The 144,179-nt window shown below is 35.6% G+C and overlaps 3 protein-coding genes, 1 long non-coding RNA gene, 1 other non-coding gene and 1 pseudogene across 10 annotated transcripts; 3 read left to right on the top strand and 3 right to left on the bottom strand.

Annotated features, from left to right (window-relative positions):
* Positions 1–4,560: 4,560 nt before the first annotated feature.
* On the bottom strand, positions 4,561–9,427 carry LOC150035518 (putative pentatricopeptide repeat-containing protein At2g01510 pseudogene; annotated as a pseudogene). Its single transcript, XR_016530199.1, has 3 exons — positions 5,891–9,427; positions 5,244–5,307; positions 4,561–4,892 (listed from the first exon to the last, which is right to left on the bottom strand). The product of XR_016530199.1 is annotated as a putative pentatricopeptide repeat-containing protein At2g01510 pseudogene (transcript).
* A 6,909-nt stretch (positions 9,428–16,336) lies between these two features.
* On the bottom strand, positions 16,337–27,788 carry CYP704B1 (cytochrome P450, family 704, subfamily B, polypeptide 1). 2 transcript variants are annotated; one of them, XM_090314943.1, is made up of 6 exons: positions 27,474–27,788; positions 26,293–26,508; positions 24,998–25,297; positions 18,307–18,693; positions 17,535–17,735; positions 16,337–16,516 (listed from the first exon to the last, which is right to left on the bottom strand). In XM_090314943.1, exons 1-6 carry the CDS (start codon positions 27,735–27,737, stop codon positions 16,337–16,339), a joined length of 1,548 nt encoding a protein of 515 aa, XP_090171069.1. In that variant the 5' UTR covers positions 27,738–27,788. The 2 variants fall into 2 exon arrangements, with proteins under 2 accessions (XP_090171069.1, XP_090171070.1); XM_090314944.1 differs by having other exon boundaries at positions 25,007–25,297; positions 27,474–27,746.
* Positions 27,789–31,043: 3,255 nt separating this feature from the next.
* On the top strand, positions 31,044–33,512 carry ORC6 (origin recognition complex protein 6). Its single transcript, XM_039034773.2, has 10 exons — positions 31,044–31,357; positions 31,448–31,494; positions 31,602–31,706; positions 31,792–31,872; positions 32,100–32,211; positions 32,305–32,367; positions 32,443–32,530; positions 32,628–32,698; positions 32,965–33,061; positions 33,171–33,512. Exons 1-10 carry the CDS (start codon positions 31,238–31,240, stop codon positions 33,239–33,241), a joined length of 855 nt encoding a protein of 284 aa, XP_038890701.1. The 5' UTR covers positions 31,044–31,237; the 3' UTR covers positions 33,242–33,512.
* A 20,317-nt stretch (positions 33,513–53,829) lies between these two features.
* LOC120079895 (PH, RCC1 and FYVE domains-containing protein 1-like) lies at positions 53,830–127,648 on the top strand. 4 transcript variants are annotated; one of them, XM_039034340.2, is made up of 10 exons: positions 53,830–54,579; positions 55,120–55,206; positions 56,169–56,258; positions 56,521–56,601; positions 56,860–57,024; positions 57,125–58,941; positions 59,095–59,224; positions 75,248–75,394; positions 125,768–126,057; positions 127,101–127,648. In XM_039034340.2, the coding sequence occupies exons 1-10, from the start codon at positions 54,532–54,534 to the stop codon at positions 127,192–127,194; spliced, it is 2,949 nt and encodes a 982-aa protein (XP_038890268.1). In that variant the 5' UTR covers positions 53,830–54,531; the 3' UTR covers positions 127,195–127,648. The 4 variants fall into 4 exon arrangements, with proteins under 4 accessions (XP_038890268.1, XP_038890269.1, XP_038890271.1 ...); XM_039034341.2 differs by lacking the exons at positions 125,768–126,057; positions 127,101–127,648 and adding an exon at positions 82,644–82,844; XM_039034343.2 differs by lacking the exons at positions 53,830–54,579; positions 55,120–55,206; positions 56,169–56,258 and having other exon boundaries at positions 56,860–57,022.
* Positions 72,510–74,793, bottom strand: LOC120079896 (uncharacterized). The gene is made up of 3 exons (XR_016530112.1): positions 73,127–74,793; positions 72,866–72,986; positions 72,510–72,747 (listed from the first exon to the last, which is right to left on the bottom strand). It is a non-coding gene; the product is annotated as an uncharacterized LOC120079896 (long non-coding RNA).
* On the top strand, positions 100,067–100,205 carry LOC120080634 (U11 spliceosomal RNA). The gene has a single exon (XR_005482587.1). It is a non-coding gene; the product is annotated as a U11 spliceosomal RNA (small nuclear RNA).
* Positions 127,649–144,179: the final 16,531 nt, after the last annotated feature.

Genomic DNA, 144,179 nt, shown 5'->3' with positions numbered 1-144,179 from the left:
GGGGCGTGCCTAAAAAAACCATAATAAAATAAGGCGTGTTGGACACATGTCGGCGACGTGTCAGGACGTGGCAATGTCGGACACATGTCCAACACCGACACTTGGCCACCTTAGGAGTGTCAGTGCTTTATAGATAAATAGAGGGAGTGGGTTGGGAAGAGGGTGCCAAATTTTGTGGAATTTCATTTGGTAAATTTGGGAGAGACTAGTCCTCTCGTAAGGCTAGGTTGTCATGTTACTTTTATTATATACTATAACATATTTCCATATTTGAGTGTTCTTGAATTTTCTCGTTCTTAAGAGCTCTAATTAGGAAGTATCCTAATAAATTGGTATCAATGCTCGTTCTTTCTTGGGAGTACTATTTTTTTCTTTCTTTTTTTCTTTTGGGTAATGGGAGAACGAGGACCATGGACATGAAGCGAGTGCCTAAAACGAACTGCTAATCGCAAATGTGATATGACGGATGGAGGAGAAACTCCATGGACGTGGGAGCAACTGCAAAATTGGGTTGCAGATCGTAAGCGCATAACAACAAAGAGAAAAGTTCAGGAGGAGTAATTGCGAGAAACTTAAAGAGCAAAATTGGAATGAGAATTTCAAGTTTGTAAACAAATCTACAATTGACAATCATTCTAAGATTGCTAATGTCTCAGACCTGTGGAACTCTTTATGGTTCAATCGACGATGGAAACCAAACGGGGAAGATGAGGAAGTCAAGGAGGAAAGACAAAAAGAAAACCTACCCATAAGAAAAAGGTCGAGACAAGCAAAGAAAACTCACCGATGGACGTAAGGTCGAGGAGGCAAAGTGACAAGTGAAATAAAAACGTTCGAATGATGAAAAAGGAAAAAAGTTGGAGATGCAAGGAATGAAAAAAGGAGAAAAATACCAATGGAAAAGGTGGTGTCAGACAAATGACAACTCGATTGAAGAAGCCGAATGTGTCAAAAGTCTCCAATGATTGGACGAAGAAAATATTGCTTCTCAAAGTTGTAGTGGAAGGTTGCGTTAGGTTTTGGTAAAATAGTAGAAGTGCAGTCATCCCACATCAAAAAAGCTCAAAAAAGTCATGGACTCCAAGCATTATAAAAGGAATCTATGTCTTTGGTTTCAACTCATCTCAGTTAGAAACATTTTAAGCTTAGGTGTGCTAAGTCTAGTTAAATTCCCTTTTGCATTCTCTAGTTCAAAAGTGGGAAAAAAGGTATGAGTAGTCAAAAGCTTTGAGAGAGTGATGTTATAATTGGGGTCGGGGAGAGAATTATTCTGAGAATGTAAAAATTTTTCGCATAATCAATCTCTTTGATGGGCTGTTGTTTTCCGTTGAGTTGGAGTTTTCACGTTAATTATTGTGTTTCCGATTTCATTGTTTTCTTTCAATTTTTTAGTTATTTTTCTGCTTGTTCATGCAATAGAAGTGGAAGGTTTTTCCTAATAGGTTGACCACGATGGAGAGAGAAGACACCGATAGTTCATTCGTTAGGGTGGCAGAAAGACTGGCGGATCAAAAAATGACAACTGACAAAACCATTGGTGGGCAAAGTCGGTGGGAGGACGAGGAGGTTGGATGTGCTGAAATTTGAAGAGGAGGGCAAGTTGTAGTGGATGGAAAAAGAGGCTTGGGGAAGGGGCGGACTTGCGTGAAAAAGATGGGAAAACAAATGGTTGCCCATGTGAAATGTCAAAAGGTGTCGGCCAACCTGATGACTTGTAGAAATACAAGTCATTACTTAGAATAATGATGATAGATAAGAAGAATATGCGTCAATCTTCTTAAGAATTCATGTTATTAAACTTGCGCTGAAGCATCTCAAAAACACCTACTTACCGCATATCATGAGTTATGTTGCACCAAAGTGTCTATTTTGCAGACTGGTCGTAGGACTTACATCGCATGTGCGAAACCCCTACCCGACGAACAAACAATTAGTCGCATGCCTCAGGATCTCAGAGGCAATACCAGCGGATCTTCTGGCAAGTATTTAGAATATTGACCACGATAGCAATGCTGACATTCTCACCTACCACGTTAGACGATAACGACTTATCAGAGTGGGAATCCCACCAATAGTCAGTGCACGGCTCTATAAATAGAGCCTTGACGCCATGAAGAAGGAATGGACTTTTATACCCAAAGATTGAGATTTGCACGAGAAAAAAATTCCACCTCCATATTTCACCCCGATTCTTCATCGAAGCTTCGCCGAAGCAAGAGTCTAAAAGAGCTTTCTGCATTCATCCAACCATTATATCACTAGCAGCCTCAACATTCATCTGTGGGAAGCAAGAGATTACTAACAACTGCCCTTCACCTTATCTCTTTATCTTTTTAGTTGTTGTATTGCATTTTGTCTAAGACATTGTTCATTTGTGTATTCAACAACTATATTTCTATTTTAATATCATCATGATCACTTTCATCATCTTATCTATCCTCACTTTCAAAGAAGACGTCCAAGAAAATCACCTATCAAGTGTCCCGAAGATTTATCAAAATTTCGCAAGAATGGACTATTATCGATCAGAGAAGACGTCCAAGAAAAAAAATCAGCAGTTGGTATAGGCAAGAAAATCAAATTTACTTCCAAAAACAATGTTGGAATTCTGACTCAAGTGATTCAAAAGAAGAATTCCAACATACTAATTTTGCCCATGCTCGATTTTCTCAAAGCACCTATCATTATCCACATTGGAAATTTAATTCTAGTGATTCTAGCGACTCCAATGATGTTTCTAAGGTAATTTGGGGTGGGATAAGAAGGCAACAATATCGAAAAAGGTTCAAAGATCCAATCAAACCCATTTTTCAAGATATCAACGTAAAGATTGGGAGCTAGACGAATTAAAGAATCATCAAGAATGGATTTTTACAGCCCAAGAAAAATGTTCAAGACTCAAAATTACTCTTTTGGTTATGAAACACGATCAAGAAAGGTTGATTCAAGAGAATCAATGGATGAGTCCTATACCCATCATGAGATTAAAACATATTAAAGAATCCAACAAAATGACTACTTAGATCCTGTAGCATTGGAGGAAATAAAGAAAATAATAAAAGAAATCCAACGTTCATTGGGGAAAATGACTCAACATATTGATCAACAATCAATTCATTTGCAAGAGTTCAAGAATGGATGAGAGCTCCAACAGTGTAACCCAAAGCATAGCAATAAGTTCAATCAAAGTTCGTGGGTAAACCACACATCCCTTCGTACCTATAAGTCAAAAGAAGAAATAAACAGAGACAACACACAGCACTAACCAACAAAGTACAATTTTTTTCGTATCATCTCGTGGCCATTCGCTCGTACAATTCGTAAGTTTACATTTGAAAATCAATTAGCTGTAAGCCTAACCCATCACTTGATTGGCCATTTTCTTTACGAGTTCATAATGGAAGTCTAGATACTTGGTACACCCTAATTATCAAATATGAATCTAAAAGATCTTAATGCATTTACCAACATGCATGTTTTTGAGATCTCAACTTATTTGCCTACTACCCAAGTGCTAAATATAATATGTGTTATCACTAAATTATTAAACATGAGCGTTTAACTAAAACAGCAAAAGTTCAAGCACGAATAGAATAAGTACCCAAAGAAATGTGACTGCCCCTTGAATTGGCCGCCCATTATATGCACCTTCTCGCCTTCTCTTTTTCAACCCAGTTTCATGGAAAGACATGTATAAAACAAAAAGAAAAAACAATTACCTGGACATTGCCGTGTGGATCTCTTTCAAGCAACAATTGTTCTTGGATTGCTTGTGGGAAAAATTCAAAAAGGTGATGAGATTGAGTAGTAAGATTCTTTTTCCATAACCTATCCTCATGTATAATATTTTTTTTTCATAACCTATCCTCATCTATAATATCATGGACAAGAATTTCATTGAGTTCTGAAATAAGCTGTTGCACCTGTAGAAAGCGAGTTATAAATGATATCAGTTCAAGAATGACATATTGATCCCGAGAATCTTGGGTTTAGTGGATAGTGGGCATACAACCAAAAGAAATAAACACAATTAGTTACAATAACAAGAGAAATACCTCCGGAATGAAGTCAATCAGACCCTCGGGAATAAGTACAACACCATAACTAATAACCAAGTTCAGAACGTTTACTAATTACATCTAAATGTAGTCTGTAACGTTTTTCAAGCTAAGCTTCTTAGCCGCAACCTGCAAAACACATTGTAAATTCGATATACCCTATAAACTAAAGCTCTATTAATAAATGAGTCAACATTCAAATCACATTATTCTTTGTCTGGAAATTTCTTCGCCTGCAATACATTCAAAACCAATAAATCTCCATGAGTCAACTACAACTAGGTGATAGAGAACAAATTTTTCAAAGCTGACAAAAAGAGGCATCCGATATCACTTAGGCAATTGAATATGATATGGGATGTCAATACTTAGTTACATTGCACCATATTAAAAGTTTCAACCTAATTCCATGAATCCTTTGTTTATCACAAATTTTCATCTTTACCTTTAAGTTTTGTTTGATATTTACCATTCCATGTAAAAATGCAAGAAGATGAAATTCTGAAACAGGATAATTAACTGACTCAACAATTTCAATTTTCAAGGTTACATGAGAGTATCTGTTGCAGAGATTATTAGTTATTACTAAGACAACATCTAGTCCTCAAAGAGAATAAACAACCCTAGGGTTGCATGTGGAGGTAAATACCCTTCTTAACAAAGATTTCTATCTGGTAAAGCATGTGGAGATAAATGTCCTCCTTGACAAAGTTTCTATCTTAAGTAGTTTAAATAAAACAGCTACCTTTTCTCTAATAATAGTAATATTTGGATGAGTTTGCAACGCACACTCCAGTGTGATGTGAGAAGCAGCACGACCCATAAGCCGTCCAACTGTGGATATATGTACACTATTAATGTCATATGACAATAAACTTGAAACTTGAGTGAGAAACAAAAAAGGTATCAACATCACAACAATGAAAAAGTACAATCTCACATTAGGTAGATCAAATAGAGAAGGTTAATAAAATTGAGCAAAGAGAAGTGCTCTGTTTTCTACAGATGAAGCAACAAGATGGGGTTTATTATTTATATTATTTATTTATTTATAAATATATATTTTTTAAAAAAGTGGACATATATGAACTTGAAATACTAGAAACGTCAAGAATTCAGTTATTATGAACATGTCAGCACATCATAACTATTTTTAGTTTCAATTTCATTAAACAAAATGCTTACAGTGGTAATATTTTCCTGTAGATCGAGCATCAACCATCACATTACCAATCATTTCTGAATATATCTGCATAAACATCAGCAGAACCTATTAAGAGTCTCATCTCATGAATGCAACATTCCATTTTTTCCTTAAATTCTTGAAGAAACTACTTCAACTTTGCAACAGTCACCAAAGTTGAGTCCAAACGAAACATGAATTCTAAAGCAACTACTTCAACTTTGCATTTTTTCCTTAAATTCTTGAAGAAACTACTTCAACTTTGCAACAGTCACCAAAGTTGAATTCAAACGAAATATGAATTCTAAAGCAGTTACAAAGAGAAATGAGTACCTTGCAAGCAGAATCAAATCCAAAACTTGTAGGGACCTCTTTGCATTTGAGATCACCATCAATAGTTTTTGGGCAACCAATCACTCGGGTTTTCAAATTCTTACTCCTAATTTAAAAACAACAGAAAGAAGGGGAATATAGATAACAGCATCTTGCACACAAAAAAAATGGTACTCTAGAGTAATTAATTACTCAGCCTTATATTTTTGCAATAAAAATAATATATAATAGCTCATCCATATATGACAATGAGAGTGTGAAAGAGAGAGCAAAAAGGAGGGACGCAATAAACAAATTTCATTGTTCTGAAAAATACCTAAAGTTTTTAGCGAGGAGACAGGCATTTGTGTTGGAATCATCTCCACCAATTACCTAAAGTTTAGACTGCTCATTAGATTTTATGGTCACAAATAATCTCCACAGGAGCAAAACCCGTCTTTAAAATGATGAAATCTACTTGAATCTCTAACAATAATTTCCCATTCAACAATCTGTGAGATCACCTTGATTGCAGCATGACAGTCTGTACAAGCTCTCAAGTTTTTCATTACCAAGATTGGCGACCCATCTGGTGTGTTGAGTAGAGCAAACGCAATCGCTAAGTGTTCACTGTGGTATTTAAGAGACCCAATTTTAATAACCTCATCCACATCGTGAAGGGCACAAGTTGAGTCTAGCTTATATCCTTTCTTCTCCATTTCCTTCACCAATGCATCAATCTTCCTCAAAATCTTCTTCATCTGGGGATGGGATTTATCGTTTGCAGAGAATACGTGAGTCTAATGTTTGATTTCAACCCAACTATAGGCTGGGACCTTTCTAACCCCTCGGTCCCTCATTGCCTTCTTGACCTTTGCAACATTGTCCCACTGACCAGCTACTGCATAAATATTAGACATGTTGATATAAGGAGCAGCATCTCGAAGATTTTCCATATTAAAAAGCTGATCTGCTGCTTTCTTGGCCAATTCATGATTCTTATGAATTTTGCATGAGTTTAATACTGAAGACCACATAATCTCATCAGGCTCAAATGGCATTTGAGTCATTAACTTTTCAGCTTCATCAAATCTTCCATTTCGACACAATACATCAACCATTGATGTATAATGTTCTCTCTTAGAAGTGACTTCATAAATTTGAGTCATGGAGTTGAAGTGTCAAAGTCTTCAACAAAACCACAGTGACTGCAAGCTGACAGAACGCTGAGAAAACTAACAGAATCTGGCTTATAGCCTGACTGAATCATCTGCTGAAATGAATTGAGTGTGCCTTCAACATTCCCATTCTGTGCATAAGCTGAGATTAAAGCATTCCACGAGACAGAATTCCTCTCGGGCATCTCTCCAAAAGATTTTATCGCATCTGTCATGCAACTACATTTTGCATATGTATCTAGCAACGCGCTTCCAGAATATACATTGGACATAAACCCTTATCGAATTAGCAATGAATGCAGTTGCCTGCCCAAACAAATTGAAGCCAGATTTGCACATGCTCTTAGGATACTAGCAAAGCTTGCTTGATCAGCAGGCACACCAGTTCTTCACATGTCATTGAATACCTTTATTCCTTCTTCATGCTTTTCCCTTCTGAACGTAGGCTGAGATCATTGCAGTCCATGGCACTGTACTTTTGGACGCAATATTATCAAATATCTTCTGAGCTTCCTCATCTCTATCACATTTTGCATACATGTCGACCAAAGCATTTTCTACCACAGGTTCAAAATTTGCTCCAACTGCAATTGCCTGACAATGTATTTGCCAACCCATTCTCAAATTAAGACTATGTAGCTACAATCAATAGTGTTGCAAAAGGGAATTGCCTCCAGTCAAATCTAGTAAACTGTAATTTCCTGAAAAGATCAAACGATTCTTTGAATTGCCCATTCCAAGCATAGCTTGTAATGACTATATTATATGATATTCCATCCAACTCTTGCATCTCATAAAAAAGCTTCCGTGCCTCATCCACTTGGTCCTGCTTTGAGTAGAAATCTAGTAATGCATTTCCCACAAACACGTTCCAAACAAAGTTGGTCTTGAGAACAAGACCGTGAACTTGTTGTCCAAACTTTGTGTCATCTAGACCAACAGCAGCACATAGGAGGGCTACAAACGTAAAATTTGAAGGCTTTATTCCACTACTATGCAGTTCAAGGAAGAGCTTTATTGCTTCTTCACTCAATCCCTCATTTAAGTAACCTGTCATTAATGCATTGAAGGTTACTGTGTCTTTGCTTAACATCTGCTTGAAGAGCTGACTAGCTAAACAAAAGCAATGGGTTTTGCAATAAGCATCAACCAACGAGTTGCAAACCATGAGATTGTACTCATATCCAAGTTTAACGACATGGGTATGAATTTGAACAATCACATTCTGAGTTTCCAGTTCACCACAGCCTAATAACAAAGTCACTAGAGTCATATAATTTGGTTCTATCCCTCCTCTTCTCATATCAGCATAAAGCTTTAAAGCTTCTTTAGATTGATTAGATTGCAAATCAAAATTTTCCATGACACTGCCGTACGTTCCACCGTGCCATCAAACAACTCTCTAGCTTTAGACAATTTCCCAAACTTAAGGTAACCAGAAATCATCATGTTGACAAAGATCATATTCTTGCAAGGCATTTGATCAAACACCTGATGTGCGTGAAAAAGATCTCCTCTCTTGAGAAAATCGTTGACCTGGAAGTTAGAGCGGCAAATATTTGCATTGAAGCCAGTTTTAACAATGTGGGCATCAATAAAATGATTACCATTCAAGGATGGCTTTGGAGCTGGAGAGTTTCTTAGAACAAGGTTTTGAACTAAAGTCGCTCCATATGGCTTCATAGAAATTCAATCACCATTTAGCCACAGAATTGAATACCACGTATGTATGTCTAACACCAGCTAACGAGTTTGCCTTAGCATTGAACAGTGTACCTCATACAATCAACCCGAATTTAGAAAAGCTACATACAACAAGAAAACTAATGGGTAATCTTAAATCCATCATTAACAGACTTACCTGCTCTTCAGACTACAACCCAGAAGAGAATATTGCAAACTGCAAGGGGGTAAGGAAAGTGATTTTCAACCTGAAGATGTCTTACATGTTGAGACAGCCATTCGTTACATTTGGAGAAGTGTATTGAATGATTAATGATGGCGTCTTCTTCTGAAGTATTGGCGTCTTCAGAGCATTTCGAAGTGAAAAAACTTGATTCAAAAGTAGAATGGAAGTGAAGGGAATAAGATTGAGCTTCGTTGAAGTTAGAGAATAAACGAAGGCAAATGGTAAATGGTTCCTCCTTCCTCCGTATGGAGACAGAGCGATGATCGGTGGCCTAGCGATGATCGGTAGGGTTTCAAAATTTTGGCCCTGTAACGGTTGAGTTTCTCCAAGACAATGCGCCAGAAGAAAGTCGATCCGAAACTCTGGCGATAAATCGTCGCAAAGAGATCCATCAACGTTAACTTCAGTAACATTAAAGAGGTGACGAACAAGATCAGTGACTTGGCGAGCAATGGCGTCATCATCGAAGGAGCAGAGTGCGGCGACGAAGGGAGCGACAATGAAGTGAGAATGGAAAGTGAGGAAGGTTTGGAGGAATGGGGAGAACTGGGAGAGTGCGTAGGAGACGTGAACTGTGGGAGAGAGGGGATCGGAGATGAGATTGGAGAAGCAGAGAAGGCAAATGGTTCCTCCTTCCTGCGTATGGAGGCAGAGCGATGATCGGTGGCCATGGGAGCATCGTCTTCTTCCTGCACTGGTTCGGGGACTCGATCAACGTCTCTCGGACTAGGTTTCGAAATTTTGGCCGTTGGGAGTTTTACACTATGTATCTTGGCTGTAATAAATAACAAACCAATCCTATTTCAAAATGGAAAACACTCTCAAGTCAAAGCTGGAAATAATGTATATATTTATTTTTTAAAAAAAAATTAAATTGGTATGATAAAGAGTGAGAATCGTTGTTCTTTCGATTTTTGACATTGAATTCATATTCTATATTTTTCTTCTTCTTTATAAAAAAAAAAAAAAAAAAATCATATTCTCTAGTTGAATTCAAAATTAATATAGATTAAATTACAAATTTTTCTCTATAGTTTCTCCAAATTTTTCAAAAGTACTTCAAATAAAAGTATGTAAGCATTTTAATTACTCAAGTAGAAATTTTATTTTACATTGTAAAAGGTGATTTTGGTCCGAACTTTTTAAAATTCAAACTTAAGATGGGTGTTTGTTTGATTTTCAAGATTTCCAAATAGACTTTTTTAAAATCTCCAAAAATTGAGAAATTATTTAAGTATGAGTTTGGTGCGGAGACTTGAATTAATAAGTTGAGTTGGTATAAATTTTATGTGGAGTTAAAAAAATTTTGGAGTTGAGTTTAGTTAGTAAGTTTATGTTAAGTTATCAAGTCGAGAGTATCTAGTGTAGTTTTTTATATCTTAAAAAAGTATAATAGTTGGTTGGTTATTTTTGTTTACTCTAACATTTTAGTCAAACATTTGACTACACACATATTTTCTTGAAATTCCAACACTCAATTGATATGTCAATTTAAAAACTTCACATATGTTTTCTAATTTTCTGCTTGTACTCATTGGAGTTGGGGTAGATAAAATAATATTGTTTCATACAAACAATAAAATTACAATATATTTTCACATTAGTGATGTATACTCAAAATATGTACAAAAAATAACTACGTCATCAACGAGTTTAAAATTTGATATAGCATCTTATGTCAAATTTTAGGTTAATTTATGCATGTGTGTTAATTGGTTTAAAGCATTTGTATGTTCCACTATTCATAAGCATGGCATAGAAAATTTTAACAACGTTGTGTCCAAAATTGAGAATGCATGTTTAAAAAAATGCATCTATTTGTCTTAATCATAATTTTTTTTTTAAAGCAAATGTAAATGTATTATCTACATCTTTCATATGAAATATGGAATATCACCTTTTTTTTTTTTTTTTGTCTATCTTTGTAATATAGGGTTAAAAAAAACAATAATAAATGCTAATGTTCTTTTTTAAACATGTCATTTGATTTTTTCTAACATAAAAAAAAATGAATTAGGACTTATTTGGATTGTCTAGAAAAAATATTATTCAAAAAGTCATTTTTTATTTTGTCGTAAATTTGTTACATTTTCCCAAAAGTATTTTTTATATAAGTTTGTTTTGTTCGACAGATGCTTATAAAGTAATTAATGTCAAACTATTATAAAACTTACTATGAAATACTATGAATTTGAATTTTCAATTTGTATTTAAAAACATATTCATTATTCGATGATAGAGATTTATTGTTGCCTACAAACCTCTATTAATCAAATAAATTTATAAATTATTGAAACTATACTCCTAATACTACGATTGCATAGCAACAATGGTAAGTCCAGATCGATCTGCAAGAAAGTGCTAGTATGAGCTTTACGTTGAGCTAATTAACTAATTAGAGTGAAAATTAGGAGGGGGCTCAGTTGGGATTGGTGTCCTAATTCGAATGAAAAAAAGTAGAAATTCTATTTTACATTGTAAAAGGTGATTTTAGTCAGAGCTTTTTGAAATTCAAGTTTAAGATGGGTGTTTGTTTGATTTTCAAGATTTCCAAATAGACCTTTTTAAGTCTCAAAAAATTGAGAAATTATTTAAGTATGAGTTTGGTGCGGAGACTTGAATTAATAAGTTGAGTTGGTAAAAATTTTACGTGGAGTTAAACAAATTTTGGAGATGAGTTTAATTAGTAAGTCTATGTTTGGGCTACAGAGTTAAGTTGTGAAGGGAGTTCTCAAATGTTTCTTTGCAAAACAATTTCTTCCCTTAGTCTTCCAAAAGTGGTTCCCACAAACCAAGTCCTTGCCAGAGAATTGCAGGGAAAGCTTAATGGTGGTGTCCTTGTTGATAGAAAGGGTATATCCATTCATGGGAGAAAATTGCTAAAGGATTTCTTGAAGAATTGGTCTTCAAGGGTAAATTTTCTACATCTCTCTATTTTTTACAAAATAGGAAAAGCACGCTTAAATTTTATGTTTGCCTTCTCTATATTTGGAATTCTTAATCGAAATTAATGGCAGGATGATCGATCGCTTCTACTGAAATTTGATTCTCTTCAAGCCTAACCTAAGGGATTTGTAGGTGAGTAGTATCCTACCTTTGTTTGTCAATTGAATCATTCTCTATATGGACTAAAGCAAGTCCCACGAGCTTAGTATGACTGCTTCAAAATTAATGTCTTACTTGGTTGGAATTTTTGCAACTCTAAGGATGATACCTCGTTTCTTTCCTTCAAGTTTGAAACCACTATTATTTTCTTACTGGTCTATGTTGATGATATAGTTGTAACAAGAAATGATCCTCATGTTATTACCAAATTTATTGGTGAATTGAATTGCTTATTTACGTTAAACGATATTGGTAACTTGAGTTTCTTCCTTGGTTTTGACGTATACCGAACTGCAGAAGGTTTATTATCCTTAGCCAGATTAAATACATCTTTGATTTATTGCATAAATTGAATTTCCAGCTCCTTAAACCAACCCCAAACTTGTTGTTGTTGGAAATTTTTCATCAGCTTATGATGGAGATCTTCTTCTTAATCCCACTGAGTATAAAAGTTTGATAGGTACACTCCAATATCTTACACATACACGACATGGATCTCGAGAAAACATGTTGTGGCTCTTCGAGTACAGAGTACAAATATAGAGCTTTAGCTCGAGTTACAACACATATTTGTTGGCTTGAATCCTTACTCACAGAAGTTGACCTTCGTCCTTCTCGCACATCCATCCTCTGGTATGATAACATGAGTGCCCTTTTCCTCGTCTACCAATTAAATATTCACTTTATTTATGGTAAAGTTCTAACACGTCAACTTGATGTTTGTTATGTATCCTCGGTGACCAAATTACTAACTGTTTGACCAAACCATTCTCCAAAGCAAAATTTGCAGAACTTCGTGGCAAACTCCGAGTGTTCATCTCACTCACTCGCTTGAGGAGGGATGTTAGGTTTGTTGTATAATTCATCCAATATTCTAGCACTAACTGCTTGAAAATTTCCCTCTTTAATCATGGAATATGGTTGAAATTTTGTTCGTTTCCTTATATGTACAGTTGCTTTTCATATGAGCCTATGTACAGGAAATAATATCATTCAACATTTTCACATTATTCTGGTTTTCTCTCTGTTTGTTTCTTAAAAAATGACAGATGGGAACATGAAATGGAATCACGATGTTGAAATTTGTAGTGAGATTTATTACATGTTTTTGGTTGATTGTTCATGAAACTGCAATTAAATAGAGTGATTTTAAGAGCATTGAGCTACGGTAACTTTCAAACCATTGGCCATGGAGAGAATAGTCATCATTCTGTAGTTGACTCAATGCCCACTCACCAAACTGAATTTGTAAAATCTGCACAAAATAGCAAGAGCCATTTTTATTTGTAGATATGCCGAGTCTTTCCCCGTCCAGCCTGCATGTCAAAACCATTATTTCACATTAAGTTTCATATTAACCGGTCCCGTTTGATAATCATTTCATTTTTCGTTCTTAATTTTTTAAAATTAAGCTTATTTTCTCCTTATTTCTTGATTTGTTTCTTTCTTGAGTACATTAGTTAAACTCTTAGCCAAATTCTAAAAATAAACACAAGTTTTTAAAATCTACTTTTGTTAGTTTGGCTTAATTTTTTTTAAACCATTGATGTAACATCCCAAGTTTTTTTTTTTTTTTTTTCATTTTTCAAATTCTGTATTTTCGTAAAATGCTTGGGAAATTACAGCAGCGACTGTCCAACGGATTCAAGATCGTTCGACAAGAGTTTTGGTAAGAGTTATGGTCCTTATTGTTGGTTTGTGGGCACGCATTGATTACTGAATTAAGTTTGACTTAACCCTTGTATCTTTAAGGTTTCAAGTTGTCGTCCATTGGGATTTAAAATCTGTTAGAAGGAGATTTTGGAGTGGTTGTTAATCAAGTTCTTTGGGTAAGCTTTTGGGTATTGTGGTTTTGAATTTGAGGTGTCGCAATTATTATTGGATTGAAATTTAATGGTCGTATTCGTATGTTAGGGTCGTTACTTCAAACCGCGGTCATCGTTTGGTTGTCGGAATTTATTTGTGGATCTTCGATTAAGGTAAGTAATCTTACTACTGGAAGTGCCCACGGGCCAGGCTTTAGTTGTATGCTAGCATGATAAGTGTATGTTATGGTAAATGTTAGCATATTGATTGACATTATGACCTGAATCAAAGTACGGTCTGGCACGAATTCTGATTTGTTTACATACACACCTAAGTACTTGATCGTTAGTATGTGATAGTATGTGTTTTCACATGTCGATGTCTGATCTGTTGGTGTTGAGGCATACTTGCATGTTGTGGATTTATGATGTAAATTATACATGGATGATGTATAATATGTTATTAAGAAATATGTGTATGTGATGAAGCCATGGTATCAAAAAAATTTATGTATGTTTTAGAACTGTACAATGTTGAATCTTAGTACGTTAAGACTGTGTGAATATCCTCATTAATTAGTTAGATGCTTACCAGTTTGTGTTTCCTTCGGGATTCACCAGTTTATGTTTCCTTCGGGATTCACCAGTTTTGTGTTTCCTTCGGGATTTACCAGTTTTGTGTTTCCTTTGGGATTCACCAGTTTGTGGTTCCTTCGGGATTCACCAGTTTGTGTTTCCTTTGGGATTCACCAGTTTTGTGTTTCCTTTGGGATTCACCAGTTTTGTGGGCATACTTGACTACAATAGGATAGAACTCAGTCTCTTAGTTGTTCCATATGTTTATATGCCATATGTGGGTATCTAGAGGACATAGATGCCTAGCCTGACCCCAGTGGTGGGGTTACTTACTGAGTATTTCATACTCATTCTTTCTTATGTTGATGTTTCAGGTAAGGGTAGAGATGCACCGATGATGGCGCAGCGGAATTCATGATCGAGCCACGGGGACTAGTTTTTACGCTTCCGCATCATGAGAATTAGAGTAATTTTCATGTTTCTCTTAATGTTTAGTTTTGATGTCTGAAACTTATTATTAAGAATTGTTTTTCATATGTATTTATTAACCTTTATGATTTATGGGTACCCTATTATTGTTGCATTTAATAAATGTCTTTTAAACTTCTCTTATTTTAATTAGCATTTATTTCAAATAACTGAGTGTCGTTTTAAATTCTTTGCATGCATTTATTTTAGTAACGACCTTACCTAAGTCCTAGGGGGTCGGGTCGTTACAGTTGATAAAATTAGGTGTGCTCAAAAAATCGATGATCCGAAAAAATCAATCAACCCAACCCAATTCATGGGGTTTGGGTTGGGTTATCAACTCATTTGGGTTAGGTTGGGTTCAAATAAATAAAAATTTTATGGGTTGGGTTGGTTCATGGGTTCACCTAATATAATCCAAACTAACCTGAATTTATTATTAACTTTACAAAATATATTTTTTATTACTTATAATACAATTATTTATACATATATTGATTTTAATTTTATTTAATTCCAATATTTTTTTTATAATTTATTTTCAACAACTCTTAAAAGTAGTTTTGTTGCACTTTAGAAATAAATTCTTCACTATATAAATTGAAATTGAGATGTTAATTCAATATATGAAAATAATTAAATTAGATTTTTACATATTTACATTAAATGTCTTACTTGGCTGGAATTTTTGCAACTTTAAGGATGATACCTCGTTTCTTTCCTTCAAGTTTGAAACCACTATTATTTTCTTATTGGTCTATGTTGATGATATTGTTGTAACATTAAATGATCTTCATGTTATTACCAAGTTTACTGGTGAATTTAATTGTTTATTTACGTTAAACGATATGGTAACTTGAGTTTCTTCCTTGGCTTTGACGTATACCGAACTACAGAAGGTTTATTATCCTTAGCCAGAGTAAATACATCGTTGATTTGTTGCATAAATTGAATTTCCAGTACCTTAAACCAGCCTCAAGTCTACTGTTGTTGGAAAATTTTCATCAGCTTATGATGGAGATCTTCTTCTTAATCCCACTGAGTATAAAAGTTTGATAGGTACACTTCAATATCTTACACATACACGACATGGATCTCGAGAAAACAACATAGTGTGGCTCGTCGAGTACAGAGTACAAATATAGAGCTTTAGCTCGAATTACAACACAGATTTGTTGGCTTGAATCCTTACTCACATAATTTGACCTTCGTCTTTCTTGCACATCCATCCTCTGGTATGATAACACGAGTGCCTTTTTCCTCGTCTGCCAATTAAATATTCATTTTATTTGTGATAAAGTTCTAGCACGTCAACTTGATGTTCGTTATGTATCCTCAGTTACTAACCGTTTGACCAAACCATTCTCTAAAGCAAAATTTGCGGAACTTCGTGGCAAACTCCGAGTGGTCATTTCACTCACTCGTTTGAGGAGGTATGTTAGGTTTGTTGTATAATTCATCCAATATTCTACCACTAACTGCTTGAAAATTTCCCTCTTTAATCATGGAATATGTTGAAATTTTGTTCGTTTCCTTATATATACAGTTGCTTTATATATGAGCCTATGTACAGGAAATAATATCATTCAACATTTTCACATTATTCTGGTTTTCTCTTTGTTTGTTTCTTAAAAAATGACAGATGGGAACATGAAATGGAATCATGATGTTGAAATTTGTAGTGAGATTTATTACATGTTTTTGGTTGATTGTTCATGAAACTGCAATTAAATAGAGTGATTTTAAGAGCGTAGAGCTACGGTAACTTTCAAACCATTGGCCATGGAGAGAATAGTCATCATTCTATAGTTGACTCGATGCCCACTCACCAAACTGAATTTGTAAAATCTGCACAAAATGGCAAGGGCCATTTTCATTTGTAGATATGCCGAGTCTTTGCCCATGCAGATCCTTGGTCCAGCCTGCATGGCAAAACCATTATTTCACCTTAAGTTTCATATTAATGGGTCCCGTTTGATAATCATTTCGTTTTTTCGTTTTTAATTTTTTAAAATTAAGCTTGTTTTCTCTTTATTTCTTATAATGATTTGTATCTTTCTTGAGTACATTAGTTAAATTCTTAGCGAAATTCTAAAAATAAATACAAGTTTTTAAATTCTACTTTTGTTAGTTTTCAAAATTTGGCTTAATTTTTTAAACCATTGGTCAAATTAGAAGTGCTCAAGAAACCTGATGACCCAAAAAAATCGATAAACCCAACCCAATTCATGCGATTTGGGTTGTGTTATCAACTCATTTGGGTTGGGTTGGGTTCAAATAAATAAAAATTTTATGGGTTGGGTTGGTTCATAGGTCACCTGATATAACCCAAACCAACCCGAACCAACCCGAATTTATTATTAACTTTACAAAATATATTTTTTATTACTTAAAATACAATTATTTATACATATATTGATTTTAATTTTATTTAATTCCAATATTTTTTACTAATTTATTATTCAACAACTCTTAAAAGTAGTTTTTTTGCACTTTATAATTAATTTTTTCACTATATAAATTGAAATTGAGATGTTAATCTTAATTCAATATATAAAAATAATTAAATTAGATTTTTATATATTTACATTTTGCTTTTTTTAGAACAAAATTTTAAATAAAAGATTTGATTAACCCAAATCAACCCAATTCAAATATTAAAATTTACAACCCGAACAATTGGGTTGGGTCTAAAAAGTCTTTCAACCCTACCCATGAACACCCCAACCATGAACACCCCTAGGTAAAATGTAGATAACAACTTAAGAAAAATTGGAGGTGGAAGTAAGTCTATAGACTTAATTTTTAAAAACCAAAAATAGAAATCGAAATGGTTATCAAACAGAACATTAATTTCGTATGATTTTCTTTTTATTTTAATTATATATAATTGAATAATGGTATTCTCAAGAAAAAAAAAATAAATAATAATGGAATCACCTGAAAAGCTGTGAACTTGAACGGAGATTCATTGTGGAAAATGCCTTGTTTAAGCCATCTTTCAGGGTCAAAAGAAGTTGCAGTAGAACCCCAATTGTATTCCATTCTTCCCATTGAGTAAGGAACATACGTCACCATTCCTCCAGCTTTTACCTTTGTCCCATCTGGCAATATGTCATCCTCCAAAATTCCCTTTGGATCCTAAACAACAATTAAAACCCATAAAATTGATGAAAACGGAATTTAGGTCACGTTTATCAAACCGTAATGAAAATTGGTATAATAGGAATGAGATTTCATTGACAGACGAATCATAATAGGCCTGAATCGCAAAAACAATCGGATTGCTTTTGCGTTTACCTAGAATTATGAATCAGCTACATTTTATTGTTACCGCTATCGATACTATTTGACCTTAACGGTAATAGTAATGGTAATGGTAGCAGTAAAAGTAAGAATAAATGTGGCAAATTTATAATTTTTATATTGTTACGGTAACAATATCTGTAACGGTTACGATAATCGTAACGATAAAGGTAGTGGGTTCTACGTAATTTTCAACTGCAATCAGATTGAACATCTTTTATTCCTCAATAAGATTATAGATTTGATTAAGGTCGGCCCCAATCTCATTACGATTACGGAAAGCAGGTAAACAATAACAAAAATAATCAACTGGGGCTATTTTTATATTACCATTGATGGATTACTTTTCAACCGGTGTAAACATGACCTTACTTGTAATGATTTAACAACTAGTAATAGTTTGTACCTGAGGGACTGCAGGGTAAAGACGAAGTGTCTCAGTGATGATAGCATGCAGATAATGTAATCGAGCAAGTGAATCATAATTAAGGAGTTCTGAAAACTGCATTACTCTTTTCTCAAATGATTGAAGATCAGTTGTTTGATATTGAAGCAATGAAATGTTGTCTTCTTTAGCTCTTTCTTCTTCGAAACTTTTGAGCTCTGAGTAAAGTTTGTCGGCTACATGAGAATGAGTCATTATCATATAAATAGCCCATGAAAGAGTTGCAGCTGTTGTATCACGTCCAGCAATCACGAAGTTAAGAACAACATCTCTTAAGCTTTTGTTTGTGAAGTTGTTGTTTGGGTCTTCGCCCAACTCAATAAATCTTGACAATATGTCATGTTTTATCTGTCAGCTTATAGCATAACATAAGTTAGTGAATTTCAAATTCTATATAATCTTCAAATTTTTATTTTTCTAACAAAAAAAAAGCTCAAAGTAAATTGTAAAGACCCAATCAAATTGATTGGGTTTCATTATAACAACATTTTGTTCTAAATGTTTCTATCATTTACTATAAATTTCTTTCACATTGTTATAGTAAATATTTACTATAAATTAGCATATTAGACTCCCTAGCTCTTGTAATTCTTTTGTGTAATATGTGTAATCTTGTAATCTTATTTGTAAACACAACAGTTCATTCAATAGGACCTATAATATTTGTAGATTTTATTGAATTGAAGTGTTGTGTTTACTAATAAGGTATTAGAGTACATATAAAAAAAATCACAAGAATGGAAAGTAGCCTAAAATGTAGAGATATTCTAACTTGGTGATTTATAGCACAAAATATATGGAAAACATCCAAAGGTGCAATTGAGAGAACACAACATTTTATCTAAACCTAGATCCCGTTGAGTTCACTTCTTACTAATGAATTCATTACTAAAGAATTTTTAAAATGGTATGTAGAAATTAAACAAATTTGTTTCGCATAGAAAAAATGAGAAAAATATTTTTTTGATCCATGAGATTTGAATAATAAGTGTCTGTTTCAAATTTGCCGTTTTAGTCTATAAGTTATAGAGAAAGTAGATTTAAAAGGTCCCTCTACAAATAGAACTATTAAATTTAAATAGAATATTGACCAAACAACTAATGTGTTAAATCACTTGGTATTTTCTTTTTCTCCCTTCTTTCTCCTTTGTCTCTTGTTCTCTCTCCTCCGTCTCCATTACCAAATCGATTGAAAATCCCAACTCTCTCTAGCCACACACATTTTTCGTTAAAAAACGAGTTTCTCCATCTTTTATTTTTCAGGATATTGATGCCATTTAGTCTGAATTATAGTTGTGTGTCGTTGACTTATATAATTTTCACTTAAAGCATAATAAATTGTTTTAGATGAGAAATAATAAACAAGTTAATGCTTATAAAACCATATAAAAAACATAATTTAGAGTTAGAAAATAAATCACGCACGTTGATGAAGGAATAATTTCGTCAAGTAATGATTACCGGTGACAGCAACAGCAAATAAGAGCCTCGCGACTATGAAGACGCCTTTGACAATTACATTTTGAATGAACGTCATTTTTTTAAAGGAGGGTGTTTAAAATTAGTGCAATCTTTAATTTGTAAGTAGTTTAAATTATTTTTTTAAACTGAAGTTAGTGGTTTTAATTTTAGGTAGTGTCTTTTAAATTGGAGGGAAGTGACTTAATGATTTAGTAGGAATGACGGAAGGAGAATGTAGTTGATAGTTTCCAAATAAGTTATCTTAATCCATCTAACCTCGCTTGTTTAGAATGATTAATAAGTTTAAATGTCTTTATTTGTAGGACTTCAAGCATTACTAGTATTCTAGAACATTATGAGCAGTTCTCTATTAGGAATTTAGAGGAGCATTTGGGACTTCAAAGGAGAAGAAATGACGAAAATGCCCCTAAGGCACTACCGACAAAGACAGAAGATGGGTTGGCACTACGAGACTGTCGCAAATTTGGAGCTACGAAAACTTAGCCCATTGAGATGCAGCGTCATAGCATTGTCAACGAGTCTATAAAAGCATTTAATTCATTTTTAGGGTTTAGAGAGAAGAGTTACTAGGCGATTTTGGGAGCTCTAAGCCCAATTGTGGATATTCTTGATTACCCATGAGATTTCTTTAGATTTTTCTTTGTAATGAAGATTATGGCATCGGGATTTGAGATTCAATGACCGGCTAGGCCCTAAACATCAATTTTGAGGTTTGTTGGGAATTTATTTGTGGATTTAATGAGATTTTGATGGAATCTATAGGTTTTTTTTTTTTTTTTTTATCTCATCATGTTTTCTACTCCTTGTTTGAATTCATGTGCAATGTATGTTCAATTGATGTGACAGATTAGTCATCTCAAAGTGTAGGTTGTGTATGCTTGCCATGTGTACTAGGTTTCGTAATGAAAGCATGCTTAATTTGAGTAGTAAATAAGTGGAGTTATAGTTATGGTTCAATCTCTAGCATAACCAAGGTCCCTATAATAATGAAAGATAACAAAACCTTAGGAATAGAAAGACATTAGGTTTGACCAATTTAATTTAATGGTCTAATCAATCAAAGAGTAATGCAATTAACTAGTAGTGTGACGGTTATTTAGTTAATTTAGAATTTTGACATTGCATTACAATTCGATTTGCTATTAAAGGAGTCTGATTAGCATTACCAAATTACTTGATTAGGCTTGTTAATTAGATAACCCAATAACCCAATTACTATGATAAATCGATGAATTAATCCATAAATAGCCCAACGATCTCTTAATCGGCAAAGATAATCTCGAGCTATCCCCTTCTCTCTCTCTCCAATCTATCTTATTTTTCGCACTTTAATGTTCTACAATTTAGTATATCCTGTCAAATGCTCCTCCTCTTTTACTATTTTCCTTAATAAATTTACTTTAGAGAGATTTTATCTTAGGTTGTGGTTCGACCCGATCATGCCACTTTTAATACTCAATAGTATAGGTTGGCTAGATCGATAATTATAAATATTATTTTATTGTAAGCACCCTTGAAAAGTCCTTATCGTTTGTAGTTCTTATCTTTCCTATAAATACTTATAATGTTCCCACTTTAATGAAAACATAACTCAATTAAAGCATTTGATCCACTGTGTAATATATATTTTTGTTTGCATCTTTCGTTCTCTTTGTTTATTATTGTTCTTTACGTGGTATTAGAGTGCTCGGATTCTTGATTTTGTGCTTGAGTTTAAATACTCAGTGGAGATGAACGATGGAAACAATATTTGTGTAGTCAACTTATCAACGATAATTATAGCTATTGGAGGCTATGTATGGAAACTTTTTCACAAGGACAAGATTTGTGAGATACTGTTTCTTGTGATAATCCATTTCCATAAGATACTTTGGAGAATGCTGAGACACGAAAGAAAGATGAGGAAGTGGAAGGTCAAGTGTGGCAAAACATTATTTGCTTTTCAAAATTCTATTGGTAAGCTATATATCGAATATATTCATGATGAGAATTCTTCAAAGAAAGTGTGAGACACACTTGAAATTTTGTTCACTCAAAAGAATACGACAAAATTGGAGTATTTGGAGAATGAACTTGCCACAACGGCTCAAGGTAATTTTTCAATTTTAGAATATTTTCTAAAAGTTATGATTTTGTGTTTTGAATTTCATAATTGAACAAAGAGAAGCCTATTAGTGATGTTTATTTGCATCTTTATATTATTTGTGGATTGTGAAATGAGTTTATGTTGTTTATTTCATCGATACAAGTTGGGTAAATCAACCTTCTATCGTTGAATTGGAAAACTTGCTTTCAAAAGCATTAATGAAACAAATACTTGGCAACAACAAGCAAACTTATTCCGTTAATGAAGAAGGGCATGTTAATATTGAGAATGTTGCATCGAATTTTGCTGTTGTTTCTCTTGAAGATGTTTATTATGTTCCAGATTTAAAGAAGAATTTGGTTTCTGTCTCTCGGATTACCAACTCTAGATAGTATATTCTTTTTGGTCTAAATGTTCTAAAAATGATTTTCAACGGTAAGAAATTAAATGTGCTATTTTTCTAACTGGAAAAAGGAAAGAATCTCTCTATTCTTGTCTGTAAATGATTCATATGTTGAAAAGACGAGTCATAATTATGGTGCAACACTTTAGCTTGCTCAATTGAGTAATAGTGGTTACCAGTCGTTGGAAAGAATTTCTATGAAGAAGTTTCTTAATGGTATCCTTTCTTTAAGGAAATACATCATGGTGTGATTTATCCTGGTTGTCAATTTGGATTCGCATCATCTTCCTTTTTCAAATTCAAATAACAAATCTATTAGTGTATTGTAGTTAGTTCATTCAAATTTGATGAGACCAACTAGAAGACCTAACTATTCTGGTTGTTATGCTATGGTCATTATAGACTCAGGATTTAGACTAGGATGCGGAATCCGGATTCGATACCTGATGATCTTTACGTTTGCCTGTATTCCCTATGACCTAGCAATGTCATCCTTGCTTGTCTTGATGCTTCTAAGAGTGAAAGTCACCCCACAAACCAACACAGGTCCTTTCAACATGTTTTGTCCTCACTATGCTAAGAAAATTAGCACACTTAATTTTGGAGCTCTTATAATCGAGTCACTGAAAAAGAATCGCACCTTGTTGGTATAGGTGGTAACTTTGAATTAAGCCTTTCTTAACCATACTTCCATGTCCTTAAGATTCTTTTCATTCAAATGTGATATCGGCTCATTCATGTCCTCTTCCTAGACTCGGAGCGACAGGGTTGGATCTATCTCTTTTTTAGGTACTATATCATCAAAGACCTAATGTGAGTTATCTTCAAATTTTTTGGTCAATTTGTTATGTTTCATGTTTCAAAGAGTAAACGTCTTAAATTAGATCCAAAGACAAAACGTTGTCTTTTTGTTGGATATGATACCCATAGGAAAGGATGGAAATGTGTGGATCCAAAAAAAATGGAAGTTTTTGTTTCTTGAGATGTGATGTTTGACGAGGTTTCATCATATCAAATGGATGCAAATTCAAAGAAAGGCGATGTTGTTCGCTTGTTGTATTTCTTTACTGATGATGTATCAAATGAAAAAGAGCATTAATGTTAATCTTGGAGAGAATGTTGAGGTAAGGTACTGAAAATGTTGTTTGTAAGTCTTCTAGACAAAGAACACAATCTAATTATTTATCTGATTATGAGGTACAACTAAATAATACTTTGTTTTTTAATGGGTGATTTTTGTAAAGATGAACCTCATCAATCTCATAATGAAGTTAGAGACATTCTTGAATAGAGAAGAGCAATTCATAAGTATAATTGGTGTTGTTAGACTGTAAGTTTACACTAAGGAGAAATGTTGAAAATTAGTGAGTAATCTAATAGCTTATTGAGAATGATAGAGGAGATTTTCAAGATGTGGTAGAAGTTAGTGCATTGGTTGTTAGATTTTATTTATCTATAAATCCTTATAATGTTTACCCTTCAATGAAAACAAATTCAATTGCAGTATTTGATGCTCCGTGCAATATGTTTTTGTTTCCATCTTTTGTTCTTTTCGTTGGTAGTTTTTGTAAGTCAAACTCGAATTGTTGTAATACATATTGATGTGTAGAAACCCATTATCCGGTAGAATTGATTAAATGGGGTTTTCTATTGAGATTTCTTCATCGTTCTGGAAGAGAGAACAATAAGGAAGGGAGAAAGAGGTGAGAAGGAAAATAGATGAGTAAAATATTGAAAATTATATGATTTTTCAAGTATCTTATCACATCATTTTCTATTTAAATTTAGTGGTTTTATTTGTAGAAGAACCTTACAAACTTATTTTTAGAAACCAGAAGATTAAAATAACTAATTTAAGATAAAGAGTGACTAAATGCTCCAAACCTTAGAAAACTCTTTTCTAGATTGTAATATTTTTAAAATCTCAGCCAAGGTCATAAAAGTAAAATATTAAAAAATATATATCAATAAGCCACCGTTATATTTGAAGACCAAAAAGCAAAAACAAAATTACTATATAACATATAGTTATAATATTTCATCAAATTTAAATGATTGCCAATGGATCTAATTCCATACTCTTGTCAACTATTGTATTCATCCAACTTCATTATCAAGAAAATAACAACCACAATAATAGTAGTTGAAACTTATTTATAGACGATTTAAGTTACGAGTTTAATTTTTAAACTCTTAGGTTTTTATCTATTTAAATCTTAGATAACTTTTAAAATTATCGAATAGACTAGTTTATAAACTTCATTAAGATTCTAAATTTTCAATTAGGAGTCTAATAAGCTTCACCCATTTGACCCTTTTTTCAAGGGAGATTTTCAAAAATAAAAAATAAAAAATCTATTTATACGAAATAGTAAAATTTTAGTCTTATTTGATAGAGACTGACAGAAGTCTATCAATGTCTATTAGTGATAAAAACTGATAGAAATCTATCAATGTCTATCAGTGATAAAAACGGATAGAAGTCCATCAATGTCTATCCGTTTTTTTTTCCTTATTTATGTAAATAGTTTTGACATTTTTTTTTGTTGGTGATAATTTTCCTTCTTTAAAAATTGAATTTTGTATCTAGTTAATTTATCATTTGATAAACAAGCAATTGTAAAAATAAATATACTAAAAGTAAAGGGTAGTAAAGTAGGAGCATGATAAAGTTAAATGACCTTATTGGCATCTTTGCTTGTGGTTTGAGCTTCTTGGATCTCTTTTTTTCTTGTGGCAATGACAGAATAGGTGAAGTCATCAATGATTTTGATGGATTTATCGAGAAGAGCTTCAGATCCCAAATTCAGAAATCTTTTAACTTTCCATAAAGGATCAATGAAGCGAAGGGTGACTATCATGTTGGCTGTGTCAAAGGCCTTAGCAAAGCTATTTTCTGGCAAATTTGGAGCCAATGATCCAATTTCAACACCAAATCCCACTTTGCATATGGAGTCCAAAGTCATTCTCATCAACAATTCCTACACCCAATTTAAAATATATATATATATATATTAAATGAGAAAACTATTAAAAATATTAACAGATAATAGAAAAATATCACTATCTACCATACAGATAAACATAGATAGTAGTCAATTACAGTTTATTACAGATAGATAGTAAATTTTTACTATATTTATAAATATTTTTGTTTATTTTTATATATTTGAAAATTAATCTTAAAAAAGTGGTTAACATCTTTTTTTATTTTTTTATTTATTTTTTTAACTATTTTGTCCCAATTATAATTTCATAATCTTGAATATTCCCCTTGTCCACTAACATACATTTAAGTGTTTATTATTATTTTAATTATTATATTATTTATTAATGTTTTTAGTATTCAACTTGCCATTCAATTTTATTAAGTAGTTATATTTTCTTGCATCGTTTTTTTCCTTTTTTTATACACTTTGATTGATTAACATGAAATATTGAAGTTAAATTTTGAGTTTGGAAGAATGTTACACATTTAACTTGGAGATTTGAATATTATTTTAATTTATACTTGACTCTAAAATCAAGTTAAATCAAATAAATTTAAAGACCAAAACAAACAAGTTGTTAAAATTCAACTTTATAATATCTAAATTTGGAAAAATAAATATATTCCAATACGTATGTTAATAAAGTTCTAAGTAAAAACATAAAGGATTATATATATATATATATATCCCATTTCATAATTTCTTAGTTAATTCAAAAACAAAAACACATTTTTTAAAATTACTTCTTTAAGTTTTCAAATTTTAGATTAGTTTTTGAAAAGATTGGCAAAAGATTGATAACAAAACAAGAAATTTAAGGATGAAAAAGTGTTAGTACAATTCATTTTCAAAAACAAAAACAAAAAACTAAATGGTTAGTAAACGGGTAACGTGACCTTATTTAGTTGGTACTAAAAGTTTCAATATATAACCTTGTATTTGCTGTAATTGAAAAAAGGAAAGAAAAAAGGGGTTGATAAAGTCACCTGCATGTCAAGTTGTTGGTTGTGTAAAGAGGCTCGTGTTAAAATAGTTGATAGCTTGAGACTGTACTCTCTAAAAACTAAGGTACTGAAATCCCTCAAATTCTTGGATGCAAATTCGAAGCTCGCAGTTTTCCTTTGTTTCCTCCACAGCACTCCATCTACGTTGAAGATCCCATCTCCAAGAAGCACTTCCATGTATGAATGATACACATCACCCTTCAATAATAATTATCACCAAAATTACTTTCTCAGATATTTTCTTTCTTTTTTTAAAAAAAAAAAGAAAGAAAGAAAGAATTGATTGTTCGTAATTAAATATGAAATTTTGATACCATGTTAAATGTTGTTTTGATTGTTCGTAATTAATGAGCTGAGTTTTAGGGAGAAATACAGTTTTAATCCCTAAATTTCGGAAGGTATACACTTTTAATCCTTCGATTAGTTTAAAGTTTGATTTCAATTTAGACCTTAAGTTTTCAAATGTTACAATTTTACCCTTGAGATTTTAGTTTTGTTTCAATTTAGTCTCTAGATTTCAAGATTTACACTCTTGACATTAAATTTTAACTAAAAAATTATTACCTTTTTATTGATTAATTTAAAATAATTATAAATAATTAATTTCCATTCATAACTAGTAAAATTAATTTTAAAATTTCACTTCATAGTTATTTTCAATTAATACATATTAGCATCAAAGACTGAAAATGAGTATTGAGTGAAAAATCGATATTAAAATTAGATGTATAAATCTTGAAACCTATAGTCCAAATTGAAATAAAATTCAAACTCCAGGATAAAATTATAATATTTTGAAACCTAAGAGCTAAATTGAAATCAAACTCAAAATTTAAGAACGTAAGTTTAATATTTTGAAATCTAGTTACCAAATAAAACTAAAAAAGAAAAAAAAAGTACATGTATATTAAAAAATAATAATAATACTAGAATGCATCTTATGCATCTCACTCTCATCACACACGCACACAGAGAATTAAAACATTTTGAAAAATAAGTAAAGTGAATTTGTCATTTGAGTATAAAATTAGACAATTTAGTGGGATGCGTAAAAATAAGTGTAGCTCAAGAAGCATTTAAGTATTATTTATTTCAAATAGGAAAAGAAAGATCAAACCCACCCAAAAGGAAAGTAGGGAATAATTGGGGAAGGGCAATTGTACCTTTGGATAATTAGCAAAGTTGGTCTTGAGAATGTGCTGAACATTAGCAGGGTCAGCAATGTAAGTATAAGTAGTGAAAGGCATAGGAACAACAACAGTTTTGGAGAGATTAAGGTAACCCAAAATCCAGTCATGCATTCTGTGGTAATTTTGAAACTGTTCGATTGCTGCTCCTACGAGTGGCCATGTTTTAGGACCTGTCGTCTTCTTCCTTTGGTTCCATCTATGAACAATCATCCATGTCCAGATCAAGCATGTTATCATCCCCAACACTACTCCACTTCTTGTTAAATTGTACCATTGATCTTCTGAATTTGAATTTGCCATTTTTAGCCTTGAAAACATTGTATTATGGCCGGATCGGAGCTCTTTATCTCTATATATATTAATTAATAACCCTTAACCTTGGAATTAGTTGCATTTTAAAAAACACAACAATCTTTATGCTTCACTACATAATTAAACATCCACTTTTTGTGTGTTCTACCTAACCATTATATTTTGTTTTACTTACCCAATACATTCACCTAACTTCTTCCATCACTCCTTTAAATCTTAAGATTACTTAATTATTTCCAAAATGTAATTTCGCTACTTAACTATTAACTGGATTGATATGCCTCCTAAATTTATCACATGATTTTTAGGGTATGTTTGGGAGTGTTTTTAGAAACAGTGTGATTTTAACCAAATTGATTTATGTGATAAATTAATCATACTAGTATTTTGCTCCATATTTGTACAAATAATTTGGGGGTGGTTCATCTTATTCAGATATTTATGATCAAGAAATATTGGATTCTCTTTCGGGTAGGCCTTGAAATGAGAAAGAAGGCCAGAATGCCAACCAACCTCTATTATTGAATTCACCCAACCTGATAGTACCCCATTTTTAGAACGTCGAGTGTCAAAATCATTGAATGAATTTTAATTTAAAAAATACTTTTAAATTATTAGTATTTATTTTCAAAGGTAGTTCTAGAATCATCCAATTACTAAAACAAATATTACATTTAAGATTGAAAAAATTCTCAAAGAGAATTATATTGAGATAAATAAAAGTTAAGCGAGAAAGATAAGGAGAGAGAAAAAAATTTCAAAGATAAAACATGTTGAGGGTACTATAGATATTATAATATTAAATAGATGTTCATTGCTTAGTGTTCCAAAATCATGTGTCACCATTCATGTTCTTCATATGCTTTGTAATTATTCATGTTTGTTGTCCATGTAAGTCAATATCGTACTTGCCACTTTGCCTATAAATAGTGACATTTGGTGGATCTTAAAATCACACATACAATGGTGAGAATTCCATTTCCACTAATTTTCATATTATATAATTTTATAATCGTAGTTATTTTATTTTATATTATATTATATATATTTAATATTATTATATAAATATATTATTGTATTATATTTTCTCCATATCAGTGTTCCCGTTGTGCTCCTCGAATTCACAACACGTTATCAATACGAGCTTCTATCGTTTTTCCAACTAAAGGTAGGTCCTAAAGGTATGTTGATTTTTTCCTATTCGTTATAATTAATAAATTTAATGTTATTTTGCATATTCGATATCTATTAAATTTCTAACATAACTACAATATTTTGTGATAGTGCTGTCATGAAAAATCTTACAAAATTAGTATTTGTTGCCCTTGATATTAACGACAATAATTGTTTGTCATGGATACTTCATACCAAAATCCACCTAGATGCCATGAATCTTGGGGATATTGGGAATTTCCTATACTCGCAGTTTGTAAATTTTGTGTTAAACATTCTATTTATCAATAAAATATAATGAGTATGTTATTCAATGAAGTCGTTGATATTGCATTCTATTATGAAAATCCAATAAACATATATGGCTATAGTATGAATATTTCAACTTTATGTGATGACATAAACAGGATCAAATTAATAGTATGTAACCTAAATGGTCTATAAGTATATGGATGAAACTGGGTATCTCATCCTGGTAACACTGTTGGATGTGGCTCGTTTTGTATAGGTAATACAAATGATGTGATCCACAAATCATTCATGTAGAAACATGTGAGTGAGACATCCTATGCGATGAGTTTGCATAAAGACTGAACCACAAAACAGTCACTTTTTCTTTATAACAACAGTTTACTATTAAAACTGACTATTTCAAACTAAAATGACCTAAGATAACACGATCTTAATCCTGAGCTGACTATAAACTCCTGTTTATTTCGGGATTATCCTTTGATCTGCATATGTGAGAGTAGTCCAACAACACTATTCAATAAGCCTTCTATTTTGGGATAAGACCAGTTAAATAGCTAGGGACATAGCTATGCTTAGGGTTAGCATATAGGTTGTTCTCTTAAGCGTTGATACCTAATCTTGAACAACGGGGCCCCGCCCTCTCTTGGTATAGAGGGATATGATTTATAAATGATGTTACAAATCAGTTGTTCGATAGATGGTCAATGAGAGCTTAAGGTGCAAGATGTATTTATAGGGGTAAAACGGTAATTTTGACCCAGTTGTAAATACGAATGACCTGTTAATGATGTGCAACTATCGAGCCATAGTGGTGTGCCTTGATAGTTAACGAATAGTAATTAATTCGATTTAAAGAGTTTAACAAATTAGTTACAAATCGTTGGAACTTATGATCTGCAGGTCCATTAGGTCCCTCTATTGGCTCATAAATTGGAATAACAAATTGAGTATTAAATTAGATGAATTTTGAAATTAGGGTTATGAATTTGAAATGTTCAAAATCAATTATTAGGGTTTTCAACTTATTGTATTTGATACAATTTAAAAACGTTAAATTTAGATGAAATTAAACAAAATTGGAGAATCAATTAATATTTAAATTATGATTTAAATATGAAATTGATTCATATTGGTGGAATTGATGTTTTATTGATTTAATATTAAATTAATATTATTTTAATTAAAAATATTTAGTTAAAATAAAAGTAGTTTTATATAAATTAATTAATTTTGAATTAATCTATAAAACTAATTTTAAATAAAATAGTTTTATTTAAAATAAAAAATTAAAATTAAAATCAATCTTGAGAACGTAATTCACTTGAGGTATGAAAGGTGATAAATTCGATTTCATTTTAAAATTACATAGGACCTACTAGCAATAGCATTACCTTCATAATTATAAATATTGTTATTGTTAGTATGAGAAATATAAATTTATCACAGTTACCATTTGACCCTAAGCAGTAATGATAATACTAACGATAACGTTAAATGTGAAAAGATTCATAATTTTAAGTAAATGTGTTAAAAAATAACCTAATTAACGTTCACAATTGTAGCTAATTATGATTGATTTATAAATAGAATATTACATCAAATTTTATTATAGATGGGTAAAAAATGGTCTATATTCACAAAATATTCATATTTTAAAGTTGCACTTATATTTCGTAATCTACTAAAATTTTCCATAAACTTAATAATTATCCATTTTTGTCTCACGGAAAAAGAAAAACAATTCACATCAAAGAAAAACAAAAAACAAAACACATAATAAAAGTGACCCAGCCGCGTAATCAAAAAAGGGAAATTTTGGGTTGGCGCCAAACTTCTTCCCCGTAATCGTCCTCAGCGACTGCGCGCGAAAACCCTGAAAATGTTTTCCTCCTCCCGCCATTTGCCCTTCATTTATCTTCAACCTTCTTCCTCATTTCCACTCCATCCCATTCCTACGCCCCGAAGAATCCCTTTCCTCCTTTTCTTCAATTTCCCCCCACATGGATCTCCAGAACATTGCCAGGAAGCTCGATCTTGTCGATTCTGAAACCCTCATCCGAAAAGCCGGGGAGTTTCGTCGCCTCTCCGATCTCCATTTCAATTCTTCCGTTATTGGCGTTGTAAGCTTTCGTCTTTTTCATTTCTTCTGTGATCGGTTCTTGTTCAAGTTTGCATTTAATTTGACCCTCGTTCTCGGTTTTGGTTTTCAGGGTGAGGTTTGCAAGGCCATAATCTGTTTGGAAATCGCCGCTACAAGGTAGGGTCTAATTTGAATGTGTGATTGAACTTTGTTTCATTTGGATTTCTAATTTGTAATTCCACTGGTATTTGGATTTTGATGAAAATTGAGGCATTTTATCGCAGATTAGGGATTTTATTTGATAGATCCAGTGCAATCAAGTTAACTGGGATGTCGGAAAAAGCGTACACCAGATCTTTCAATTTGTTGCAGAATGGTCTTGGTTTCAAGTGCGTTTTTCGTACTCTACATTTCTGTTTTTGTGACTCTTTATTTATATTTGCGTATCTTTATTGAACTCCTCTGATGTTGCAGAAGTAGGCTCGATATCAGAGAATTGGCAGTGCAGTTTGGGTGCGTTAGGCTTGTTACTTCAGTCCAGAAGGGCTTATCTCTGTAAGATCTCTTTAATTGAAACTTTTCATTTCAGTTTCTTTCACATTTCTTCTCAAATCTTATTTTTATCGGAATTATGAAGTATGCATAAAGCAGTATTCTTGCTCATATGTTTATCAATGGCAATGGATTTTTGTCGCCTCTATCAATTATGTTGATCTGTAATCTAAAATGTCTTTTAAAAATTGATCAGCTCATATCATGACATTTAGTTTTATTTGTTTTAGATACAAGGATCGGTTTGTTGCGTCATTGCCAGCTTCTCGACGAGCTAATGCTGACTTCTCCCGATCAGTATTTACGGCTGCAGCCTTTTACTTGTGTGCAAAAAAGCACAAGGTACCTCATCATACATCCATTTCTTTTTCAGTTTGCCAACATGGATATATGCTTATCCATCAATTCCTACTGGAAATGCTTTGTTCATAACAGCTCAAGGTTGACAAAGTTAAGCTCATTGAACTCAGTGGCACATCTGAATCCGAATTTTCATGTGTAAGGAGCTTATTCCTTTCTGTTAATTTGTGTATAGAAATTGAGACAATTATTAACCAATTGTTGAAACTTCAGGTTGCTACTTCTATGAAGGACTTATGCTTTGATGTGTTTGGGATTTCAAGTGAAAAGAAAGATCCCAGGGATGCCAAAGGGAACAGAGGTATGTGTCTCTCATGGCCTTTATTTTCCCCATTTTCCCACTTTGTTGGCTTATCTTATTTATGGATTTTGCTCTCTTAATGATTGGATTGCAACAGACCTGTTGGATGCATTGCCAGAGAAAAGGAAACTCGAGGATGGTGGCTATTTATCTGATGATGGTGAAGAGGTATCAAGTAGCTGCATCCCCATTACTAGAATTTCATGAAAGAACTCTATTAGTTGTTCATGTTCCCATTTTTCATATTCAAAGTTGCCATGCTTAGCATTTTTGCCGAAATTGAGAGTGTCATGACGAGTTGTTTTTCAATACCATGTTTCAAGCCTTTACTGTTGTTTCTAAATGTTCTTTGCCTCAATGTTTTTTCTTTTTCAATTCATGCTTAATATAGCCTTGCATCTTGTATTGACTATTAATGTGCCATTCATTTCTAGTTTCCAACCTCGAAACGACGAAAACCAATGGCTGAAGATGCATATAATAAGTGGAAATCCTCTGTCATTGCTTCCAATAATCTGAACAAGAGAAAAGGTCTTTTAAAAGTGTTTCATTTTCTTTTGTTCAACTTTCTGGTTTCGATGTTAACTAAAAAGTAGTTCGTTAACATGGCATCTAACTGTTATTATACTATTTTTTTCAGTTCTTGGCAAGCGAACCAGACAAAGTTCCCTTGACTTTTTTAAGGAAATTAAAGAAACGGATGTTAAATAGGAGATGATCAAATCTTTGTGTGCCACATTAGAGAGGATTTTCACTAAGGGAGAGAAGTGGATGGTTGAACCCCTTTTTCTATCAGATCGATTTCCCTAAGTTGAGCATTTGAGCTTCTGGATAAGGAGGATAACATTTATAAAGTGTATTTTTTTTTTTATTAATAATTAACTTGTTTATACTTCCTGAACCAAGTTATAGAAATTGTAATTAGTGTTACTATTCATTTTACAAACAGAAGTTGAAGATATTGTTCAATTTTTAATATCAATGTTGAATCCTCTTACTTATAGATACATCTATATATATGTACAAAAATTTTAATCTTGAATAAAAATAAAGTATTTATTTAAGATACAATAACAGGAATAAAAGGGAAAAGGAGTAATTTCAACTGCCAGACTACGAGTCATATGATAGGTTTTCTGTCAATTATGAGTTATATAATTTGATTGAGTCTTTCCATAAGTAAAAAAGGCAGGAGAGAAGCTGATAAGTGTCATTTGTCCAAAATGCAAGGCAGAAATATACATTCAAGTTTCAATTATCGGAAACTTTCAGTACTTGCCATAATTTTTCCTCCATAAACAACATCATTCTTTGTTGTGTGCCAATCGGTTAATAGGAGTTGTGGATGAAAAAGTAAATACTTGTTTGGCTAAGTGTGGAGATTAATCTATAGGGTAGATATCAAGTAGTAAGTTTATTGGTCATAAAGTCATAATGTCAAAGTATTGCAGATTGATCGAAGGGTTGGTAGTAAAACCATAATCCCTAAGTATAGAGGTTGATTCATAGGGATGACCATAGAGCTTGAGGAGGTGGACCCTATGAAGGTAAAAATTATGTATAAGTGGGGTACTTTGGCACATACTTGGGTCACTAGTGATAGTGAAATAAATCCAACAATTTACAATAGTTAGTAACAATTTGACTCATGACCGCAAATAACCTTTACGAAATTCATTTATATATTTGAGGACTCGTGACATTTGAGGTACATTGAAATTCGTCCTAAATTCTTTATTTCTCTAGCTCTCTAGACGATAACTGACTTGATCGTTTAGAGAGTTGGTAGCCAAGCACCACACCTCTATGAGTTTTTCTTACTTTTATGTAGGGCGGTTGTTCGTTTTCTCTTGAAAATTATAAATTCACGTTGGTACCAAATTTTGGTATCAACAAGAGCATTGAATTTATAAAGTTAGAGATCTTTTTAGGATTCTTCCAAATACTCACAAATATTAAATTCAACAAATGATTCTAACCAAAAATTTAGTTAGAATGATGAATAACTCTTTAAATCAAACTTAGAATCTATGATGGTCGCTCTTCGATTTCAAGATGACTCACTCCATAATTAGAATGATCAAAGCTAATCCAATGAATTAGTTTAACTTCAAACCGAAAGAAAAATTTGAAAATAAAACAATACTAAGAGGTTTATTTTATTATTATTATTATTATTATTTTAAAAAAGAGAGTTTTCTTATGACATTAATTTGAGTTTAAAAGCACTACAAGCCTTAAAATAGGCTGAAAGGACATTCAAAGAACTAAAAGACTAAAAACTGTCAAAACTAATAAATGTAAATCGAAGAAAACTAGGCCTAGGGAATTAAAAGTGTGTTTGGAATATATTTTCAAGTGATTAATTTAAAAATATAAGTCGTTTTGGAAAACAAAAATCAAGCGTTTAGCAATACTCAAAATAGATTTTGAAAAAATGAGTACATAAAATAAGTTGGTTTAGAATAAACACTTGAAGCCAACTTTTAGAAAAATGAATTTTGAGCACAATGGGTAATATCTCTTTAATTTGAGAAACTTCGGCCACAACTTTCGACAATCATCGCCCCCTGACCTCTGACCACCATCCGATGACCATTGTAGGTCACCTTCTACCACCCCACCGATAACCGCCACGAGCTAACCTTCAAACATCATCTCTAGCGACCCCAGGTCAACTCTAGCCACCACTATCGTCAGAAAAATTCTTTATAGTAGTTTGACATTAATAAAAACACTTTTATTATATAACACACTAAATATAGAAACACTAAAAATAGTTACCAAACACATGTGTGTTTTCATTTTTTAATGAGTTTTTATTTAAAATGTTTAAATGAAAATGAAATTTTGAAAAATATTTTTTTAAAGTAATTTCAAACATACCCTAAAAACAACTAAATTACACAACTCTCAAGAGGTACAATATGGACAAACAACTATTCATACTTTGTGCACTGTTTTTTGTGTGAAACCAGAACCATGCTTTCCCTATTTAATTGTTGAGATTAGTAAAATGAGAGATTTAATATTTAAGTAAAGTGCAATTGTAGGAAAATGAGTAAAGGGTAAGGAAATGAAGAAGGAAAATGCTTAAATATTGGAAACTTGACTCTAGGGTATTTATAAGTTAGCCTAACAAGAAGAAATTTTGGCTAAGTATTGGCCATGAAAAGGGTGGCTAAGCCTCGAGTAAACACTAGGCATTAGGTAAGCATCGAGTAAAATCCATGCATGATCGAGGAAAGGATCGTGCATCGAGTATTGATTGAGGAAAGGATCATGCATCGAGTATGCGTGAGCGAGGAAGAGATAAGACATCGAGTTTACCATCGAGTAAAGGTTATCGTGCATCGGGTAAAGGACATCATGCATCGAGTAAAGGCCGTCGTGCATTAAGTAAGGGCCAAGCACGAGCGAGGAAGTGTCGGTTATTTTTTAAATTTTGAGAAATTTAGGGATTTGAATGAAATTTTGAGAAATTTGGCAACTATTAGTTCCATTTAAACCATAAATTGTAAAAAGAATTAGGAAAAAAAAGAAGAAAATTCAAGAAGGATAAGATAGAAATGGGTTTTGATAAAATTTGAGAAATTCAAGGAATTGGGCTGTTAATTTGTGATTTGAAGGACAGGAGGTGTGAGATGTATCAACTAGGTGTTGAAACTGATCGAAATTAGGAGCTGCCAGCTGGAAATTGAAGGTGAAATGGTAAAAGTTGAGGTTCTCGGCCTATAAAAGGGGAAGAGGGGAAATGAGTTGAAACAGGCTTAATTGGAGCAATTTATTCCTCGAGGGAAAAGTAAGTTAAACCTATGGGGAGTTATTAGGCAAGAAATTGGGAGAGTTTCGTAAAGAAATTGTGACAGAACGAGCAAGAAAACAGAGGACCACACTGTTGATCGGAGATCACGCGAAATTGTGGTGTTGTGCAACTTTTGAGTAAATTCGTGGACTTGAAGAATGATTTAAGGCTCCAAATTCAAAGGTAAGATACTTATAGGGTTCATTGGGAATTATGTGGTTTTTAATTCAATTATTTTAAACTGGAATTGAAGAAATTAAAGTATGAAATTTCTTGCTGAAAAATATGTACCAGTGAGAAGTTTGGTCGATTTCAAGTGTTTTGGGGCAAATCAGACATTCAAACTTTAAAGTAAGATAGTTTAGATGACGAGTAAGGGAATTGTATTGGTTAATTAGAGTGGGTATGGTTGAATTAAGAGAATTTGGTCGTCGGAGGGGCTGGCCGAAAACTTGGAAATTTTGGGCTATAAGTTGGAGAAAGAGTCAACTTATTAGGTTTGACTTCTATCTATCATCTTTGGTCTGTCGTTAAAAGCCGAAAAATTTAAATTAAGTTAATTAAGGTGTTTCTAAACATAATTAGGAGTCCAATTGGTATTAATATGATGCTTCAAATATGCCATTAGAAGAAATTGGGATCCTAAATTAATTTTGAAGTTGATTAAGAGGTTAATTTAAAGCAAACCCTAATTAGAGTTAATAGGAAAATTAAGCAAAATTGAACAAAATTAATATAACTAAGGTGTTTCCAACCTTAATTTAAGTTCTAATGGATATCAATAAAATGTTTTAATCTTGGGATTGAATTAGTTGGAATCTTAAGTTAATTTTAAGATAATTTGAGTATGAAAGTGTAAAGTAAAACCCTAAAATTGAATGGTATTAGGGTTTAAGAAAAATTAAGTCCATTTAAGCTTAATTTTAGTTATAATTAAGATAATTTGAGCTTAAATTGGAGTAATTTTGAAAATAATGATCAAGAGGATTTAACTAGGGGTAAATCCGAAATGATGGGAATTAATTTCCATTAAAAATCAAATTAGGACTTTGGGGAACTCTAAGCACAATTGATTGGTTTGTGACTATGTGGAGAATAATTAGGAAAGTATTAACTAAATTTCAGGATTTATAAAATAAAAAAAATCCATGGGACGGGGAGTTCGAAAGGAAAGCAAATTGACGGTGAGTGGTTTATATTTTGAATGTTTGGATATATTATATATTTGTACCAGTTTGGTAAACTTGGTATGATCTGAAAATATGTTTTCTTGGATAATAATAATTATTCTTTTATTTGGATGACTGCTTTCTTTGTGAGTCTTGGTTTGGATGTTTGTTCCTATTGGTTTGATTGGATACTGGAAATTGTTTCATCAAATCGATTTATGGTGATTTGCTACGTAATTGGAGGATTATGTGATCATGCCAACTTCGTCGCATTTATTAGATTGAATGTATATATTCGATGGTCGTATATACAATATTGCATTCCCAAAAATGTTTTGAAAGCAAATAATATTTTAGTTCGAACTTACCACTCACTGAACACTCTTGCTCACGTTTTCTAAATGCTTTTCTAAATTCCCCCTCCCCAGGTATTAGAAAGAGGGCGATGGATTTTGCTTAGAACCAGTTGACGGAGAGATTGCGGAAATCATCCCATCTCGACGGCTGTATTAGAAGGGTTCAGACGTGGTAGCAGTGTAACCTTATAATTGATAAATGCTAATGTATTGTATAAAACACTTCTAACTGAAATAACTCAGTTATGATATGTAATAGGAAAAGAAAAAAGAAAAAAGAAAAAGAAATCTTAGACAGTAGAAGTTCCTAATATATGTAGTCCTCATAGGAGTTTATCTAATTTCTAGAGCAAGAAAGAGAATCCTATGCAATTTCTATCATAGAAATCGATAGTTAAACAAATGTTCAATTTTATGCATGCACAACTACCAAATCGACTTAATTAATCTCTACAAAGGCCGACAATCAATTAAATCAAAATCAATCAAGTGTTCTAATTATTAATTAAGGTCGCAAAGACCATTCCCTAATTAAACTATATGCTCGCAATTCTACTGGATTCTTAGTGATCATATAGAATTAGAAAACATACGCATTAAGGATAAGGATTCAATCGTGTTGATTAAAAGTCAGGAAAAGCTATATTCAATTAACTAATTTATTTTTCGAATCTGGATTAAACATGCAATACCAAAATTCAAGGACAACCTATGAATCTCAAACATACACATTGAACCATTGCTACTGGGGTAAAATCAAGCATAGACGAACTATGAGAAAACGTGCGAGCTCGAAATTAACTAGCGGAGATATATAATCATGATATGGTTGTCAGTCCAACACACAAATGCAAATTTAAATTCATTAAAATTCAAAGAAGAACATAGAATTATAGAACATCACAATTTAATTACATGAAACTCAAGAAAGTAGACATAGGGCTTTTGCTCAAAGAAAATTAGATAGAAGTTACCTCTTAATTCATAGACAAATTCGAGATACACATTCGATCCATTGATTACAACAAAAAACAAAGAGAAAAACTAACTTAAAGTATAACAACCCAAATTTGTATGCATACACTATAGGAAATTAAATGTCAAATGTTAAGCCGGACGAAATTTTATTTAAGGGGGTAATACCCTATCCTAATTTAGAATGCAGGAAAATAAATAAAATATATAAATTTAATAGGAAAATCGGGTGGAAATTTAGAATTGGAAAAAAATAAGAAATTTATTAATTATCCAAAAAATAATGAATAGGGGGCGAATCAGGAAGGATTAATTAGAAGTTGGACGTTAGCTGATTCAGGAGACGAAAGGGCAGTAGATAACTTTTTGTTTGGGTACTGCTCATTGGAAGAATTGGAGATGAATTAATTGCCCATATACTCTTAAAATTTAAAAGAGTTAAAAAGGGGAAGTGAAATCCACAAGTAGTGAAGGCAACCCACGCGTGAAAATTAGCGAGATTGGGGAGAAAATTGGAGAGAGCGAGAGCGATAGCAACGAGAGCCAAACCAGCGAGAGCGAGAGTCACGAGAGCCAAACCAGTGAGAAAGCTGGAGAGAGTGAGATTTGGACAGAAGTGTGGATTATGTATTGAATTTGGCCACGCTCTTATAAATTATACATGGAGAACCCTAAAATGGAATACAAACAAAGGTGGATGATGTAAGGGCAAACGTTAGCCAAAATTAGATGTCTTATTAAGAAAAATTCTTAAACTTAAGTAATTTTAAAGAAGCCATGTGTAGGATGAGTTATCACAGAGAAGAGCTAGAAATGACTATAAATAGGAGGCTTTAGGCTGGAAGTTAAACAGATTCTCAAACAAAACTCAGTAGTAAAAATCGTGTGAAAAGGGTATAGTAATTCTGTTAGTTAGAAGGAGGAAATGCAAGGGAGGTGCTGCCTAAATTTTCTTCTAATTTAAGAGGGAAAGCTCTACTGATTAAACCATAGAGAATAATAAGAAATAACTAGGATCGCAGTCAAGGTAAGTAGTTTATCTCACCCTCTCTTTAAGTGTTTCATGGTAGTGTACCTTTAATATGTTGCATAATTATGTTATTGTTATGTTGCATTACATGTTTAAAATACGTTTATCGACAAGGGACCCCATGCATTATGTTTGTTCATAAGATTAAATTTTGATTAGATAAAGGTTATGCTTCTAGGGCTAGCAGGGCATGTATGGTTGCTGTCAAGATTATGCTAGGGACTAACAGGATATGTATGGTTATACCCCTCTAGTCCAATCTTACGTTTATGTTAATGGTTGATATTGGATGCGACTCTGGCCCTACTGACTGCATAACCCGCTAATCACTGGGTATATTATATATCATTCTATTTTTACAGACTTTGTAGGTAAGGACACAGCGTAGGTGGCAGAACTGGACGTCGCTCAAATGGCCCACCATCAAACTCACTATTATATGGATATGCATTTTTGTATCACTATGTTGATGTTTTATGGATCCCGGTGTTTGTAAAATAAATTTTTTCTTATATAGTTTTCTACCTAATTAATAAAATCTTAGATATGTTCTTTTGAGATTTTTACCAAAACTATCTCATGATAGAAAAGTCTAAGTATGCATGTCGTAGCAGTCGGACTATAATATGTAAGGATCCGGTCGTTACATAAAGACACTATATTTTGAAGGGAAAGGAAGAATAATGAAGGTTAACTTCAACCTCCATTAGTTCAGCCTCCAAATTCAACATGTTTTGACCTAAAGACGAAGAGAGGTATTTATAGAAATCATCGCAACATCGCAACGCTAGAAAGAGCGTTGCAACGTTGCACATTCTGCCTTATAGCATCAAGCGAGCATCAAGCAAGCGTTGCAACACTGCATAGCGTCAGACAAGCGTTAGGCTAGCGTTACAACTCTATGATAGTGGCATTTTTGTAATTTTTGCTCTTTTAAAGTCTGGATGCTCAAATCACCTCTAAAATGCTTCAAATTAACCCTGTTCTTCACCAAATCACCAATTCTACCTCTTGGTTTCTCAGCCTACAAAATAAAACAATAAATACATAAAATCAAATAATGATCTCAAATTAAACAAGGAAATATAACTTTTTTTAGAGCTATCAAACACCCCCAACTTAACTCTTGCTTTCTCGAGCAAGGTAGAAGCACACAATCAAATATAATTTAAAACAACCAAAGATATGTTAGCTCTAGTTGCAAAGTTATTACTCCAATCTCAACAATCAATTAGAATAATGTTTGTAATCAAGAACGAAAATCAATTATGATCAATCAATGAAGCACAAGTTTAAGAATGATTTTTAATCTATTTATGCATTAGTGAGCCTAGAGTTTTGCTAATTAAGCTTGCACAGCCTAAAATTATTTTAAAAGATCTTCATCCCGTTTTTCCTAAATTGGCTCGGTCATCAACCTCGACATACCAAACTTGCAAAGGAAGAGCAACACTAAGACAAGGGTGCCTAAACACACATGCACAAAAACACAAATGACAATTATTTTACCTAGAGGACTAGCTTTCACACCCCACCGCGGGGAACCTATCCACTTTTTTCTCACGAGGCCCTAACTAGGCACGACAGAGGTAGCTATTGCCTTGTTATTTTTTATTAGTATTATTTTTTTACCGTCTTTTTCATTTTTCTTTTAGAATTGCAACTAATTTGCTTTTTTTTTTTTTTTTCTTTTTTCTTTTCTTTTATACACAATAGGCTCTATGTTATCCACTTTGTCTAATTTTGCTCTACAATAAGTAAGGTTACTCCTAAGTCAAAGGTGGACTTTTCGATGTGACAATAGAAATACAAATCAGATAACTCAATTCTAAGCACGTAATACTTAATTTTGCAAAAACAATGACTTAAAGATGCATGAGAGATAAGAAATTTTTAAAATTGGGCTAAAATCATTATCATGCTTTCCTAACGTTCTTTCATGCAAATATTCAAGCATGTGAAAGCAATATTAAAAAAGGGTGTTTTCAAATTAGCGCACTTTGTTTGAACAGTTTTCATCAAAATCGATGTAACGACCCGACTTTTCAAGATCCTTAACTGATGTCATTACTACCATGAATGGAGTTTTTGAAATAAGAAACTAGATGAAAAATTAAACTCAATACAAAGATTTTAAATAATTAAAGCGTTCATTGAAATTATCTAGAGATTATGAAACAAAGTTTAATTCGGGATCCCTAAAATGTTGATACAAGAACATTTAAAATAAAAAAAAATTACAAAAGTAAATAGCCCTCAATTTTTTAAAACATCTAAAAACATGACACTAAGCGGAAGCGACTCTCTAGTCCTGTATGACATTTTCAATAGACCTCCTCGTCAAGTGCCTAATACATTCTTGCCTTTACTTGTAAAATATTTTAAGAAAAGATTGAGTATTTAAAATACTCATTAAGTAATCACACAACCGGGGTCAAACACATGCAAATGTGATCTAAATGTTTTGAAACTGGTGGGACCTAAAACTTTACTTTGCGATCGTACATTCCATTTCCTTTCCCCTGGATGTGCATCAAATTCATACACATCAGCTCAATATACATCAATTTCATATACACTGAACCCTGAATTTGTGGGCTTGCATCAATATCATGCATGAGTGTGCATCAATTTCATACACAACAACTCAATGTACATAAATTTCATATATATTGAACCCTGAATCTGTGGGCATGCATCAATTTCATGCATGAGTGTGCATCAATATCATGCATACTAAAAACCAAGTACATCAATTTCATATAACTTAGAACTATTGGACTTACATCAATTTCATGCAGTCAATAACTATAGGATGGATTAAAATTTTGAACTTTATATATTTCGTGTAACATACACATATGCATGAGGTCCCACGTAATTTCATTTAAACTAATAATGTTGAGCGAGTAATTGATCATAAATGTCAATGATAAATTTTAAAATAAAACCGGTAAACATGTCATGTTCATCGTAACTTTAAATACATTTAATTGACAAAGCCAAAAAGATTAAATATGAATTTTGCCTGGCACTTAAGGCGATTCTAGTAGTAAAGCAACTTACCTTGAACTTGAGCCCAAATAAAACTCTATAAGCAATCAACCTCACCTATCAACTTCTAGGAATGCTTGTTGGAAAAAGAAAATAGAAGTTGTCTTTCTCAAACAACTAAATGTCTTTAGAAGTTTCTAAGAGGAACTTCTTTATTATAAAAAGCGGAGCAAGATGGTTGAAAAAAATGTGGAAATAATAAGGGACTTTTCTCTCTAATTGACATCCTTTTGAAATGAAGTGGATGGTTGTATTTATAGAGGAAAAATAAGTCTAATCCTAAATTATTTGGGATTTCATAATAAATTAATAGATATATTAGATTTCCTTTTTGAATATGACACTTTATCTAATTAGAAAATCTAGTTTTTAATTAAATTAGAAAATCAATAATTAAAGTAGTAAATAGATTAAATTTTCTTTTTGAATAAGAAATTTTCTCTAGTTAGAAAATCCACATTTTAATTCATTAGAAAATCCATAACTAAGTAGTAGATAGATTAGATTTACTTTCTGAATAAGATTTTTTTTTCCAATTAGAAAATCTGCATTTTAATTTATTAGAAAATCCATAATTGAAGTAATAGATAGATTAGATTTACTTTTTGAATATGACATTATCTAATTAATTCAAGAACCCATATTCTAATCAAAATTAGAAATTCCATAATCTAAGTAATTTAGAAATCCATATTCTAATTAAATCAGAAATTCTAAAATAAACCCCAATTCTATCGTTTGAATTAAATCCAAATTTCTCTTACCAATTCAATTTAAATTCATCATCTTCTTTAATTTGATTTTTAAAATCAAAATTAAAAAAACCATAACTCGAAACAATTTAAGATAATCACATTTAAAATTATTGAAATCTTAGGATGCTACCATCGATTTCACCGCTGCCCGTCATTCACTGACTATCAAACTCACAGGCTGAAATTACCTCTGCAATCGAGACTACCACACCGGAACACACCCCGAAACAAACATCGGATTCACCCATCGCAACAATTTTTCTCTCTCGCTGCTACATTCTTTTTTCTCTTTCGGCGTTATGCAGCTGCAACTTTCTATAATACCAAAGTCATCCACAATGAAACCCTAAAGAAGTGCACGGTTGATTTATTTACAAAAATGTTATTACGTGTAATTACTTAAATACCCATTAAATCGACTTTGCCACATGAGATTTTCATAGATATTTGCGACGAACGGGAGGAGAAAGAGATTGAAATTCCATCGGAGGAAATAGTGATGGAAGTATGCTGCGATATCTTAGGTAGAGGACAACTCTTGTTTTTTGTTTGAAGTGCAAGTTTTGTGACATATAACTTTTTGATTGGACTACTGGTTCATATTCTCGATGTATACTCCATAACTTTCGCGAGGTGTTACAAATGATGGCATCTGGGATGCATCACTACCTTCTAAAAAGAAGATAACATCTTCATCATCAACTATGTCAATTGGGGTAGTCGGGACCAATAGATTGTAGCAACATTTCATGTGTATACTAAACATATTTTGATCAATATTCAATTGTTGGTATATAATATTCACTAATTTAATGACTGTTATATCGTTTATGACCTTCAGATCTTTCATATGACCTTCAACATAATTGCTTCTCGACTAGTCCTATTCCCCACCTAATCGTACAAAATTGCAAAGTAGTGTTATTGATCTGTAATCGAAATAGCAAATTTTATCCAATCAAATTTTAAGAAATTGCCAAGTAATTGATAAGTGATCGTCCATCTACTTAAGTGTTTGCTTAGAATTGTATACCCGATCGGGTATATACTACTAAATGATCATTCAATATTATATACACGATCGTTTATATAATACTACATGATCGTGAAGTAGTATATAAAAGATCGTTTATATGATACTAAATGATCGTTTAAATGTTATATAAACGATTGTTCATAGAATACTACACACGTGTTTATATTATAATGAACGATCGCCTATGTATTGCTATACGATCGTTCATTCAATATTAAACGATCTGGGGGGACAAGAAATACTGTAGAATATCACTTACATTATCTCTGTTTCTGGATCTGACCAATGAATCTTACTCTATACTAAAAAACAATGAAATGAACAAAGATGAAAGCGATCGACAATGAAGAGTTGTACTAAAACTCTGAGAGAACAACCGAAGAACCTCGTAGTGAGTTTGAAGGAAAATAAATAAGTGAGAGTGACCTTCCATTCTTGATATCAATGTTATTGGTAGAATAATAGTTGGGAATAAATGCATTGGTGGAATGTTAGTGTAGCATTGAATGCATATTGAATGAAAAGTTGAAGAAATCGTTGATGGAAGGAGAAATGTAGCGCAGTTTGAATAGTTTTTTAAATGGGGGTAAAATTGAAATTTTACATGGGCAAATGTCAATCACAGATAAGTTTTTAGGAAGATATCATCTATAAAAAGGTTTTTGAGATTTGGGTCATTTTGTTAAATTTTTCGTCTTTTATATTGTTATATATTAGAACTTCTCCTCTTTATGTTGGTAATTTTTTTTTACAATTTCCTCCCGACATACTGTAATATTAAAAATTGTATTTTTTTAAATATAAATTTTATTACATTAAAAATAAAAAATGTTGGTTATGATGAGAGTGCTAGAGATGTGTTAACCTAGTTGAGATATCCTGGTATGCTTATCGATCCCATTTACCTTGTATATTTTTTTTCCAAAAAATAGAAAATGTGAAAATGATTAATAGTAATATACAAATGTAAATGATGAAATTGGAATTACTATTTTTTCCATCTACAATCATTCAAGAAACTGATAGATCATTTTCTCTTTGTAAATTGAAGCGTAATATCATTTTTCTTCTTTTGTTTTCAGAAATTACTATCTTCCAAGAACAACCAAAGAATCTCTATGAAGTAATAAATTGTGTTTTTTAAATAATCAATATTATGTTATTATATCACTTTTGTATCAATTTTATTTCACAAACTTTATTTAATTATATCATATGTATTATAATTTGGTACATCATTCTCTGTATAGTTTTAAATTTCATATCCATGATTTAAAATTTAAAATCAATTAAAAGTATATTCATTCAAGAATTTTATATCCCTTTAAAATTATGCCGAAAATATTTTCAACCTCATTCACCTTATTTGATATTCATTCAAAATTAACTTGAATATAATACAAACGTAGTTCTAATCCCTATTTTTTTAATTACTTCATTTCATTTCAAACATTAATTAATTAAACTCAATAAGAATTCAATCAAATATAAATTTTATCATAAAAAATTGTGTAAAAAATAAATCAAGCCACGTTTTTCATCTAGTAGAATTTCATAATAATCTTGAAAAAAAATGGTCTTATTATGCTCTTAATTTTTTTTTTGAATTTTATTTTAAACCAAAATATTATTTCAAACATTCACCCTAAAAACTTATTATATTTTAGATTTGCAATGCTTCTTCTTGATTTTAAAACTTCTTTCAAACAAATACTATTTTTTTTATGGGGTGATTTTTAGTTCCTTTGGTTTGGAAAATTCACATTATTGGTTGTATCTATTGTTTAGATTTCTAAAACAGTATGAACCAAAATTTAAAATATGCCTAAATCATATAGTATTGAATTTGTTATTCAGTCTTGTCTAAAATTCTAAAATCAATGAAGCTACCACACAACCTAAAGTCAAGATGAAAAAAATATTGGAGAAAATGTGACATCCCAATTTTTTTGTGTAATTTAAATTTGGTTATTTTGTAATATTTGATAACTATCTTGAATTTTGAGGTTAAATTGAATTAGTAAAAAGATGATTCAATTTAAAATTTTTGCTTTAGTGAAAGAATTTGGAATTTAAGTTCTTAATTAAGGAGAATTTGGGATTTGATTTCAATTTTAATTTAATTTGAAAAATTGAATTAAAATTGGAAAATTTAGAATTTGTTTTTAAGTAGAGAAGGAAATTGAAATATTTTATTTGGTTAAGAATTAAAGATTTTAAGAGATTTGGATTCCTAAAGAAATTTAAATTGGATTTGGGAATTTTTTTTCTTAAAAGGAAAAGGAATTAAGTTAAGTTTGAAATTATATATATTTGTGAGGTTAAAAAAAAATAGAAATTAATCTCTCTCCCTTGATGCATGTGCGACCCCCTTCCCCTTTTTTTCATTTCTGTTCATAAGTATTATTGGGTTGATACCCTAAATCTCGTAGGGTCCTATAGTTTGTAATTGTATTGTACAACTTTATTATTTATTTAATAGAAAATATAATGTTTTATTTCAAAATTAGTTGCATTAACCACAAATCAATAAACTAACATCAAAGGTCATCTTGTAGAGACATATGGGTGGATCATGTTTAAGTGATAACCTAAATGGTCTGTAGTAAATAGATAAGGTTGGATATATTATCCTGGTGACACTATGAGTATGACCCGCTTTGTAAGTGTTACAATTGTTGTAAAGTACTACAAATGATCTGATCCTGATCATTCATGTGGAGACATGTGAGCGGGGATATTCTATACAGGACCGCAGAACGTTTAGTCTCATTATATAACGTCGTTCATAATAAAACTTACATTTCACCAGTATGACCATAGGTAACATGATCTAAATCCTGAGTGAGTTGTGACCTATGAAAGCGGTTACTTGACTTGTATGGGCGAGGGTGGGTAGATCGCCGACTCGATAAGCCTACCATTTTGGGGATTCGTCTGATTGGGAAGCTGAGAATACAACTACACAATAAAGAATTCACCCATTCCCCAAGATCGGGTAAGTAGATAAATTGCTCCCTTAAGGGCTGATTCCGGGGTTTGAACAATGTGGCACCACACCCCTCTCCTGATTCGAGTGTTAGATCATAATTGGACTATGATTTATTGTTCATTAGAGGGATCAATAGTAATTAAGGAGTTAGATATAACTACATGGGTAAAACGATAATTTTGGCTCAATTGTACTTACGAGCAATTTGTGAAGGGTCGTCGTACTGTTGATTGATGGACATAGAAATATATCTGTAGTACGAAGAGTGTAGCTGTCGGTCTTTAGTGGAGTGCTCGTCAGTTAACAAATGGTGAATAATTTAAATTAAAAGGTTTAATTAATTATTCACGCTTCAAGCTATAGGTCCATAAAGTCTCTTTGGTAGCTCAATAGGACTAAATGAGAATCAATATTTTGATTAATTTGAATTGTTCAAATTAATTGAGGGAATTGATTATATATGATATAATTAAGTTAATTTAATTATATGTGATATAATTATTATAATGTATTTGATACATTATATTATTTATGAGAGGAAACAAATATTTGAATATGATTTAAATATTAAATATATGAATTAGATTAATTTAATATAAATGTAATTTATATTAAATGCCATATGTGAGAGAAAAGAAACTACAATTTATATTGTATATGATATAATATTAAAATTATAGGTTATATGTTATATTTTATATAACATATAATTTTATATATATATTATATGATAAGTTAGTTATCATATTTGAATATATATTAAATGTTAATTTAAATTAACTTCCTTCCCCTTTTTTCTCTCCACCTACTTAAGTGGGTGGTTTTTTGGATTTTGATAATTTTTTACCTGTGAGAGAAAAGAGACAAGAGGAAGAATGTTGTTTTACACATAAAAAGGTTTTCTGAATTCATTTTCTCTCTTTTCATCTAAAACTCTCATTCTCCTTCCTTCCCTCAATCCAAATTAGTTAGAGCCCACCGTTCCTAGGTTCTTTACCTGAGAATACCAAGGTCTCAAATTGGTGGTGTCCCAATTGACCTTTTTGACTTTGTTCATGATTTGCAAATCGATATATTTCTTAAAATTCTTGAAGAAGGTCTTCAAAGGTAAAGTTTCATGAACCTCTAAACTTTTTGTTGTTGAGCAAGTTGTAGTTAATTTTATAGTGCATAATCTATTTGTTTATTCTTAAAATTTCTTTCTCTCTTAAAATTAGATTTGGGACGTTCCCGTTTCTGCTCAAGGGCCCTTGAAGAATTAATAAGAAACCCCAAGAAAACTAAACAGATTGGGCTTGAAAGTTTGAACGATGATCAGAAATGAGAACTTGTTCCTAACTTCAAGAATTCGAACTCTCCACAATCTAATTGATCAAACTAGATTGAAGGTTCTAAAACATGCATTCTCAACACAATAATACAAAGAAAAACCTAAAGTTTGAGAGAATAAACTCGAAAATAATTTCATTCAAATTCAAAGTCTTGTTCTCAAAAGTGGAGATTACAATCCTATTTCAACTAATTGAAAGGAGAGGGTGACCCTGAAATACATAAGTTTCTTACTTGTGAAAGGAACTCTTTCTTAGCAACTTGGACAACTTCTCAGGATGCAACCTTTCACCTATATTGGCTATATTCATCTAATACCCTTTCAACTACTCTCATAAACACATAAAATTAGATAAATCCACATAAGATTAATTATGTGGATGAATCTAAAATTCCAGATATATTGTATCTCTTGGTGGCTTTGATTCTCGAAGGATTGCAACTCTTTATATTTGGAAGCTTAACTTGGAAGTACCTTGTAATGTTTTAGCTCCTAATCAATGCTAATTATTTGCTTATCATTATCCCTTTCTTCGAGAAGATTCGTCCTCGAATCTTAGATGGCCTTGTAACGCAACTTTATAATCCTCGTCTCGAACTGTAGAAAGAAGTTTGAAAGGCTCTTCTCCTCCAAAATCAAATGTGAAATTTCTTTATAGTACACTCCACCCCATTAGTCTTTGATGGAAATTTTCAAACTTGACCATTTCCCATCATGCCTTCAGTACATCAAACATAAGGAAAATAATAGGAAGGAACATTAGCTGGAAAACTACTCCCATGATTTTTCTCACATTAATATTTTTCTTCACTTCCACTTTTAGTCACACTATTTTCTTTTTCTTTTGAGTCTAATGTCTCACTTTCTGATATTTTCTCAATCTCCACATTGTCCCCACCTTTATCTAGAGAATTTGTCATGGTCTCATTCATAACACATACTTCAAATTTCTCCTTGCTTTCCATAACTACTTCACCTTTTAATTCATCTCTCAAACTTTGATGAACATCGTCATTCATCTCAATAACATCACCATTGGAATCTTCCTTTTCAACTTGAGAGTTATCTCCATCATTTGGAATTGGTTGGTCATCTTGAAGAGTTGGGCAATCTTCTTGATTTGGAATAGATTGTGTGACTTGATTCTTCCTTGCTTGCTCTTGCAACTTCATCTCTTCATTCAATCGAGATATATAATCCATCGAATTACGTAACTCAGCCAAACTTCCTCAAATATTCTTCCAAAAATTATCATCACTACTGTCAGATGCACGATGATTTCTTCTTTTGTGAAACATACCATAAGACTTCTAGTATCTCAAACTTTAGCAAATCTTATAGTATTCTTATGAGAATCATGCAAGAAATTTCAATATAGCATAGAATGCAAAAAGTCATAAAATCTTAAAGTTTCTTTTTAAAAAAAAAATTGTGAAAAGATGCAAAGACAATTTCTTTTTCTAATTTTTTCCAACAAGTATACTGAAATAAGAAGGAAATAAACGAAGAGGAAAGGTCACAAAAAAACAATAAGACACCTTTTTTTTTTCTTTTTTTTTTCACAAACTTTTTTTAGCAAACTTAATGTATGGAGTAAGGAAAATAAATGAGAAGATGAATAGACACAAGAAAAAATGGAAACGAATGAAATGATTTAAAGAAAGAAAGAAGATAGCATGGAAAGGAAAATAAAAAAAGATATAATCTGTTTGGAGCGAAAGCTCTGATACCAAATGATAAAAGGAATTATCTCAATCACGTTTGAGAACTCTCCTTATTTTAGGAGAATCTCCGCAATAGTAATAAGAATAACCCCAATTAACTAATTGATAAGCAACCCCAAGAAAGCTAAACAAATTTGGGTTGGAAGATTGATCGATGACTAAGAAGAAAAGAGAACTTGTTCCTAATTTCAAGATTTCAAATTCTCCACAATCTAATCAACCAAATTAGATTGAAAGTTCTAAAACATGCATTCTAAACACAAGAATACAAAGAAAAACATAAAGCTTGAAAGAATAAACTCTAAGGAAATTTTATTAAAATTAAAAGTCTTGTTCTCAAAAGTGAAGATTATAGCCATATTTAAACTAATTGAAAGGACACCATGAAAGGATGCAACCTTTCCCCTATGTTGAACTACTCTCATAAATGTAAATACATAAAATTAAATAAATCACGTAAGATTAATTATGTGGATGAATCTAAAATTCTAGATTTAATTATGTGGATGAATCTAAAATTCTAGATTTATTGTGTCTATTGGTGGTTTTGATTTTGAAGGTTGCAACTCTTCATATTGCGAGCTTAACTTGAAAGTAAACCTTTTAATATTTCAGCTCCTAATCATTGTCAATTATTTGCTTATCACTTCCTTTAATCTTCCAAATATTGGTTTTCGCAAGCCAAATCCTTGCAGAATAATAGCGGGAAAGACTTAGTGGTGGTCTCGGAGATCCAAGAAGAGTTAGAAAGTTCGTGTTGATTTGAAGAATTAGAGAAGGTTTGAAAAAGTAGTCTTCAAAGGTAATATTCTTTTTCCTAGTAATTCTTCTCTATAATAGCATGCTTAAATCTATGTTTAATCTTATATGTATTTCTTTAAATACAAAGCAATAATTAAGAGCACAAGCGATCAATCCCTTTTGGAAAATTCGATTCCATTCACCTAACGCATCAAAAGAGGCAAAATGGAGGTAAAAGAGGCCTTCCTAAAGCATTATAATGCTCAAGATAGCGTGTTGCTTGATGCTTTAGACCCGAGAGCCATCAAAGATTCAACATCTCGACGCTCCAAAGTTGAAACAACATCTTAGAAAATGGGAAAAATAACATACAATGGGGGAAAATGTAGAGTAGCTACGTGATGCTAGCATGATTTCCAGATTAAATAAAGTTTCAATTTAGGTATTCAAGGAGTTCAATTTTTTGAGGTACAGAGACTAAGAGAGATATGAGAATAAGAGTTTAAGAGGGTCTTGATGTTAAGGTTGAGACGAGAGTGATCTTGCTTGGGGACAAGAGTTATGAGTTTGATGTTCGATGTGGTCCCGACAATGAAGCAAGTCAACAAATAACTTTCTTTTTTCCCTTAACAGTTCCATTTAATTCCTTCACAACCTTTCAAATATGCGATTTTGTTATCATGTTTGGTTGAATTTAATTAATTATTTCATGGATTGTGGATGATTACTTTTGTATTCTGATTTATATCATTGACATTTTAATATGTGCACTTCTTCTGTTGAATCCTTGATCACTATTTAATTGATTTGAGGTTTATCATCTTGCTTGAGAGAGAGGTTTTAGGCTCGAAATCGCATGCTAAACTGTTGTTGTATTATGCATGAGAGTGATAGAAAAGCGATAGAGGTCGAACATGAAAGGTCCCAATGTCATGTTTAATCCATGAATCTTTTGAATGAAGTCGATACCCTAGGACATTCTTAGTTGAAATTTGTATCCAAGTTGACTGTTTACCTCTTTGAATTAGTTTAAAAATCATCAATTTCCGTTTCCTAGATAAGTTTGGCTAGATTGTCTAATAGCTAAGCGAATTTAATAACCGATCTCTTGAGGAATATACTTAGTAACTGGTCGTTTTACTTTACTATTATTTGATGCATGTGCCTGTACATATCACCAAGGCCTCAACCAAATTTAACAAAATAGCTAATGGGACATGTCTTGTGTATGTTTCGACCCAAAAAATTACCCTAAAACCAAAATGGGCCACAAGGGAAAGTGTTTGATCTTGCCTAGCCAAACAGTAAACAGGACACGCCCATCGACCTAATGAGTTGAAGAATTATCCCAAAGCGACTGACTTGATCCTAACCTAAGCCAACCACTCTTATAAATACATCATGAAAGCATCAAAGAGAAGTAAGTTTATTCTCCACTCACAAATGAATAGCTTGCTGCCTTGATCCACTCTCTTACTTTAGTATCAGAGCGTGTATAGCAAGCACCAATGGGTGCACAAGAATTTTCTTATTTTGCATGTAACATCCTTCACCCCATCAAATAAATTTACCATTGTTGTCACCAAAGGTCAGTTTTTTCCTTATCTGGATTTTGACATCAACAAAACAATTTTCCGATCAACCACTTTTTAAATACTTCTTGGAAGATAATTTCCAAAACTAATTTGATTTTTTTAAAAAACAATTTTTATTTTAGGTCCAAACACTTAAAATTAGTTAGAAAATTAATCCAAATTCAAAATACATATAGAAAATTTCCACTGCTTAATTTTAGTATAGTTAAGTAGATAAAAACTCAATTAACATGATACCATCTTATAAATCCATAATTAGATCCCCAACCCTCAAAATTATTGAACTAAAATAAAAAGGAAAAAAAAACTTCAAAACTGACGTGATCCACATGGTCGAAATTTGTCTGATAAAAACGGTACAAAAAATTGGCGGGAAGTCTGTTGGTCAAACACAGTGGTCAAAATAAATAAACTGGATAGGTGTACACGTGGCAAAGGTTGTGTTGTTGTCCTTCGAAACACACGATTTGTCTTGTAGCAAGCATTTATACAAATAATACCAAAAAGTGCAACAAGTACAACAACAATTTTCCAAATCCCAGATATTCCATTTTTGCTGACATGGCATTTTCGACATATAAATATACCAAACTATCTATAATTATAATATATATATATATATATATATATATATAAAGAAGTCGTTTGGAATTGAGCAAAATATTATTTATCAAAAAAAAGAAAAAGAAAAAGAAAAAGAAAAAGAAAAAGAAAAAGAAAAAGAAAAAGAAAAAACAGTTAAAATCTTCGTCCTTCCGGAAACAAAAACTCGATACAGACAAAAAGAGAGAGAAAACAGACGATACAGAGCGCAGGTATAAGGGGCGCACGTAAAAAATTCTTCAATGCCACCGGAATTTTCCTTCAGAAGCCATTGAAGACCTTCGAGGTGCTTCAGATCTCTTTGATTTTTAATTTCACGCTCTGTATTGTAATCCTTTTGGTGCCATATTCTCGTGGAGATTCGTTAATCGGGAATGCTCTCATCAATGTATGATTGTTGAATGCAATGTTTATGAATTCTAACCATCAAGGTTGAAATTGGGGGTAATTTTGTTGAAATGGCCTTCTTCTGCTGATAATTTGCGGATGATCGAAGAGACTCGTCGGGATTTCTCGTTGTGCGTATTTTAGGGTTCCTTTGAGAGATTACGGGCGGATGGTTTCAGCTGTGTCTGAGCTGTGAATAGTGACCAGTGGAGGGGCTGTTTGAGCATTGTGTTGGAAGTTTAGTTTCGTGGCATTTTGTATTTTACAGGGTATTTTTTTCATGCGGTGAGGAAATTTTTTCGCAAGCATTTTCATCCGAGAGGATGAGGAGAATGCTTTTCATGGCGCAAAGTTTGAACAATGATTGCTGTTTGAGATACTACATTTGGGTTTATTCTTCAAAAAAATGTTTGTTCTGCTCTAGAGTAGCGCCTGATTCTGCATCTTGAATGGCCGATACCCAGAAAGTTGGTCTCGCCCAGAGGGATATCGAGCAGGTTGGTTTTATTCTATTCAATTTTTTCCTCATATGTTCTTATTCACCCATTTAGTGTCGTCAAGGAATCTGTATGTGGCCCTGCTTAAAAATGTGAAGGCCATGCGAACTTTTCCTTTCCAGTTGTTTAGACTACTCTATTCTGATTTTAAAATATGAACCATCGTTTGTGGCGTGGAGATATTTTTGTTTTGGAGTTTCAAGTAGAGTGACTAGTTTAAAATCAAGTTCTTGAGACATATATTTTCATTTGAGAATTGACGTTATGCTGGAGCCATTAACAATTGCTCTTAACGTGAAACTATGACATGGCGTTGTCATAAAGAAAAAAAATATAGCCCCTCCATCGTTTTTTTTTGCAAAAAAAAAAAAAAAAGAAAAAAAAAGGAAAAAAAGAAATGTCATGGTCTTCCAGTTGCGTTTCTTGTTCCACTGAAGAAATTGTTCCAACTTTCTCGAGAGAAAAAAGTCTACATTATTATTTTTCTCTTATCTGTTGTCCCATCTTCTCACGCTGAACTTTACCCTCTGATTTTTATAGGCCATTACAGCACTTAAGAAAGGGGCACATTTACTTAAATATGGAAGGAGGGGGAAGCCGAAGTTCTGCCCTTTCAGGCTTTCAAGTGTAAGAATTTTGTTAATTAATTAATTGATTATTAATTCTTATTTTTTTTTTTTTTGTGAAATTGAAAGTTCAGGTTTATAAGTAGTAATTGTTTGAATAGAAGAAGACAATATGTCTGTAGTATTACTGAAGGGAAGTGATGTCAAAAGATACACGTATACTGACCAGAGAATGATGATGGAGGCAGTATGCTATATTCCCGTTTATTTCTTCATATCTGGCTTTTGAACTATCTCATGCATAAATATTCAGACCTGATTTTCCCCCACTCTCTAGTAGCCTGTAAGAGAATAAACGATATTTGTTATATTTATTTTCCTTTAATTTTCAAAAACTTGTATTGGTGCTATTTACAAGAGGCCGTTACAGATTATTCTAGACAATTGAAAATAAAAAACTTCTATTTCTCCTACAGCTCCTTGATTCTGCACCGTGATAGAATTATCTTGATGACATGTAGGGTTGGTAAAGCATAGGTAGCCTCATTTTATTTTTCTCATGTCCTGCAGTATCTGATAGTTCATTTTATCCATGACTCCATCCATGCTCTAAGGCTGAAACCCGATGTAAACAACTTTTCACAGAATTATTGGGCAAGATCTTTTCAGATGATAAAGTTCATTAAATGTAATATTTTGCTACAGTATGGTCATGTTTTACGTTGTTGGGTCTGTTTTAAAAGATCAAAGAAGTTACTTCTGCAGTTCAATCTTATGGAAGTTATTTCCAGATTTTGATGAATATTTGTACCTAAATAATTGTTGATGATGTAGATTAAACTGAAAAAAATGTAATCGATGCAAAATTGCATCCTACTAGTTCTCATGCATTGAGGCATCCATATTTGCCTATCCACCAGACTAAGTAAAGCCATTATATCTTTTCTTCTCTCTTTTTACTGGATTGGAATTCTGTTACACGATGTCGTTTTTTTTTTTGGTTTTTCCTTTTAAATGTAACAGGATGAATCTTTACTCGTATGGTACTCTGGAAAAGATGAGAAACAGCTTAAATTAAGTTTGGTTTCAAAGATCATTCCTGGCCAACGTACTGTAAGTTTACAAACACATCCTTGATTTCTAAGACATGGTTTGGGAATTAAGGAATATCAAAACTAGCTTTAGTTGGTTTATATTTTGGAAAATTTGCAGTAAAACATTCAAAATGCCAAAGTTTAATATAACATTGGAAAGTCCACATTCAAGATATCTACTCAGAATGTCTTTCAAAGATTTCTCGTCTGGTTTGTAAACCTTATATTCATTTTTTAGTTTTCCAATTTTAAGAGGATGTGTGCATGTATTTATTTTTCAGGCAATATTCCAGCAGCATCCACAACCTGAAAAGGAGTATCAGTCATTTTCACTCTTGTATAATGATAGATCATTAGATTTGGTAAGAGGTTACAGTGTTTATTCCTTCAATGTTTATTTTTCTATTTGATCTTGTTATGCCATTTAAACATATAGTCCTGACAAGTTTGTGAACTGACTCACCACTAATCTTAAAGTTCTCCTGTAGCCAGTTGTTATTTTGCATATATGCTTGCATTTAAATAATATCTTTGTATATGTGACAATTGAAGAAGTTTTGCAGTTACTTTTAGAAACTTCAATGAACATTTAACAAACTACTTTCATTGCTGATGGACAGATATGTAAAGACAAGGATGAAGCTGAAGTTTGGTTTGTTGGTCTGAAGGCATTGATCACTCGAGGAAACTACCGCAAGTGGAGAGTTGAATCAAGATGTGAGAGTGTATCTTCAGATAGTCCGCATGCTCGCATGCGAAGGAATTCTCCAGCCATTGCACCATGTGTCTGTACAAAGATAATTACAATTATTTCACTATCTACTTTTGTCCGTTATTCTTAGTATGTAGTTCTAATTCACATTTTTCACTTCTTCTGGTTGACAGGATCCCGGAGATCTTGATGGGATTTCTTATGAAAATACTGGACAGAACAGACTAGGGAAAGCATTTTCTGAACTATTATCATACACTGCAGTTTCCAAGGGTACTAACCAACCCAAGCCAGTTGCCAATCCTTCTCTATCAACTGTGCTTGTAGATAACTCAAATGGCCGAATTTCTGCATCTGAGGGTTTTCGAGTTAGTTTATCCAGTGCTGTGAGCTCATCAAGTCAAGGATCATGTCCAGAAGATTTTGATGCCTTGGGGGATGTCTATATATGGGGAGAAGGTATAGGGGACGGATTGTTGGGTGGTGGTGTGAATAAGGTTGGCATCCAATGTTCATTAAACTCCAAGCTGGACGCTCTGCAACCAAAGCCATTGGAGTCAACAGTTGTTCTAGATGTTCATGGTATCGCATGTGGTGGCAGACATGCTGTGCTGGTTACCAGACAGGGTGAGATTTTTAGTTGGGGTGAGGAGTCAGGAGGAAGGCTTGGGCATGGTGTGGAAGCAGATGTTTCACATCCAAAACTCATTGATACTCTCAGTGGCATGAATGTTGAACTAGTAGCATGCGGAGAGTACCATACTTGTGCCGTAACACTTTCAGGGGATCTTTATACTTGGGGTGATGGGACTCATAATTATGGTTTACTTGGTCATGGTAGCGAAGTTAGTCATTGGATTCCACAAAAGGTAAGTGGTCAGATGGAGGGAATTCGTGTATCGTATATCTCATGTGGAGCGTGGCATACAGCTGTGGTGACATCAGCTGGCCAGTTGTTCACATTTGGGGATGGTTCTTTCGGAGCCTTGGGTCATGGGGATCATATCACCTCAAATATTCCACGAGAAGTGGAAACTTTGAGAGGGCTTAGAACGACAAAAGTTGCCTGTGGTGTTTGGCACACTGCTGCTACTGTTGAAGCAATGAACGAACTTTCTGATTCTGGTACTTCAGCTAACCCTTCATCTGGAAAACTTTACACATGGGGCGACGGAGACAAAGGCCGGCTTGGACATGGAGATAATGAACCTAGACTAGTTCCTGAATGTGTAGCTGCATTGATTGAAGAAAATATATGTCAAGTGGCATGTGGCCATGATCTCACAGTTGCTTTAACAACGGCAGGACGGGTATATACAATGGGTAGTACTGCTTATGGCCAGTTAGGAAGTGCTACAGCTGATGGAAAGCTTCCTACTTGTGTTGAAGGTGAAATTGACAACAGTTTTGTTGAAGAGGTTGCCTGTGGTTCTTATCATGTTGCAATATTAACCTCCAAAACTGAGGTTTATACTTGGGGAAAGGGCTCAAATGGGCAGTTAGGACATGGAGACAACAATCACAGAAACACACCTACTATTGTAGAGGCCCTGAAAGATAAGCAAGTGAAAAATGTTGCATGTGGTTCAAACTTCACTGTTGTTATATGTCTTCATAAATGGGTATCAAGTGCTGACCATTCTGTATGTTCTGGTTGTCACAACCCATTTGGTTTCAGAAGGAAGCGTCACAACTGTTACAACTGTGGTCTAGTATTCTGCAAAGCATGCAGCAGCAAAAAATCCCTGAAGGCATCTTTAGCCCCAAATTTGAATAAACCGTATCGAGTGTGTGATGATTGTTTCAATAAACTAAAGAAGGCCATGGAATCCAGTTCTATTTCACAAAATTCTAGAGCCAGAACTGGAAATATGCATCATAAATCTAATGGTGTTACGGATAAAGAAACGTGGGCTCCAAAATTGCAAGCAACACTCTCCAGACTTTCATCTTTTGGTGCTGTCAATAATGCTGAAAGCATGCACTCCAGGTAAATAATATAAAACAACAGTGGCAAAGTAGTCCTTTGTTCACCTTTTTACATGGGGCATTTTAAATTGGGGGCTTATTATTTTTCTGGAGAATTTCTCCTTCCATATAAAGCTTCTTAAAGAGTATCATAAGTTTCTATTCCTGCTTCCAGATTAGCTTCTCGAGCAACATCTCCTGTATTGGGAATGTCAAGCCCGATTCGATCATCTGAAGATATTTCAGAGGATTCTAAGCGTGCAACTGACAGTTTAACCCAGGAAATCATCAGTTTGAGGGCACAGGTAAACCTTTTTGTTTTTCTTTTTATTTTTGATAAAAGACCAACTTACACAGAGAAAAAAAAAATGAAAGAATACAAAAGTAAAAAAAAAGGCCGACAAAAGGGAGCAGCTAGAGGATGGGTCTCCAATCTAACAAAAGATGACCTTATGAATAATTAGAGAAAGAATTTGTGACTGACGCCCACTAATGTACTTGGTTTTTGGACAATGTTGAAGTTATTTAGGAGTACAAAGAAACCCTAAGCTAGGAATGTGCAATTACGATTAAAGACAATTATACATAATAGTATATATACACACACTCACACTATAACACTCCCCCTCAAGCTGGAACAAATATATCAATCATGCCCAACTTGTTGCATAGATAGTTCATTCTTGCTCAATTTACAACTTTGGTTAGGATATCTCCCGATTGTTCTCTAGTCTTCACATATCCTTTGGACACCAATTTTTGTATTTTCTCACGAATAAAATGACAATCTACCTCAATATGCTTAGTTAGCTCATGAAACACTGGGTTGGACGCAATGTGAAAATTGCAGCATGATTATCACACCATAATCTAGTTGAAGTCCATCTCGGATAAAAGTTGGTGTATCCACACTATTCCACACAGGGATTGTGCCATGGCTCTATATTACAACTCAACACTCGAATGTGAAATTACAATACGTTTCTTACTCTTCCACGACACTAAATTTCTTCCTACAAAAACACAATATCCAAAGGTTGATCTCCTATTTTCTTGAGATCCAGCATAACTAGGATATGAAAAACATTCAAACTCTTGTATGACCATGATCTTTATATAAGTTCTCACGTCTAGGTGTAACTTTTAGATAACATAGAAATGTTCTACTGCAGCCCAATTGATCCATTGTAGAGGAAGATATAAACTGACTCACAATACTTGTAGATTATGTGATGTCTGGTCGTGTCACTGTTAAATAATTTAACTTTTCAACTAATCTTCTATATCTCTCAGGATGTTTAAATTACTCTCCTTCTTTAGCCAGTAGCACATTTGGCATCATTGGAGTATTACATCGTTTGACTCCTAGCTTTCCTGTCTAAACAATAAATCAAATACCTATTTTCGTTGTGACAAATAAATACTTCTATTGCTTTTCATTACTTCAATACGCAAAAAATACTTCAATTGTCCCAAATCCTTAATTCAATTGACCATGAAGAAAATTCTTGAGAGAGGATATATCTAATATATCATTTCCAGTGATAACGATCATCAACGTATGCAAACAGAGTAATACCATTATCAGATTGTCGGTAGAAAACATAATGATCAGAGATACTTTTCTTTATACAAATTGTTCAAGTGCTTGACTAAACTTACCAAATCATGCACGTGAACTTTGATTCAATCCATATAAAGATTTTCTAAGGAAACATACTTTATCACTCTCCCTCTGAGCAACAAATTTAGGTGGTTGCTTCATATAAACTTCCTCCTGAAGAATACCATGCAAAAACGTATTCTTAATGTCAAGCTGATGCAAAGGCCAAGCATGAGTAGCATCCATGAAAAGAAATAGTTAGATGGAAGTTAATTTAGCAACAAGAGAGAACGTATTAGAATATTTACTCTTATAGATATGGGCATAGCCTTTGGCAACAAGACGAGCTTTCAAACGAGCCATTTATCCATCAGGGTTAATCTTGATGACAAACATCCATTTACACCTAGTTGCCTTCTTTCTTGCAGGACGAGAGACTAAATCCAAGTACCATTATCATCTAAAGTAGTCATCTCCTTAATCATTACACTACGCCAGCCAGGATGAGATAAAGCTTCATGAACAAAGTTAGGGGTAGAGGTGGAATCAAGGGATGTAATAAAAGAATATGTGGGCAATGAGAATTGGTTATGCGAAACAAACAAAGAAATAAGATAAGTACAACTTTTTATACCTTTTCAAAGGGCAGTGAGAAGCTCATCACTTGATCTTGGATCAGATGTTGAAGAAGCCACATGTATAGGACATGTGCTTAAAGGTTGTTGGTAGTCGCCTAGAGTAGACTTGAGTAATGAGTGGACGAGAAGGAATAAACATAGGAGGAACTAGCTTGACAGTAATGGACTAAAGGGCATATCTTTGAAAAACGTAATATCAGAAGAGACAAGGTACCTGTTAAAAGTAGGACAATAACAATGATACCCTGTTTGAACACGAGAATAACCTAAGCATATGCATTTCAAGGATTTAGGATCAAGAAGAATAGGTGGAAGTAATTAAACTTGTTTTAAAAATAGAATAACTAGAAAACAGAAAAGCTTAAAAAAAAGTAGAACATCCGTGGGCCTTAAGTCTCAAACATGGTACATATTACATCAATTCTCTCCTCTTTTAGAAAACTTGTCCTCGAGTTATGAAGCTAACTAGAAAGCATCTGAAGTATGATAAATGGATAAATCAGAGACATTGAAAGTTGAGGAGATCTGGTATGATAGTGGAAGAAATTTTGTAGGCATTGTCTCCAAACTTTTCTATGACCGTGTATGGTCCAATCTTTCGAGGGTGGAATTTGTGATAAGTTCCCATTGGTAGTCTATTCTGGCTCAAATGTATCATAACTAAATCTCCAACTTCAAATACTTGCAGCCACTTGTGTTCGTCTGCTTTCTTCTTATAGGTAGCAATTAGCATATGTCTTTCCAAGTGATCATGGACCTCCTTATGTAATCCTTCCACTCGCCTTGCCATTTCTTCAGCTTCCAGATTAAAATCCAATGTAGAAGGTAGCTTAGCCAAGTCTACAGTCAAACGAGGAAGCTTAGTGTAAGCTACTTCAAATGGTGACTTCCCTTTAGATCTATTTTTCATATGATTGAAAGCAAATTCTACTGAAAGTATGAGATCCCATTGTTTCGGCTTTTCTCCACAGACATCAAATCAAATTGCTCAAAGTACGGTTAGTCATCTAGATTTGCCCATTCGTTTGTGGATGACTTGTAGAACTAAGTCGAAGTCTTGTATCAATTTTTTCCCAAAGTGTTTCCCAAAAATGACTTAGGAATTTGACATCATGGTCGAACACTATGGTTTTTGGAATGCCATGGAGTCTTACAATCTCTTTGAAAACTAAATTGGCTATGCCCAAAGCATCAACATTTTTTTGCATGCCACAAAGTGTGACACTTTGCTAAACGATCCACCATTACCATAATAGAGTCATTGACACTTTGAGTTCTAGGTAGACCAAGTTTAAAGTCCATAGAGAGGAATTAGGAATGGGTAATGGAGTATATAACCCATTATTTTGTGCATGAAAAACAAAGCAATGCTTAACAAAGTTATGTACATCCTTTCGACTTTGAGGCCAAAAGTATCTTTTAGATACCAAATCAAAGGTCTTATCTCTGCCAAGGTGGCCACTCAATCCTCCAACATGTAATTCTTGGATGAGGACCTCCCTTACTATGTGGAATGCATGTGTGATTTCCTTTGAACAAGTAACCTTCAAAATCTTCAGTATGATATTATGGCAACAGTTGGACCAAATATGAGAAAAATCTTTTTCCTTTGCATATAATTTGGGCTAATAGTGTTTTCTACTTAGATCCTCAACAACCTTGTTTATATTTCCAGCTGTATGTTTAATGAGAAAATCAAATCTTTGTAAGAAAGTAATCCACCTAGCATCCATTCTATTGATGTGCCGTTGAGAGTGAAGATATTTTAGTGATAGGTCCCCATTGCATTAGTGTTCTCATTAGGGCATAAATATTTGTAAGAAAGTATGAATTCCTTTCCTAAAAGATAGTGTTCCCATTGCTTTATTGATCTCATTAGGGCATAATGTTCTTGTTCATAAGTGCTTTCCTTTGTCTAGATTCACTCGACTTTTCACCAAATTTCTCAGTTGGGTGGTTCTCTTGAGACAAAATAGCTCCTACTCCTATGCTCAAAGCATCAACAACCACTTCAAAAACTTTGTTAAAATCAGGAAGTATTAAAACCGGGGTGGAACATAATTCTAATTTCGATTTTCAGAATTATCCTCTTGAAGTTTAGTCCAAATAAATTTACCCTTTTTTAAGCATTCGATTAAAGGTGTTGCCAAAGTACTAAAATCTTTGATGAACTTCCTGTAAAATGATGCTAAATCTAGAAAGCATTGAACATCTTTGACAGGAGTTTAAGGCTTGCCAATCTTTTATAGTTTGAATATTTTAGGATCAACAACTACACCTTGAGGACTATATAATCCAAAAAATGCTGTTGAAAGAGGATGAGATTTTGAGCTTCAGCTTTTGGCAAGGTCTTTGTCTGACAAAAGAGTGGTTGTTCTTCCACTTTGTAGAATTTGGCCTTTGGAGTCCTCCCAAAAATTTTCTTTGCACTCCCTTTTTAAGCATTTGGCCATCTATGATCCTATGAATAAGGCATTTTGTAAAGCCTTGTGGAGGTCAAAAGTTCAAAGTGAGCTCTGCAACTTCCCTTTTTTTAGCTTCGTTTTTCCAAGTCTTGTGGTGGCCGTTGTCTTCTTTGTTTAGTTTAACTTACAATGGGTGTTTGGTGAAAATGTTCAAAGAAAATGTCATGCAGGTTTTTGTTGGTCCACATTTGAAGCCTAATTCTTAATTACTATGGATAAATGTGAAAATAATTCTCACTTTTCCTTAATATTACAAGCACATAAAGCCCTAATTTAAATAGAATACAGACTAAATGAAATAAGGAAAATATTGACAGAAAAGGAAAGAATCCTACAGAATAATTACAACAAATAAAACCAAATAAAAATAAAATATTTGCATAAATCAACACTCCCCTCAAGCTGGTTAGAGATATCTTCTATTGCCAGCTTGCTAATCAATTTTTCGAATTGTAATTTTGGAAGCCCCTTTGTCAGTACATCAACAATTTGCTTTGTTGTAGGGTGATAGGTAGTGCATATTACTCCAGTATCAATCTTCTCCTTTATAAAGTGTTTATCAACCTCTATATGTTTTGTCCTATCATGTAGGACTGAGTTATGTGCTATGGAGATGACGGTCTTATTGTCACAGTAAACCCGTTTTCGCATTACTTGGATAAATTTCAATTCTTCTAATAATCTTTTTATCCATATACCCTCACAAATGTCATATGCTAAAGCCCTGAATTCTGTTTAAGCACTACTCCTGGCTACCACATTTTGTTTTTTGCTTCGCCATGTAACTAGATTACCTCCAACAAAGGAACAATAGCCAGAAGTTGATCTCCTATCTATGGTACTACCTGCCCAATCAACGTTAGTGTAAATTTTCGCGTGTAAATGACCATTCTTCTTAAGTAGTATCCCTTTTTCTGGAGTCCCTTTCAAATATCTTAGAATTCTGTAGACAACTTCAAAGTGGGTTGGCCCTGGGGCATGTATGAACTAGCTTACCATATTGACAACAAAAGCAATATCTGGACAAATATGAGATAGATAAATAAGTCTTCCCACAAGTCTTTGATATTTTTCCTTGTCTTTTATCTTAGTATCCTTTGTAGCTTGCAATTTTAAGTTTGGCTCAATAGGAGTTTTTGTTGTACGACAACCAAGTAAGCCCGTCTCTTCAAGTAAATCAATGACATATTTTCTTTGATTAACAAGGATACCCTATTTTGACCTAGCAAATTCCATCCCTAGGAAGTATTTTAAGGTTCCTAGGTCTTTAATTTGGATTTCATTAGCTAGTTTGCCCTTCAAGTTGTTCATCTCAGCTTCATCATTACCTGTGAGAATAATATCATTAACATAAACTATTAAAACAACCATCTTATCATGACTAATATGTCTGTAGAAAATGGTGTGATATGCACGACTCTGACGGAATTGATAACCTGTCACTGCTTTCTCAAAACATCCAAATCACACTTTAGGAGATTGCTTGAGGTCATAGAGGGATTTCTTTAACTTGCACACTTTGTTGGTTCCAAGGTTGGCTTCAAAACCAGGTAGTAAATTCATAAATACCTCTTCTTCAAGCTCACCATTAAGGAAGACATTTTTCACATCAAGTTGATAAAGATGCCACTCAAATTTAATTGCTATAGATAACAACACTCTAATGGAATTGATTTTTGCAACTAGAGAAAATGTTTCATGATAATCTGATGTATTGCTTCAAGAATTCAAGAATACTTCTTTTATTAATGACTAGAAATGAAGGCACAAAGGCCTATTTATATATATTAGGTGGTTGTTAACCTAGGGAGCCGGTCAGCCTGAGGAAGATACCTGTTAAAGAAGGTAATAAACTGCTTCTGTTACAGCTGGTTGTTACAATGGGTTTGTAAAACTCTTAGGTTTGAGAAAGAATCAGAATAACTTTATTCATTCATCAAAGATATGAATATATACAAGTGTACAAAGTATAGCAAAAGAAAATATCACAAAATATTTACAAAAATGGAAAACCCTAACTATAGAATAAAAACACTCCCCCTCAAGTTGGAGCATATATGTTAATCATGCCCAACTTGTTACATAGATAATCTATACGCTTCCATCCAATGCTTTCGTGAAGATATCTCCTAATTGTCCTCCAGTCTTCACATATCCTGTAGGTACCAACCCTTGTTGAATTTTCTCACGTACATGGCAATCAACTTCAATATGTTTAGTCCTTTCATGAAATACTAGATTAGACGCAATATGAAGTGCTGCTTGATTATCACATAACTTTGTTGGTGTGATGATTTCAAATCCCAACTCAACAAGAAGTTCATATATCCAAATCAATTCACACACAGATTGTGCCATTGCTCTATATTCTGATTCTGCACTTGAACGTAGCACCACATCTTGCTTCTTACTCTTCCAAGAAATCAAATTACCACCAACAAAAACACAATACCCTGAGGTTGATCTTCTGTCTTCTTTAGATCCTGCCCAATCGGCATCTGAGAAAGATTCAATATTAGTAGATGTACAATGTCCCTAAAAAATAAATTTGCCACATTCAAAGCATCATTAGTTTTTTTGCAAGCTAAGAAATGTGCCATTTTATTAAACCTATCCACAACTACCAAAATAGAATCAAATCCTCGTTGAGTTCGAGGTAAACCAAGGACAAAGTCCATGGAGAGGTCTTCCCAAATATTAATAGGTATAGGGAGAGGTGAGTAGAGACCTTTGTTTAAACTAGATCCTTTGGAAGTTTGACAAATGAAACATCGTTTGACGAAATTTGCAACATCCTTTTTCAATTGTGGCCAAAAGAATTTAGAAGAAAGGAATGCTAAGGTTTTATCTTTACTGAAGTGTCAACCACCCGAATGGGCTTCTTTTAGAAGTGACTCTCTAAGTGAAGTGTGTGGGATGCATAGAGTGTCATTTTTAGAAAGAAAGCCATAAAAAATATGAAAGTCTTTGGCCAGAAGATGATTTGAACAAGCATACCAAATGTCTTTAAAATCAGAATCGGTAGAATATTATTCATGTAAATGGTTAAAAGCTACAATTTCACCTTGAAGTAAAGTTAGAAGTGTACCTTTTTGACTTAAGACATCCGCAACTTTATTGACATTACCTGGAGTGTGTTGGATGACAAAATCGAACTGTTGGAGGAATTGAAGCCATCTAGCATGCATGCGATTGATAGAACTTTGAGAATGCAAAAACTTTAAAGAAAAATGGTCAGTTAATAATATAAATTCTTTCCCAAGGAGATAATGTTCCCATTGCTTTAAGGCTCGGACAAGGCATAAAGTTCTTGCTCATATGTTGACCAATTTTGTCTAGGAGAACTCAATTTTTTGCTAAAAGACTCTCTAGGGTGTTTATCTTGACTAAGTACTGCTCCTATTCCCACATCTGAAGCATCTACAGACACTTCAAAAGGTTTTTGAAAATTTGGAAATCCAAGAATTGGAGTTGTACTTAAAAGCTTTCTTGGGTTCATCAAAACTTGCACTTTGCTCCTCACCCAAACAAAAGGAATGTGAGCTTTTAAACAAGCAGTGAGAGGATTAGCTAGTATGCTGAAATTTCGTATGAAATTTCTATAAAATGAGGCTAAACCTAAAAAACTTTGAAACTCCTTAACGGATTTAGGTTGGGGCCAATCAAGAATTGCTTCAATTTTCTTTGGATCTACAATAACTCCTTTAGAATTTATTGAGAACCCTAAAAAAATAGTTGATTCTAAGAAAATAGCATTTTTTAAAATTTATGTACAACGCATTTTCTTTTAAAACAGTAAAGATAATATGCAGGTGTTCAAGATGAGGTTCATAAGAACAACTATAAATTAAGATGACATCGAAGTAAACATCTACAAATTTATTGAGATAAGGCAATAAAATTTGATTCATTAAGCGCATAAAGGTACTAGGGGCATTAGAAAGGCCAAAAGGTATGACTAGCCATTCGAAAAGTCCTTTGTTTGTTTTGAAGGTAGTTTTCCACTCATCTCCAGACCTTATTCTAATTTGGTGTTATCCACTTCTAAGATCTATTTTAGAAAATATGGATGCTCCCCCAAATTGATCTAGAAGGTTCGACAATCTAGGGATAGGGAACCTATATTTAATGGTTATCTTGTTAATTGCCCTATTATCAACACAAAATCACCATGAACCATCTTTCTTGGGTGCAAGCAATGCCGGGACAGCACATGGGCTAAGACTCCGTATATGCCCTTTATCTAAGAGATTATGTATTTCATTATGTACATCATAAAGGTACTAGGGGCATTAGAAAGGCCAAAAGGTATGACTAGCCATTCGAAAAGTCCTTTGTTTGTTTTGAAGGCAGTTTTCCACTCATCTCCAGACCTTATTCTAATTTGGTGTTATCCACTTCTAAGATCTATTTTAGAAAATATGGATGCGCCCCCAAATTGATCTAAAAGGTTCGACAATCTAGGGATAGGGAACCTATATTTGATGGTTATCTTGTTAATTGCCCTATTATCAACACAAAATCACCATGAACCATCTTTCTTGGGTGCAAGCAATGCCGGGACAGCACATGGGCTAAGACTCCGTATATGCCCTTTATCTAAGAGATTATGTATTTCATTATGTACATCATAAAGGTACTAGGGGCATTAGAAAGGCCAAAAGGTATGACTAGCCATTCGAAAAGTCCTTTGTTTGTTTTGAAGGCAGTTTTCCACTCATCTCCAAACCTTATTCTAATTTGGTGTTATCCACTTCTAAGATCTATTTTAGAAAATATGGATGCTCCCCCAAATTGATCTAGAAGGTTCGACAATCTAGGGATAGGGAACCTATATTTGATGGTTATCTTGTTAATTGCCCTATTATCAACACAAAATCACCACGAACCATCTTTCTTGGGTGCAAGCAATGCCGGGACAGCACATGGGCTAAGACTCCGTATATGCCCTTTATCTAAGAGATTATGTATTTCATTATGTAGAGCTTCATATTCTTTAGGGCTCATGCGATAGTGGGGTAAATTTAGTAAAATACTACCCGAAAATAAATCAATGTGGTGCTGTATGTTTCTAAGGTGAGGTAGAGTTTTTGGTTCTTCTAAAATAGAGGGGAACTTTCTAATAAATGAGAACTTTGTGGATCTAGATGGTCAATATTGGATGATTCAAAAGGATCTTGCTTTACTATAAAGGCTAAAAGAGATTGTTCTTTAGAGTGTAAAAGATCCTTGCCTAGAGATAATAGAAAAAGTTGTTTAGTTGAGGAAGAAGGTACCTTATTTGTGGTGACTTGCTTATCGGATGGGGAGGACCACTTTTTTTCCCATCCAACTAAATTCGTATGTATTATCTCGTCCGTTGTGAAGTGCTCTATTGTCGTATTGCCATGCTCGGCCTAAGAGGACATGACAAACGTCCATTTCAAGAACAACACACATAATTTGATCTTGATATACATTGCCGATGGACAGGGGTACTGTTCAAATCTCCTCGACTGCTGTTTCTCATTTTTTAGTAATCCAATTTACCTTATAAAGATTGGGGTGTGGTTCAGCTGTAAGGTTAGGGGCAGAAACTAGCTTCTTGGAAACGATATTCTCGGTGCTTCCACTGTCTATGACTACTTGGAAAATTCTTCCATTAATCGTGCATCTTGTGCGGAAAAGAGCATGCCTTTGGGAATGGTTTTCTGCCTCAGGAGTTATCAAGACTAGTTGAAGAATACAAGAAAGTTGGTCGCCGTCATTTGGTTGTACCGTTGTAGGGTCATCTAAGTTGTCCTCATCACAGTCGGCTTCATCGAAGGCATCTTCTTCTTGAATGGCTAAAGTTCTCCGGTGAGGGTGCCATTGGACAAGTGGCCTTGTTGCCCACATCGAAAACATTTGCCTAGTGTTGCCCTTTGATAAGGATTCGAGTTCCTCTTGAGAGTGTTGCTTTCAGTCCCTTAGGCATTTGAGGTTTTAGGAGGAAACTCATCCTTCTTGGTTTGCTGGTTTGTTATTGCCCCTGAAGCATTCAACCGTGTCTGATCAGTGGTTACTCTTTTGAAAGATTGTTGCTGCCTTTCCCAAGGTTGTCTTCTTTGATACGTCTTTGTTGGTTTTAGCTCGGTGCTTTCTTCAATTGTTGCTGCAAGAGTGATGGCATCCGCCAAATATGCTACCGGGTGTAACTTGACAACTTCTTGAATCTCTTCTTGAAGGCCAAAATCGAATCTTGAAACCAATTGTTATTCTGATTTAGGAAGGTTATTTCGAGCACCAAGTCTATGAATTTCTTCCGTGTAATCAAAAGATAAATCGATCCCCTTGTTTACAACGTTGATATTGGTTGTAAAGTCTTTGTTGATAGTTTAAGGGAAGGAACCTTTTCTTCATTAATTTCAAGAGTTTCGGCCAAGATTTGATTGGAGATTTACCATAGTAACGCTGATTGGTTTCAAGTTGATCCCACTAAGTCGATGCACCTCTTTGAAACTTGAATGCTACAAGTTTAACTTTCTTGTCATCCGGAATGTTGGCATATTCAAAAAAGTTTTCTACCTTTGAAGCCCAATCAAGAAATTCTTCTACATCCAACCATCCATCAAAACTAAGGAGGTCGATTTTCATCTTGTACTTGGTATTACTATGATGAACTAGTTGTCCTCCGCGGTGAAAACTCGTTCTCTCGTGTAAACCACCCAAGTAGCTCTCTCCTTCACTCGAAGAATCAGAATCTTGCAACATACAACTTCCTTCATGAAGTTCTTGGTGTCTGAATCTTGCTTGGTATAGGTTTCTTGGAGCTACATTTCTGTTTTGTCTAGTTTCTTGATTAAATACTTCGTTAATCTTGGTCTTCTCATAGTTTCTTGGTGGTTCTTGTTTATCAAGAATGGCCACTTCTTCACCTTTTGCCTTATTCATACCAGAATTTTGAGGTTCTTGGATCCGGATTCCACCTTTGTTTGGTATTTCCACATATTCGTGACTGTCCCCTTCGGTTTGAATATTCATTCGGCTAAGAACTTGGGCTAACATGGATCCTAACTCACCCATTTCACCTCTCATTTTGATGATAGACTTCTCCACTGTTAACAAACAAGCTTCAACAACTTTGGTTGAAGAGGATGCTTCCATGTCCATTTGAGATTGAGATCCAAGAAGAGTTCGCATTGGATCGGCGCTCTGATACCAGCTAAAGTATTGCTTCAAGAATTCTAGAATACTTCTTTTATTAATGACTAAAAATGAAGGCACAAAGGCGTATTTATATACATTAGGTGGTTGTTAACCTAGGGAGCCGATCAACATAAGGAAGATACCTATTAAAGAAGGTAATAAACTGCTTCTGTTACAGCTGGTTGTTACAATAGGTTAAAGCCTCAAGAAACAATTAATTCAATTCTAACAACTTAAATTCAACTACAACTAGTTAACAATACAACTACGTCATAATCAATCCCATAGGTTTGCGTAAAGCCTTTAGCAACCAACCTCGCTTTGTATCTTTCAACACTCCCATCAACTTTGCACTTTATAGTGAATACCCATTTACATCCTACTGTTTTCTTATCTTTTGGAAGCTCAACAACTTCCCATGTGCCATTTTCTTCTAGAGCACTCATCTCTTCCATAACTGCTAAGTTCCAATTCGGATCATTCAAGACTTTCTATATATTCCTTGGCACAAATAAATTTGTTATCCTAGATGTGAAAGCTCTATAATCATTAGACAGTCTATGCTAAGAAAGGTAGTTTGCAATACGGTATTTAGTACATCAATGTATACCTTTCCTATGGGCTATCGGAATGTCAAGATCAGACAAGGGATTTTGAGTGGATGAGGAGATGGGATAGAATGAGAATTACCTAAATTTTCACATCATTTGTCAGGGCATCTGATTGGGTTTGTGGCATGTCGCCTCTTTGATCTTGATTATTTTGATTTAATGCCCTTCTAGTATAAACCTAAAGTTCAGGATGTCGATTAGTGAGATCTCTTCGAAGTGTTTCTCTCCCTGAAGTTGAATTTCCCATGTTTGGCATTACGAGCCTACTACTTTCGTGATAAATGACAGAAGGAAGTGGAGATGTATCCCGAAAATTATCTTCTAAGTTGGATATCTCCCTTGAAGAGAGTTTTTATCAAAAAAAGATTTGTTTTCCAAAACACCACATCCATACTTTCAATGTATTTTCTAGTGAGAGGGTCAAAACACTTGTATCCCTTTTTATCATAGGCATATCTAAGGAAAATACATTTAAGAGCTCTAGTATCAAGTTTAGACTGAGAAAAACTGGGGATATGTAAGCGGTACACTCAAAGACTTTAAGCGGTAAATCAGACCACAAACGAACAATAGGAAAATAAATCTTAAATTGATTTAAAGGTGTTTTAAAATCCAAGATTTTAGAAGGCATTCGATTTATAAGATAGGCAGCTGTGAGAACTGCATAACCCCACAATTACTGAGGAACATGCATATAAAACAAAATAGCACGAGCAACATCAAGTAAATGTCTATTTTTCCGTTCAACAATACCATTTTGTTGGGGAGTATCACGACAAGTGGACTGGTGAGAAATACCCTTTTACTCAAAGAAATCAACTAAAAATTCAGTGAAATATTCGGTCCCGTTATTAGAGTGTAGAATGCTTAGTTTAGTTTGAAATTGATTTCTAACCATGTTATAAAAGCAAACAAAGATATCTTTGACTTCATACTTTTTTGTAAACAAGTAAACCCACATTAATCGAGTGTGATCATCAATAAATGTAACAAACCAACGTTTTCCGCTATGTGTCAAAACTTTTGAGGGACCCCAAACATCACTGTGGATTAAGTAAAACGATTTAGAGGCCTTGTAAGGTTTTGATAAATATGGGACCCAATGATTTTTAGCAAAGATACAACTTTCACATTGACAATTTGAACAATCAATTCCTTTAAATAAGTTTGGGAACAAAAACTTCAAATAGAAGAAACTGGGATATCCTAGTCTAAAATGCCATAACATAATTGATTCTTGAACAGAAGAAGAATTAACAGAACTTAAGTCCCCTGATCTTTTTTATCACTAGTCGGAGAGTCATCAAAGTAATAAAGACCATCAAGTAGACTAGCACGTCCAATCTGTTGGTGTTGACAATCAACAAGCGGAAACAATTAGAATCTTACGTACTTTAATTTCATTAATTTCAGCAACCAAGTAAGCATGCTCATAACTAGGAAATAGGGCTTCTAAGATTACCTTTGAAGAACTCACAGATAATGAATTACAAGCTAATTCAGGGACATGGAGCACGGAGTGTAATGTAATTTTTCTGTCAGACGAATAGTTCCTTTTCCTGCAATAGAATTGAAACTACAATCTGCAAGTCGAATTTTCTTAGTGCTATACGGAAGGGAATATGAATAAAAAAAATGAGATATACTAGTATATGGTCTGAAGCTCCAGAATCTATGATCCAAGGAGATGAATTAAGACAAAAAGAAAGCTCGAGGAAGTTACCTGTTTGTGCCATGGAAGTACTAGGATTACCCGATGGCGAATTGACTTTAACAGCTTCAGGAGTTGATCAACTTGCTCTTTATTAAATGGATTGGAGTCGGCACTATTAACAATGGGACGTGCGGATTGATGTTACCTTTATCACTTGGCTTGTTTTTCTTCCTGTTTGCATTCTTTCGATGGATTTTCCAACAGGTCTCACGAGTATGGTGAGGTTTGTTACAATGCTCACACCATACTTGGGGTTTGTTTGATGGCAGAGAAGCCTTATTGGCAGTGGTTTCAGTCATCAAGGCAGATGTCTCATAGAGTCTGTGCTTTTCTTGCCCAACATAAGACTTCGACGACTTTTCTCCCTGCAAACCTCAGAAAAAGCTTCATTGATGTAGGGAAGAGGTTCTCTACAAGTAACTCTACTTCTAACATCTTCGAATTCATCATTGAGACTAGTGAGAAATTTGTAAACACGACTGTCCTCCACCACCTTCTTGTAGTGTGCTTGATCCTTAGTCGATTCCCATTCATAACTTAAGATCTAAGTCTTGCAAGTCTTGCCAAATTCTTGTTAGCTTGTGAAAGTACTGTGTAACTATATCTCCTTCTTGTCGGATATCACCTAGCTTGAGATTCAAACTCCACTTGGTTGTCAAGGTCTGGATACATTTAGTTGACATTATCCCATAAGTCCTTTGTGGTACAATAACACTTGTAGTTGGAACATATTTTTTCATTCATGGAATTGACCAACCATGTCATGACCGTGGAATTTTCAGCATCGACAACGGATCTGTCTTGGCCGGTGTCTTATTTTCACCGGTAAGATACCCAATCTTCCCTTGTCCACGAATATACATCCAAACGCTTTGGGACCAACGGAGGAAGTTGTCCCCATTAAGTCGAATTGTGGTGACTTGGATTTTTGAAAGTTTACGATCGTCGGAAACTTTGGCCATCAATGATTTTTCGTCGGACATGTTGTGTGTAATTGGATCTTAACAACACACTCGCGAATGGGAAGACCAAATCTGAGAGGATGTGATTGGAAAACCAATTGACGACGGCAGAAGAGATAAGGCAGTCGTACGGTGGCGTTGGCGAGCTGATCTAGGATAAAATCGTGGTAGAAAACGAGCAAGAATCGATGGCGGAATCAGCAGAAATGCACGGATCGAAATCGGCAGAGGTTGTAAACGGCGGCAGTGTTGCTCGAACCGAATCAGATCTGCTCGGATCAGCAAAAAACGTGCGGATCAGATCTGCTCGGATCGATAGAAGGAAACGATCGAAGGAAACATGTAGATAGGTGGAAACATGCGGAAACGACGACAACTCGTGACGACGGCAGCGGGGCTGGGTACGACAGTGGCTGGTTACGACAGTGGCAGTACTAAAATTAGGGTTAGGATTTTTTTTTGTTTGATTCTCTGATACCATGTGAAAATATTTCACTTTTCCTTAATATTACAAGGGCATAAATCCCTAACTTAAATAGAATACATACTAAATGAAATAAGAAAAATATTGATCGAAAAGGAAAGAATTCTACAGAATAATTACAGCAAATAAAATTAAATAAAAATAAAATATTTGCATAAATCAACAATAAATGTGGTGAAAGCCTTCCTTGCTGATTTTTTATTTGAGAGAAATCAAAGAGTTTTTAAGATAAATAATTTAAATGGGTTGATAACTTTGAAGTCATTTGGATTAATGCCTCCACTTGGGGTTCTCTCTCTATGTTCTTTGATAACTTTTCCATCTAGAATTTGTACTTAATTTGGATTGACTTTGCCTTTTCAGCCTAGTTTTATTTATTTTATTTTATTTTTCATATTTTTGTTTCTTTATATTTTGAGAATCAGTCTCTTTTCGTTATTTTAATGAAAAGTATCGTATCCTTTATGACAAGAATAGAATGGGCCTGAAAGTTGGTGGGCTGGTCCTGTTTAGTTGGGCCTTAGCTTATTTTGTAAGTCAGGAAGTAGTGTAGTGTAAAAGAAAAAAGCATGTGAATAATTGAAGACATGGCCCACGTTAATGAACTTTCAGCTATTTTTAGATTTACTTTTTGAATTTTGCTTTGAGTGCATTACTGATCATGAACTAGAAATTGATTGGTAGGTGCAAGAGCTGACTTGCAAGTCCAAAAATCTTGAAGCTGAACTCGAGAAAACCTCAAAGAAATTGATGGAGGTTACTACAATAGCTGCAGATGAAGCTGAAAAATGCAAATCGGCCAAGGAAGTTATTAAATCCCTAGCGGCTCAGGTTAGAGTCTTTTTTATGTATGGGTTTGCTTTTGTAAGAATTATTTTTATTATGTTTCTCATTTTCTAATATTTTCCATCATATTCCTTCTCACTTTTTACTTATAACATCAATGGTAAAAAATATATGGTAAAATAGTAAGGAAAGCAGCTAACTAACATGGATTGAATTAGTAGTAAATAGGGGGCATGGCCTTGATAAAGGGCTAAGAGGTCATGTAATCCATGGTAGGTGGCTATCTACTTAGGATTTAATCCTATGAATTTCCTTGATACCCAAATGTTGTAGAGTCAAGTGATCTGTCCTTAGAAAAATAGTAAGGAAAGATCTGTTATTCAGTTAGTGTCACATAATAATATTATTTCAATCATCAACAAACTTTACCACTTATGCCCATATTCTTTTAAGTACTTAAGCATCTTGGCCACATACCAAAAGCTAGCTATTGGGGATGAGATAGCCAAGCCACTTAAGTACCATATTGGTTATCCCATTCTAACCAATGTGGGACAAAGGGATCCCATACTACCTTGGTTCCTAATAATACCCCATCCCCAAAAAGCCGACGTCTCGGTGGTACTTCACTGGGCCACACCCAATCAGAACTTTCTGCCAGTTCCATTCTAGAACGTCAACAATTAAGTCTAACACAATTCTTAGGTATTTAAGTACCTTGGAGAACCACATCCCAAAAGCTAGCTATTGGGGTGGGAGAGCTAAGCCACTTAAGTACCACATTGATCATCCCATTCTAATTAATATGAGACAAAGACATCCTATACTACATTGGTTCCTAATATCTTCTCCCTTTGTTTTCACATGCAACTAAGTTGAACTACATCACATATTCCCAACATTATACAAATTATGTTTCTTTCTAAGCTTCACATGTCATAAGTAAGTGGGTTCTTTCTTCTCCTCTCTTTTGTTTCTTTTCTTTTTACTTTTAGATTCAATAAAAAAACCAATAACTTGTTTTCCCTGAAAAATAAGCATAACTAAAAATACCAAAGTCTGATGTAGAGGAAAAACCAATTATATATTTATGAGGGTAAGTGGCCTTTCTCTGTTACAAAAGAAAGATCTGGGTTCTGGCGATAACACGATGCCTGTCTGTTTGAGGGTGTAGTTCAAATATTGAATTGATGTTGTGTTTGTTTGATTTTTTTTCATTCTTATTTATGAAATTTTGGAACTACAAGAGAGCTTACTTTGAATTTGAAGGTGCAAGGAAATTCTTGTAATATTTCCACTGCATTTCACTCATGTCGAACTCAAATATGGTTGTTTCAAGTTTTGGCCTCTTATTTATCTAATGATTAGTTATATATGTATATATTTTTAACGGCAACTGGCTTTCTGGTAACGTAATACTCAATAATGTGAGAGAACACCTTACTCATTCTATACATTAGAGTTCAATATAGATAGGAATACTTGGAAGCCCTAAACTAAGAATTAGTAAAATTAAAATAAAGGACAAAAAACTAATAAGCTTAGGATTTACATATATACTATAACACTCCCCCTTTAAGCTGAAGTATATGTTTATCATGCACAACTTGTTACAAAGGTAATTTATTAAGAAATAGAAACAAAAATTTTATTGATATAATGAAGAGAGACTACTACTCCAAAATACAAAGATCTCGAAATAGAAGACAAATATTGGAGACAAGTACAATTAATGAAGAACATAGGCCAAAAAGAAAAAACACCTCCAACTAAGAAGCACAAAAATTTGGAAAGGGCCATAAGAAACTAAGAGACTAATCGAACCAAAACAAATCAAGCCAAACAAAGAGAAAAATCTGTTGATTATTCACTTTTTCGTTAATATCTTCATTGCATTTATTGTGTTGTATTTGTTGCATTTTTTGTTTTCCTTATTTTTAATGGGTGTTTCTTCTATTTAAGTAATCCTTTCTTTCTAAAAGAAATAAGAAAGAAAATACATTTTCAGCATGATATCAGAACACCTAATATTTATTTGGTGGCATTGAATGGGTGGTCGATTGGTGACATTTTGAGCCGATCAAAAACAGAATGAGGAGGCATGATGGTCCAACCAAGTGCACCAATGATTTCTTTCCATATAACTTTGGTAACTTTGCAGTGGAGAAGCAGATGATGGATAGATGTAGAAATTGGAGGAATGGAAATATTAATCTCCTTTTTCTCTTATACAATATGTATAGGTTATGGTTAGGTCTTCTTATATAGGAGAAAAACCTTTTACAAATATGGAAAGAATAAAGATAATAAAGGAAAAGATATTCATATACAAATATAGAAATTCCAACATATACAAATATAGAAATTCCAACACTCCCCCTCAAGTTAGTTTGAAGATGTCTTCCATAGCCAGCTTGTTAATCAATCTATCAAATTGTTTCTTTGGAAGACCTTTAGTTAGCACATCAACAATTTGCTCTGATGTAGGAAGATAAGGAATACATATGGCTCCTGCTTCAATTTTTTTCTTTTTCTAATAAAATGCTTATCAACCTCAATATGTTTTGTTCTATCGTGTAGAACTGGATTATGAGCAATAGAAATTGCAGCTTTATTGTCACAATAAATCCGTATAGGCATAGTCAAAGAAATCTTCAATTTTTCAAGTATCCTTTTGATCCATATGCTTTCACAAATTCCATGAACCAAGGCTCTAAACTTTGCTTAGCACTACTTCTGGCCACCACATTTTGTTTTTTACTCCTCCAAGTAACTAGATTTCCTCCAATGAAGGAACAATAACTAGAGGTAGATCTTCTATCTGTAGTACTTCCAGCCCAATCTGCGTGAGTATAGACTTCTATTTGGAAGTGATTATTTCTTTTAAATAGAATACCTTTTCTAGGAGATCCTTTCAAATATCTCAAAATTCTGTAGGCCGCTTCAAAATGAGTCGGTCCAGAAGCATGCATAAACTGACTAACCATGCTCACAACAAATGCAATATCAGGACGTGTATGAGACAGATAAATTAATCTACCAACAAGCCTCTGATATCGTTCCTTGTCCTTTATTTCTTCTGCTTTTGCTGTTAGAAGCTTTATATTAGGTTCAATAGGAGTTTCTGCAACCTTACAACCAAACAAGCCTGTTTCTTTAAGTAAGTCAAGGACATACTTTCTTTGGTTAACAACGATCCTCTTTTTTGATCTTGTAAATTCCACCATTCCTAGGAAATATTTCAACGTTCCCAAGTCCTTAATTTGAAATTCACAAGCCAGTCTTTTCTTGAGATCAGCTAAGCCTGCTTCATCATCATTCGCGAGGATAATATCATCTACATAAACAATAAAAAATTGAGATTTTATTATTCTCTGAATGTTTATAAAATAATGTATGATCTGCTTAACTTTGAAGAAACCCATAACTGGATACAACTTATCTAAAATGCTTAAACCAAGCTCTTGGGGACTGTTTAAAACTATAGAGAATTTTTTTTTAATCTGCAAATTTTACTATAATCAATCTCCTCAAAACCTGGTGGTAAGCTCATAAAGACCTCTTCCTAGATCACCATTCAGAAAAGCATTTTTCATATCAAGTTGGTAAAATGGCCAATCCAAATTAACTGTAAGAGACAAAAGAACTGTAATATAGTTAATTTTTGCAACAGGGGCAAATGTTTCCTGATAATCAATTCCATGTCTGAGTGAATCCTTTAGCTAACAGTCTGGCCTTGTATCTTTCAACACTACCATCAGCATGACACTTATGGTAAACACCCATTTACACCCCACTGGTTTCTTATTCTTAGGTAATTCTACTATTTCCCAAGTTCCATGAAGCCTCATGTATATTCTTTGGAACAAACAAGTCATCAATTCTGGATGTTGAAGATCTATGATTATTTGATAATTTATTTATATGACATAAAGTTTGCAATAGGATGTTTCTTACAACTACAAATACCTTTTCTAAGGGCAATGGGAGCATCGAGATCAGACACTACTTGAAAAGTACTTTGAGTAGTTGAAGGAGTAGAATAGAAGAAGAATTACCAGTGTTAGTTGTCGGGGTCTCAGATTGGTCGTGTGAAGGACCGACTATCTTGTCTTGGTTCCCTTGATTGAATTTTCTTCTAGTATAAAACTTAAACTCAGGCATTTGATCGATATGATCATTTTGTAATATTTCTCCCCCTGATTGAGAAGTTTCTACACTTGGCATCATAGATCTAGTAACATCTGTACGATTAGGACTGGAAAAAGGAATACAAACATCCCAAAAATTTTCTTCCAAATTTGGCTTCTCCCATGAAGAGAATTTTGGGGAAAACAAGGTTGATTTTCTAAAAAAGTCACATCCATACTCACAAACAGTTTTTTTTTTTTGTCAAAGGGTCAAAACATTTATAACCTTTTTTATTTAAAGAGTAACCCACAAAAATGCATTTAACAGCCCTATGATCAAGTTTGGATTGGAATTGATCGGGTATGTGAACATACGTAGTACACCCAAAAACTTTGAGGCATAATTCATAATATATGCAGGATGTTAGAAATTATTTTTTAAGGCAGTCGATGGGAGTCTTAAAATTCAAGATCTTACTAGACATTCTATTTATTAGGTAGGTAGTCGTAAGAATTGCTTCCCCCCATAGATATTTTGGAACTTGTATAGAAAACATTATAGCATGTGCTACTTCAAGTAAATGCCTATTTTTTATTTCAGCAATCCTATTTTGTTGGGGAGTATCCCGACATATAGACTGATGAATGATACCTTTATTTTTAGAAAATTCACCAGAAAACTCATTAAAGTACTCAGTTCCCTTATCAGAGTGTAAAATGCAGATTTTGGTTTGAAATTGAGTTTCAATCATATTGTAAAAATGTTTAAAAATGTCTTTCACCTTAGATTTTTTTTCCATTAAATAAACCCAAGATAAACAAGTATGATCATCAATGAAAGTAATAAACATCGGTATGAATTAAATAAAAAAGTTTTGAAGCCTTGTAAGATTTTGGAAAATATGTGGACCGATGATTCTTCGCGAAAATGCAACTTTCACAATCAAGAGATGAACAATCAATTCCCTCAAATAAATCTGGAAATAAATATTTCAGATAAAGAAACCTGGGATGTTCTAGTCTATGATGCCACAGTATAATTTGTTCTTTAACAGAAAGAGAATTGATACTACTAAGACCTTGAGTTATTTTATTGCTAAAAAAACCTTATCAAAGTAGTAGAGACCATCAAGCATCTTAGCACTCTCAATCATCCTCTCCAAATCCTGATCCTGAAAAATACAATGAGATTCAAAGAATGTAACATGACAATTGGAATCTTTGGAAAGTTTAGAAATGGATAAAAGATTACAGGCTAATTTTGGAACATGTAAGACTGACTGGAGAGAAATATTTTCAGTCAATTTATAGTTCCTTTTCCTGCAATAGAAGAAAAACTACCATCGGCAATTCTAATTTTCTCATTGCAATATAATGGAGAGTATGAATTAAAAGAAGACGAAGAACTAGTCATGTGATATGAAGCTCCAGAATCAATAATCCACAAAGATGTATTATTACACGAGAATGTTTTGGGACCTGTGAGTCAAAGAAACACATGAATTATTAGATGAAAAATTGGTAGTTGACAATTGTAGGATTTGATGAATTTGCTCTTGTAACATAGTAGAAGATTTAGCAAATAGTAGAAATCCACCCAAAAATAAAGAGTTTTAAACCAAATCCAATAGAAGCAACCCAAACCAGGAGTGAACCAAACCAGAAAAAAAAAAGATTTTAGATAAACAAGTAGACCAAGCCAGACAAATCAGATGTTGAACCAAAAATTGAACTAGAACCAAGTAAATCGAACCGGAATTAATTTTGAACTGGACAGAAAACAACTTGCAGTCTGCCTAAGCTACACGAACAGGATGTTTTTGCACAAAGTGAATGGCCATGATTCTTCCAGTGTCCTGATCCATTCAGAAAATCTGGTAATAATGTTTCCTACTCTTCCTACTACTAATCTTTTATCTGGGATTATAGGAAACTCTGCAGGAATGATCACGGGAGAGAAGTTGAACGGACAGAATGACTTCTCCTGGTCCCAAACAATTAAAATGGTTCTTGAGGGATGCCATAAGTTTGGGTACTTGACTGGAGAGGTACCACGACCAAGTTCTGGGGATCCTCAAGAGCGTGTTTGGAAGGGAGAGGATTCATTGCTTCCCTCAATGTTGATCAGTAGCATGGAACCACAAACTGGGAAACCTTTACTCTATTCACCTATCGCACGAGATATTTGGGATGCGGTCCGACGGTTATATTCGAGACGTCAGAATGCATCCCGCCTATATACTAAATAGGTTCATGAGTGCAAACAAGGGAGCATGGATGTAACGTCATGCTTCAACAAAATGTCTTTGTTATGGCAAGAAATGGATCTATGTCCGGAGATCATCTGGAACTGCCCGCATGACGGAATTCAGTACTCGAAGATAGAAGAGGTTAAGCGTGTGTATGATTTTCTTGCGAGGTTGCACCCCAAATTTGATACGGTTCGGAGTCGAATACTAGGGCAAAAATCGATACCCCCTCATGGAGGTCTATTCAGAGGTTAGATTGGAAGAGGATAGGTCAAGTGCAATGAATGGGTCTGGTGTTACCACTCTAGAGTCAATTGCCTTTGGGGTGAAATCCGCTGGATCTGATGGTGACAAGCAGATTAGCAAAACACCCCCAGTATGTGAGCATCGTAAAAAACAGTGGCACACGAAGGATCAGTGTTGGAAACTACATTGTCGACCTCTTAATGGTAAACGTCACCCTCCAAATGACAAGTCAAAATCTGGTCGTGCTCTAGTGAGTGAATCGGTTGAGGGGGCCACACAACCTTAGACACAACCTCCGATGACCAACCCAGTTGATTCAGGTACCATTTGGATCAGAACAGTTGCTCAATCAGGTAACCCTCAATTTTTTAGTTTCCTTTTTGAAGGGAATGAGTTATGGATTCTAGATTTAGGAGCAACCGATCACTTGACTGGCTCATCTGATCGATTCCTCTCATACTATTTGATGCTGGAAATGAAAGGATTCGAATTGCAGATGGGTCCTTCACTCCTGTTGCTAGAAAAGGCAGATTGTCACTATTTCAGGGATTAATTCTACAAAATGTCCTACATGTGCCAACAATTTCTCACAACTTGTTATTAATAAGTAAAATAACAAAAGATTTAAACTGTAGAGTTGTCTTCTCACCAGATGCTGCTTTGTTTCAGGATTCGAGCTCGGGGAAGATGATTGACATTGCCTGATATGATAGGGGCCTCTATTTCCTTCCTGAAGATGCTTCTTCCAGGAACTTGTTTAGGACTAGCCTTTTATTTTCATTTACTATGTCTGAAAAAGATTATTTATTATGGCATTTTCGCCTTGGACATCCAAGTTTTCAATATATGAGATATTTGTTTCCCCACTTATTCCATAATGTGAATATTTCTCCATTATATTGTGATGTCTATATACGTGCTAAACAGCCTCGTGTGTCTTTTGTTTCTCAGTCTTATAAACCTACTCAGCCTTTCCATTTGATCCATAGTGATGTTTGGGGTCCTTCAAATATCTCTACCTTGTCTGGTAAACGGTGGTTTGTAACATTCATCGATGACCATACCCGACTTACATGGGTATATCTCCTTGTTGATAAGTCCGAGGTTCTGTCTACCTTCAAACAATTCTATACCACTATCTTAACACAGTTCAATACAAAGATTGCCATTCTTCGGAGTGACAATGGACGTGAGTTTGTCAATCACACCCTCCAGGAATTCTTAGCATCAAAAGGGATCATCCATCAAAACTCTTGTGCGTATACTTCACAACAAAACGGGGTGGTTGAACGAAAAAATCGCCATCTCATTGAAGTTACTCTCTCCTTGATAATTCCAGCGTCTCTCCCTTCGTACCTATGGGGAGATACGGTCTTAACCGCAGCCCATCTCATTAATAGGATGCCTTCACGGGTTCTAAAGTTTCAAACACCCCTTGAGTGCTTCAAAGAGTTCTGCCAGTCTACCCGTCTTATTCCTGAGGTTCCTCGTTGTGTGTTTGGGTGTACAACCTTTGTTCATACTCATGGTCCACACGGACTATGTTTGCCCTATGACCTCAAAAGTGTGTGTTTGTCGGGTATCCCCTTCATCAGCGAGGCTATAAATGCTTTCACCCATCTTCCAGAAAATACTTGGTCACTATGGATGTCACGTTCTTGAAGATAAACCATTCTTTCCCGTTAGTCATCTTCAGGGGGAGACCACGAGTGAAGAGACTAACAGTTCCACATACTCCGTAGCTATTAACTTCAATCTTGAGCCTAGACCTAATATTCTTGAACCCAGTCTACCCAGTTTCGAGCCTAATTTTGCTCTAGTGTCTGTCCTTCCTACTAGACAAGTGCCCTAGATAACATACAATAGGAAGAATCTCAGAAAGGAAACTCAGGAAACCCCTCTTGTTCCATCGGAAAGTGTCTAAGTATCGGAACCAGCTCAGGTTCAAGATCCTATTGTTTCAGAGGAGATTCTTGAAGAGAAGTCTGGGAACATAGAAAATGATGAGACGAGCTCAGAGAAGGTTGAAATTATAGGAGGTAATGAGGTGCTGGAAGATCCTTAGGAAAATGCAGCATTGTCTCAGAAGTCTGATATTGTTCCATCGGAAAGTGTCCAAGTATCGGAACCAGCTCAGGTTCAAGATCCTATTGTTTTAGAGGAGATTCTTGAAGAGAAGTCTGGGAACATAGAAAATGATGAGACGAGCTCAGAGAAGGTTGAAATTACAGGAGGTAATGAGGTGCTGGAAGATCCTTAGGAAGATGCAGAATTGTCTCAGAAGTCTGATATTGGAGAGAGACCGACGAAAACTGACAATTATGATACCACTCTGGATATGCCAATTGCTCTGAGGAAGGGAATCAGGACATGTACAAAGTACCCTTTACACAGTTTTCTGACCTATAGTAACTTATCTCCTGGTTTTAAGGCTTTCACTACCCAACTGGATGCCCTAGCAATACCTACCAGTGTTCATGCGGCCCAAGTTCCTGAGTGGAAAGTGGCGGTAATAGAAGAAATGAGAGCCCTCGAGGCGAATAAGACTTGGGAGTTAGTAGCCCTAGAGGTCACAAACAGTTGGTTGTAAATGGGTGTTCACAGTGAAGTATAGGTTTGACGGAACACTTGAGAGATATAAGGCCAGGTTAGTTGCTAAAGGGTTCACTCAAACGTATGCGATTGATTATTCAGAAACTTTTTCCCTAGTGGCTAAGCTAAACATGATCCAAGTTCTTCTGTCTGTTGTCGTGAATAAAGATTGGCCCCTAAATCAACTGGATGTAAAAAATGCCTTCTTGAATGGTGAGTTAGAAGAGGAGGTTTACATGAGTCCGCCTCCAAGTTTCGAAGCTAAGTTTGGGAACCATGTTTGCAAACTCAGGAAGTCCTTATATGGGTTGAAACAGTCTCCTAGGGCATGGTTCGACAGGTTCACAATGTTTGTTAAATCCCAAGAGTTTGTTCAAGGGCATTCTGATCATACATTGTTTACCAAAAAATCACCTTCAGGAAAGATTGTTGTTTTGATGGTGTATGTTAATGACATCATTTTATCAGGAGATGACACGACAAAAATTGTTAAGCCAAAACAAAGGATGGCAGGCGAATTTGAGATCAAAGATCTTGCTAGTCTGAGGTATTTTCTCAGGATGGAAGTGGCGAGATCGAAAGCAGGAATATCTGTGTCTCAACGGAAATACACTCTAGACTTGTTAAAGGAAACAGGAATGACTGGATGCAAACCCATTGATACTCCTATTGAGGTCAATGGAAAACTGAAAAGCATTACGGAAGGAGTTCCTATAAATAAGGAGAGGTATCAATGCCCGGTAGGAAAACTGATTTACTTATCTCATACTAGGCCCGACATCTCCTATGTTGAGTGTGGTAAGTCAGTTCATGCAGAATCCGTATGAGAGGAGCACATGGAAGCGGTGACTCGAATTCTGAGATACCTGAAGTCCACCCCAGGGAATGGCTTAGTGTTCAGAAAATATGACACACGGAGCATCGAAGTGTATACTGACTCAAATTGGGCAGGATCAGTGATTGATAGACAGGCAACCTCAGGATACTGTATCTTTGTGTTGGGAAATTTGGTGACTTGACGGAGTAAAAAACAGGGTGTAGTGGCCAGAAGTAGTGTTGAGGCAGAGTATAGTGCTATGAGTTTGGGAGTGTGTGAAGAAATCTGGTTGCAAAAAGTTGTCTGATCTTCACCAGGACAGTCTGAGTCCCATGAAGCTGTATTGTGATAATAAGACTGCCATCAGTATTGCTAATAATCCAGTACAACATGACATAATCAAGCACGTAAAAATTGACTGACATTTTATTAAAGAGAAGTTAGACCACGAGGTTATCTGTATTCCTTATGTACATTCAGTCCAATAGGTTGGTACTTACCAAAGGGTTATCGAGACCGACGTTTGAAGCTTGTGTTAGCAAGTTGGGTCTAGCCGATATCTACGCCCCAACTTAAGGGGGAGTGTTGAAATATGTTGCATTAGCCCTAAGGGCATATTTGTAGTTTACTCTATATTTACTAAATTAGGGTTTCCCTTCATTCTATTTATATCTGAGGTTGGGGTCTTTTATAAGCATGACATTAAACAATAAAACTTTTCTATCGTGGTTTTTTCTCCCTAGATTAGGGTTTTCCACGTAAACCTTGTCTTGTAAACCTTGTCTTGTCTCTTTTCTTTCTATCTTTCAATACTCTGATATCACTTGATAGGGATAATGACCCTCAAACTATCTCCACAATGGTATGATATTGTCCACTTTGGGTATAAACCCTCATGGCTTTGTTTTTTGTTTCACTCCAAAAGGCCTCATACCAATGGAGATAATTATCCTCTCTTATATACGCATGATCCTCCCCTTATCTAACCAATGTGGGACTATAGTTAGAGTTTTCCATTCTTTTAAATATTTTGTGATATTTCCTTTTCTATGCTTTGTACTCTTGTATATATTCATATCTTTGGTGAATGAATAGAGCATTTTGATTCTTTCTCAAACCTAAGAGTTTTACATGGTATCAGAGCTCTCTAAATAAACTTAGGGTTTTTGTGAACCTTAGGGTTTGAGAATTTAGAACCCATTTGTGATACGTTTAGGGTTTTGTGGAGAGGTGAGTTTATACTTTTGCTCATAGTCACCGTCTTCGGTTCGTTCACCGTCGTTAGCCGCCGCCGCCGCCTGAAAAAAAAAGGTTGTTTTTTTCAACACCGCCCATTCCAATGAGAAGCCCTGCCTCCGATCTACAAAACCCCAAAATCCGGTTGCCATCTGACCAGCGCGTGAGGCTCACGTGCCGATTGTTCCAATTCGCTATCCATCCACGCGCTGGCGCGTGCATCGCCGTTTTTCGTCCGTCTTTAGTGGGTTTCCTCAGTGTTGTTGGCTCCTTGTGGTGTGTTTGTTTGGGATATATAGATATACTCACTGCTTATATAAACATCTCTTCGGTAAATTAGGGTTTGATTCTTTGCTGTCCGGTGTCTATTTTTTGAGGTAATGGTTGATAAGAAACCAGTAATGTCTGAGATTGTTCCTATGGTGTCAAAAGTAACTGAACACAAGTTGAATGGATCCAATTACTATTCATGAAGATCAAATCCAGGAGGTGTTGTTTGCTATTATTGTCATAAACCTGACCATACGAAACGTGAATGCAGAAGATTGCTGCATAAGGGTCAGAGGATGTCATCACCCTCTGCACGTGTCGCCTCTACTCCTGATAATCTTGACAAGTCAATTATGATTTCTGCAGGGGAGTTTGCTAAATTTCAGTAGTATCAAAAGTCATTGAGGGCATCATCTTCTACTCCCATTACGACCATCACAGAGACAGTAACATTTCTAAATGCCTTTTTTCCTCTATGTCAAAATGGGTCATTGACTCTGGCGCTACAGACCATATGACAGGAAACCCTAGTTTATTCTCTACCCTTTGTACATCTACCTCTTCACCTAATGTCACTATAGCTGATGGAACCTCCACTCCTGTTTTAGGATCAGGAACCGTCCATCTCACCGAATCAATTTCTTTGTCATCAGTTTTAAATTTACCAAATTTCTCGTTTAGTTTGCTTTCGGTCAATAAACGCACTCGTGATCTTCATTGTTGTGTCTCCTTTTTTCCTGGTTATTGCTTATTTCAGGATCTTACGACGAAACAGACTATTGGTAAAGGGTGGGAATTTGGAGGTTTCACATCTTTGAACCACAAACACCTACGACCATCACATGCTCTAACGTGTCGTCTCCCTTGGAAGAGCATTGTCGTTTGGGTCATCCGTCTATCTTTGTGTTGAAGAGTGTTCGTCCACAACTTCAACATTTGTCTTCTTTCGATTGTTATTCATGTCAGTTTGCTAAATTTCATCGTTTGAGTTCGTATCCTCGAGTCAATAAACGAGCTAGTGCTCCTTTTGAATTAGTCCATTCTGATGTTTGGGGTCCGTGTCCTGTTGAGTCCTAAGGAGGGTTTAGGTATTTTGTTACATTTGTCGATGACTATTCTCGTGTTACATAGTTATATTTGATGAAAAGTCGTTCTGAGTTACTTTCTCATTTTCGTAACTTCCATGCTGAAATTCAAACTCAGTTTAGTGGTATTCTTAAAATCCTATGGAGTGATAATGCTAAGGAATATTTCTCTCATACACTCAAGTCTTATTTAGATACCCATGGCATTCTTCATCAATCTTCTTGTGTTGATACTCCATCTCAAAATGGGGTTGCAGAACGAAAGAATCTTCATCTCCTTGAGACAGCTAGAGTTTTGATGTTTCAGATGCATGTTCCAAAATCCTTTTGAGCGATGTTGTTTCCACATCTTGTTTCTTAATAAATCGCATGCCCTCTTCTATTCTTAAGGGTGAGATACCTTTTCGTACTTTATGCCCCAAGCAACATTTGTTTCCCATTCCACCTAGAATATTTGGTTGCACCTACTTTGTTCGGGATGTTCAGCCTCAGCATACCAAGCTGGATCCAAAGTCCTTAAAATATATTTTCCTTAGTTATCCCGTGTCCAAAAGGGGTATCGGTGTTATTATCCTAGTCTAAATAAATATTTAGTCTCTCCTGATATCACGTTTTTTGAACATATCCCAATTTTTTCATCACTGTCTTTCTCTTCGAATAAGAGTCAGAGGGAGCATAAGGAATTAGAGGATGATTTCCTTGTCTACACAGTTATTTCTCCTTCTGATCCTCTTCCTGATTCATCTCTACCTGTGGCTACCTCTACTCTTCCTCGGTCTATACTCGACGACAACCTCCTCCAGTTCTATGCCCTGTACCAGAGTCTTCTTCGTCATTGGATCCAGAAACGGGTAATGATCTTCCTATTGCTCTTTGTAAAGGTAAACGTACTTGTGTTCATCCTATTTCCTCTTTTGTTTCATATAACCATTTGTCGCCTTCCACATGTTTATTCATTGCATCCTTAGAGTTTGTATCCATCCTGAAAACTGTTCATGAGGCTTTGTCTCATCCTGGTTGGTGTGCCGCAATGGTGGAGGAGATGACTGCCTTAGATGATAATTGTACTTGGGATTTAGTTTCTCTCCTTGCAGGAAAGAAGGCTATCAGTTGCAAATGGGTGTTTGCAGTTAAAGTCAATCCTGATGGTTCTGTTGCTCGGTTAAAAGCGCGCCTCGTAGCGAAAGACTACGCACAAACTTATGGCGTTGACTATGCTGATACTTTTTCTCCGGTAGCAAAAATGGCATCTGTGAGGTTATTTATTTCATTAGCTTCAATCAATCATTGGCCTTTACATCAGCTTGATATTAAAAATGCATTTCTCCATGGTGATCTTCAAGAAGAGGTGTATCCGCAACCACCAGGGTTTGTTACTCAGGGGGAGAATGGAATGATGTGTCGCTTTATAAATCCTTGTATGGATTAAAGCAGAGCCCGCGAGCTTGGTTTGGTAAATTTAGTCAGGTGATTGAGAAAGCTTTGGAATGTGGAAGAGTAGGTCAGATCATTCAGTCTTTTTTAAGAGATCTGAGGGTGGTGTCATTTTGTTAGTCGTATATGTGGATGATATTGTGATTACTGGTGATGATGCTTTAGGTATCCAGTCTCTAAAGACTTTTCTTCATAGCCAATTCCATACAAAAGATTTGGACGTGTTGAAATACTTCTTAGGAATTGAGGTAATAAGAAGCAAGAAAGGAATTCTATTATCACAGAGAAAATATGTACTTGACTTGTTGACTGAAACAGGAAAGCTGGGGGGCTAAGCCATGTAGTACCCCAATGATGCCCAACCTACAGCTCACAAAAGATGGAGAATTGCTAAGAGATCCTGAAAGATTTAGGAGGTTAGTGGGAAAACTTAATTACCTTATAGTGACTCGACCCGACATAGCCTATTCAGTAAGTATTGTGAGTCAGTACATGTCATGCCTTACAGTTGATCATTGGGCTGCATTGGAACAGATTCTTGTTATTTGAAGGTTGCTCCCGAGCGTGGTTTATTATATAAGGATTATGGTCATACTAATATTGAATGTTTCTCAGACGCCGATTGAGTAGGATCTAAAGAAGACAGAAGATCAACCTCAGGGTATTGTATTTTTATTGGTGGTAATTTGATTTCTTGGAAGAGTAAGAAGCAAAATGTGGTGTCACGTTCAAGTGCAGAATCAGAATATAGAGTAATGACGCAATCTGTGTGTGAATTGATTTGGATATATGAACTTCTTGTTGAGTTGGGATTTGAAATCACCACACTGACAAAGTTGTGGTGTGATAATCAAGCAACACTTCATATTGCTTCTAATCCAGTTTTTCATAAAAGGACATATTGAAGTTGATTGCCATTTTGTACGTGAGAAAATTCAACAAGGGTTGGTATCTATAGGATATGTGAAGACTGGAGAATAATTAGGAGATATCTTCACGAAAGCATTGGATGGAAGACGTATAGATTATCTATGTAACAAGTTGGGCATGATTAACATATATGCTCTAACTTGAGGGGGAGTGTTATAATTCTATAGTTAGGGTTTTCCATTCTTGTAAATATTTTGTGATATTTTCTTTTTCTATGCTTTGTACTCTTGTATATATTCATATCTTTGGTGAATGAATAGAGCATTCTGATTCTTTCTCAAACCTAAAAGTTTTACACTTTCTATCTTTCAATACTCTGATATCACTTGATATCACTTGATATTGTCTACTTTGGACATAAACCTTCATGACTTTATCTTTTGTTTCACTCCAAAAGGCCTCTACCAATGGAGATAATTATCCTCCTTTATATACGCATGATCCTCCCCTTATTTAACCAATGTGGGACTTTGGTCCAACAATCCTCCCCTCGAACAAATGACCACCAAGTCTCCCCTCAAATAGTCATCCATCTTTTTAACTCTTATCTAGGCTAGCTCCTCTTCACCTGAGCACACCACCTATCCAATAGAGTTCAACCATAGATCACACCATGACTACTTCCAAGGCTCCACTATACATCTTTGTTCAACACCCGAGGATTCTACCAAGCATGGTTAAGTCAGGGGCATGACTCTGATACCATGTAGAAATTGGAGGAATGAAAATATTAATCTCCTTTTTCTTTTATACAATATGTGCAGGTTAGGTCTTCTTATATAGGAGAAAGACGTTTTACAAATATGGAAAAAATAAAGACAATTAAGGAAAAAATATTTATATACAAATATAGAAATTCCAACGATAGATTTGTTGGATTCGTGGCAAAGGAAGCACCAAGATGGGGATGAGCCAATCCAAGGGCATCTGATTTATAATCTGAGGCAATAGTGACCCACTTCCTATATTAGGAATTTTACTCTTTTAGGACATGAAAGCTTCCATATCTTTTTGATAATCCAGATTGGTCAGAAGAGATACATAAAAAATTTGGCAGAGAAAAAGCCACTTTTTTCAAGCTGCCATATCCAACTATCCTGTTGTTTAGATGAGAACATTCTGACTAAAAACAGCCCATTCACATATTTTATTATCTTTCCTATGTCTTATGAAATTAAGGGTCCAAGACTCATTTGTAGAGTCTCAAATATTGGCAATGGATGCATCCTTTGTTTCAGCAATTGCGAGAAGCTTAGAAAAACTAATCTTGAGAGGAGAAGATCCGATCCTCCGATCATTCCAAAAGGAAGTGGAATGTCCATTCCCAACTTTGATTAATACTGCTATAGACAAGATCCTTTACCTGCAAAATGTGGCACCATGGACTTTTTGAGGATGTATGTTGAGAAATGGAAGGGAGTTGAATGACTTGACCCATACTTTTCCCAAATGAATCTCCTCCATAGAGCCCCTCTTTCTTGATTGAAATGCCAAATCCATTTTGCCAATAAAGAATCGTCTTGATTTTTGATGTGTCCAATGCCAAGACCTCTCTCATCTAAAGGGAATTTGAGAATGTTCCAGCGGAGAAGGTGGGAGATGGAACTATTCTGTAACCAGTCCGTAGGAAAATTCTAAGGGGTTGTTTGGGACGCTAAGTTGAGATAGGATGTCTGGAATTCATGTCTGTGGAATTTATATGTCTGTGTTGGGTGTAGAGTTATAATTACTATTTTTGTTTTGAAATTTTTTTATTCAATAATTCTATCTTTGTTTGAATAAAATATGGATTGTAATTTTTTTTTTTTAATTTTTAGAACTTTTCTTTCTTTTTTTCTTTCTTTTTTGGGCAATGAACAACAATTAACCCTTTACATTTCTTGTAGAAATATGGTTAAATAAAATGAGAAACTAAAGCGAAATCAAAACTTTCTAGCCAATTTTTCTCCATGAATTTCATTATCATCTTCTTCTTTTTCCCATTGTTGCTCTATATTTTTACTATGTCATGTATTTTTTTAATTATATCTCCCCCATCATCGTAAAAGTCAATGGAATGTCACTACATTTTTTCAACAGTTTCACTTTCATTTCCTCTAAATTTGGAAGATCATCCAACAAATCTCTATTTTTCACTAATTCTTATTGGAAAATGTTGCAGGAAATTTTTTTTCATTTTAAGGTTTTTTTTTGTTATATGCTACATGCTTTTCAATTACATACATACTTTTCGTCTAAATATTTTTAACACTCATTTGATATGATTATATACAAATATTGCACTTAATGTAGACAAAATAATACTTTTTATATATCAACAACCCTATAACATACTTTAACAGTCATTCGTCTTATAGTTGTCGAAGTTGATTATCGAAGATGATTTTTGCTGGAGTTTGTAGCCGAAGGTGGTTGTTAGAGCCTGAAGTTGGTCACATGAAGGTGTATTGGAGTTGGTTGTTGAAGTTTGTCATTGGAGGTGGTGTTCGAATCCCGGAGTTGGGTGGGCGAAAGTAGTTGTCGAAGTTGATCATCAAATATGATTTTTGCTGGAGGTTATAGTCGGAGGTGACTGTAGGAGCCCAAAGTTAGTCGCATGAAGGTGGTATTAGAGTTGGTTATTAGAGTTGTCATTGCCAAAGTTAGTCGCATGAAGGTGGTCGATCGAAGTTTGTCGGAGCTTGGAGTTGGTCGTCGGAGCTGTCATTTGAGATGGTTGTCGGAGTCTGAATTTCGTCGCCAAAACTGTCATCGTAGGTGGTTGTCGGAGCCCGGAGTTGGTCTTCGGAGTTTCCATCGGAGGTGGTTGTCGTTGGAGTCTAGAGTTGGTCGTCGGAGTTGTCATCAGAGGTGGTTGTCGGAGTCCGAAGTTAGTTCTTGGAGTGTGACAGTGACCAATGGGTGGAACAATTGAAAACATGGGAAGAAGAGAGTTGGGGTGAGTTGGTAAAATATACCAACTCAACTCCACCGACATTTAAAGTTGGTGGGCCAAACAATGAGTTGATATAATACCAACTCAACTCGACTCATGTTGATGAGCTAAACACCCCCTAAAACACCTTTCAATACTTTCTACAACTTTGGAAGGAGCTTGAAACATAGATAAGTAATATAAAGGAAAATTTGAGAGGGTGGCGTGTAAGAACGTCAGTTTACCTCCTTTGAAAAGGAAGTTGTACTGCCATGATGAAAGTCTCTTCTCAATCTTGTCCAAGATGGGTTACCAAAAGATTGGTGAGGAAGGTTATAATAGGGGAAGACCCAAATAATTTGATGTAGCCGCAATCGATAAGATTCTATTGAGAGCATCCATCACCATAATGAAAAGGAAGAGGGACGAAGGGTCACCTTGATGAAGACCCCTGGATGCGAAAAACTTTCCTCTCGGCTTGCCATTGATGATTATAGAGAAATTTGTGGATGAATCACGACCTCTAATCCATTGTCTCCATTTGTGCCTAAACCCTTTGACTTTAATATTTCATCAAGGAAATCCCAAACAACTTTGTTTAATGCCTTCTCAACATCGAGTTTAATGACCACCCCTTAAGCATTTTTCCTATGCCATTCCTCAATGATTCGTTTGCCAAGAGGGAGGCATCCAAAATCTGTCTACCTTTAACAAAGGCGGATTGGTAATGAACACGTGCAATGATTTTGTCTAACCCTGTGGGGAGGCTTTCTGAGCCAATATGTCACACACCATCCCGTACTACTCTTTGAGCCTAGGAAAGGACATGACTGTAGCAGTTATCAACCCTTTTGTTGACACTTACTGCCTAATAACTCTTGCGGAAATAACTTTGATACCAATGTAAATTCATATACAGCAGATGCCTCTTAGGCCAAAATTTATTAAGTTTAAAAACACAACATATTTAGAGTAATTACATTACTAGTTTCACAAATCCCGATGGCCAAAACCTTAGTCCCTAAATTAACAACTGTAACATGTGTACTATATTTACAGTAAACCACCTAGTAGACGGGTTATAATATCTTTGTCCTTTAGTGCAGAGCAGATGCAGCACTATCTCCTGAGGATTTGACCGTTACCTGGGGGAAAGGAAAACATTTGAAAACGGGGTGAGCTTGCTAGCCCAGTGAGTGACTTAAGAAAGAAAACTGATTCTCATGCAATAGTCTCAATAAAGAGATTAAACTGAAATATAAACTTCTACAATAATCTTGTACTGCTATATAAACATTTTCCAAGCATAAAACATATAAAACTGTTTTTATCAGAAAACATTAAACTGTTCCTTAGTTGAGAATAACCCTACTGTGATTAAATCCCAACGTCAACTACTAGTCAAGAGAGAACCCTTTTGTTCAATCTCTGACTTTAACTACCTACGTGCACGTGGCCATACTAAGTACTATCATACCTTAGGTGCTTCTGCTCGGATACCTTCTCTAAACTTGTCCTTCAGTGTCGAGCTGCTCGGATACCTTTTCAACTGTCCTTCGGTATCGCATTTCAAGTAGAACTAGTCATAAATGACTTTCTCTTTAAAGCATGTAAAGCATTCCGCATCGAAAACATGTCTTTAAAGATACTAACGCATGCTGGGTGTATTTAAACACACATAAATAGTTTTTCAATAAACTTTCATATATGTCATGCGTTTAAAACATAACTCATGGTTTGCTTGGAAATCACTTTGTAAAACTAGCTGGCATGAGAATAATCTTTCTTTAAAACATGGTTTCTTTAAAACATTGTAAATATTTAGTCAAATATTTTAGTCACTCACCTCGATCGTTTAGGAACTTTTCCCCCTAGAAGTTCCTTGGTTACCTCGAGCTCCCTTTTGAACCCTAAGATCCAGATTCAATTTAAAACTCAGATTACTCATAGTTCTAAACCTTATCTTGAGATACTTCCTTCTACAAACATGCTCTAAAATATCTCAGGAAGCTTACCCTAAAATCTGAGCTCAGAACTCCTCGTGGTTTGGCCGGAATCACAAAATCTTCAAGACTGGCCCAAGCTTACCCGACAGCTTGACCCTTCTGTCTTTTCCTCAGTTTCCAGCCCGATTCCTTAGAGCTTCTTCTCCGGCAGCTCTATCCTGAAAACTAGACTCGCGGAGCTTTTAGGTGGCTTTGGAATCACTCCAAACGCACGAGTATACTGGGAGAACTCCTTGTCCTAAGTTGGTGCTATTTCCAGACTTCACTGTCTAACTGCGTCTCCTCTTGAAGTTTTATGACCAACATATAGATTTGCTATCAACGCATAGTTTAATCAACTTTCACACTCTTCTTCCTTTGAATCGTGATATGAAAAGAAGTCCTTGGTTCTATTTATAGGCGTCCAAAAGCTTTCCAAGGCCGACACCTCCTACTTGGCCGCATGTCCAAATATTTTTTCTTCACACTATCAATGCAACCTTCAAATCACCGCAATCTAAGGTGTCTTCCTCTTTCTTAGCCAACACAAAATACTTAAATTTGCATGTCTTCTTGTGCGTCCACCTCATTTGCTTAAAGCTTAAGATTTCTTCCAACAAGCCACATGTCCGGATGACGTCCTTGCATGCATCTATCCAATTTCATATGCGGTCATCTAACCACAAATGCTCCCAACCAATTGCCGCAACCTTCCTATGTCCGGACACCACCAATCGGCGCATGCGTCCATTCAACCTTACCTTGTGCATCTAATTGACGCAACTTGGTCACATATGTTAGATGCTTGCAAGGCTCATCTTTGGCTGCATATCCTTCTCTTTCGCATGGCTTACCTTATGCACTCAACTAGGATAATGACCAATACTCTTTCAATGCGTACTACTAACTTGTCCTATGCGCCCACTTGCCTTCAGATGTCCAACGCATAGCACATCACCTACGCATAGTGTCGCTGCATACCATCGCGTAGCACTGCCGCATCCATCGTGTAGCATCATGTAGTGTCCCGCATACCATCGCGTAGCACTGCCGCATCCATCGTGTAGCATCGCCGCATCCCATCGCGTAGCATCGCCGCATGCCTCCATCGCCCAGCACCCTTGTCCGCGCAACTTGAGGCTGCAACATGCCTTTTTCTAACCTCTAAAGACATTGGCTGCTGCATGCGTTTCCCTTGGCCACACTTTGGCTTTCTTCAACGTCCCAAATAACCTCTAAATGAGCAAGGCCAAGGCATGGAACAACACTTAGTCAATTTTCTAGCTTCCAATGCATGGGGTATACTTAGCCAATTTTTCCAAGCTTTACCCAAGAGTTAAGCTTTCAAATTCACACTTTTCTTCTATTTTTTCACCCCTTTTCTCCACGATTATACATTAATTCTCACATCAACCTACTCACCATACTGGTCTCAGTAGGGAACATACTCAAGTAGAGAAATTAGGGCTCAGGGTTCACACTATAGTCCCCCACACTTTCCTAGCATTCAATTTCTTTGGAATGAGACAAATGTATGTTTCATTGACATTTTTGTTGATAATACCATTTTGAAGAAATTATGGAACACTCTAAGAATGTCACCATTAAGGATTTTCCAAGACTTTTTAAAAAATTCAGCAGTGTAACCATCCAGTCCCCGGAATTTGTTGGTGCCCAAATCCTTAACTGCTTGTCAAATTCTCCTCGTTGAAGGGTCTTTCCAGAGACTATCCTAGTAGATTGCTAATCGGGGCCCAATCCAAAGGATGTGGGAGAAATTTGGTGCCCTGTTTTTTGACGAAGAGGGCCTTGTAAAATGAGATAAATTCAGCCTCAATCTGAAAGTCACTAGTCAAGCTGTGGTTTTGATCGCTAAGGATCTCGGTGATGTTGTTTTTCCTCCTTTTTCTTTTTTTGCAGCGGCGTATTTATGGTGAAGCTTGTGTTCTCATCTTCTTCTATGAGTCATTTTGTCTTGCATTTTTGCCTCCATTTCAATTCCTTATTCCTAGAAATAGTTAGAAGATCACCTTTGATAAATATATGACGCCTGGCATCAGTGATGGAGTTTGATTCAGCCATTTTGTCCTAATAGCCAGTTCCTTTAATAACACAGCTTTCTGTGTTTCAATAAACCCAAAAGTATTGATGTTCCACTCTTTTAAGGCCACTATCTTAAGATTTTGAACGAGCCCATATTTGGGCCTTCCAGAGAGGGGATGGCTTTTCCACGATTCATCCAAAAATGGTAAGAAATTTGAATGTTTGATCCACATGTTTTCAAACTTGAAAGGTGTTGGTCCCCATCTCTAATTCCCGAAAACTAGTAGCAGAGGATAGTCGTCTGATGTAGGTTTGTCGAGTCTTTTCAGAGATGCATCCACAAATTTATCAAGAACCACATGTATAGAAAAACGATTGGTTCTAGTGTGAGTGGGTGGCTGCCTAAGATCGGACCATGTAAACTTTTTGTTGCTGAGGTGGGGATCAATGAGCTCGCAATGCTCGATAAAGGAGTTAAAATTCCTCATATCATTGGTTGGCCAAAACATCCATTTGAATTTTCATGAGGCCATTGGATGATGCTGAAATCTCCTCCCAAAATCCAATTTTCATCAACAAGACAGTATAGATCGTATATTTCTTGGATAAAGTGGGGCTTTGAAATGCTAAAAACCCTAAGGGTTGTTTGGGGCATTGAGTTGGTTATTATAGTCTTTGGGTTAGAATAATCCGTATTTGGGGTGCAGAGTGTTTTAGTTTGGGTTATAAAAGTCTCTTTTTGGGGTTAAGACCAAAGTAGTATGGGGTAAAATAGTCTGTGTCCGGTGGAGCCCATTTAGTTTGGATTATAATAGTATGTGTTTGGGGTGCATGTTATTCTAGTCTGGGTTTAGGTTTTTTTCGACTTTTTTTATTATACAAATAATAGTACCTTAAATATCATATTTTTTCCATCCATAAACTAACCGAACTTATTTCTTAATTTGTGTATAATTCAATTGATTAAAACATATATAGTAATCAAGAGATAAAAAATTTTAGGACACTCAAACTTATACGGTTATTAAAATTGGGTCCAAAACTTGCAAATTTATAGAATAATCCCTTAAACTTTTAACAAAGAAGTGAATTTTTCAGAAATCAAAGAAGACATTAGAGAAGCTGCAACATAAGGCTCTGAACTAAGTGAACCAATGTCCACTTGCAAAAATATGACTATAGGCTTCTACAAATATAGCTTCTGACTGTAACTCCTGTTGCACTGAGTTTCCTCCATAGGAACTTCTACTTTTGTCACTGCTCACAGTTATCAATGATTCCTTATCATCATTGAAATAAGAAAAAACTTCTTTAGGAGAAGTGAGGTTGGAGACCTCTTTTATAAACTGAACATCTGATCCAGGGAGATAGATAACAGATTGCTTAAAGAAGTTGTTAGGATCTGAAGACTCATGATGCTTAGAAGCAACTGATGAAGAAATCAAAAGATGAGTGTACGACTCTTCCAAAGTATCAAAATTTTTCTCTTCATGGTCAAGAACACTGGGAACTTCTTTCTTTTGAAAATAATGCAGAGGGAAAGGTTTCATGAGCTTTGACTTCACCTTGTTAGAACTCACTGTCGGCTGAAGAAATGACAATTTCTTCTGGAGGCTCTTCTTGAGAAGAAAAATTATCAACGAGAAGAAAATGAGCATACCAAAGGACCAAAGTCACTAGACAAAATATAAGTTTCATATTCTATTACCTTTTTTTTATACTATTTAAATCAATCGAATTAAAAAAGTCATTATATGATGAATTGCCATGAAGTAAATTATTTGAACTGGACAAATCCACAACTATAGAGAAAGAACCACTATTACCAACCTAAATGGTTCTGCTGTATTTTTTATTTATTATTATTATTTTTTTAACAATGAATGCCGTAGAACAATCTATGAAATTGAAGGTCTAGGATGCATTGCTGACCAACCTGCCTAAACTTTTCCTAATAGCTTCAAAAACAAATCTCTTCTAGTACTCCAAAGGTAGGTTTTTAATTGATAACCATCGACCACAACTTTTAATCACCTCTTGATGAGAGTGATTCACATAAGACCAACACTCAAGCTTCAAATGATCACCAAAAAGGATTCCACTTATCATTAAAGATGAGATCTGAGTTATCTTTGTCAAACTTTACTTGAGCCTTATCATCCATAAAAGGATTAAGAGTTACCCACATTATTTCACAAACTAATTGTGCAATTCCTCTGTACTCTAATTCAACACTTGACTGTATATACCACGTTTTGCTTCTTACTTTTCCATCAAACCAAATTGCCTCGAACCAAAAAAAAAAAAAAAAAAAAAGAAAAAAAGAAAGAAAAAGAAACCAGAAATCGATCTTCTTTCTTCTTTGGATCCCAATCGACATCTGAAAAACACTCAGTCTTCATATGACTATGATCTTTATGTATTCCATGTTCAGATGTAGCTTTCAACTAACATAGAATTTGTTGTACTGCAACCCCAATGATATACTGTGGGTGAAGTCATAAACTTATAATGTTTGTTGAATAAGCTATGTTTGGTCGTATCACTAGAAGGTAATTCAATTTTAGAATCAATATTCTATGATTCTCGTGATCTTTAAACGGTTCTCCATTTTTTGAAAGTTGCAAACTAGGCATATTGCATGGATGGTCCCAATTTTCTGGTCAAATCAAGCACATATTTCTTCTGTGACATAAAAATACCCTTCTTGCTTGTTGTTACGTCAATACCCAAGAAGTACTTTAGCATTCCAAAGACTTCGGTATGAAGTTGACTTTGAAAGCAATAAAAAGGGTTGATTGGCTAAAAATGCCACACTCGTCCAAAATTGGCTAAGTTTTGTATGGCAATCTAGACATATGGCCGACATAATTTATGGAAATTGACTTTGAAGGAAATATTTGAGAGATAATATACCTGAAGTATCACTTCTAGCGATGGTAATATCATCAACTTATACAACAAGTAGAATAATACCGTTTGTAGATCGTCGGTAGAAGACAAAGTAACTCGATTTTCTTTTCTTCATTCCAAAAAGCTCAAGTGCTTGACTGAATTTTCTTAACCATGCCGATGGGTTGTGTTTATCAATCCATAGAAAGATTTTCGAAGACGACACATTTTATTATTTTCTCGGAGCCACAAACTCAGGTGGTTGCTCCATATACACTTTCTCTTGAAGATCATCACCATGGAGAATTGCATTTTCAATGTTGAGTTGATGTAAATGCCAACCTTGAGATGTTGCCATAATAATGAATAACTTGACAGAAGTGAGCTTAGCAATAGGAGAAAATGTATTAAAATAATCAATCATGTTTTAGCATAGGCTTTGGCGACAAGGTGTAAGTAACGAGCAAATGATCCATTAGAATTGACCTCAATCATAAACACCCATTTGCATTTGAGGACCTTTTTTCTTGCAGCTAAAATACTAAATCCCAAGTACCATTATCATTCAAATCATTCACCTCTTCAATCATTGAATGCACAAACGAGAATGAGATGAAGCTTCATGAATGATCTTAGGGTTCAAGACAGAATCAAGAGACGTAACAAAAGAACAAGAAGAAAATGATAAATTGTAATATGAGACATAAAAAGAAATAGGATAAGTGCAAGAATATTTACCTTTACGAAGAGTAATGGGAAGCTCGTCACTTGGTCCTGGATCTGATGGCAGAATCTTTTGGGACAAAATATTTTTCTGGAGGTTGTTTCCATCTAAAGTAGACTTTGAGTAATAGGTGGACGATTAGGAATGGATTTTGAAAGGGATGGATTAGGGTAAGGTGTGGGACACGAGAGTTTAAATAAAAAGATCATCATCCTCCTCAAGACTCGTCCTGGACAAAGATGGAGTGAAAGGCTTGTCTTCTAAAAAAGTAACATGCGATAGACAAGATACCTATTCAAGCTAGGACAATAGCATTTGTGTCCTTTTTTAACACGAGAATAGCTTGAGAAATTGCATTTCAAAGATTGGGGGTCAAGTTTTGTTAAATTAGGACGAACATCCTGAATAAAGCAAGTACAACCAAATATTTTTGCCTCAATGGGAAACTAAAACTCTGTTGGAAAGAGAACATGATCGAGAATCTAAACATGGATAACAGAGGAAGGCAACCGATTAATAAAAAAAACAAGTAATGAACATTGCATCAACCTAAAAATGCTCAAGTATTTGAAAGGATAATACTTATGCAGTTTAAGATGTCTATTTTTCCATTCATCAAACTCCATTTTGGGTGGAGTATCGACACAAGATGATTGATGAATAATTCCATACATACAGAGGTATAACCTGGGTGCCTCTGAGAAGTACTCATCAACATTGTCACTTCTCAGAATCTTAAGGGAAACATCAAACTAAGTTTGAATTTCAGCATGAAAATTATAGAAATGAGAAAGGAACTCAGAACAATTTTCCTGAAAATATAACCAGGTCATGCGGAAGTCATCAATAAAGGTAATAAAATATCAAAATCTAGTTTTGGACACAATTGGACACGAATCCCAAATATCAGAATGAGCTAACTCGAATAGTTTATTTCCTCATTTAACAACTCTAAGACTGGAGCTAAGACGGTGAAATTTGGAAAACTGACATGACTCACAATTTAATGCAGACAAATTATGAAATTGGGGACAAAGTTTTTTTGGTACTGAGCATGATGGATGAATGAGATGACAATGGGCATCAAGAGGAGAAACAACCTTAGAATTAATAATAATGATTGACATTTGATGATAAAAGATATAAAGTCCTCCAAATTCGTGTATTTTCATAATCTTCTTCATCTTAAGATCGTGAAACAAGCAAATAGCTAAGATAGAATGAGACCTAAAAATTAAAGTGAGTATACTAATAGAGATCAAGTTGAAGGAAAAGTGAGGTAAATGAAGAACACATAACAAAGAAAGAGATGGAGTGAGATGTACGAGGTCATATCCAAAGGATCCATTTGATTTCTTCGTTAGGGAGGTCTTTCTATTTCACCAAGAACTCTATTAATTCTCGTCTTGGTCTTCCAAGACGGCATGTACGTCTGTCCAGAATTTGCGCGACTTCCTTCTTAGTGAATTCTTCATCATGATGGGTGGACGCGTCAACATGTTACGCTGCTCGTCATCGGGGTCAGGGTGATAGGGCTTCATTATACTCACGTGGATGACAGGATGGATCTTCATCCACGAGGGTAACTGCACCCTATACAAGGTTTTTCCGACTTTCTCAATCACCTCAACTGGTCCTTCATATTTTCGTACGAGGCGTTGGTCTCTTTGGCCCTAAAAACGGAATTGTTCTGGTTGTAACTTGATCAGAACCTTGTCCCCAGCTTGGAACTCGAGGGGCCTGCGCTTCTTCTCAGCACACTTCTTCATTCTCCTTGACGATTTCTCCAAGTAGGCACGTGCTATCTCAGAGGTTTGACTCCACTCTTTGGTGAAACTATGCGTCTGATGGCTTTTGCCCGCATAGCGGTGGTCCACCAGGTATGGCATGAGTGGCTGTCTGCCACATGCTATCTCGAAGGGCGTCTTTACGGTTGAGGAGCTTTCTTGACTGTTAAAGTTGAATTGAGCAACATTTAACAACTGAACCCAATTCTTTTGTCTAGCGTCGATAAAGTGACGTAGATATTCTTCAAGCATGCTGTTAAAGCGTTCAGTCTGCCGTCTGTTTAAGGATGATAACTGGAAGAAATATTCAGGGTAGATCCCAATATCTTAAACAATTCCGTCCAAAAGGTTCCAGTGAATCTCCCCTCGCGATCATTAATGATGCTCGCAGGAACACCCCATAATTTCACGATGTGCTTGAAGAACAATTGGGCAGTCATCACAGCCGTACACATCTTCGGCGTTGGGATAAATGTAGCATATTTTGAGAATCGATCGATGATAACAAGGATCAATTCAAACTCTCCAACTTTGGGTAAGTGGGTGATGAAGTCGAGAGATACACTCTCTCACGGTCTAAAGGGCATAGGTAAGGGCTCAAATAAGCCTGCTAATTTCGTCCTTTCGATTTTATCTTGCTGACAAACGAGGTAAGTGTTAAATTACATGACGTCGTTTCGGAGACTCGGCCAATAGTAACCTTGTTTTAACAGTGCATAAGTTCTCTGGCAACTATTGTGTCCTACCCATGGCGTGTCGTGACACTCCTACGTTAGTAATCTTCGTAGCTCCCCAGATTGGGGAACGTAAAGGCGATTAACCTTGGCGTAAAGTAAGTCATCTTCGACCCAAAACTGGCGTGTCTTTCCTTCTTTGGCTAACTGCATAATGGCTTGAGTCGATGTGTCATTTGTCAAGAGTGCCTTGACAGTTTCGTGCACTGTTCTGCTCAACATACTTGCTTTCAGAGGCGCAAAAATGCACAAGGCCGCATGCTCGCTCTTCCGGCTAAGGGCGTTTGCCGCTTGGTTTGCATTTCCTTGGTCTGTGCTCAAACTGAAAATTGAATTCTGCCAAACACTCTTGCCATCGTGCCTACTTTGATGACAATTTTGGTTGGTTGAAAAAGTGGTAGATGGAGCTTTTGTCTGTCTCGACCACGAACTTGGCCCTAAGAGATATTGTCTCCAAGCACTCAAGCAATGAACTACTGCCAACATCTCTTTTTCAGAGGCCGCATACCTCCTTTCCGCATCATTCAGTTTTTTACCCTCATACGCAATGGGGTGTCCGTCTTGAAGAAGAACATCACCTAATGCAAAGTCAGAAGCATCTGTCTCAACTTCGAAAGGTTTGGACACGTCGGCAATTCCGAGGACTGGTCCTTCAATCATCGCTTTCTTCAAGCCCTTGAAGGCGGATTGACATTCAAAAGTCCAACTCTAATGATTATCCTTCAACAACTCAGTCAATGGTCCTGCCCTTCTAGAGAATCCTTCTACGAACCGCCTATAGTAATTGGCTAGTTCGAGGAAGGATCGTAATTCTGTCACCGATGTCGGCACCTTCCAATCTCGGATAGCAGTCACCTTACCCTCTTCCATGCCTATTCGACCATATTCAATCAAAGGCCCTATACCTTGTAACGGAGGTCGTCTTTGGTTCATCTCCTTCGGCAATTCGAACATGGTATTACCCCCACCGAAGGTCTAATTTCGAGAAATATCTGGCGCTGTGAAGCCAGTCAAATAAGTCCGTGATGATAGGTAGGGGGTACTTGTTACGAACAATGAGCTTGTTCAAAGCTCGATAGTCGATGCATAGCCGAAGGCTTCCGTCCTTCCTTTGAAATAACATTGGGCCCCATTAGGGGGCTTTTGCTGGTCTAATAAACCTTGCATCCAACAACTCGTCTAATTGCTTTCGGAGTTTAGCCAACTTTGGTGGAGCCATACGATATGCGTTCTTGGCGGGCGGCTTCGCCCCTGGTAGTTGTTCACTTTCATGATCGATTCCCTTCCGTGGAGGCAAGGATTTGGGTAAACTATCTGGCATGACATCACGATACTTTTCCAAGACACAGGATGTCAAGGGACTTTTTCTTCCATAGTCTCAGCTAACTCAATCAGAATGGCCATGAGCGTGGGTTCATCGTGGGCAAGGCCCCTTTTCAGTTGGAGGGCTAAAATCATTCTTATCCCATTTGGCTATTTGATGTTTGCTTGAACTACGATGAGCGTAGATCCAGTAATTCCAGGCACTTGGCGAGGGGCATCGGTATAACTTTGTGTTCAAGTAAGAATTCCATCCTTACACTACGTCAAAATCGTCCATCTTAACAATTATGAAGTTGGCAAGGCCATTCCAATCCCCCAATTTCACCGGCGTTCTCTTTGTTAGGGTAATGGGCAGGGCAATGAAGTTCACGACTTTCATTTTCCCAGCGTCTTTTTTCTAGGTTAAGTTTAGACAATAGGCCTCTGTTTCAGTCATGAAGTTGTGGGTTGCCCTAGGAACCATGGTACCCTTAGCCAATCTCTGGTTGACCCAAGTATCCACATACATGAGTTCTCTCTCCAACGGTTCCTTTGTCTCCCCCATCTTCTTCTGGAGCATGGACAAGAATTTCAATGCTCCCATCTTGGGATTGGATTGTCATTCCCTTCGGCTAACTCAGTTCCAGATTCGACTCTTTCGGCCTTGTATTCCGAGCTTGAGTCTAATGTGGCTTAGAAGGCATTAAAGGCAGTTCGATCCGGGCATTCACCCCCTCTGTGTGGTCATCTACATATGTAGTAGGACGGTGGACGATTGTAGTTGTTATAGTGCTGTGGCGGCCCTCACCAATTGTTCACTGATTTTGGTTGGAAGGGCCTACGATCCCCATCAGTGTTCTTATCTCCTCCCCCAGGTCTGGGAAAACTTGAATGACTGTTTCTTCTTCCTCCATTTGAGGAAGTTGGTTGCTTTCTCACGTCTTGAGAGTTTGTACTGAGGTCATATAGTCATTTTGCTGCCGCATAGGCAGAAGGGATATCTTGCACTCTTTGTTCATACAACTTCGTTTTTGCCCATGGTTTCAACCCTTCGACAAAACAAAAAACTGTCTTTCTCGGACATGTCAAGTACGTCCAACATAAGTCCTCGAATGTTGTCTGTATGTTTCAATTCTCGGAGTTTCCGTTGGGCCAAAATCTCAACGTTCTCAAAAAAGAACTGCAAACGAAGTTCTTGTTTCAATTTATCCCAGGTATCTATCGTGCAACGCCCTTCTTGCATGTCCATAAATCGTGATCTCTGCATTGCATCTTTAGCGAGATGCATGGTTGCTAGCGTGACTCTCGATTCCTTTGTCACGGTGTTTGTCGTCTTGAAGTATTGCTCAAGGTCGAAGATAAAATTCTCTAAGGCCTTCGCATCCCGCACTCCATAGAAGGGTTTCGGTTCCGAGATCTTTATTCTGTTCACTTGGATTGCTCCCCAGGTGGGGCTTCGTTCCCTACAGCTCGGATAGTGAGATTCACCCTCGTGCTCACATCTACAATCTCGACTCTGACAACGTCAAGGGCCGATCGAAAATCTTCTGACATATCAGTTATCATCTGAATTACTGCTTTCTAGGAGCCGTCCAACTCTTCGACACGCTCCTCTATGTGGGCAACAAAGCTCGTTGAGCTATCTCCACACTCAAAACTGCTAGATCGTGCAACTTTTGTCTCTAAGGTCTCTACTCTCGTCATCAATTCTCTGACGGGCAACCCGTCTAGGCGGCCAACTACCACATCAATTTTGTCGGCTTTCTCGGCAAATTCTTGTAATCGAGTTTCTAAGAAACGAATACTATCGGGGACTTCCCTTAGGTAGAGCATTTGCTCCTCCATCTCTACTAGCCTGTCCACTTGGGACTTGTTCAAGTTCTTTGTCGCCGACATGATTATTGATTCTTCCCTTTGTGAACTGACCTGGCTCTAATACCAACTGTCAGAATCACACTTTTCAGAAGCTAAACTTAGCGATTATGTGGCACTTGTTCCCGCTCACGAACAAGTCAGCTAATTCGAATACGTATCGCCGATGGCACACTGCGAATTGAGAAAAGAAAGATTGTAGTAGGCTAGAAAGCAATAAGTAAGCAACATACCACTCCGGGTATGGGAAAGTGATGGTTAGTCTTATCCCCATATAGTACATTATGAACAAAAAGCCAATTAGCACCCTTGCATATGCAAAAGGGCGAGCGGTCACTTACAACAAAAAGTACAAGGAAAGCAAACTAACTTAACTAATGAAATACATAACATGAAAGCATGATAAAAAGGGGTTGGATTGGGCATGCGGCCATAGACAACAAGTCCTGGACAAGCGTGCCCGTGACACTTAGCAACTTTATTAGCCACAAAATTAAGACAATGAGAAACATGTACGAAAGAAATGGAACCAAGACACTTAGACATATCCCTGATTTCTTCAATCCAACACCCAACCTCGCTTAGGGACTTAACTTTGCTAGAAATCAAATTAACCACTTGTGAAGTTTTTGAAGAATATTGATTTATCTTATTATTCAAAAGGACCCAATAATGGGTAATTATAATACAAGAGAAATTCCAACTAAGGAAATTAATTAAAGAGGAAAGTACAACAAACATAATTAAAATAATAATTAAGACAAATATGTACTAAACACAAATCTATACTCCCCTCAAGTTGGGTTGTATATAGAATACAATCCAAGCTTGGAATTGAATTCATCAAAATTTTTCTTTGGTATAGCTTTGGTGAGAATATTAGGAATTTGATGGTGAGACGGAACATAGTTTAGTTCCACTATGTTCTTATTGACCTTCTTAGAAATGAAATGTCGATCTATCTCTATGTGTTTCGTTTTGTCATGATGGACAGGATTCTTTGCTATGTTGATTGGTGCTTGACTGTCACACAGTATTTTGAATAAACTTTGAGTTTCTATCTTTAGTTCTTCCAAAAGCTTTTGAATCCATATCCCTTCACAAATTCCCAATGCTAAAGCTCAATATTCAGCCTCTGCACTACTTCTAGCTACAATTGACTATTTTTTTGCTTCTCCAGGTGACTAAGTTACCCCCATACATAAGAGCAATGGATGTAGATCTTCGATCAGTTAGCTTTCCAGCCCAACCAGCATCAGTATAAATTTCTACCATTCTATTTGATGACTTTTTAAATAATAGCCCATGACTTGGAGTACTTTCAAGTATCTTAAAATCCTATTAACAGCCTTAAAATGATGTTCATTTGGGCTGTTCATGTGCTAACTAACAATGCTCATAGAATATGATATGTCTGATATGTATGTGACAAGTAAATTAATTTTCCCACAAGTCTTTGATACATGCCCTTGTCAATTGGGCTAATCCCTTTAACTTGGTCTTGGCCTAAATTTGGATCCATAGGTGTTTCAGCAGGTTTGCACCCCAGATTTCTAGTGTCCTTTAGCAAGTCTAGGATATATTTTTGTCGAGAGATGACAATGCCATCTTTAGATCTCGCCATCTCCATTCCTAAAAAATATCTCAAACTTCCTAAGTCTTTAATTTCAAACTCAGTTGCAAGCATCTTTAAATTAAGGATCTCTTATAGATTATTTCCAGTGATGATGATGTCATCTACATATACAATCAGGATTGCAGTTTTGTTGTTTTCAGATTTCACAAATCTATGATTAGCTTGACATTGATGATAACCACTTTAAATCATAACTTTGGCAAATCTATCAAACCAAGCACGAGGAATTTGCATATAAACTTCTTCTTCGAGATCACCATTCAAAAAGGTATTTTTGACATCAAGTTGATGAAGGGGCCAATCTTGATTTATTGCTAAAGATAAAAGGACACGAATAGGGTTTAATTTAGCAACAGGAGCAAAAGTCTCCTAATAATCGATACCATATGATTAAGTAAAGCCTTTAGCCACAAGTCTTGCTTTGAATCTTTCAACACTGCCATCTAACTTGTATTTAACTATGAAAATTCATTTGCAGCCAACAAGGTTCTTTCCAGGAGGAAGTGTTGTGAGAGTCCACGTTCCATTACTTTCAAGAGTTTTAATTTTCTCACTTATAGCCTTTTTCCACTTAGGATCCTTAAGTGCATCTTGGATATTGTGTGGAATTTGAATATTGTCCAACTGAGTTATGAAGGATTTATACGATGAATTTAATTTTCCATATGCCACATATTTTTCAATTGGATGGTTAGTACAAGTTCTAACATCTTTTCGTTGAGCAATTGATAGTGATGTATCATCAATCAAAGGCACCATAGAAGTGATGTTCTCATAAGTGGAATTCAAAGAAGATGTGTCTGGTTTGAGTAGTTGACATTCAGAGTCTTGTAAGGTAGCCCCTTTCCTTCTCGAGTAAACAATAGGAGTTTGACTTTGTGAGACTAAAGGTTTGGATGTGAAAACTCGTGAAACTTCAAGTTCAGAAGCAATAGGTGGGAATGACACGGGATTAGGTAGCTGTTACGACTCCTCGTGCCCCTAGCTTACTCCCCTGCAATTGAAGAGCTCAACAATCCAAAATACAAATAAAATTGATAAAAATAAAAGTAGAAAAAAGGAAAAACACAAGACTAATTTACGTGGAAAACCCTAGGTCAGGGAGAAAAAACCACGATCGAATCTTATTATTAAGTTTTCACTGAAATACAGAAAGACTGCTCAAATAAAATAAATAGACAGACAGGAAGCCTTAGGCCCATAAGTAAATTACAAATAAATCCCTAGGGCAAACCAACCATTTTTTCAACACTCCCCCTCAAGTTGGGGTGTAAAGATCGATCAGACCCAACTTGCTGACACAGTAATCAAAACTCTGTCTTAACAACCCCTTTGTAAGGACATCTGCAATCTGCCGATTTGAAGGGATGTAGGGAATACATATGCTCCCATTGTCTAGTCTTTCTTTAATGAAATGTCTGTCAATCTCGACGTGTTTGGTCCTATCGTGCTGGACCGGATTGTTGGCAATACTTATTGCTGCTTTATTGTCGCAAAACAACTTCATTGGAAGCTCACTGTCTTGTCGAAGATCTGTTAATACTTTCTTCAACCAAATCTCTTCACATATACCCAAACACATGGCCCTGTACTCGGCTTCTGTACTACTCCTGGCAAACCACTCCCTGTTTCTTACTTCTCCAAGTGACCAGATTGCCTCAAACAAACGTACAATATCCAAACATAGACTTTCTATCAGCAACAGATCCAGCCTATTCCGAATCTGTATATGCTTCTATACCACGTTTACTAGACTTCCTGAACAGAAGACCTTTACTAGGAGTGCCCTTTAAATACCGTAAGATGCGTTCAACGACTGTCATATGTTCTTCATAGGGAGCTTGCATGAACTGACTAACAACACTCACGGCATATGATATATCAGGTCTCGTGTGAGATAAATATATCAACTTCTCGACTAATCGCTGATATCTTTCTTTGCTAACAGGGGTTCCATTATTAACATTACTCAATTTGACATTATATTCTGCAGGGGTGTCTACAGGTTTACACCCAGTCATTCCTGTTTCTTTGAGGAGATCTAGAGTATACTTTCGTTGTGAGACAGATATACCCTCTTTCGATCGAGCCACCTCCATCCCAAGAAATTATCATAATTTTCCCAGATCTTTAATTTCAAATTCTTCAGCCATCTTTGTTTTAAGTCTCATAATTTCATCAGTATCATCACCAGTTAGAACAATGTCATCTACATACACAATAAGTACTGAAGTCTTTCCTGAACTCGACCTTTTTGTAAACAATGCAGTCTGAGTGCCCCTGATCATACCCCTCAGCTTTAACAAACGTGGTGAATCTGTCAAACCAAGCTCTTGGCGACTGTTTCAAACCATACAAAGACTTCTTCAATCTACAAACCCGATGGTTAAACTGGTGTTCGAAGCCGGACGGAGGGCTCATATAGACTTCTTCTTCGAGTTCTCCATTAAGAAACGCATTCTTCACATCCAACTGGTGCAAAGGCCAATCTTTATTAACAACAACAGATAATAGTATCCGGATCGTATTGAGTTTGGCTACAGGAGAGAATGTCTCAGAGTAATCAATACTAAAGGTTTGGGTAAAGCATTTGGCTACCAGTCTCGCCTTATATCTGTCAATCGAGCCATCGGATTTGTACTTGACAGTAAATACCCATTTACATCCAACCGTCTAGTGCCCCTCAGGAAGAGCAACCTGTTCCTATGTTCCATTTTTCTCTTGGGCTCTTATTTCTTCCATAACTGCAGCCCTCCACTCGGGAGTTTCCATGGCAACTTGTATATTACTTGGAATCATTACTGTATCTAGATTGGTAGTAAGAGCCTTGAACTCAGGAGATAGGTTACTATATGTCATGTAACTATGCATAGAAAACTTTGTACATGACCTAGTCTCTTTTCTCAAGGCAATTGGAAGATCAAGAGACGCATCACGGTTTTCCTCTTCTCCATGTTCCTTACTGCAGCTAGCCATATGATCTATGGATCTTTTGTCAGAATGACTTCCCACACAATCACCTTCCCTTCCACTATTCTCGTTTGCTAGAGTTATTTTTTCAGTGTTGTCTTTTCCATCAGTTTCTCCATCCCCTTCAGTTCCCTCCATTTTCTCATTATCTGCATCAATCTCTATATCTCTGTCCATTCTACAATTATCAGCCTCAACACAATCATCAATATCACAAACAGGGATATTCATATCTGGAACTGAGACCGAGTTAGACTCATGAACTAGAACCGGAGAGGCGACAGGCGGCACTGTTTCCTTCTTGAGATTCTTCCTGTAGTAAGTTATCCAAGGGACTTGATTAGTGGGAAGAACAGGACTAGGAAGAACAGGGCTAGGATGTTCAGGTTCAGCCGACATCTCTAGGGGAATGGAGTATGTGGACCAGTTTGCCTCTTCACTAGAACGCTCCCCCTGAAGAGGACTAACGGGGAAAAACGGTTGATCCTCGAGAAAAGTGACGTCCATAGACACAAAGTACTTCCGAGACGAGGGATGATAACACTTGTACCCACGTTGATGGAGAGGGTACCCAACAAAGACACATTTTTGGGCACGAGGAGTGAATTTCGTACGATTGGGACCATGGGTATGGACAAAGACAACACATCCAAACACTCGCAGAGGTACGTCAGGAATTAACCGGGTGTTGGGATACAATTCTTTGAAACATTCAAGAGGAGTATGGAAGGACAAGACACGGGAAGGCATGTAGTTGATAAGGTGGGCTGCAGTGAGGATAACATCGCCCCACAAATAGGAAGGAAGAGAGGTAGATATCATAAGGGAACGGGCGACCTCTACCAGATGTCTATTTTTCCTCTCGGCAACTCCGTTTTGCTGGGGAGTATAGGCACACGAGCTTTGATGGATAATTCCTTTCTACCAGGAAGTCCCGGAATGAGTTATTAATGAATTCACGCTCGTTGTCACTCTGTAAAATGGCAATTTTGTGTTGAACTGGGTTTCTACGGTCGCATAAAATTGTTGGAAAACAATGGACACCTCAGACTTATCGGTCAAAAGGAAGACCTAGGTCAATTTGGTGTGATCGTCAATAAAGGTGACGAACCACCGTTTGCCTGTAGAGGTAGTGGTAGGTGAGGGACCCCAGACATCACTATGGATAAGACTGAATGGTCTGGATGGCTTGTAAGGTTGAGAGTGGAACGAAACACGACTTTGTTTAGCCCGGATACACGTATCGCACTGTAAGGATGACATATTAATATTATGAAATAAATGCGGAAAAAAGTACTTCATATATTGAAAACTGGGATGTCCCAGACGGTAATGCCATAACATAAAATCAGTTTCAACAACAGAGAAATTCAAAGAAATAAAACTAGTCCTATAACCATCCTTAAAGGAAGTTTCATCAGTCAGGAAATAGAGCCCCCTATCGTGCCGGGCAGTACCAATCGTCATCCTCAAGCCCAGATCCTGAAACAAAACAATGTCGGGTGAGAAAACAGTCTGACAGTTTAAGTCCCTTGTAATTTTACTAACAGATAGTAAGTTATACGAAATTTTAGGAACATGCAGCACATCACGCAATATCAAACCATCAAACGGAGAAAGATGTCCTTTCCCTGCGACAAGGGCAAAGGAGCCATTTGCGATTCTAATCTTTTCATTGCCGGCACTCGGGTGATATGATATAAAATGATCAGAAGACCCGGTTAGATGATTTGTTGCTCCAGAATCTACAATCCAAGGTCGTTTACCATTAATGCTAATAAAACCAAAAGACTGAGTCGTACCTGAGTGTGCAATTGCACTGACCCCAACAGCACTTAAGTTACTCTGACTGTCAGCTTGAGACGGAGTCAAAGTCTTGTCATTTACCGAGTCGCTGTCTAGAGCACGTCCAGAACCAGCCTTGTCCTATGACTGACGTCGTTTGTAATTTGGAGGTCTTCCATGAAGCTTCCAACACTGGTCTTTCGTGTGCCATGGTTTTTTGCAATGCTCACAGATAGGTGGAGGTTTCTTGTCACTATCTGATCCAGATGACTTGGTGGCAAAAGCCGCAGCCTCAGTAGACGTAACAACTGAAATATTCATGGCCTTAGATTTGTCTTCTTCAAGGTGTATTTCAGAGCACACTTCCCTCAGTGACGGTGTAGGACGTTGGCCCAAAATCCTACTGCGAACACCGTCATATTTTGGATTTAACCCCGCCAGAAAATCATACACTCGATCTGCTTCCTCAAGTTTAGAATATTGCGTCCCATCATGTGTACATCTCCAGACAATCTCACGGCATAAGTCCATTTCTTGCCATAACAAGGACAATTTGTTGAAGTATGACGTGACGTCCATAGCTCCTTGCTTATATTCATGAACTTGTTTGCGTAAGGTATAAAGGCGGGATGCATTCTGCTTTTGCGAATACAACTGCTGTACTGCATCCTATATCTTTTTGGCAGTCGTCGTATAAAGTAACAGTCTGCCAATTTGAGGTTCCATGCTACTCACTAGAATTGATCGTAGCAATGAATCTTTTGCTCTCCAAATACGCTCGTAGGGACTACCGAGTTCAGGTTTGGCTATCTCCCCAGTTAGATAACCAAATTTATGTCTTCCTTCCAGAGCCATTTGTATGGATTGAGACCAAGAAAAATAATTTTCACCATTCAACTTTTCTCCAATTATAATTCCTGCAGAGTGTCCTATCGATTCAGATAATAAATTCGTAGCAGGTAAAGAATGGAAAGAGTTTACCGGGTTCTCGGAGCCTAGCTGTAAATTTGACGATTCCGGTTGAACCTTTTTTGAGTTTGTACCAAGAATCGACCCGAAATCCGCGAGCTGTTGCTGGAGGAAAAAAATCTGCTTTTAATCTCATCAGAACACTCTTCGGTTAGACCGGCCGGAGAGTTCGCCGGAAAAACGACCGGACCAGCGTCACTGCAGTCAGAGAGGACCGGTCGTCCTACCACCAGAGGTTGCTGGTCAAAAAACTCCCCCCATCAGTCGCGCAACCCGGTGTGGTCGACATCCCTAGGGTTCGAAGTCGCAGCTGGGAGTTCACGTCTGGGTTGCACAAAGACGCCTGGGAGATCGGCCGGCCTGTTGTGCGCGAAGACGCCTGGGAGTGTTGCAAGACGATCGGCGGATCTGGTCGATTGAAGAAGGGTCAACAGATCAAAACTTGAAGAAGGGTCACCGAACACCATCTGGGCTGCTAGACGATAGGCTGGATCTCGCCGAACACAATCTGCACTTGATGAATTGGGTTGTTTGCGGCTGAAGAGTGGCTGGGCATCGCTCAGATCTGGGCGTGATCCGATCTGTCCATCGATGAATTGGGTTATCATTCCGGCGACACTCATTTGTTGAAGAAGGCGAGGTAAGACAGTCTCTAGGTATTGTTGGACAGCTTCCTTAATCGTGTCAGCTATCTCAAAATTCGTCGTTGAAGGAGACTTATCAATGGTGGCTAGGGTTTCATGGCCTAGGGTTTCGTCCCCTTGTTCTGATACCATGATAAAAATAAAAGTAGAAAAAAGGAAAAACACAAAACTAATTTACGTGGAAAACCCTAGTCCAGGGAGAAAAAACCACGATTGAATTTTATTATTAAGTTTTTACTGAAATACAGAAAGATTGCTCAAATAAATAGACAGACAGGAAGCCCTAAGCCCATAAATAAATTATAAATAAACCCCTAGGGCAAACCAACCCTTTTTTCAACCGAAATCAAGTAGAAAAGAAGAATTTAGAAGAACTTAAGAAGAAACAGCAACTCTTCTCATTAATATGAATCCAAAGATCAGTGCCGGTACATCCACACAAATCTCTCAAGAAAAATAAATCTCCCAAACATAAGAACAGATTCAAGAACCCCTAATTTTCTCCAAGGCAGCTATGGAAGCCCCTCCCCCAGGAATCTGCTTCCTTATTTTTCTACGTGCCTTCCAATCTTTCTCTTTCTCATTTTTAAAATCACAGCCACAGATTCAAGAACCCCTAATTTTCTCCAAGGCAGCTATGGAAGCCCCTCCCCCAGGAATCTCCTTCCTTATTTTTCTACGTGCCTTCCAATCTTTCTCTTCCCCATCAATATGAATCCAAAGATCAGTGCCGGTACATCCACACAAATCTCTCAAGAAAAATGAATCTCCCAAACATAAGAACAGATTCAAGAACCCTTAATTTTCTCCAAGGCAGCTATGGAAGCCCCTCCCCCAGGAATCTCCTTCCTTATTTTTCTACGTGTCTTCCAATCTTTCTCTTCCTCATTTTTAAAATCACAGCCGGGCCCACCTCAACCGTTTTCACCCTCCACAAACTCCCCTGCCAGTCCCTCTGCTGACTCACCCTCCCTTCTAACCGAATTCTCTCCTTTTCTTCCCACTTTGCCCTTTCTTTTATATGTATAAATAATTGGAGGTCTTACAGTAGCTCATTTAGAGAAGGAGCTAAAACTTCAGATATGATGTGAGTAAGAGGTATGAGTAAGAGGTATGGGACAAATAGGCTGAACTTCCCATGGCTCAAATTCTCGCACATTCTCCCCCTGAATTTGGGACTTGGTGAAAAAAGGGTGGTTTTCAAAGAAGGTAACATCCATTGAAGTGTACATTTTTCTAGTAGTTGGGGAATAAAATTTGTACCCCTTTTGATTTGATGGATAACCTAGAAAAATGCACTTGATGGATTTTGGATCAAGTTTAGAATGATGAGGAGAATGATTGCGAACAAAAGAGGAACATCCAAAAACCTGGAAGGGTAACTATGAAGAAAAGTTTTATAGTTGGGAATGAATTTGGAGGAAGACGTCTTGAGGAATTTGAGGACTCAGACTAGGCATTCAATTTATGAGAGAAGTTGCAGTAAGAATGGCTTCTTCTCAAAATAGATTAGGAACATAGAGCAATCATAAGAGAACGAGCGACCTCAAGAATGTGTCTATTTTTCCTTTCGGCAGTCCCACTTTGTTGAGGAGTGTCCACACATGAACTAGTATGAACCATACCATGAGATGAAAGAAATGACCCAAGAGTTAAATTGAAATAGTCTCAAGCACTATCTATTTTGAGGACTTGAATATTACTTTGAAACTAAATGAAGATCATAGAGTGAAAGGATTGAAAAATACTGGATGTTTTGGATTTGTCCTTCATGAGATATTCCCATGTCAGTCTAGTGTGGTCAATACAAAAGTTATGAATCAACATGCTCCAGATATATTTTTTACTCTAGAAGGCCCCCAAATATCACTTTGGATCAATGCAAGGTTTTGAAGATTTGTAGGGCACACTTGGATAAGGATTTCTGATATGTTTGGAGAGTTGACAAACTTCACACTGAAAGTGACTTGGTTTTTTTATTAATGAACAGATGAGGAAACAACCTTTCAAGATACAAAAAATTTGGGTGACCAAGGCAAAAGTGCCATAACATGACTTGATTTTCACTAGACAAAGACGTAGACAAGAAGAGGACTCGGGAATGAAACTAACAGAATTAGAAGAAGACTCACACATGGGGTTGAAAGACGAACTTGGATGATGTTTTCCTTGAAAAGAATAGAGGTCACCTTGCTGCTTAGCAACGCCAATCACCTTTCTCAAACCCAACTCCTGAAATTCACACAAATTCGAATAACATTTAGATATACAATTCAAGTCACTCGTAAGTTTGCTTGTCGACAACAAGTTACAACTCAATTTAGGAACATAAAGAACATTGGAGAGTGGATCATTTGATAATTTTATTGACTCTGTTCCTATAACCTCAGAGAGAGATCCATCTGCTATTCGGACTGTGAATGGCTAAGGTGTGATTTAAACTGGTGGAAAATACTGATGTCACCAGCCATGTGATTTGACGTTCCAGAATCCACAATTTATAATTTCTATTTAGTGTGTTGTACAGAGAAGCAAGGCAAGACAATGTCCTGATGAGCAAAACTTATAGATGATGTAACAGTTTGTTTTGACATGATCTGGGATTGAGCAACTCAACTGACGAGATTGAACAAAATAGTGACAAAGAAACCAAGTAGGTGAGCCAAACTGACTGACTGAAGTGAACCATATCAAACCTCACGATATGTGTTGAATGGATCGGTTAAAATAAACTTGAATCGCTAGGCAAAGAGAGTGCAAAACTCACGATATGTGTGAGGAAAGGCGATGGGCAAAGAGATAGTATTGATAGGGTTTCGGCTGAAACATGGACGGGTGATTGGAGCTAGATCTGGGCAGCGAAACGGACTTGGTCAAGGGACGGACGCATCTGGGTTGCGGAGGATTGAATGTGGGTGGTGGAACTGGAAGACTAGCTAGATTGAGGTTAGCCAGTTTTGAAATGATCAATGTCGGATTGAGGTTGGATAGAGGTGGACGAAACCAATCTGAATGGAGATAGACAGAGGAGATGTGCAACGGAGACACCAAAAAACACTGATTTGAGGTGCGATCTGGGTTTCACTAATAGAGGATCTGTATTTAGGGTTTGGCGACAGATCTGGACAAATTCACGATGATTTACGAACAGATTTGACTTGAGATGGGAGATGGGATCAATGGTGAATGCTTGAGGGAACAGGGGCTAGGGTTCCGGCGATTAGGGTTCAATGCTCTGATATCATGAAGTTTTTAGAGAATATTGATTTTTCTTATTATTCAAAAGGAGCCAGTAATGGGTAATTATAATATTAGAGAAATTCAAACTAAGGAAATTAATTAAAAAGGAAAGTATAACGAATCATAATTAAAATAATAATTAAAACAAATATATATTAAACACAAATCTACAACCTACAAAAACAATCAGATTGTACTAACAAATTCTTGCACGAAATTGATGTTGTCTGGCAAATTCCCTCAAGGATTGCTAAAATTTCGGCCATGGGAGTTTCAAAATTCACATAACAAAATGAACCATCATCCTCAAACCTTCATCAAAATTTTGGATAATAGCAGTCAGACCAGTGGATGGAGGAACCGACTTCCAAGCCGCATCAACATTCAAATTTAGAAACGAACCGATGGACTACATTTCTTTGAGGAGGTAGTGGACAAGGGAAGACCTAGCTTCCCACTTTGGGATCAAAGTAAGGAGTTCAAAATCTCCTCAAAATACTTTAGAATCCATTTGCTCTTCATGGTATGAACTGTATAAAACTTTTAGGTTTGAGAGAATCAGAATCCTTTATTCCATTCACTAAAGAAATATATATGTACAAGTGTACAAGAGAAACCAAAGAAAGAAAACATAGAAAAAGCCATAAAGAAAAATATAACAAAATATCCCTAATATTAGAACTATAACATTGTCACACCCCGCCCCAGACCACCTTCTTAGCCTAGGAAAGGCGTGACTGCAGCAATTATCAACCCTTTGGCTGACACTTTCTGCCTAATAACTCTTGCAGAATAACTCTGATACCAAGATATAACTGAGATACAACGGAATGTCTTTAGGCCAAAATTTATTAATTCAGAAACATAACATATTTAGAGTCATTAAAACACTAGATTCATAAATCCCAAAGCCCTAGTCCCTATATGAACAACAGTAACATGTTACAATATTTACAGTAACCACCTAAACCAACGGGTTACAATATCTTTATCCTTTAGTGGCAGAGCAGATGCAGAGCTATCTTTTGAGGATTTGACCGCTACTTGGAGGAAAGGAAAACATTTGAAAATGGGGTGAGCTTGCTAACCTAGTGAGTGACTTAAGAAAGATAATTGATTCTCATGCAAAAAATCTCAATAAAGAGTTTAGTATATAAAGCTGTTTTAATCATAAAACATTAAAACCGTTTCTCAGTTGAGAATAACCCCACTATGGGTAAAAATAATTTCAACACCAACTGCTAGTCAGTCAAGAGAGAACCCTTTTGCTCAATCTCTGACTCTAACTACCTACGTGCACGTGGCCATACTAAGTACCGTCATACCTTAGGTACTTCTGCTCAGATACCTTCTCAAATGTCCTTCAGTATCGAGCTACTAGGATACCTTCTCAAACGTCCTTCAGTATCAATAGATATCTTCTCAAATGTCCTTCAGTATCTAGTTGGGCGGATACCTTCTCAAATGTCCTTCGGGATTGCGTTTTAAGTAAAACTAGTTATAAATGACTTTCTCTTTAAAGCATTAAAGTATAACACATATAAAAACATAGCTTTAAAGATACTAACGCATGCTGGGTATATTTAACACATATAAATAGCTTTTCAACAAACTTCCCACACATGCATGCACTTAAAATGTAACTCATGGTTTGCTTGGAAATCACTTTGTAAACTAGCTGGCATGAGAATAATCTTCTTTAAAACATGCTTTCTGTAAAACATTGTAAATCAAATATTTTAACCAAATGTTTTGGTCACTCATCTCGATCGCTTAGGAACTTTTCACTCTAGTAGTTCCTTATCTACCTCGGCCTCCCTTTTTCACCCCTAGAATCCAGATTCAACTTACATCTTAGATTACTCATAGTTCTAAACCTTATTTCGAGATACTTCCTTTGCTGTTTTCCAGACTTCACTGTTCAATGCGTCCTCTTTGAAGTTCTATGATCAACGCATGGATTTTGCTCTCAACGCAAAGTTTACTCAACTTTCCCACTCTTTTTAATGTCTTTTTGAATTGTGGTCTGAAAAATGAAGTCTTTGGCCCTATTTATAGGGTCCAAACCTTCTCCAAAGTCGACACCTCCTATTTGGCTGCATGTCCAAGTGTTTCCTCCTCACACTAACAACACAACTTTTTGATCAACGCAATCTAAGTGTCTTTCTCCTATGTAGCCAATGCATGGGCTTCAAATTGCATGTCCTTTGATGCAACCACCTCAAATGCTTAAGGCCTAAGGTTTCCTCCCAAGAAGACACATGGTTTGATGACGTTTTCTATGTGATCTCATCCTTTATATGCGTCCAACTCTTTGATGTTCAACGCATAGTCAACTACTCAATGCATAACAAGCCAACTCACTACCATCGCAATCCAACTTAGCCATCACAAGATCCAGCCATCACCAACGCATAGGTGGCTGGCTGCTCATCCTCGACGTATGGCTCACTAAGTATCACCGCAAGGCTCGTTGGCATGGGCGCATGGCGCTTGGCATAGGCGCTGGTGACCGATGCATGGGCATGCTGCATAGGTGCTGGCCATTCGACGCATGGGCGGGCTGCATAGGCACTGGCCATCGCTCGCTTGCTCGGTCGCATGGGCGTACTCGGCTGCATGGGTGCTTGGCAAGGCGCTCGACGCATGGCAAGGGTGTTCGATGCACGATCGCTCAGCAGGGCGCTTTGATACATGGGCTGTGTGCTTGGCATGGCTGCTCGGCGCATGGGCAGGGGTGCTTGGCTGGCCGCTCGACGCATTGAGCAAGGCGCTTGGCATCGACCGCTCGATGCATTGAGCAAGGGCGCTTGGCATCGACCGCTCGATGCATTGAGCCCGTGCTTGGCATCGACCGCTCGACGCATGGGCTGTGCGTTGTGCATCGACGCATAGGCTGCCTTCCAACGCATGCCTTCACTTCCTTCGCCCACATCCTACCACCAACAACCCTTCCAACGCATCAACACAACCCTTCCAACGCATTGGTCCCTTCCAACGCATCCCCACAAAATTCTATACTTAGCCAAATTTCCAAAATTTTCCCCAAAAGTCAAACTTCCAAATTTCCTATTTTCTTCTAATTTTTCACCATTTTCTCTACCATTCCACACTAGTTTCCACATTAACCTACTCACCTCACTGGTCTCAGTAGGGAACATACTCAAATAGAGAAATTAGGATTCGAGGTTCACAAACACTCTCCTCATGTTGGAGCATGTATGTTAATCATGCCCAACTTATTACATAAATAATCTATACGTATTCCATTCAAGGCTTTCGTGAAGATATCTCTTAATAGTTCTCTAGTCTTCACATTTCCTGTAGATACCAAAGCTTGTTGAACTTTCTCACGTACAAAATGGCAATCAACTTTTGTATGTTTAGTCCTCTCATGGATAGGATTGGATGCAATATGAAGTGCTGCTTGATTATCACACCACAATTTTGTTGGTGTGGTGATTTCAAATCTCAATTCAACAAAAAGTTGATATATCCAAATCAATTCACACACAGACTATGTCATTGCTCTATATTCTGATTCCGCACTTGAACGTGATACTATATTTTGCTTCTTACTCTTCCAAGAAATCAAATTACTACCAACAAGAATACAATATCCCGAGGTTGGTCTTCTGTCTTCTTTAGATACTGTCCAATCGACGTTTGAGAAACATTCAATATTAGTGTGACCATAATCCTTACATAATAAACCATGCTCGAGAGCAGCCTTCAGATAACGCAGATTAATGCAACCCAATGATCAACTGTAGGACATGACATTACTGGCTCACAATACTCACTGAATAGGCTATTTCAGGTTGAGTCACTGTAAGATAATTAAGTTTTCAAACTAACGTCCTATATCTTTCAGGATCATTTAGCTATTCCCCATCTTTTGTGAGCTATAAGTTAGGCATCATTGGCTTAGCCCTTAGCTTCCAGTTCAGTCAACAAGTCAAGTACATATTTTCTCTGTGATACTTGTATTCCTTTCTTGCTTCTTATTACTTCAATTCCTAAAAACTATTTCAAAATGTCCAAATCTTTTGTATGGAATTGACTATGGAAAAAGGTCTTTAGGGACTGGATACCTACAACATCATCACCAATAATCACAATATCATCAACATATATGACTAACAGGATGACACCACTCTCTGATCTTTTAAAAAAGACCAAATGATCTGACTAAAGTATTTTCTCTTTTGCATTCCAAAGCTTTCAATCACTTGACTAATTTGCCAAACCAGGCATGTGGACTCTGCTTTAATCCATACAAGGATTTACGAAGGTGACACACCTTTCCACAACAAAACTTGGTGGTTGCTCCATATACACCTCACATACCAGGATGAGACAAAGCTTCAAGAACAGTTTTAGGGATAGAGATAGACTCTAAGGATGCAATGAATGAACGTGTAAAAGGAGAAAAATGATTATATGAGGCAAAAGAGGAAATAAGATGAGTGCACTTATGTTTACCTTTATGAAGAGCCATAGGAAGATCATTACTCATTTCTGGATCCAATGACGAAGAAGACTTTGGTAAAGGGCATGGAATTGCAGGAGATGAAGAGGCCTCTGATATAGGACATGGAACTAAAGGAGGTTGACGTCGATTGTAGACCTTAGTGATGGGTGGATGAATCAAGACACAAATAGAGATGAATCAAGAAGAGGATTAGAAGGGGAAACAACTGTGTAGACAAGGAAATCATCCTCTAACTCCGTATGCTCCCCCTGGCTCTTATTCGAAGAGAAAGAAAGTGAGGAGAAGAATGAGGAATGTTCAAACTGTGGAATGGAAGAAGGCATGTGATTTATTAAGAAACAAGTTGTGGAAACATCAACCCAAAAGGATTTTGGAACATGCATATTAAACATTAAGGCTCTGGCTGTTTCAAGAAGATGGCGATTCTTTCGTTCTGCAACTCCATTTTAAGATAGAGTATCAACACAAGAAGATAAGAATGCTATGGGCATCTAAATAAGACTTAAGTGCATGAGAGAAATATTCTTTAGCATTATCGCTCCGTAAAATTTTAAAAGCACCACTAAATTGAGTGTGAATTTCAGTATGAAAGTTACGAAAATGAGAAAGTAACTCAGAACGATTTTTCATTAAATATAACCACGTTACACATGAATGGTCATTGACAAATGTAACAAAATACCGAAACCCTCTGGACTCAATAGGACACAAACCCCAGACATCGAAATTAATTCAAATGAAGCACTAGCTCGTTTATTGACTCGAGGATTCAAACTCAAACGATGAAATTTAGCAAACTGACATGACTCACAATCTAAGGAAGACGAATGTTGAAATTGGGGAGGAAGACTTTTCGACACAGAGATAAACGGGTGACCCTAACTGTTGAAATCGTAATTTACTTGTCAAGATTATCAGAAGTAGAAGTGACATGTGCAGACACCTGAACCCAATCCGAAACGAGCAGGGCTCCCCAGGAATTTCAATTGCGCAACTATTCATCACTGTAGGAATTGGTTTACCTATCTCAATAAAGTGTATGATTGGTTCGAAGAACGTCTTGAAATTCAGGTGATTGCAGAACCACGATTATATGACCAATTATATATTATATTTATAATTTTTTCAAAAAAATATTATTAGTAAAACTTCTAACAAATGAATTACGAAAATGCAAATTTTGTAAAGATGAATAGAAGTGACATGTGTAGACACTTTTTGGCCTTTATTCAACAATTTACTACATTCACGTTTTGTATGGCCAGGTTTACGACAATAATAGCAAACAACATCTCCTAAATTTAATCGTTGGTTATTGGGGATAACTTTTGGAGCTATTTGATCCAACTCCCTTATTACCTCTATAGTCATTTGTGCACCTAATCAAAGCATTGATAGAATCACAAAACTTGAGATGTTTGTGGCTTGACAAAACTTGATATTTGGGCATCTCATATTTAGGTATAAGACCAATTAAGAAACTCATGGTAAACTTTCACGTTGAGCCATTAGAACTTTTGGATCAGTGCTAATTGACATTAAGGCATTGAATTTTGCACATGTATTTTTGACCTCCATAAAGTAACTTGTAAGGGATTTCTCTCCTTGATTTGGTTGATATAGAGTCTTAGAAACATCAAACACTCTATTAATGTTCTTTTTCCCAGAATAAAGAAAATCCAATATTCCAATAGTTCCTTGATTGATTCACAATGATTTACTAACTCAACGATTTTGTGGTCGATAGAATTCTTGATTCGTAGAAGCATTCTTGAATCGTCTCACAACCAAATTTTTTTATTAGCATCTGTCGGTCACTCTTCTGTGATATGATCATCCATCTCAATGCTCCTAATAAAGTTGCGAATATCTGATCTCCATGAATAGTAATTTGATCCATTCAACTTGTGTTCAGTTACTTTTGACACCATAGGAATCTTCTCAGACATGACTACTAGTTTCTTGCCGGGCATTACCTCAAAACAAACAAAAAACGGACAGAAACACGAAAAGAAGACGAATAGAAACCCACGAACACACCACCAAACAAATGCAAATAGACCACAAACAATGAGTATATAGCCCAAACAAACACACCACCAAAGAGAGCTAAAAAATCTGATGACATCCACAAAAGATGAACAGGAACTGGTGATGCATATGCCTACACACGCCGACGCGAGAATTGGATATCAATAAGAACTGGTGGCGCGTGAGCTTCACGTGTTGGTCAAATGGACACTGAACTTCGGAGTTTTGTAGATCGGCGGCTAGGCTCTTCGTTGGGCTAGGCGATGTCAAAAAATAGCGAAAAAATGATGGCAGATAGTGGCTGACGACGGTGGCAGTGGGTAAAAGTATAAACCCATCCCTCCACATAAAAGAAAACCCTAGATGTAACACAAAAAAGAGGGTTCTAAATTCTCAAACCCTAGGGTTCACAAAACTCTAATTTTCTAGAGCTCTGATGTCATAAAACTCTTAGATTTGAGAGAATCAAGATTCTTTGTTCCATTCACTAAAGAAATACATATATACAGGTATACAAGAGTAACCAAAGAAGGAAAGCGCGGAAAAAACCATAAAAAGAAAATATAACAAAGATATTTACAATAATAAAATATCCTTTATTAGAACTATAACAATCTGGAATCAGATTGTTTGATCAATAGATATTCCTATTCGACCGGATTGCCCAGCGTGAAATAGTGATAATGCCCAACTCATCTTGTGAACAGGTCGAATTTAGAGCCATCCATCAAGGGGTTTCTAGAGATCAGGTTGCAGACCAGCTTGCATGGTTACAACCCAAGCACCTTTTAACTTCCTGAGAAAGTTGAAACTTTCCCATCTTCCATTTAACTCTCACGTCCCACCAAGTGGATAAGGAAGCAGGAAGCCTTAAAGGATGGATGGGTCAGCCACTCATTCTTAAAGAAGTAATTGATGAGTGAAACCCAATTTCATGCAGTTAATTTGGAAGTAGAAAAAGAATTATATTCCTTCACTAATAAAAATAATACAATATGGTCTTATCATATTGGAGAAACACTGAGAGATACCATTAAGGGTAGATGCTAGAAATAGTATTAGGATATAAAGGATATAGTAGATTATGCTTGCAAGTTTACTAAAGAGTGTGTGTGTGTGTGGTTCTTATCACAATGACAAGAAAGAAAAGACTATAAATATATATAAACAAAATACCAGCTGGAGAGTAGTCATATGTTGAAGTTCCATAAGATACCACTAAATCTACAGATCAACTAATGTAACCTTACGAGTGTGAATTTGAAGAAGTTAATTTCGTTGATCCTAATAAGTAGAGAAGTTTGCTAAAGGATTTCAATCCTTAATGTTTCAGTTAATATTTATGCATGAGTTATATTATCTCCCTCCTCCATTGGTGGATTCTAAAATGTTTACTTGTTTCGCAGTTGAAAGAGATGGCTGAGAAAATGCCAGAGGGACACACTGCTATCCTCAACTCTGGCACTGTTTTTGGGCAAAATGGTAGTAATTTCAACCAGCTTTCCACTGAGAGCCTTTCAATGAGCATAAACTCTCGTTTGGAGTCTAATGGCATTTCAAAATGTCAAACCTTATCAACTGGAAGCAAAGTACAAAATGAGAAGGCAGAATGGGTTGTACAAGACGAACCAGGTGTGTACATAACTCTATCTGCTTTGCCAGGAGGATGCAATGAGCTGAAACGAGTTCGTTTCAGGTACTAAATTTAGCTCACTTTTTTGTGAAAGTTTATTGACGCTTACATGGCATTAAAATCAATCTTGTTTCATCATCCAACTGTATTCCTTTGTAATGCCTATGTCATCAATCCATATCTTTCTAATGCTGATTGTTGAAATTCCTTACCTCATCGTAATCCCCATAACTTAATACTTAAGTTGACGCCTTATTACCCAATGTACGCTTGTGTTGTCTAATAAAAATATTTTGTTTCCTATCATAAAAGATAAAAATTTGAAGGTTTGTTTGGAAAACTGTTTGAAATATATATATATATGTATGTATGTATGTATATATTAATAGCTTTGTGATAGGAAACCGTTATTGTGTAGGTTAAAGTTACCCACTCCTTGGTTTCTTGTTTACTTCTAAAAAATCTGTTTTTTAAAAAAAATAAATTTCATCGATAATGGTAATACCAGTTAATAGACTCCCAACTTCCCATAGGTATATTGAAACAGTCGATGTAAGTAGAGTATTGAAACTATATTGAAAAGATTACATTTACTCTAAACTTTTTGACCTATCAACTTAAGCTTTTTAGTCTAGTGATATATCGTGTTTACATAGAAATATTCCTTATTCATATTTAGGAGTATCCACGATGGTGAGTGTTGTAAATATATTTGGATGATAATCTAAGATTATCCTAACCTGCTGTTTTAGGTTAGCTTAAGATAAGTTTAATCTTTCCAATATCTTCTCAACAAGTAATGCTTTTTTTTTCTCTCTTTTATTGAACTTGTTCACTGCCTGCTTGGGCTATCAGTACGAAAGTTTGTTACGGTTCAATTTAAAGTCAATAATGTCACTGATTCAGTTGTTTTTTTTCCTTTTCTTTTTTTCCTTCCCCTCTCTCTATTCTATCCACTTAAGTGTAATAGGCACCTATATATACAAAATCAAGCAGCCCTGCTTGCATATTGTTGCTATTATGAAAGACCAACAATCTCATTATGAGTTAACTAGTAAAGCAAAGCATATGTTCTCAGTTTTCCTGTGTTGAAAATTGTGTTGCAGTCGAAGACATTTCACAGAAGCACAAGCAGAGAAATGGTGGGCGGAATTCGGAGCGAAGGTTTGTGAGCGGCATAAAGTAAAGAATACAGATTAACAAGTTGTCGATGCTCGAATTGAATTGACCAGGGAAAAACAAGCCAATGAGAAAGCACTTCTGGTGATCATCTTTCTCTTCTTCTCTAGACAACATTGTCCCCTTAAATCTTTCCATTGATTTTGAGTGGGGGATTGATCAGGGCAATCTAACATTTAGGTTCATATATTAGATAACTAAAAGTGTAGCCGAGGAATTAGAAAGAAATACAAAGCTTCAAACTTTCAACTCTCCCCCTTAGAATGCCAGTGTTCTTAATTACCTTTTTATTTTTTTGCTCACCTTTCTCTCTTTGCTTCGTTTCTTCCCTTCAACTTAGGGAAAAGTCCATATTGTAATTAGCTTAGCAGGTATCAATCAGAAATAGTCTTCTTGCTTTTTACTATCACATCGGACCCCCCTTTTGCTGGAAATTTGATGGAAAAATGGCCACTAACTGTTTATTTATTTTTCATTTCATTACCTTCTTTTTTTCTTATTCCATAAAACCAAGTACAAATGTGAAGTATGGAGCCCACAGATATCCCGGTTATTATTATTATTATTATTTTATAAGAAATGAAACTTTTCATAAAAATTTTCTATGTATATATATCTGTCTATCATATCTAGAGTATTTGTAGCATTCCGGGTAAAGAATATCCATAGTAATCTGGTTGGCTCTACTGGATAATCTCATGAACCGTTAGCTTGATAAGAACTCCATCGTATTAGATTGATCAAAAAATTGATGAAGGTTCATATTGCTGTATTATTTACGTTTTGCATGTAAATATATACACACATATATACTTGAGGAAAAAACAAAAATTAGAAAGAGAACATATCTCTAGAAACAACAGGATCTTGGAGGGTGCTCTTCAATCCAAACACAAGAAATGTTGGTTTTTCTGCATGACAAGTCAAGCATCGTGTCGCATTATATTTCCGTTTAACAAAAAATGAAGCTAGGGACTAGACTTTATCGTTAGAAGTTTAGACTGTTGAGGTCTATTTGGTAGACAATCTGAGAATAGAATTTTGAAAATAAGGGTTCATAGAAAACATATTTGTAATTGATGTTTTCATATATGTATTTGGTAGTAGACTAAAATTAAATTCTAATTTAAACAATTTTTCAAAATATGTATTTTAATTTTACAAAAAAAAAAAAAAAAAATTGAGTTTACAACATGAAATACTATATTTCTTATTGTTTTTATCTTTTTTAATACAATTCTGCATTTTAAAATTTTGAATTCAAAATCTAGATACACAAAACATAAAAATGTAGTTTCCAGAATTTGAACGGTTTGATCACAGAATTCTAAAACAATTTTAAATAATAAAATCTAGATTCTCAAATGCATATTCGCTGAACTCAGTAAATCTAAAAATATAGAACAAAATTTGAATTGTCTACCAAATAGACTTTTCTTTACTAAAATAATACCATCCAAGAGTGTACACAGGTAAATTCTTTCTAATCGCTAATGTAACGTTTCAAAGTTATTTGATTGAATAAAAGTAAAAGAAATGAACATGATATTTGAAATTGTATTAATAATTTGTTTTAAAATAAAGCATGGGGATATTATTTTAAATGAAAAAAATTGTTAAAAATATTTACATCTAATAACAAAATATCACAATCTATTTGTGATAGATCGCGATAAAGAATGATAGACTACTATCTGTGTCCATATGACAGAGATAGTAGCCTATCACTATCTACCGCGATATATCATAGATAGGCTGTGATATTTTGCTATTATTTGTAAATATTTTGGTTCATCTTCCTATATTTGAAAACAACCCTAAAGCATATTATTATATATAGAAATGGAAAATTTTCAAAAATAAAAAAATAAGAGAAAATATTTACACAAATAACAAAACTTAATTATTTTCTCCTCCATCTTCCATCACTGAATGACAATCATAGACAACGGAATGCCAAATTATAGACCAAGCGATAGTAGTTTTTTGTAGTTTTGTTGCTAGTTCCAAAATAGTAATTAGAATGATCAAATGATAGAATACTATAATTATCTATCACAAGTAGACATTGGTAGTTGTCTATCACTAGACGTTGTTATTGAATATGAAAATTTTGTTGCTTTTAGATAGTTGTGATAGACATTGTTATCACTATCTATCATAGATAGAAACTGAAAGTAGTTTATCACTGTCTATCAGTGATAGATAGTGATAGATTACTATAAGTTGTCTATCAATAAATAATCATTTTGTTATTGCTAGTTGTTGGTAGTTCTTGTTGGAAATGACTTTTGGGCTTCGGCCCATAGGAAAAGTAAAGGAGAGTAGGAAGTTTTGTCCCACATGGATAGTTTTTGAATTGCCTAAAGGGTATAAATATCAAGGCATTCTAGATGAGAATCCAAAGTGAGTTGATGGTGGAAGTATAATTCTTTCACCACATGCGTGCGTTGCCGTCGCTACTCTGTAGGTGACCTTCAAAATAATCTAAATCCCAAGAGAAGTTAGTTAGGTAACCTAGAATATCGTCGGTATCAAATCTTATATTCCAAGATCTAGAAGTTTGTTTTAACCCATAAATGGATTTTTGAAGCTTACAAAACTTTTATTCTTAAACCCTTTGGTTGAGCCATATAGATACTCTCCTCATGATCGCCTTTAAAAAGGCTGTCTTGACATCCATTTGTCAAATTTCATAGTTATAAAAGGTGGCAATGGATAAGAGTATTCTAATCGATTTAAGCTTGGCAACGGGAGAGAAAGTTTCTTCACAGTCCACTCCCTCTCTCTGGGTATAACCCTTTGCTACAAGTCGAGCCTTAAAAGTCTGTACTTTACCAACTTGGTCTCGTTTTCTCTTGTAGATCCACTTACAACCAATTTGTTTTACATTATTTGGTTGATCTACAAGTTTCTAGACAGAATTGAAGTACATAGACTCCATTTTGAGGTCAAACCGGTTGCAACTAGGTCAAATGGATCGGTCCAGACCGACTGGTCAACGCTTGCTGGCACGGTCAACGGATGAGCGGGTAGTGGAGGCGGGAGGCATGCGAGGCTACTTCAAGCGGTCGAAGCGCGAAATGGGCCGGACGAAAATCGCGGGGCATGCGGGCTCGGTTGCGTGAAGCGGAGCGAGCGGCAAACCGGGTCGGGTTGCGAAACGGGTCGGGGTGCTTCATCAACAGTTGGGGCATGGGGCTACTCCGAACCGGGTCGGATCTCGGGCTGCGGTTGGGTCTGGGAGCTTGTCTGGGGTCTGGTGGCCAAATTGGGGTCTGTGATAAAAAAATCTTCACTTTTGTTGCTGTCTTCTCTCTTGGAATCAAGCAGTTACAACCTAATTTCAACTCTAATGACTCAAACAAATTTACAGACCCTTTTTAACACATTAGCTCATGAACATGTGAGCAATTACAAATTTTCACAAGAAATTTAAAGAAAAACAATGCCAAAATCATAATAAATCCACTTTAGTCCACATTTCATTCAACCTTTGAATAGAAAGGAAAAAAACACCCACCAAAAGCAATTGAGCATAATTAAAGCATGCTCTGATACAACATGATGGAACACAAGACATACGCAGCGGAATAAGGACCTAATTACACTCTAATTGCTTTTAATTGGGTTCTTATTCCGCTGTGTATGTCTCGTGTTCCATCACCGCCATCTCCCACTTGCCCAGTCGTGTACACGATCGGTATTTCCTCCTTCGCGTGCCTCATACGAAGTCCGAACAGAGCCCACCCTCTAGATTCTCACACCGAGAATACCAAGGTTGCCTTATTGGTGGTGTCAGACACAACTCAACACCGTCGAGGTTTTCTGGAGGTCGTTCGTGGTGCTGTGGAGGCCGTTCATATTGCTGAGGAGTCCATGGCCGAGGCGATCGTTGAGGACGAGTGCGAAGTGTTTGTGTTGTATTCGTGCGGTGTTGCGTTCGTGTAGATCGAGCGTTCAAGGTTGCTGATTGTTCGAGTAGTCGCGCAACGGAGCATGGAGACGCATCTGTAAATGTTCGTACAGTTTTCCCTTTGAGCATTTGTAGTTTTTCATGCTGTAATTTCTTTGTGAATTGTATAATCGCTTGTTTGAAGTCGACTGTAAGTGCATTGTTTAATCATGATTGTAATTTGGAATTATCGTTCTTCCGCTGCTCATGGAAATCTCAGATCCGATTTTCTTCACTAGCGACTAACCCAAAGAAGTTGGAACCGCATTCGAAGGTTTACCTCTTTGTAGGCTACCCTAAGGAAATGAGAGATGGATACTTCTATGATCCGAGTGAGAACAAAGTTTTTGTTTCTACAAATGCTATCTTCTTGGAAGAAGACCACATGAGGGATCTTTAGCCATGAAGTAAGCTCGTTTTACATGAGATCTCTAGTGAGATTGAGACTGCTGAGGGTTCAATAAGAGTTGTTGAACAGGCCAACATATCAACAAGAGTTGTTGAGGTCGGTACATCTCGTCAACCAGCTCAAGAGTTGAGACTGCCTCGACATAGTGGGAGGGTTATGAACTCACCAGATCGTTACATGGGTTTGACTGAAGCCCAAAACGTCATTTCGAATGATGGGGTCGAGGATCTGTTGTCTTTTAAGAAACCAATGGAGGATGTTGACAAAGATGAATGGATTAAGGCCATGAACCAGGAAATGGAGTGTATGTACTTCAATAATGTCTAGGAGTTTGTTGATCCACCTGATGGGGTAAGACCTATTGGGTGTAAGTGGATAAGCCAAAGAGAGGTGTAGATGGAAAGGTGCAAACCTTTAAAGTTAGACTCGTGGCGAGGGTTATACCCAGGTCGAGGGAGTTGACTATGAGGAAACTTTCTCACCTGTTGTCATGCTCAAGTCTATCCGGATTCTTCTGTCCATAGCCGCATTTTATGATTATAAAATATGGCAAATGGATGTCAAGATTGCCTTTCTTAATGGTAATATTGAGGAGACCATCTATATGACTCAACCAGAGGGGTTCATAGTTCCAGATCAAGAGAAAAGAGTTTGCAAGCTTAATAGGTCCATTTATGGGTTGAAATAAACATCTAGATCTTGGAACATGACACTATTGTCAAGTCGTTTGGCTTTGATCAGAACGTTGATGAATATTGTGTTTATAAGAAGATCATCAATAGCTCAGTAACTTTCCTGGTACTATAGGTGGATGATATCCTCCTCATTGGGAATGATGTGGGGTATCTGACTGACATTAAGAATTGGCTAGATGCCCAGTTCTAAATGAAAGATTTAGGTGAGGCACAGTATGTTCTAGGGATCCAGATCATTCGGTGTGAAAATTTTGGAGTTATGAGCTCTATATGATCTTGGTTTGAGGAAGAGACTGGAGGACAACAATTGTGTAGACGATCGAGCAAGTAGGAGATATGAAGTTATCTATCGTATAGACGATGTGCTCGATTGTGTAGTAAATGGTAGCCTATCGTATAGACAAAGCCACACGATCGTTTAGCTACGATCAACCAAAGAACTATCTTAAACTCCATGATCGTTTAATCTCTCTATTAGCTATCGCTTAATGAATCACTTTCACTTGATAGCCTTCGCCGTGAGTTCTTTCGAAAGTAGCAACTCTCTAAAGTTAGGAAAAATATTTTTTCTTTTATCTCACGATTACCATAAAACCACCAATAACCTCTCACTCATTTGGTTATTAGAGAAAAATATTTAGTTATCAAATAATTAATATTATTATAAATAAATATGATAACCAACTTACCATGTTATATTTATAACCTATAGTTTTAATATTTTATCTCATGAAACATACAAACCATAGTTCTTTTTCTATTTTATGGTATTTAATGTAAATCATAATCCTCCACTTAATGTATCTCATACATCACACCAATTATATCATATATAATTGAATTTCCTCTTGTTAATTTGAACACTTCAAACAAACCCCAAGAACTGATTCTCATCTTGAATCCATTGAGCTACCAAGAGGATCTTATGGATCTGTAGCTTAAAGCTCCAATGATATGTGAATAATTGACTAAACTCTTTAGTCACAGAAGTCACCATCCCATTAACCGTTGGACACTCTACTAAAGACCGACAGCTGCATTCTCCTCACTGTAGATATATTTATGTGTCCATATCAACCAATCAACAATGCGATAACCCTTCACAGATTGCTCGTAAGTACAGCTAGGCCAATTTACCGTGTTGCCCTTGCACTTACATCTAACTCCTTAAGTACCACTAATTCCTCTAATGAGCATAAGTCATAGCCTTACTATGACTGAGTCCTCTCTTCCAAAGAGAGGATGTGACCACTATGTTCAAGACCCGGAATTAGCCCTTAAGGGAGCAATCTATCTACTTACCCCTGCTTTAGAGGAGTGAATTCTGTCTTGTGTCTGAGTTCCCAGCTCCTCAATCAGACAAATCTCCAAAAAGGTAGGCTTGTTGAGTTGACAATCTGCCACTCTCATCCATACCAATCAAAGGACCGCCCTCATAGGCAAAAGTTCACAAAACACTCAGGATCAAGGTCATGTCACCTACGACTGTTAAAGGTGAGATGTAAGTCTCAATTACTAATGGCGTTATAAAGAGACGAATCATCTTGTTGTCCGGTCTTATACAAACTATTTTTTTTTTAAACAGGCATTCTCAATTTTGGACAAAATGTTGTTAAAATTTTCTTTGCCATGCTTGTGAATAGTGGAACATACAAATGCTTTAAACCAATTAACATACATGCATAATAAACACTAACCTAAAATTCGACATAAGATACCATAGCAAATTTTAAACTCCTTGATGGCGTAGTTATTTTTTGTACATATTTTGAGTATACATCACTAATGGGAACATATATTGTAATTTTGTTTGTATGAAACAAGATTATTTTATCTACCCCAGCTCCAATGATTACAAGCAGAAAATTAGAAAATATATGTGAAGTTTTTAAGTTGATATATCAATTGAGTGTTGAAATTTCAAGAAAATATGTGTGTAGTCAAATGTTTGACTAAAATGTTGAGTAAACAAAAAAAACCAACCAATTATTATACTGTTTTAAGTTACAAAATATTACACTAGATACTCTCTTCAACTCCTCTGTAACTGTAGTGGAGTTTTATTTTTTGTGAACACGAGTTTTATTTAATTTAATTTTAAATAATTAATCAAAACTCTAATTCAATTTAAAAATTAAGGGGTAATTGCAATTGGTAGCATTTTAGGGATAATGACCAAATGTATAACATCATTTTTAAAAAATTGCAAATATAGCAAAGTCTATCAGCGATAGACTTCTACTGTTGATAGATTGTTACTAGCGATATGGTCTTCATTGATAGACTCCTACCAATAATATGGTCTATCACTGATAAACTATCTCAATTTTGCATATTTGTAATTTTTTTACATGATGTTATATATGTTAATACTTTGAGTCTGATTACTATATTTGCAACCGTCTCTTAATTAAATAAAATAATTATTAATTAATCTAATTAATTAAATATCATATATTTAATTATTTTTACATTGAATCATATTCAAATGTATTTTTCCCTCTCATAATCTATAATTTTAATGTGTATCTCATTTACATTAAATTTAACCTATAGTTTTAATACGAATCTCATTCATATTATTTAATATTTAAATATTATCTAAATACATCATTCTCTCATATTATATAGTTTAATTTTTGAATTTCATTCAAAATTAACTTTATAATATAATGTATCTATATACATTATATTAATTGTATTACATACAATTAACATATATTCCCGTATAATTTGAATAATTCAAAATCTTCCAAAACAATTTTATTTTTGTTTTACCCTTAGCGAGCTAGTAGAAAGACCTAATGAACCTACATATTAGAAGCCTTAATGGTTCGAGATTAATTAGTTAGACTTTTTTTATTAAATTAATCAACATTCATTAACTATAAGTCACTCCGATAAAGACCTGTAGTCTCACTCTTTGCACTATAGAATATTTATGTGTCTATTGACATAACATTATCAATAAGTCGATCCTTCACGAGTCGTTCATAATTACAGTTGGGTCAACTTACTGTCTTACCCCTATAATTACCGTTTGTTCCTTAAGTCCCACTAACCCTCTAATGAACAACCTGTTTATGGTTCTACCATACTCTCGGGCCAACGAGAAGGAGGGACCCCATTGTTCAAGACCTGGAATTAACATTTAAGGGAACAACTCATCTACATAGCCTAAAGTTGGGAAGGAGTGAATTACATCTCGTGCAGCTATGTTCCCAGCCCCCCACTTGATCTTGTCCTCAAAATGGTAGGCTTATTGAGTCGACGACATGAGCCACTCTCACCCATACAAATCAAAGGACAATCCCTCACAGGTTCGCCCATAACTCACTCAGAATTGAGATCGAGTTATATATGTTCATCTTATGAAATATTAATATCTTCAATCAATGGTGTTATAAAGAAAGATTAATTATATTGCAGTTCGCTTTTTATACAAACGCTTTGTATAGGATACCCCTACTCGCATGTCTTTACATGAATGAATTGGATCAAATCATTTGTAATGATTATAAAGTGAGTCGTATCCATAGTGTTACCAGGATAAGGTATCAAATTTTATCCATATACTATAGACCATTTAGATTATCACTTAAATATGATCCACCTATATGCCAATCACATACTATTCAAGTTACATAAAATAATCTTAGATCAAAGTTTGTCGTTTTCAGACTCTTTCTTGACACTGTGTGCCAAGGTTCATCTACAATGGTACAAAACTTCTTTCCAGGGTTGATAAGTACCCATTGAACTAAAGTCCGTCTAAATTTGGAATTATAGTAGACAAACATGTAGAAACCCAAAGTTCGTCCTTTTCGGACTCTTTCTTGACCTTTTGTGTCTATGTTCTTCCATACTGGTACAAAACTCCTCTCCAGGGTTCATAAGCATCTTTTGAACCAAATTTCTTCCAAATTTTGACTGGACACATTTTGATATGTAGAAACCCAAAGTTCTTCTTTTTTGTGTCAAAGTTAGTTCACACAGGTACAAAACTCCTTTCTGGGTTGATATGTATCTTTTTAACCAAACTTCTTCCAAATTTGGACTTGGAGCACATTTCGACAAGTAGAAACTCAGTCCTATCCCAATGTAATTGCTCGAGGTTGACGCAAGTCAACTTACCAAGCCTAGTCTACAAAAAGAGGGCTACAACAAGCAAGCTTAGTTTGTCATTTTTTAATGTTTGGTCCAAAGTTCATCCATACATGTACAAAACTCCTATCTAGGGTTTATAAGTAACTTTTAAACCAAATTCGACAAAAGTCGAACTGAGACACATTTCGACACGTAGAAACCCAAAGTTCATCCTTTTCGGGCTATATCTTGATCTTTTGTGTCAAAGTTCGCCTACATAGGAACAAAACTCCTCCCCAGGGTTCATAAGTATCTTTTGAACCAAACTTCGTCCAAATTTGGACTTGGAGTACATTTCGACAAGTAGAAATCCAAAGTTCATCTCTTTCGGACTCTTTCATAACATTTTGGGCCAAGGTTCATCGATACAAGTACAAAACTCATTTCCAGGGTTCATAAGTACCTTTTCAACCAAAGTTCGTCCAAATTTGGAATTATAGCAGACTTCGACATGTAAAAAGCCAAAGTTCGTCCTGTGTCTATGTTCGTCCACATTGGTACAAAACTCCTCTCCAGGGTTCATAAGTATCTTTTGAACTTACTTCATCCAAATTTGGACTTGAGCACATTATGACAATTAGAAACCCAAAGTTCGCCATTTTTGAACTTTTGATCCAAAGTTTATCCACACATGTACAAAACTCCTATTTAGGGTTCATAAGCAACTTTTAAACCAAATTCGACAAAAGTTGGACTGAGATCACATTTCGACACGTAAAAACCCAACGTTCGTACTTTTCGGATTCTCTCTTGACCTTTTGTGCCAAGGTTCGTCCACACAGGAACAAAACTTCTCCCCAGGGTTCACAAGTATCTTTTGAACCAAACTTCGTCCAAATTTGGACTTGGAGCACATTTTGACAAGTAGAAACCCAAAGTTCGTCCTTTTTAATCTCTTTCTTTACCCTTTGTGCCAAAATTCAACCATATCGGTACAAAAAATCCTTTCTAGGGTTTATAAGTACCTTGTTAACTAAACTTCATCCGAATTTTGACTTGGAGCACATTTCGACAAGTTTAAACCCAAAGTTCGTCATTGTTGGATTCTTTCTTGACCTTTTGGTCCAAAGTTCATCAACAGGAACAAAACACCTATCCAGCATTCATAAGTACCTTTCAAACCAAACTTCAACCAAATTTAGACTAAGATCACATTTTGACACGTAGAAACCAAAACTTAATACTTTTTCGACTCTTTCTTAACCTTTTGTGTCAAAGTTTGTCCACACAAGTACAAAACTTCTCTCCAGGGTTCATAAGTATCTTTTGAACCAAACTTCATCCAAATTTGAACTTGGAGCATATTTCGACAAGCTGAAACGCAAAGTTCATCTTTTTCGGTCTCTTTCTTGACGTTTTGTGCCAAGGTTCATCCACACAGGTACAAAACTCCATTCCAGGGTTTATAAGTATCTTTTGAACCAAATTTCATTCAAAGTTTGTAATTATAGCTGATTTCAACATGTAGAAACCTAAAGTTCGTCCTTTTCGGACTCTTTCTTGACCTTTTGTGTCTAAGTTCGTCCACACAGGAACAAAACTCCTGTCCAGGGTTCATATGTATCTTTTGAACCAAATTGCTTCTAAATTTGCATGTGGAGCATATTTCGACAAGTAGAAACCCAAAGTTCATCCTTTTTAGTTTCGTTCTTTACCCTTTGAACCAAAGTTCATCTAAATTTCAAATTATAGTAGACTTCGACATGTAGAGATCAAAAGTTTGTCCTTTTTGGACACTTTCTTGACCTTTTGTGCTTAGGTTTGTCCACATTGGTACAAAACTCCTCTCCAGGGATCATAAGTATCTTTTGAACCAAACTTCTTCCAAATTTGGACTAGGAGCACATTTAGAAAAGTAGAAACCCAAAGTTTGTCCTTTTTACTCTCTTTCTTTACCCTTTGTTCCATATTTCATCCACATAGGTACAAAATTCCTTTCTAGGGTTCATAAGTACCTTTTGAACCAAACTTCGTCCAAATTTCTATTAGGAGCATGTTTTGTCAAGTAGAAACCCAAAGTTCGTTATTTTTGGACTTTTTGTTGACCTTTTGTGTCAAAGTTCGTCCACACAGGTACAAAACACCTCTTCAGGGTTCATAAGTATCTTTTGAACCCAACTTCTTCCAAAGTTGGACTTGGAGCAGATTTCGACAAGTAGAAATCCAAAGTTTGACCTTTTTAGTCTCTTACTTTTCCCTTTGTGCCATAGTTCATCCACATAGGTATAAAATTCCTTTCTAGGGTTCATAAGTACCTTTTGAACCAAACTTTGTCAAAATTTTTACTTGGAGCATATTTCAACAAGTAGATACCCAAAGTTCGTCATTTTTCGACTCTTTCTTGACCTTTTGGTCCAAAGTTCATCCATACAGATACAAAAACTCCTATCTAGTGTTCATATATAAGTTTTAAACCAATCTTTGACTGATTTTGGACTGAGAGCACATTTCAACACGTAGAAACTCAAAGTTTGTCCTTTTTGGACTCTTTCTTGACCTTTTGTGTGAAAATTCGTCCACATAGGTACAAAACTCCTCTCCAGGGTTAATAAGTACCCTTTAAACCAAATTTCATCCAAATTTGAAATTATAGCGGACTTCGACATGTAAAAACCCAAAGTTCGTCCTTTTCGGACTCTTTCTTGATCTTTTGTGTCTAAGTTCGTCCACACTAGTGCAAAACTCCTCTATGGGGTTGATAAGTATCTTTTGAATCAATGTTCTTCCTAATTTGGACTCTGAGCACATTTTAACAAGTAGAAACCCAAGGTTCGTCCTTTGTAGTCTCTTTCTTTACCCTTTGTGCCAAAGTTCGTCTATATAGGTATACAATTCCTTTCTAGGTTTCACAAGTACCTTTTGAACCAAACTTTGTCCAGATTTGGATTGGAGCACATTTCGACAAGTAGAAACCCAAAGTTCGTCATTGGACTCTTTCTTGATCTTTTGGTCCAAAGTTCATCCATAGAGATATAAAACTCTTGTTCAGGGTTCACAAGTAACTTTTAAACCAAAATTCGACCAAATTTAGACTGAGATCACATTTCGACACGTAGAAACCTAAAGTTCACACTTTCTGAACACTTTCTCAACCTTTTGTGTCAAACTTCGTCCACACAAGTACACAACTCCTCTCCAGGGTTGATAAGTATTTTTTGAACCAAACATCGTCTAAATTTGGACTTGGAGCACATTTCGACAAGTAGAAACTAAAGTTTCATCCTTTTCGGACTTTTTCTTGACATTTTGTACCAAGGTTCATCCACACAGGTACAAAACTCCTCTCCAGGGTTCATAAGTTCCCTTTGAACCATAGTTCATCCAAATTTGGAATTATAACGGACCTCGACATGTAGAAATCCAAAATTCATCATTTTCAGACTTTTTCTTGTCCTTTTGTTCTATGTTCATCCATACTGGTGGAAAACTCCTTTCCAAGGTTCATAAGTATCTTTTGAACAAAACTTCTTCCAAATTTGGACTTGGAGCATATTTCGACAAGTAGAAACCCAAAGTTCATCCTTTTTAGTTGCTTTCTTTACTCTTTGTACCAAAGTTCATCCACATAGGTGCAAAATTCTTTCTAGGGTCTATAAGTACAAAAACCAAACTTCGTCCAAATTTTGACTTGGAGCACATTTCGACAACTAGAAACCTAAAGTTCGTCATCTTTTGGACATTTCCTTGACCTTTTGGTCCAAAGATCATCCATACGAGTATAAAACTCCTGTCCAGGGTTAATAAGTATGTTTTAAGCAAACTTCGACAAAATTTGGACTGAGAGCACATTCCGACACGGCGAAACCCAAAGTTCGTCCTTTTCGGACTCTTTCTTGACCTCTTGTGTCAAAGTTCGTCCACGCAGGTACAAAATTCTTCTCCAAGGTTCATAAGTATCTTTTGAACCAAACTTCGTCCAAATTTGGACTTGGAGCACATTTCGACAAGTAGAAACCCAAAGTTTATCCTTTCCGGACTCTTTCTTGACATTTTGTGCCACGGTTCATCCACATAGGTTCAAAACTCTTGTCTAGGGTTCATAAGTAACTTTTAAACCAAACTTCGACCTAATTTGGACGAGAGCACATTTCGAAACGTAGAAACCCAAAGTTTGTCCTTTTCAAACTCTTTCTTGACCTTTTGTGTCAAAGTTCGTCCACAAAGGTACAAAACTTCTCTCCAGGGTTCATAAGTATCTTTTGAACCAAACTTCGTCCAAATTTGGACTTGGAGCATATTTCGAAAAGTAGAAAGCATAAGTTCATTCCTTTTAGACTCTTTCTTAACATTTCATGCCAAGTTTCATCGATATAGGTACAAAACTCCTTTTCAGGGTTCATAAGTACCTTTTGAACCAAAGTTCGTCAAAATTTGGAATTATAGAAGACATCGACATGTAGAAACCTAAAGTTCGTTCTTTTCGGACTCTTTCTTGACCTGTTGTGTCTAAGTTCATCCACACTGATACAAAACTCCTTTCCAGGAACATAAGTATCTTTTGAACCAAACTTCTTCCAAAATTTGGATGAAGTTTGAATCAAAAGGTACTTATGAACCCTAGAAAGGAATTTTGTACCTATGTGGCCGAACTTTGGCACAAAGGCTAAAAAAATAGACTAAAAAGGCAGAACTTTGGATTTCTACTTGTCAAAATATGCTCCAAGTCCAACTTTGTAAGAAGTTTGGTCCAAAAAAGATACTTATGAACCTTGGAGAGGAGTTTTGTACCTGTGTAAATGAACTTTGACACTAAAGGTCAAGGAAGAGTCGGAAAAGGACGAACTTTGGGTTTCGACGTGTCGAAATGTGCTTTCAGTCCAAATTTGTTCGAAGTTTGGTCTAAAATTACTTATGAACCCTGGATAAGAGTTTTGTAGCTGTCTGGATGAACTTTGGAATAAAAAGTCAAGAAAGAGTCTAAAAATTACAAACTTTGGGTTTCTAGTTGTCAAAATGTGCTCTTAGTAAAAATTTAGACAAAGTTTGGTTCAAAAGGTACTTATGAACCATAGAAAGGAATTTTGTACCTATGTGCACAAACTTTGAAACAAAGGGTAAAGAAAGAGACTAAAAAGGACGAACTTTGGGTTTCTACTTGTCTAAATGTGCACCCAATCTAAATTTCGAAGAAGTTTGGTTCATAAGATACTTATGAACCCTGGAGAGGAGTTTTGTATCAAGGTGGACGAACTTAGACACAAAAGATCAAGAAAGAGTCCGAAAAGGACAAACTTTTGGTTTCTACTTGTTGAAGTTTGCCATAATTCCAAATTTGGACGAACATTGGTTCAAAAGGTACTTATGAACCTTGAAAGGAGTTTTGTACCATGTGGATGAACGTTGGCACAAAATAAGAGTCCGGAAAGGATGAACTTTGGGTTTCTACTTGTCGAAATGTGCTTCATATCCAAATTTGGACGAAGTTTGGTTCAAACGATACTTATGAACCTTAGAAAAGATTTTTGTACCTATGTGGTCGAACTTTGGCACAAAAGGTAAAGATAAAGACTAAAAAGGACGAACTTTGGGTTTCTATTTGTTGAAATGTGCTCCGAGTCTAAATTTGGACGAGGTTTGGTTCAAAAGATACTTATGAACCTTGGAGAGAAGTTTTGTACCTGTGCAGACGAACTTTGACACAAAAGGTCAAGAAAGAATCCGAAAAAGATGTACTTTGGGTTTCTACCTGTCGAAATGTGCTCTCAGTCCAAATTTGGTCAAAGTTTGGTTTAAAACTTATGAACATTGGACAGGAGTATTGTACTTGTATGGAAGAACATTGGACCAGAAGTTAAATAAAGAGTCCAAAAATAACGAACTATGGGTTTCTACTTGTTGAAATATGCTCCAAGTCAAAATTTGAACGAAGTTTGGTTCAAAACGTACTTATGAACCCTGGAGAGGAGTTTTGTACTTGTATGGATGAACTTTGAGTCAAAAGGTCAATAAAGAGTGCGAAAAGGACGAATTTGTGTTTTTACGCGTCGTAAAGTGCTCTCAGTCCAAATTTGGTCGAAGCTTGGTTTAAAAAAGTTACTTATAAATCCTGGACAGGAGTTTTGTACTTGTACGGATAAACTTTGGACCAAAAGGTCAAGAAAGAGTCTAAATCTGACGAACTTTGGGTTTCTACTTGTTGAAATGTGCTCCAAGTTAAAATCTGGACGAAGTTTGGTCCAAAAGGTACTTATGAACCTTGGAAAGAAGTTTTGTACCTATGTGAACGAACTTTGACACAAAAGGTCAAGAAGCAGTCCTGAAAGGACGAAACTATGGGTTTCTACATGTTGAAATGTGATCTCAGTCCAAATTTGGTCGAATTTTAGTTTAAAAGTTACTTATGAACCCTGGACAGAAGTTTTGTATTTGTATGGATGAACTTTGGACAAAAAGTCAAGAAAGAGTCTAAAAAGGACGAACTGGGTTTCTACGTGTCAAAATGTGCTCTATATCCAAATTTTGTCGAAGTTTGGTTTAAAAGTTACTTATGAACCCTAGACAGGAGTTTTGTACCTGTATAGATGAACTTTGGACCAAAAGGTCAAGAAAGAGTCCAAAAATGATGAACTTTGGGTTTCTACTTGTTGAAATGTGTTCCAAGTCAAAATTTGGACGAAGTTTGTTCAAAAGGTACTAATGAACCTTAGAAAGGAATTTTGTACCTGTGTGGACGAACTTTGTAAAGAAAGAGATTAAAATGGACGAACTTTGGGTTTCTACTTGTCGAAATGTGCTCCAAGTCCAAGTTTGGAAGAAGTTTGGTTCAAAAGATACTTATGAACCCTGGAGAGGAATTTTGTACCTTTGTGAATGAAGTTAGACACAAAAGGTCAAGAAAGAGTCAGAAAAGGATGAACTTTTGGTTTCTACATGTTGAAGTGTGCTATAATTCCAAATTTGGACGAATTTTGGTTTAAAAGGTATTTATGAACCATGGAAAGGAGTTTTGATAAGTAAATAATTGGCAATGATTAGAAGCATGAGCATTAAAAGGGTTACTTCCAAATTAAGCTTCCAAGTATGAAAAGTTGCAACCCTTCAAGAATCAAAGCCACCAAAAGTCATAATAAATCTGGAAATTCAGATTCATTCACATAATTAATATTAGATGTATCAATTTATAACAATGTATTTACATTTATGGAGGTTCATGTATGTAGTTGAAGAGTTTTAGTTGAACCTAGTCAATTAGATGAAAGGTTATGTCCTTTCAAGTTGTCTTTTCAATTAGTATAAATACCTATGTACTTTTATCATTTGGGAAGAACACTTTGAATTTGAATGAAATTTCATTAAAGTTTATTTTCTCAAGCTTTATGCTTTTTCTTTGTATTCTTGTGTTTAGAATGCATGTATTAGAACTTTCAATCTTGTTTGATCAATTAGATTGTGGAGAGTTTGAAATCATGAAGTTAGGAACAAGTTCTCCTTCTTGATCATCGATCAATCTTCCAAGCTAAGTCTGTTTAGCTTCCTTGGGGTTAACTCATTTTGTTTATTGGGGGTTATTTTTATTATCGTTGTGGAGATTTACCTAGAACAAAAGGGGTTCTCATACGTGATTGAGGTAGTTCCCTTTATCAGGTTTTGTACTTGTATGGTTGAACGTTGGCACAAAATGTCAAGAAAGAGTCCGAAAAGGACAAACTTTGGGTTTCTACATGTTGAAATGTGCTCCAAGTCCAAATTTGGATGAGGTTTGGTTCAAAAGATACTTATGAACCCTAGAGAAGAGTTTTGTACCTTTGTGGACGAACTTTGACATAAAAGGTCAAGAAACAGTACGGAAAGGACGAACATT

Source organism: Benincasa hispida, chromosome 6 (assembly GCF_027475165.1).
Source record: "Benincasa hispida cultivar pf3 chromosome 6, pf3_genome.v1.1, whole genome shotgun sequence".
NCBI lineage: Eukaryota > Viridiplantae > Streptophyta > Magnoliopsida > Cucurbitales > Cucurbitaceae > Benincasa > Benincasa hispida.
This window is presented reverse-complemented; position numbering and strand designations above follow the sequence as displayed.

Bases quoted from the DNA above. Each gene is read 5' to 3' on its own strand.
- CYP704B1 (XM_090314943.1), bottom strand. From the start codon at position 27,737: ATGATAACATGCTTGATCTGGACATGGATGATTGTTCATAGATGGAAC. The intron at 25,298-26,292 runs GTGACTTTATCA...AATTGGGTGTAG, and splicing joins ACCAACAACTTGACATGCAG to GAATTGTTGATGAGAATGAC. The intron at 16,517-17,534 runs GTGATTCCATTA...TTTGCCATGCAG, and splicing joins TCAAGTTCACAGCTTTTCAG to GCTGGACCAAGGATCTGCAT.
- ORC6 (XM_039034773.2), top strand. From the start codon at position 31,238: ATGGATCTCCAGAACATTGCCAGGAAGCTCGATCTTGTCGATTCTGAA. The intron at 31,707-31,791 runs GTGCGTTTTTCG...CTGATGTTGCAG, and splicing joins CAGAATGGTCTTGGTTTCAA to AAGTAGGCTCGATATCAGAG. The intron at 32,368-32,442 runs GTAAGGAGCTTA...TTGAAACTTCAG, and splicing joins CTGAATCCGAATTTTCATGT to GTTGCTACTTCTATGAAGGA.
- LOC120079895 (XM_039034340.2), top strand. From the start codon at position 54,532: ATGGCCGATACCCAGAAAGTTGGTCTCGCCCAGAGGGATATCGAGCAG. The intron at 56,259-56,520 runs GTAAGTTTACAA...TTTATTTTTCAG, and splicing joins TCATTCCTGGCCAACGTACT to GCAATATTCCAGCAGCATCC. The intron at 56,602-56,859 runs GTAAGAGGTTAC...GCTGATGGACAG, and splicing joins ATGATAGATCATTAGATTTG to ATATGTAAAGACAAGGATGA.